We start from the raw sequence: 144,179 nt of genomic DNA, 5'->3' as shown, positions 1-144,179 counted from the left end.
TTTATTTATTTTTTCTATTTTTGCATTTTCTAAATTTTTAAATTGGGAGCCATAGAAATCAGTCAGAATCCCATGTTATTTTCAATGGGAAAATTTTCATTATCTGTGGGTCAAAAATATTTTTCGTTGCCATGGCAATATGGTTGCCCATTGAATAAATTCCCTTTAGAATTTTTCAAGTTTGAACCAAATCGGTGAAACAAAAATATTTATAATGGTAATTTTAACTAATCAAAAAATTTAAAAATCTCTAACTATTTCTTAAAATTTTGGAAAGAGCTGTAACGAGAACGTTAAATCAAAACGTTAGTCATTTGTAAAATATTAATTAGCTATAAGATATATTTTTTAAATAAATCATTTATATTTAATTATAAAAATAATAATAATCATACTTATAAACTATTTTTCGTGTATCAAGCGATGTCCCTTTCTTCAGAAAATAAATAAAAATGGAGATTCATATGGGTCAGAGTGTCTGTATAACCGCTTAGTACTGAATCTGTTAACTGAAGTCCCAGGTTCTTAAGCGTTTACATAAAAGAAATTTATAATATGAAAAAGTGTATAGAAATACTTTTGGGTTAGATTTAATTTTGGTTTAGGCTTATATTCCGTGGCAAACCATTGTGAAAGATATGAACAAACTAAATAGAGAGTGTCATATTCTTATAGGCTCTTGACCAACAAGTTTGACCTATAAAATTAGCAAGAAAAAACATAATTTTCCGTCAGATTAAAGTAATATCATATCATTGAGCAACTGGCTTGTCAACCTAAAAATGAAAAAAACGATTTTTATCTATTGGATATATATTACTGTCAGATCCCCGCACAAACCTAGCTTTCAAACTAAGACATGCAATATGGAGTATGGTTTTGAGCACTTTTTCTTCGGGGTCTTTTTGCGAAGATTTTTATCTGGATCTATTTTCTGGCGTAATTAACGGTATAGTAATAAATAAATTAAATACACTAAAAAGGCCATGTTAGAAACTCCTTCTCTATTTTTGCTGTGCTTAAAGGAACAATATAGAGAAATATCTGTGAGTGAGTTGATTATTGTATTCGATAATTAAGCAGAAACACCGCCTACAATATCGGTCTTGTAAAGATGGAAATATGATTTCTGACCTACATAACATTAAGGTCTGTTATCTTGGGACTAGCTTATACTTTATTTATTAATATTCATAGGTTTTAAATATTCGAATGAAATAATTTTTTATTATGGTAAATATAATGGTTAATTATCTTGTAACCGGCTTATAATTTCGCTACAATTTCAAGGTAATAAACATTCGAATAAGACCATTTTTTCAGGCTGTCGTGTGTCTTCTTTTGGCATCCCTATTCATTTCCTGTACAAATCACATAATTTTGCGAATACATTTCTCTCCAAAAACACATAACAAGAGAAGAACTCTTTCATTTTCTTGTTTCCATGAAACAGTATTAATGACCACAAAGTTTCTTCTTCCTTTAATTCAAAAAAGTAAATTAATCTTTTCTAACTGATAATTTGCGCTTGAACATTTTAATAACTTTAATTTGAACAGGTATTCCAGGTCTTATTAAAAAAAATATTGGGTCCAGCAGAATATTATATTCAGTATGGATAGCGTGTTTGTGCATATTTCTCTGGCAAATGTTAAGCAATTTCCATGCGAAGGCTTGTTTTATTGATTATAAAACCGTGGATTCTCTGACGGATATTCTGAACCACAAGAAAGTCACCCCTAAAATATATCGCGATGGGTTTCCTGATACATACATACAAGACAAGGTAAGCGATATCTTTACCAAGGGTGGAAAACGTTTGTAGCAGAGTAACTGGTACTTTTACTAGCTTGAAAACTATCTCGTGTTAAATCCTAGCTAATGACACTGAATTTTTTTAACAACGGATATTTTATATCACTTAATAAAATGTTCTTCTCAATTTGCCGTTTTAAAAAATGCGAAACTTATTCAAAATTTTAGATATGTGAACATGTAACATATGAAAACCTTAGCTCCTTCTAAGAAAGAGTGCGTCACACAATTTTTGTGAACTGCAATTTCTGACAAGACGTCGATGTCGTTAACACTCAGACCAGTTCCCTTTCAATTTTAATCTTAAAACTTACCAAGGCTTCGTAAACAAATTCTAGATATACAGTTTAAGCTTAAAATTGTAAATAGTGTTATACCTTGGTATAATTCGCTATCTTCTATTGAAAAATCAGGTATCTCAAAAATAAAATTTCAGTAAAACAGATTAAATATCAAAAAGATAACTATGCAATGCCTTTACAAAGTAAGAGTCCTCACCACCCAGTGTAAAATGTACTGAAATCTGTCTTGTATTAGAGTAGCTTTCGAAAATCCGAAAAGCTGGTTGGTCCCGACTCCAGGGCCATAAATTGAGCTCTCTGCTAGACTGGCTTCCGCTTCTGATGGCAGTCCAAATTTGGAACGGCATCACTGAGTGGCGCCGCTGATTGACATAGAGAATAAATGTAAAGAAAAATGGTTCATAACGAATGTTACAGATAACCAGAATATTTTAGAAAAAAAATTACAGTAATATATAAAACTTTCGATAATCTCGTATTAGATATTAAATTGTGTTTATAATAGTTGATGTTTACATATTCGTAAAAGGGTCGTTTATAGATCTACGAAAACTGAATTTAAATAAAGAGTGTTAAATTGCTCGATCAGGCCGTTGTTTGCAAAAAGTAAAAAAAACCTAGAATTGCGAAGTTTTCCAGGTATATTTTATCAAATGGAAAGTCTGAAATCTGTCAATGTTAGAGAAATTGGAAAATATTTGTTTACCAGTAAGTACTAGGTAAAAACTTTCATGGAGAAAATTGAAGGGCCTATAGAAATAAATTCAAATTGAGTGGTTTCATAGAAAAACTTCTATTTTTTAGAAATGTTTCTGGTAATGGAAAAAATATCACTAAGCATAAAAAACTATTAAAATATCTATACGTATATATAAGCAAAATTTTTTAGTTCAATCAAAAGTACACAGATCATTTAATTGAATTAAAATTAAAACGATTATGGTTCAGTAATTCAATCCTTAGCTGCACGAGAGAGAATAATACGAAATGAATTCTGTAACATGTTTGGAGGTATAAAACAGTAAGCTACGATTTTCGTGAGTATGCGTTAAATTTGGAAATAGGCGTCTACTATACTAGTACTTTGAAAAAGCCCCAGAAAAAAATGTTCAAGCGTGAGTATTTAGTAGGAAATTGATAAGGGCTGTTTCTTTAAATACCTCGTTGAGGGAGTTCATTGGTTATAAGATCTTTACTATGTTGAAGTGCTGGCGCACCTTCATGCTGGAACTATGTTCTCTGTAATCGCTCAAAGGAATGTTGTCGAACTATTTCAAGATTTGGTTTTTAAGGAAAGTTAAGTAGTTCTCTTAATTGTATTTACTAGTGATAAAGAAACAATCACTGTGGAAATAAAATCAATATAGTGCTTGCTTTGGCGATTGATTGGTCCATCTGTCAAGAAGGATTAATCAGACCCTAATATTGAACCATAAATGTTCAGTAACCGCCATAAGAACAAAATTCCGCGTTTTCTGACGAAATTACGAACAGGTTCCATACCAAGGCAGCTTAGTAGATGGTTATATACTTAGAGTTCTTTTTTTAGAAAAAACGTATGTGCAAGTTCGATAAACTTCCCTTGCTCACCCTCGATTGAAGCCAAGAGGTATTCAGCACAACCACAGGAAAAAATATCGTAGGTCAGTTTTGATCGCACCAAGCTGTAGTAAACCGTTTTAAAATATTAATAATAGTATGAGATAGGTATACAGGAAATGTAAAGTGTATACATTTATTGGGCTTTGTGTCTTGTGCAACAATAAATCAAATGGAAAACAAGAAAAATTTTGAACGGAGGAAACACATGGATGTAAAACTTGTTTTATTTCAATTTTTAACAAATTTTTAAACCATTAAAAATTAAAACTAACTAATTCACAGGTTGAGCTTTCGACCTGTTCAAAAAAATATTTTATTAATTTTTTTCCATGGATCCTAAAAAATCTTTCAACATTTAGAAAACAAGAAAGTTAATGAGCCAGTTGCAAGGAAATTCTTTAAAAAACTCCACTTAATATTATTAGAAACCACGAAATATGAAAGAACCGCAATTAAACTGTAAATAAACAATCTAATTTAAGCACTCAGGTTTAAATTTCATAATAATTGTATTTAATTTACAACGCGTGAGAAACCTTGAGCCATTTAATTTGACTTCCAAAAACCACCATGTTCACCATTTCTTATATTTGTCCAGATGCGCTTTAAATAAAGAAGTTATTGCTTTAATATTATAGAGTAAAGCGTTACATTCATTAGCAATCCTATTTATAGCAGTAGTGAAACCATGCGCTTTGAATAATTTCGTCGTTTTACGCCCCTACCACGTTATTCGCGAATAATTTTAGGAATGGTGCTGTGAATTAGCGTCTTTTTATCTAACCCGAGAAGCTTTACGACTAGATTTACTCCAACTATTTCTACGATAAAACGCGTTGCTCACGTAACTGATACTGATTAAGGATAGCTTAATATATGAATGATATCTTTGACCTTTGAGCCAAACGGGCATTTAAAAAACTTGAAATTTGTGGAAACAGTTGGTCTAATACTATGTTTTCTAATGAGATTAAATTATCTTTGATCTAATAGAAAGAAATATTTTGACAACTTTTTCTGATTTTCAGCAGATTGGGGAACTTGATATTGAATTCTCGAAACTTCGAATTTCATAAAGACAGTGTTTAGATTTTAAACCTTTCATCGGAATTAATTATAAATTTTCCATTTTTTATCGCACTGACTTTTATATTTTCCAAAAAAGGGAAATGGTAATATTTAAATTTTTAAAGACTTAGCTTGTTTGACTTAATTTAGTAAATTATAAGCAATTACACGTTCCATTCGATCTTTAACTACAATAGTCAAAATATGTTATTCAAATTCAACAATTTAAAATGTTTTATGTATTGCAGGCTATTTATGATAGCAAGTGGAAAAAAGTCTCTAAAAGACTTGGAGAGAACAGAGAGTCGTACTTTGACGATGCTTTGGCCTTCGTGGAGGAGGATATTTATAGCGGAGTGGCAGATTCCCGATTCATATTTATTCTGGACGATTTAACCTACGAGATGGCTTCTTGCCTTGTTTTAAGTGAATATGAAAGATCTCAATTTACTTTTTATATTGCTAAAGAAAAGGAATCATCTTCCCCATTATTTTATTTCGTTCATCGGAATGTGTCGTTAAAACTTAATGAAAAAATTAATCTAAGGTAAGGTAATTTTATTTAAGTATGCAGAATACAATTTTAAGTATTTTGAAATCTGGAGAACTAAAAATTAGATCTTATGAAGTCTATAAAATCAAATAAAATATCATAACCTCGTTTAAATTATTTTCATTCACCTGAATTTAGAAATAAAATATATATTTTTGCATAAGTGACTCGCCCTTCGTGAACTAGCTTCTATGCGTACTAAAATGATTTTTATATAAAAATTGAAATTTGATTCAAAAAATATCATTGGAATAAATTTAAAGATATATAAACAATTAATTTAAAACAATTTAAATAACTTTTAAAACAGCATATTTTTTAGATTTATTCCTGAAAACCATTAAAAAAAACCGTTCTTATGTTGGATTTTTTTTGGTTGTGGTTCCCTGAGCACACGTGATAGGTTTAATATATGCAGCATTTATTGAAAATAAATGAGCGGATAGCTTCAAGGTTTAAGAGATATTTTTGCTAACGCTGTGGAGGAGGGTCAAGATTTAGCACCAGGCCGTTCTCGTCTGCAACTCTTGAACAGCTCTTCTAGCAGTGGTCATCCCTCTCTCTCAAGGCTTTTAGGCGGGAACATTTTGGGAATTAGCAGGACGGAGACGTGAGCGCTGAGAACCTCTTATATATATAAATTGATACTATCACGAAACAGAAGATATCCAAGTATATGTTGATAACGGCAAATTTAGGCTAGTGAAGTGGCAATTTATATTCACACATTTATATTTAAGCAGATGTGTTTATCTTAATCTTTGAAATGTAACAAAATTCTAAATTACTCCTCGACCTTATTTTATTGGAACCATTAAAGGGTTTATTTCATTTGAAACAAATTCCGTTTTATTAATTAATTCAACTTAAGAAAATACCTTTTTTCATTTAGAAACACTTATAAGTAACCACAGAGCATTTCCAAATCAAAAAAATATCTACCCTACTGCAAATATAATTTTTATTGATATAGATACTTGTTAACTTCCATATTAATTTCCATGTAACAAATCATTTTAATTTCCACTAACTTCAAACTTTTTTCCAATTGGTTTTAATTCACAGCATAATGAGGATCTTCGAAACCCAAGTTTTCAGTTCCGTCTTGCGGGATTGTAGGAACATCCTTTATTTGAGATTCACATGGGAGAAACCATCCGAAGCTAACATGAGTTTGACACTTAGCGATGTAAAGATACACATGACAGTTCTTGCTTTTATTCATTTATTAAACGCGGTAGTTGTTCTTTGTGAAATATCTACTGTTTGTTTCTTCACGAAAATGAACAAGGTAACGAGAAGAAAGCGTATTCCAAAACAAAGATTAGCTTTGCAGGGGTGGCTTCAAAAGTGAGGCATTCTCGCAATATCTGCATGAAGAGTAAAAATATCATGTGCGTTCTTAAATCAATAATATTTTACAGAGGTAGTTATTATTTTTAAATTTGTTTCTTTGATAATTTGTTTTAAATTTTCTAATGTGTTTTTATAAAGGCACACATTACTTTTTAAAGTATGAAACAAGATACCAGTTACATCAGATTATGCGATATCCCTAAATTTAAAATATCACCATGTCCGCTAATATGATGATTTTATAAAATATTCAACAACACCAAACCCGATTACTTCGATATTAAAAGGAAACATAAAATATTTCCTAATACAAATAATTATTTTTGTATAAATTTTAAATATTATTTTTTAGCGTTTTGCAATATACGTTTATGTAAAGTGAAATCTTTATTTCTTTTAGTTTCGTTTTAGAGAAAGCCAATAAACTTAATCAAAAAGCATAAGATTTATATCTAAATATTTGTTACTCATAAGCATTATATACTGGTTGCCTCGCGTTGCTCTGATAAGGTATTTTGCTTGTATAGAAATATGTCTGTTTAAATAAATACCGGTAAGACCTTTTTAATTTTTCTGTTCTGCTCTGTAAAACCTCCATCTGGTCGCATCAACAATAAATAGCTAGGAAAGTTGATCAAATTACAGACTAAAGGTTGGCATCCTAGAAGAGGAGATAGTTTGGCCCTTTGGAAAACGCCCAAATGGGCAGAATTCCTTGTCAATTTTTCCAACAAAGAAGTGATCGTTCCTTTGACCGATTTTAGCTCTCTGCAGAAATATGACGGCTATGGGTATTTGCTTAAAATAACTAATTAGTACTTTTAATCGTTAAATAAACAAAGGTTGCGTAAAGTTGCAATGGAAAATAATAATTTATAATAAAATTAAAATAAATGGGATATTATGGAAATAATGGGGAAAATGACACTTAAATACATTGGAAGACCGACTGTCTTCAATTTAAGAATATAATAATTTTCAGAGGTGACCTGAAAAGAGATCATTCGATTACCAGTAGCGCTTTATAGAAATTAGCTAACCTCAAGTATTAGCCGGATAAATTTCAAATGATCTATTATTAATTTTTGGAACTTTTGATAATATTTATACGCTTCTTAGGATAAAATTAGTTAATTGAATATTAAGAATTTAGCTAGGTACCCTAAGATTAAACCCAGATTAGCAATTCTACGGCAAATCGCGAGCGTAAGATTGTGCGTAACAAATTTGGTAATTTGAATTTAAATTCTTCTATATTATCAGAAATACAGGAACCGAAATTATCAGCGAACCTAAGAAGCTAAGAATTCAGAGGCCCCCCGCAAAAATCTCTCTGAGGTCCCCCTTTTTAATTTTTTTATGGTTAGCGCCCCCCCCCCCCCCCAAGCTCGAGCCCCCCCCCCCCCCGCACCGCGGGCCCTGCCGACCATCAGCTACGCCACTGCAGCGAGCGCTTTTTCTTTGGGGGCATTTTGCCATAGAGACCGGGGAGGGTAAAAACTGAAGCATTTACAAATTTCGGCCCTCCCGCGAATCCACGAGAGAGGAAAATATAAACCCGGAGTATCACGGGTAGATTCGTTGTGAGGGACAAAGCGATATCTTAAAAAAAATCGCGTGAAACGTCGTCTGCAAACCGAGGCTGGACATGCATCAGATTTATAGCCCGGTGTACCGGTAAGATTGAAACCACACCACCGGAGGTCCATCATCAAATGCCCTACGCCAGCGTCCACACGCCCGGACAGGTGACAAAACCAGCATGGGTAGTAGAACCCTACTACTGATGGTCGCACCTTCGACGCAAGCCGCTCAACCCAGCAGAAGGTGCAGCAATGGGCCGACCAATGCGCCACTTCGCACACAGCAGTGGGAATAAGAGCGGATGCTCTGGCAACGCCAGCCGACACCCTACCGAGAAAGGTAGAGAGCCAAGCCCTTTGGAAAGAGCGCCTAAAAGGGAACGGCGGGCGCACGGCAGACCGCATAACCCGGCACAGCTGGCACCGGAAATCCCGGTGGAACGCGAAAAGGCCGGGAAGTGGGCGCCGTACCCTCATACGGAGGCCCGCAGCCCCAAAGCAGGCAACGCAATCCGCCGAGACGGCCAGTTTGCCCGGCCCCTCTCCGTTAGCCTGGGCCGAAGCCCAGTTGCCAGCCCACACCGGACCGAAGTCGGAGGTGGAGATAGGACCATTTAGACGGAGCTAACATCTCCCAGTGCGCCACCGCCCGACTCCCCGGTAAGGCCACCAGTTATTGCACACTCCGACCCCTCGTGGGCTCCAAACCGAGGCTTACCTACCATAACCAAAGAAATGGACGTGGCCGGCTGATTGTAGCTTATCCCAGGTAGCAACAACACGTTTATATGACGTGTATTCTTTAAGTTTTTAAAACGTGTGAAAACACGTGAGATTAACGTTCATCATGTCACCAGTTAATACGTGATTTAGCACGTGTTTTTATGGTATATATTACGTTTTTGATACGTTTATAGTAAGTATGTTTTCTTTGAATTTATACGTATAATAAATGCTTAATAACAGCAAAATAGCCGATTATTACACAAGTAATATTGCGTTTAATATTGTTTAAAGTGTCACTTTTTAGTAGGTTTTCACGTTTATTTCGCGAAGAAACAGATCATATTTTAAGAGTAACTTAATTGTTTTTGTGCGTAATTCGCGACATATTTTCATACATTTCGGGAAGATGGTCTTCGTATTATATGATATATTTGTAAGTTTTTCAGAATGAAAGTAGCGTCTTGTTACGATTATTAATTTAAATAAAATTCATGCCATTTACGGTTTTAACCTAATTTTACCGAATTTCGTATATTTCGTATTTGCTTTTCGTTACTTATATTTTTGCTACTGAGCATTTTAAATAAAAATCATTTATTATATTTAAAAACATTTTATTACATTTAAAAAGTACAATTTTTTGTATTGTAAATCTTAATCGGACGATTCCTGTAATGAATTTAATAGCTCATCTGACTTCCTTTTTTTGGCTTTTTCCTTTTGCTTCATTCTACCGTTTGCTTGTTTTAACCACTCTTTTTCTGGCGTTGTCTGGCAAAGGTGGCTTTCTCGTAAGGCACCTTTATAAAATTGTATAATTAAATTACTAATTAGAGAATTTTTAAATGATCATTTTCATATATACTGTGTAAATAATAACCCACCAACCACTACATCTTTTATTTTAGCAATTTAAAAAAATCTTTATTCTGGGCGAGGACATCACTCAGCACATGCGAGAGAATTCTTCCGGTGACATCTCCTACACGTTTTCCACCTAGGCCACCCAAGAATGAAATTAAAAAAAAAATTAATATGGCCCCTATCAAATATATAAACGTATGAAATTTTACTAATTTAAGTTGATTTGGTTTTTCTTCCAAAAGGTTTTCAACTTTTTCTAAAGCTTGCAAATTATCAACGGCCAAGTTTAAGTTGTCCACGTCAAGCTTCGTATATGTACGAGTTTTTTTGCACCAAAAGTCTATTAACCATGCGAGCGGTGGCATTATTTTGAGCTTTCAGGTTCTCCATTTCTCGAAATAGTTTTTCAGAAACGGAAATGGTTAAGCTATAACAAACACTCGTAACTATTATTATAAAAACTTACCATTTTAATTAGTTTGATTACATCAGATTGATCGCTATTATCTTCTCTTCTTCCGTTTAATAGAACAACGCAAAGAAACCTAAAATAATACGAAAAATTATTTCAAGCCATGTCGGACCCAAAAGTAAAAGTATCTAATTTGTTTGTTTAAAGAAAGCTAAAAAATACGCAATCAAATTAGTTTCAAAATATATTATGTATACTGGTCAATTATAGCTGAAATTTAAATTAAAAAACCGCTATGCAAAATCTTCGTTTAATAAAATTAAATGGCTTATTCTTTGGCCTAAATCGGACAAAATTTTATAATTCAAACCAAAACGAAGAAAATGAAATAAAGCAGTTTTGCTTCAAACAATAAAACTTTTGACTATATTTATAGTCATCATTTAAAATAAATTAATGGCGAAAATTTATTTAGGAATTTAATATTTAAAAATTCAAATATCTTAAATATTATAATTTTACAAATCTTTTTTCAAATCGCCTGCCTTGGACTGTGTATATTTTCCATAATGACACCATCGCCCATTTTTTACCTAGCCGCTATAGGGTAGAGAGAGTGAGAGGGAGAAAGAAAGAAAGAAGAGGGGCACACATTTATATCTTGCTCAGTGGCCGGGAAAGAAATCGCCGCCAAGGCCCACAAAAATGACCACGTGTTCACTGTTAATTGTTTTTAACGCTGTCACCCTTGGACATATTTACCTAATTATATTGGTTTTAAATATTATAATTATTTATTTAAAAAGTTTAAAACTAACAAAACGATTTAGCGTATTGAATAAATGATTAGTATTGTAACATAATTTTAAATCAGTCTACACTGTATTGACAAAATCTTATGATAAGGGTAAATGTAAAAAAATATATGAAAAATGTTTCACATACCTTAATTTGTTTTTCTTAAAATTCCAGCTCTGTAGATTAGTGTCTTGAACCGTACCAGGCGCAGCGCGCGTAAAACAGAATAATTATATCTTTTAGAACTGAATTTTTTGTCTTTGCCCATAAATATTTTCCTAACGTTCTCGCGAAGACGCGCGCTCATAAATGAATAGTGAATAGCTGAATATTTCTTTACGTTCAGGTGATTCGTCCGGCCGAGAGCTGCCAGTAATTCTCGGGGTCCAAGAGGTGAAATGTCGGGGGAAGTATAGAAGGCGACCTTGAGGGGAGGGTCGAATAGGAAGGGGGGAAAGCGAAAAGATTCCGGCTTTTGGAAAGCAGTTGACCATTTCAATTGAAAGTTTTTTAGCTATACCAAAACATTTTTAAAAAATAATTGATCAAAAGTTTCTTTAAATGTATATTTAGCACTTTTAAGCTTACATAATTTAATTAACCATAAATTAAAAGATTTATATTTCAAATTAAAAAAATTACTATTTTATATTTTACTAAAATAATATGATTAAAATAATTATTTTCATAAGTATATAGTTTACAATATTTCGTTAATTAGAATAAGGTAATTTCATTTCATTTGCTTGATGTACAATGATCGTGAACTAAAAATTTCTACAATAGGTAGCTATATACCTTAATTAAACGTGGTTAACACGTGTGATGGAACACTACCTCAAACTGGTTATTAAACTCCCGGTAACATACGTCAGTAATACGTGTATTTTTACACCTTTCTTGTCAAGTAATATATAAACCAAAAATGCACGTGTAAATAACGTATATATTTTACTCAACACGTAATATAGACGATAAATACCATATATCAACCAAATATACACGTGCTCTTGCTACCTGGGATGTTGTAAATAATTAGATAGCACTGACATTGTGAGTGGCCACTGTGCTTTTGTTCCAAGGTTTAACAGGTATTGGTAATATTGTCAATTCCTTTAGCTTTTCTTGTGTTTTTCCTGAGGTTTTAACTAAATGAAATCCCTCCGATTTATGTTTTAGTTTAGGCTTGTTCATTAGAAACATATTACACTGCGTAAATAACTGTGATTGCGACACGAACTGTAAATGATACTTTCCGAAGTAAATTTCTTAGTCCGTGTTTATTAAAATTTGACCACTAGAAACGCCAGGTGGCGTACTCCAAAGCTCTTCGAGATCTGGAGGGACGGAGGGAATTCCGTTCAGGGGGATAACCAAAACTCGTCTTTTTAGGGGGAATGGGAAAATGAATCCAACGGTACCGATATAGGTCGGTTATAATTTCGGTTCATGTATTTCTGATATTATGTAATGAAATATTGAAAGGAAGTGCTATTTTTTATACGTCACAAAGAAAGCCGTAAGTCAATGTTTGTAACTGAAAGTCAGAACCTGCTTTGTCCACTTTCAATTTGGCTCTGTACAATAAATAAAGCTAAACACTAATATGAATTGGGATTCATATTCAATGCGCCACTATCGACATATTTGGGTTAATTTCTGCTCTTAATAACGTAGGCTTATTTTTAATTATTATTTTTTTAGGTAATATGTTTATTTAAAAAAAAATAATATCTTTGCATTTCCTTTTAAATATCCGTGACATTTTTAAGTCAAATGAAACAGTTTCATTAGTAAATAAGTAAAATATCATGTTACTATTTATTTACGAAATTTTTTAATTTACTTATTTATTTACGAAAATTACTAATTTATCTTGTTATTTACTTACGTAAATTACTAATTTACTTCGTTCTTTACCTACGTAAATTACAAATTTATTTAGTTTTTTTTACTTAAATTACTAATTTAATTAGTTATTTAATTACGTAAATTAATAATTTAATTAGTTATTTAATTACGTAAATTAATAATTTACTTAGTCATACGTAAATTACTAATTTACTTAATTTTTTACTTACATAAAATACTAATTTACTTCATTTTTTACTTACATAAAATACTAATTTACTTCATTTTTTACTTACATAAAATACTAATTTACTTCATTTTTTACTTACATAAAATACTAATTTACTTCATTTTTTACTTACATAAAATAATAATTTACTTCATTTTTACTTACATAAAATACTAATTTACTTCATTTTTACTCAGTGGCGTCGCTAGGGTGTTTTAGGAGGCGCTTGAGCCACCTGTCAAATTTCTGAAGCGCCACCTAAAATTTCCTAGAAGCGCCACCTAAAATTCCCAATTTAATTTTTCATAGTCGGCCTCAATATTTCAACTTTAAAAACCTTTTTGGGAGCTCCCCCCTCCCCCATATCACTCATTATAGGACGCCCCTGACCAGTGCTAATGGCTTAAGCGCCACCAGTTTTGAAATCCTGGTGACGCCACTGTTTTTACTTACATAAAATACTAATTTACTTCATTTTTACTTACATAAAATACTAATTTACTTCATTTTTTACTTACATAAAATACTAATTTACTTCATTTTTTACTTACATAAAATACTAATTTACTTCATTTTTACTTACATAAAATACTAATTTACTTCATTTTTTACTTACATAAAATACTAATTTACTTCATTTTTACTTACATAAAATACTAATTTACTTCATTTTTTACTTACATAAAATACTAATTTACTTCATTTTTACTTACATAAAATACTAATTTACTTCATTTTTACTTACATAAAATACTAATTTACTTCATTTTTTTACTTACATAAAATACTAATTTACTTCATTTTTTACTTACATAAAATACTAATTTACTTCATTTTTACTTACATAAAATACTAATTTACTTCATTTTTACTTACATAAAATACTAATTTACTTCATTTTTTACTTACATAAAATACTAATTTACTTCATTTTTTACTTACATAAAATACTAATTTACTTCATTTTTACTTACATAAAATACTAATTTACTTCATTTTTTACTTACATAAAATACTAATTTACTTCATTTTTTACTTACATAAAATACTAATTTACTTCATTTTTACTTACATAAAATACTAATTTACTTCATTTTTTACTTACATAAAATACTAATTTACTTCATTATTTACTTCATTTTTACTTACATAAAATACTAATTTACTTCATTATTTACTTCATTTTTACTTACATAAAATACTAATTTACTTCATTTTTTACTTACATAAAATACTAATTTACTTCATTTTTACTTACATAAAATACTAATTTACTTCATTTTTTACTTACATAAAATTCTAATTTACTTCATTTTTACTTACATAAAATACTAATTTACTTCATTTTTTACTTACATAAAATACTAATTTACTTCATTATTTACTTCATTTTTACTTACATAAAATACTAATTTACTTCATTATTTACTTCATTTTTACTTACATAAAATACTAATTTACTTCATTTTTTACTTACATAAAATACTAATTTACTTCATTTTTTACTTACATAAAATACTAATTTACTTCATTTTTTACTTACATAAAATACTAATTTACTTCATTTTTACTTACATAAAATACTAATTTACTTCATTTTTACTTACATAAAATACTAATTTACTTCATTTTTACTTACATAAAATACTAATTTACTTCATTTTTACTTACATAAAATACTAATTTACTTCATTTTTTACTTACATAAAATACTAATTTACTTCATTTTTTACTTACATAAAATACTAATTTACTTCATTTTTTACTTACATAAAATACTAATTTACTTCATTATTTACTTCATTTTTACTTACATAAAATACTAATTTACTTTATTATTTACTTCATTTTTACTTACATAAAATACTAATTTACTTAGTTCTTTGCTTACGTAAGTTACGTATTTACTTAGTTATTTACTTACGTAAATTACTAATTTACTAAGTTCTTAACTTACGTAAAATACGTATTTACTTACGTAAATTACTAATTTACTTAATTTTTTACTTTCATAAAATACTAATTTACTTCATTTTTTACTTACATAAAATACTAATTTACTTCATTTTTTACTTACATAAAATAATAATTTACTTCATTATTTACTTCATTATTTACTTACATAAAATACTAATTTACTTAGTTCTTTGCTTACGTAAGTTACGTATTTACTTAGTTATTTACTTACGTAAATTACTAATTTACTAAGTTCTTAACTTACGTAAATTACTAATTTACTTAGTTATTTACTAATGTAAATTACTAATTTACTTAGTTATTTACTAATGTAAATTACTAATTTACTTAGTTATTTACTAATGTAAATTACTAATTTACTTAGTTATTTACTAATGTAAATTACTAATTTACTTCGTAATTTATTTAGATATTTACTTTCGTAAATTCCTAATTTACTTAGTTATAAATTCATTTTTTAATTACAATATTACACATTTATTTTGATTACATTCTTTAAATTACTCATATACTTAAAAATATTTAAATTAAATTTATTTTATTGAATAAACTAATTATGTAATGCATTAGTAAATAAGTAATTTTATTCAGCAGTAATTAATTTAATATTTTAATTTTTTAAGTCGGAAACGCGCCTTTCTGCATGTCCCCAACAAGCGAAATCCTGGCTCTTGTAACATACCAATTTGTACGATGTTTCCAGGAGCAACTCTTCGTTCTAAATTATCACTCCATGTATGGTAAAGTTACGAGCTTTACTTGGTGGCTAGCGTACATTTCTTTGGGGCAAAAAGTATATTACGCTTTTGTCTATTGGGTTTTAAATCAAAGGTTTAGCAATGGTCTTTTGTAATGATTTTGTATTACCATTAATTTCTTCATAAAGTCTTTTGTCTGTCTCTTTGAATAAATTACGTATTAAGTTCGGGATTTTACATTTTCCAGTCTGCTTCGAAACCATTTCGGTTTTAAAATCACCGTGTCTGTCTGTATGCGAACGCGTTCACATTTTCGCGGCAAATTGTAATCATTGCGTACGCAGTTTCTTCGAAATCACCGCGTCCGCAGTTTCTTCGAAATCACCGCGTCCGCCGTTTCTTGGAATTAGGGAAAAGGTTTTTCCAAAACAGCCCTCTTTTTGTTTTTGGGTGTACTATAATTTTATTTTGCGAATTGCGATTGTACGTGATGAATTTTTGACTTACGGGACGGACCGAACGTTGATGGTTACGGTAAACGTCTCATCGTCCAGATGGCAGGGTTTCCACCAAATGCTCACGGTATACGTCTTTTATTCAATTTGCGTTAGTATCAGGCGGGATTAAATCCCGAGTCCACCTGCGTATCAGGCGGATGTTCTACCACAGAACCACCGATACATGTTACGCTTCACTGAAAATTATAAACTCAGCTTAAAGCGGAAGAGTATATTAATAGTTTTTAAAGTCTTACATTTTTTACGTAAGAAAATGTACAGGTCAAATCTTGTGTTAGTGTATTCAGCAGAGATATGGGGGTTAAACTTAGGACCCGTGGATAGTCCACTTAGTTTTTTGTCTATCGGCATTTTTGAACCGTTAAGGGTCATTTATGAACACAATTTCAAGTGGTATACATCGCGCTTTTTTCCTTTTGCTTACTTAACTCGTAACTTAGTAATTTGGTTAACGTGTTTTCTTATCGGCTTTTAATGTGTGATACATTTTCATTAATGTGGTTACGTTGGTTTTCTTTATTTTGAGATATGCGTTGTTGTTGGCACGCTTGCGGTAATTCTTTACTATTAGTGCTTTGAAAAAAAAACCGCGATACGGCATTACTAGACTGGTTAAAAGTTCGATGGGGGAAGGAATATCGAGCAGGGTTCGACTCATTTGGTTAGGCGGATGCCCCAGTCAGTCAAGATTGGGAAAGAAGGTGGAATAATAGTTGTAAGAGGAACGTTTTATTATATGTGAAGAAATAAATCGCCACTTGAGGTCATAGCAGCGATTCGACTCTCGCATTTTCTCCTTCGGTATTGAGAAAACTAACAAACTATATTTGCCCACTGCTTTTATATTTGGTTAAATATATTCGAGGTTTGGACATTCTTTCTTGAAACCTCTCATTTTAATTATATTTAGGAATCTAATTTACCGATTTGACTAGAAAAACTATAATTTGTACAAATTGCAATTAAGACTGAAGTGAGGACTGGTTTGGTTGGTGATCGTGTAATTGGCCGGTTTTCCTTCCTAATCGCATAAATGGACAGATATACCTGGCCTTCCTTCAGAATAATGTAGCAAATAGCTTAGATGACTTTCCTTCGTTATAGACGCCATTTGTTCAAGCATGACGGTGGCCCAGCACATCAAGCTCATTTTTTGGCCGAATATCTTAATGTAGATTTCCCTCAGTGTTGGATTGAACGAAGCGGTCCCGTGAAATGACCGCCAAGGCCACCAGATCTAACACTACTCGAGTTTTTCCGTGGGGCTTCATCAAGATGCACGTTGACCAAGCGCCCGTGCTAAGCATTGACGAGCTAAGACAAGGAGTGGTTAAAGCTTTCCAATTAGTCACTCCCGATATAATCAACTGCTTATTTTGAGCAATGCGCCACGGTGTGGAAACCTGTATTGCGGCAAACGCGGGTATTGTTGAGCCGTTTTTGTAAATTGACTAATTATAATTAAAAATAATTTGATTTCATACGAGACTAAACAAATGTGCTATGCTGCAAAGCTGCAAAATAGGCACAAAGTAAATTTCCAACAATTTTAAATATGGCCATTACCTCTTATGATGCAATTTGTTATTTGTACGACCTGATATCTTTATGATATATATCTTTTTCAACCGAACTAACTTTATTTGTATGTTTTCAATAATGCTCTACAACTTTATGATTGAAAAGTTTCGTCTATCACCTACCAGTCAAAACCTGTTTTTAAAGAACATGCAAATATTTTTATATTTTTCTGAAAATTTCAAAACTCTACCATAATCCTTTTTTTCCAAAAACATCCATTCCGAACAAAAAAAGACACCCTGTATAATAGAAAAATCCATGATATAACACACCAGTGCCATGCAGAATATTTCATCGTAAGTTGAACCTCAAAAACATGTAGCCAAAAAGATAAATATCAGTTAGTATTACCACCACTCAGAGTTAACCACTGGTTCCGACAAAGAGTAGATATTTTTATCATATAATAGAACGACCAATATGGAGCGTCGTATAGGTAATAATCAAGGAGTATTAATAAACTATATAGCGTTATTCAAAATAGGGGACTCGAAAGTGTGTCACTTCTACCCAGATCTTTTAAACTATAAGAACCTGTAGATTCAACGATAAAACTAAAATTTGGAGTGCGAAATCGATTTAAGTAAAAGTGAGTTTGACGAAGTGATAAAAATCTATTGAAAAGAAAATCGCAGGGGTGAGACGGCGTAACTAAAGAGTTTTTCCCAGTACTTCTGCCCCGTAATGGGCAACATCCCGTTCCGTTTATTTCGCTCAGTCGTAACCCTAGAGTACCTACCAAGTTCCTTCTCAATAGCCTTGATAATGTTAAGTTACGTAACAAATGCTCAACTGCCTAAAATGTAATAGCATTAATACACTCTAAGAGATAAATTGGCAAGCTAAATATGCAAACGAATTTGCACATATATCTCCAATATTGAACCATTTTCTAAAATTGGATCAATATCCACGATTTCATATTAAAAGTTTGTTGTTCCCAATGACTGTTAAAACCTGTTAGTATTTTGTGAAATTAGTAGAAAACTGATTTTAAAATCAGTAAAAAAACAAATTCTAAAAATGCCCGAAATGATCTTTTGAAATCGCTTCAGTCTCAAATTTACAGGCAAAAACCAATTAGGGAGAAATTCCACTTCAATAAACTTGGATTGCCCGAAATATATGCACGTTTAGAGATTGTTTAATAGAATACATTAAAATCGCCAGAGATATTTATCGCGTGCTTTATTTGTACATCGTATAAAACAATATGAATTATGTATGTCAATTTCATGTGCAGCTAAAAATGCATGATTTTTTACACTGTACAGCATTTGATTGGACCGCAATGCACCTACAGAGGACATTTTTTGCACAATTAAAAAATAATAGCGAACGCTTTAGTGTCCGTTATTTAACAAAAACATCCTCATAATGAAATAATTATCTGATACTTAACGCAACAACCTCTTGCCCATTTTTAGATAGAAATCTTGTTTTTATTTGTCATTATTTGCACACCCCATTTTGTTTCAGTTACATCACTATTTGATAATTTAATTTTTATTTTGAAAATCTTCTTCTAGGGGTGTAATGCAATGAGGCAATGCATTTCTAAAAGCTTTTTTTTTTCTAGGTAAACGTAGCCAAACACACCATTTTTAATTAAACTTTTATTACCATTTTTTCAACGACAATTTGGAATTATTTATCTTGAAAATAGCTTTTACTTTAAAATTTGGTATTTATCATCTAGAAAACTGTTATTAAAGCTATTCTGACAGTTTCGGTGATAGCACGAGTGTATTAAGGTCAGTACTAAGAACTAGTCCTACCAAACTAGTCATTGGAAACAATTTATTCTTTGGCCTAGAAATGTATCTTAACTCAACTGTTACGTTGCATTTTGTTATAAGGTATGTATTTTTATTTTCAATTTCTTTCTTTTGATCATTTTGCTCTAATGATATTTTCTTGTATAAGCCCTGTCTACTCATGGTCTAGTAATATATTTTTGTACTTAAAACTTTGTTTCGAAATGACTTCAACAAAACGGTAATTACCTTTTCAAACGTTTCCAACTTGAATGGTATAAACAAACATTTCTATTACTTGGTAAAATAATAGATCGAATAGACCGTTTCAGATTTATTTCCATGATTGCACTCTTGGAAATTTATTAAAAGTAGCGACTACAGAAGGATAAAATTAAGACGCAGTCTTTAAAATTTCAAATAAAAGGTAAGGAAATATTTTGGAAATATTTGAGATCCTTAAAAGAGCCTCTTAGAAGGTCGATATTAAAATTCTCAAGGTTGAAATCGCCATGCTTATACTAGTTTTTTAATTATAAATATAACTGAATATTAATTTTTATTAATAAAAAACCTATTTAATTAGCCAATTTTATTAAAATTTCCTAAATTTACTATGAATATTTAAAAATTTGCAATTAATATTTTTTTAAATAAATAATTTTTAAAATATTTTCAAACAGTTACCCTTCAAATCTAATTTTTTTTATCCTAATGGAAAAATTGTCATTCTTATAGTTGTTAAAAAACCTTTGTGATAACAAGGCATAACGAAAGCCCATTGTATCATTTCCCTTATGCTAGTTTTAAAGTTACATGGAGATCTACCAATCCTCCGAGTTTCAAAAAAATCATATACCAATATTTCAGTTAGTCACCTTGTTATGAGAAATATATTATAAATGGAAGCTCTGTCATCCATTACCTAAATATGTGTGTTAGACTTTGACCAGATCTCAAATTAATAGCTCTAAAACATAAGGTCACGTGATTACATTAGATTCAACGTGCAGTTAAAGTTAGAGAGCGCGCGCATATTTTGGTTTTTGTTGAGCTCACGCGAAAACGCACGAGACTCTGTACAGGGAAATATTTGGAAGCACGCGCTCCAAAAACACACTTTTTATACATGTATGCTCATATATTATTTTATAGGGCTAATAGTAGTTTTGTACTAACATTATTTGTAAGATAATTTTAGAAATTCTGGCTATAAAGACGATAATTCACTAGATACAAGAGCTCTAGCATATTATACAGGGTGTTTCAGAGAAGTCTGGCACCAATTTATATGCGTGTTCTTTGGGTAACAAGGAGTGAAAAAGGTCCTAAGAAACGTTTTCCTAAATGGAATCTGAGTCAAAAATCCGCCTCGAAAACGTCGAAAAACGCGGAAATGTGCAGTTGCTATTATTCCTTGGACCAATTGTTTCCTTTGACAGAGAAAAAAAAAGATGCAAAACCGATCACTAGTATCAAAAGTGCGATTTCAAATTAAAATAAGTAGGAAAAGTGTGTAAATTACATTTTACGTAAAACGAAGGTGATTCAAAGTGTCACCGAGATTTATATAAAAGTTTATAATTAAATTGCGATCTTTTATTCTAAAATGTCATGAACCACGTACAAATTTCCTTTATTTACAAAAATTGTACCACACTACACGTTAAGAGACGGATACAGCTAGTGTGGTGGTGGAGTGGTTAGCACTTTCGCCTCGCAGCAAGAGGAGCCGGGTTTGATCCCAGCTTGTGGCACTGGGTGAAAAGTCGGAACAACTCCTTCTGTGTTGAGTTTGCAAGTTCTTTCCCCACTGGTTAAAGGGGTTTTCCCTCGAGCTCTTCGGTTTCCCCTTCCATAAAAACTTGTTGAGGTTAACGGTAATAGTTAGTGTAGGGAGCTGTTGGCTCGATCGCGTGGCATGCAGGGCTTGCCACCACCCTCCCACATTGTAACCCGACCACCTGAATTAAAGGCTTCAAAAGTCGCTTGATGACTCAGGCCTAAGGTGGTGCCTTGGGTTTTAGCCTAGCTGATTGTTATTATTATTATTATTATTATCAATACAGTGGTGTAAGATTTCTACGAAGACAAACCGAAAATATAGTCACGATACGGCAGGCCTATTTGAAGAAATAACGATATTAGAAAGAGACAATGATGTACAACGTTTGAGCCCCGTCAGCGGTTAAAAGGCTGAACAGCCATAATAAATCTATGCTTTTACTGTCAGATAATATAGTGATTTTAAATCAAATATATTACTTGAATTAAAACAAAATGCACTACCGTTTTTAGGCTATTTTCAAAGAAAGTGTAGCTCTAATAATGAGGGCCAAATTCTTTGCCTTCCAGCGTCCCCTCCAAATGTCAAAGGGACTTCATTGGTGGGATTCAATTCGGAGCACAGTATTGCGGCAGCTGTTAGTATGTTTACAGCTGGCTTTCTGCCGATAAAAGGCTCGCTTTTCCAAACAAATCGCGCTGGTGCTGGCATGTAGCATAAACTGTCAAACAAGTGCCACTGACAGATGTACTTATTTTACATAAGGCCATTCATTGCATACAAAATTTTAAAAACTGCAAAAGTGCAGTTTCAAAAATATTAAATTTACCGTCCGCCAGCACATAAAGATTTTCGTCCAATTCCCTAGATCTAAACTCATGTAAATTCTGTGTTGAAATAGCAATATCAAGAGTTTATTTAATTACGTATATTACTTTTATTATTTACATAAAAATATCTTCTTCCGGTTAATCCGAAGGAATGCAACTTTTATCATGAGGGTCACGCTTTGCCCCTTCATCTACATCCTAATCAGAATCGTAACGAACTTCATCATTCTCCATATAGCAATTCATCAAAGATTGAAAAGGCATAGTTTGGGAAGACTTATCAATCATTTTTGGGGAACCAACTTGACGCGCTGAAATTAGTTATAAATACACTGACATTTTTAAGTTAAGCATTCACAGTTTTCTTTTCGCACAGAGTTTGAATCTCCACGCTTTTCGTTACTTGCTTTTGAAACAGCAACTCATTGGTAGCCACAATTTTTGGCGAAGACTCTCCTAAACTGTTGGTCCTGATCCTATAAATATAGTACCGCTGCTAAATAATGTTGGTTAACTTCAAATTTCCATGCAAATATAAATAAACTGCAATTCCTCTTCCTAATGTTAGTTCCAATTAAAGAAAGAATGACAACGAGCTGCTAGCGATACCACTCTCATTTATCTTCAACCTATTACTGTCGTCAGGCGTGTTCCCAACTACGTGGAAGACAGTCGTTATCTTACCTATACATAAAAAGGGTTTTAAAGGTCATCCCACGACCTTTCGACCTATTTCTGTCTTGACATCACTCGCCAAGGTATTCAACTTTACCGTGGAACTTACTGGAAAGTCAGCACGGGTTTGTTTAAGGTCGTTTTCTTGAAACTAACCTGTTGGGCTTAGTCCACTTCATTGATCCATTGGCTACTGATCGGGAACAACTATGGAACAATCTTACATGTTTAAATAAAGACTCTGTTCGAGTAACATTAGTTAAGAATTACATTTAATTTTTACAACGAATTTTAAATCATTAAATAAATAGTCCCGAGCTTTTAGAATCTTTACATTTTAACTGTAATAACTTCTGGTCTCGACAAAGAAGTTTGATCTACATAAAAAACAAAACATATCGAGCTAGAGATAGACTTACAGACAATTATAATAAGTACAGATTCAAAAATGACTGAAATAATAACACATTTTTTGTATTTAACAGATCATTCTCCATGTAACTGTGTAAACTTATACTTTTAACTTATGTTATTTGTGATACTCACTTAATTTTTAATATAACGCACAATCGACTCTTGTTCGACTCTGTTAAATGTAAGCAACGTTTTTCTTATTTATTTATTATTATCACCCATATATATGCAAATTTATCCTTCGGGTAAACACTCTTTTTTCACATTAAAAGAAATAGGATTCCGTAACATTTTTATATAATCTTTAGTTTTTAATTAATATTTGATTTGGCTCAAATGTGTGGTATCTAAAATCTTCACTCCTAGGTAAAAAAAACCAGCCTACATGTCTGACATAAAAGGGATTTAGTCCCATTAAACATTTATTGCAACTCTAACTGTGATTCAAATTTCCAATAACAATTGGGATCCACAAATGCTTGAAACAAATTGCCTTTTATATTAAATCTGTGAGAGATACTGGGGTAAGAAAGAATAATAATAATCAGCTAGGCTAATACCCAAGCCAAAGTCATCAAGCGACTTTTGAAGCCTTTAATTCAGGCCAGCAGCTCAATACACTAACTATTACCGTTAACCTCAACAAATTTTTATGGTAGCTCGGGGGAAAACCCCTTAAACCAGTGGGGAAAGAACTTGCAGAAGGAGTTGTTCCGAGTTTTCACCACTCCGCCACCCCACTCTAGGGAAAGGGTATATTAAACTAAAGAGTAAAATCAGCAAACAAACGGATATTTCTTTCGATTACAGTTAAACTTAGTCTATATTTAGAATTGAAGTGTTTAAATCCCAGGTGATGATTTATATTATTCGACTTAAAAATGTAAAAGGTTTGATTATTATTCAATGAAATTTATAACAATAACAAAACCATTGTATCATAAAAATATATTTAAATTCATAAATCCAAAGAGAAAGAAGTAAAACTCTTATTTTCAGTAGGGCTATGTTATACTTTTGAAATTAAAAGTTTTGTATTGATTATTGTGTAGTTGAATTTAGACAACGGACATCCAAAGGCTGACCGTTGGGGATTGTAAAGGTCTTAAAAATAATTTAGCCCAGGGCCGCAAAAAGTCTTAAGACGGGCCTGGTCCCAACGCCACTACCATTGTACTATCGACGCCACGAATTATCAGGCCTCGGACATCCAATTTAAGAATTACTCGATCTGATTCACATTATTGACAGGATTCATTTAAAACGTTGCTGACGGTGCCGTAGCATTTTACGTCAACTAATTTATAACAGGTCCTTGATCGCCTGTAGTCATAACATTGAGAATTTTTTTTATTTTTACGCCGGAAATTATTTATTTATTAAGCACCTATTGCCAAAAATATTTCTTTAAACTATTCAGGATAAAAGCAAGACTGTGATTTGGTGAAAACTAGGTACAAGGCACCATGAGACGGAAGAAAAGAATCATTTTATACGTAAACCAATATGATCAGTCATTACAGATATAACACTAACTAATCAGAATAGATCAAGAATGAGCTGAACGTTACGGAAGGAATTTATCATAAGATCAGGGGTTCATCACGTATTAATATAAACCCAAGGTTTCAGAGCATGTTTTACATTCGTCCTATTGTTCAGAAGGTATTAGGCATAAGCCCAAAATTTCAGAAAGTATTATAAACAAACGTAATGGTTTTTTAACGAACTTTTATGAGATAACTTAAAATTTTTCATCTGCGATTGAAGAAACGACAAGTTGAAGATCAAAATCAACGCTAATATTTTTCTTAAGTGGTACTTTGAGAATGATACAAGGGCGCTACCAATCGTTTTTCAATGCTTAAAGTTTGTTTCGTTTAATGAAACGGAAAATGCATTAAGGTTAATGGTAAAATCTGTACGTTAGAGAACAACATTAAGTTGAATCGTCTCTACATTTTATTAAAATATCATATTACTTTATTTCAGGGTCAATTTAAAAGAACTTTTGAAGAAGAGTTAAATGAATAGCTTTCCTCTGGACAAAGACGTAATCTGTCTCGAACATCACACGAGTCCCACTTGTATGTCTAAGAAGTATGAAATAATCACCAGCGTAACGTTTAAAAACCAAATATTTATTAAAAAAAATAATATTTAGGAGTACTTTCAGTTTGAAATGAATTTATCGGAACCTATTGTTATAACGTACTTATTGAAAAATTTAGTGGACTCTAGAGAAGTAACTATCTGTTTTCTTAATTTTTAAGTGAAACTGGCGGTTCCACATTTATTAAATTTTCGAGTTTTGTTTTTACTTTTTACAGGGAAAAACGGTAATTTTGGCCTCGGATTCCAACGCGGTCAATGGCGTGGCCTGGGAAATGCCAACTAAGGAAAGGGTTTTACGATACGTTTTGAGGAACATTCCAAACATAACGTAAAGTTAATTTGTAATTTATGTTATTATAAATGTTTAATTCACATGCCAGTAGATAAATGTCTAAAATGACGGATATTGTAACATTTTACTTAATCGTTCTATTGGTCTCAAGATACAGTGTCCAGTGTCATTTACGGGCCACATCATTTGGATTCATTTATAATCAGCTAGGCACAACTTTAGGCCCAAGTCATCAAGCGACTTATTATGCCATTAAACAGGTAGTCGGGTTTAAATTCGTAGGTGGGTGGTGGCAGGCCACGCGAGCCAACAGCTCCTTACACTAACTATTACCGTTAACCTCTACAAGTTTTTATGAGAAGGGGAAACCGAAAAACACGAGGGAAAACCCATTTAAACAGTGGGGAGAGAACTTGCATATTCAACGCGGAAGGAAAAGTTCCAAGGTTTCACCTAGTGCCACAATTGGGATCGAGCCCGGATCCTCTCGTTGCGAGGTGAAAGCGGTAACCCATCCGCCACTACACAGTGTACACCACCACTAAGGCAGCACATTCATTTGCATTACCTAAGATATCATGTACACTGCCATTTATAGGTAGAGTTTACAAAGCTTTTTAGCCGCCTCGATAGTATACGTGCTAACACTGTTTCGGCAGCCTTGTCAAGCGTTGGGTAAGAAAATAAGCAAACCTAATTATTGCCCCCTAGTGCCTTTAGACTCTTCGCCTCAACTTCAAATGGTTTTGATGACAATTAAAAGCTTGTTGTTATTTAAGTCCTCGGGTTTGCTTGTCTTTTAACTGTCTGAAAGTGTGCAGTTAAAAGTAGCAACCTAAAATCGCTGAATTTACCTGTAATTTGCTTTATTTTTTTTAGATTAGTACCAATGAAAGATAATGTAAGAAATCGTTTTACGTTTTATCTAGAGAAAATACGAGAGAGTGTAGCACTTCGCCGAACATGCGCGTCAACGTGTTTGAGTGGCGAAATATCCTCAAGAATAGCGGTCACCCCCCCCCCCCCCCCTCTTCACATTTTTAGGAGTATCTAATTTTTTTGTTACTGTGCGCTCAAAAAATAGTTCGTTTTTAATTTTAATTTAAAACCGAGTGAATGATTGGTTGTTTTTTTTATTTTATTTTTTTAAATAGAGCTAACTTATATATTATATTTATAAACAAAAGGCGTGTTAAAAGTAAATTTATATTTTCAATTAAGAAATTTAGATTAAAGGGATTTTTCATCACGTGTTTGCTAAGCTTTGTAATAGTCTGCCTGCCTGGAGGTTCACGGTTTATGTCAGGTCAAAATCGCAATGCGAAGAATCATATTAAACCCAGTCATTTTGATAAATAATTTTGAGGATGATATTTTAGAGTTAGATTACAGGAGCATAATAGAAAAACTACAAAAGAGTGGTGCGTTAAGCAAATTTTGTAAAACTTTGTGCAATATTTAAAGCCTTGGCCTGAGCAAAAGCCTGAGTGTATTTGGATCGAGATAGTTGGTTTCTTGGTTTTAGATTAGGAATAGTTGGTGGCCGTCTTTCATCTCGCGTGGTGGCATATGCTTAAGCCTAGATAATTTCCCGTAATCACGGTAAAACAAACTTATTACCGTACTCTTAAAACCGAAGTCATCTACGTAAAAATTAAAAGCCAAGAAACCGAGGGTAAAATGTCTCACATTTTAGGGCGCTTTTCATAGAAAACCAGAGATAAACGTATCCCAGACTACCTCGGTCAGCACTTTATTCCCGAGAAGAATGACGTTGGGGTCCCATGACTCACGCGCGTCTTTATTGGTTCTCGTTCGCGGGGGAAGTTCGAAAAGACTGAGCCCCTCAAACAAGGTAGCAAGCGAAGGGAAAGGTCATTTTGGTTTTAAGAGCTACACACTCCGCTATTTTCTCTTGGTTTTACTACTACCAAATCAAAATACCTTCGAATATGATTTAAACTTTGAAATTTTACGCAGTTCATAACTTATCTGGATGTTTCTCCGCAAACTATGCATGGCACCGATATGCTCCTGTGGAGGAAATGGGGAAACGTCTCGCTGGCATTCGACACCGATGGCTCTCACCTATTCAGTTGTCTCGATGAGCAATTAGAAAACAACCGAGTGTTTCTCCCGAACGAAGCCTTGGGGATCATAAACTGTGCACTCCTCGGCTTGTCGTTCATCCTAATTGCACTCGTCGCTGCAGTGCCGAAAGACTTTCTTCAAAAGAACGGTCAACCCACTTTCCTAAAAAAGAGAATCTTTGATAGCTTCTTCCTCTTCTACTCTCATCTTGTTCTGAATCGTTAAGTTCAATTTGTTTATTTCAAGCTTTGGTCAAATAACGTGGTATATATAATAACAATTGTATTGTTGCGAAAAAGTGACGATGATCTATTAAATATCGAACACTTACAAGGAGACTACCCGAGGTGTAACTCACCGATTTCGTTTAAATTCGGGCATTAAGTAGATCTTCACGTAACTTAAAAAACCCCAAAGGGAAAAAATGCGATGGGCTTTAGTTTTACCATGGCAACCGAAAACGTTTTTGACAACTAAAATATTATATTTCTCTATTTAAATTAACATAGGAAAATCGAAGATTCTAAGGGTCCCCCCGTTATGAAATTATTCAAATTTTTTTTAAACCAATTTGGTTCATTTTGGGTAAATATCAAATTTGATATTTACCCACAATTTGATATTTACCCACAATTAACCACCTTTGTTTAAAAAAATTTTAATAATTTAGGAATCTTCAATTTTCCTATGTTAATTTACATAGAATATTTTAGTTGTCAAAAACGTTTTCGGTTGCCATGGTAAAACTAAAGCTCATCGCATTTTTTCCCTTTGGGGTTTTTTAAGTTACGTGAAGGTCTACTTAATCCCTGAATTTAAAGAAAATCGGTTAGTTACACCTCGGGTATTCTCCTTGTTAGATTAGGATCAAGGCGTATTTAAATAAAATAAAAACACTATTTGTTCCAACAAAGAAATTTTATCAGGAATTGCATGTCGAGGGGTGAAGATAGTGGTCGACCTTAAAAACTTCTTGGCTACGGTAAAGAAGGAAGCGACCCTTAAGGGTGCCGTTGGGTCTGGTTCGAGTTACGATTTTTAACTCGAAATGGTTATTTGGTAAACTTTAATTGTAGGATAAAATATTTTTGCATACACGGCGGAGCTACATTAAACACGGGTAATAAGCTGACAACTCTCCTAACAGCTAGATAAACCTCGACGACTTATAGACGTTTGGATTTAAAGCTAAACTAGCTTGTAGACGATATTAAAGGAACCTTCTGCTTTTAGCAGATAATTTAAGGGAAGTCGTCTGCTTATTCCCCTTCTTTGTGAAGTGGCATCTTTTAAACAGAAAATTTTTAAGAGCCTCATTGTGGTTAGCAGGAATCCACACCGTGCACTTGGAATGCCTATCCCACTGATTTTTACGTCACGTCGTTCTTACATCATCCAGAAAGTTCATTTTTTTTCGACTTCTAAATCTATTACCATAAACTTCCAAGAGTCGCAACATATGTTTATAAAATTCAGACGACACAATCAAAAATTATTTGCCAAATGTGAGGTTCCCAGGGCAAAAACTACCAAAAAACGACATACGCGTGCAAGAAGGGAAATTTTATCTTCCCGAGATTTGACTAGAGAGACTATAGACGGGATTAGCATTCCAAGTTTGCGGTATGGATTCCAGCACGTCTAGACGATGCTCACCAGGGTAACAGCAAAACAGGCATGCCAAAGGCTCTTTAACTTTAACTTTAGTATTTTCCTAACACATGGTTGTTAAAATTTGGTTCCTGTTTTACCCTTAATGTTTTTTGGGTTTTCTTCGGGTTTAGAATGTTGTTATCATAAACAAGGAACTGCTTTTGGTTTCTGTACGAACACTTTCTCTGTCACTTGGCTCAATTTTTTTTAAACATTTGGTTCCTTTAAACAATGTCACTGAGGGATTCATTTTGCCAGCTGCCCATACGTGTACGGATTGGACCAAATCTCATCCATTTACGTCCAATTATTTAAAACCTGAATGATAAAAACGATTTAGAAAGAAAAGATGCAATCTCCTTCATAGACCTTTAAGTAAAAGGCCATCTTCCTTCGCCTTGACCACTTTTTTCTCCCGTTAAACAGCTATTTCTCATTCAAACCGACGGATGTCTTGGAGAATACTCTTATCAGTTTGGCTTCTCAGTGCCGGTCTGGTTTTAAACAAGGCCTATTTGGCCAATTTCAAAGGTGAACTGGTTACTGTAAAAATAAATTACATAGACACCGTCGAAGAAGCGCTGAAAAGACCTGAAATAAAATACATATTCGAATTCGTAGACATTAGAGGCAACATATCGGTAAGAGAGCGTGTTCGTTTATCTAGTTAACAGATGATTGTCTCGCTTACTTCGTTTTATACTCAGTCTATGGATGCAAGGCCACAAATCAAAGAGTTCTTCGGGAGAGCAAAACGTGCTGTGTTTCGGACTCACAAAGCCGATGTAACCGTCAGTCGAAATGCCGTTCTCCTATCGTTCAGTTCAGCTTATTCAGCATTGCGACTTTGGTACAAGGAAATATGCCAGAACATTCACTTAGGCAGGGAATTGTATTTCCCAGAGACGCAACACATTGTGGTCCAGTTCCGGGTACCGCCGACTGTCACTAAGAGAATTATCTATCTGTAAGTGAAATTCTAAACTCCGCTTATAGGAAAAGTTATCTTAGCCCAAATTGTACTAGAATTTATCTCTGTCTTGGATAGCCCTTGGGTAAAGATAAGTTAGGTTCTTTATTTAAAACTGTATCTTTTTATGTGTATGTCAGGTGTTACTGCAAATTAAATATCTTCGTTTTTCAATAGATTGTCAAGAAACCTATATAATATTTTCAAATCGGTTTTAAAGTTTAAATAATAAATGAAGTATCTATCTAAACAATTAACACATACGTTTCTTTGATTTAAAAAGCTAAGAAACCCGGTTTTAAGTAACTTTGGGAAAACTTCCTGGGTTAAACATATAGCTTTTGTGCATTTTTAAATTTTTATTGATAAGCATCACCGCCTGCAGACATAATTTTTGATTCAATTTATCAAAGCTCTCTGCTTGTTCCAAAATCTAAAGAAGTCAGCCTAAAATTATTTAAATTCATATGCGCTCTTTAATATCTTCGTGCATTAAGTTGATCGGCATAAAAGAAGAGGGTGCTATTTCTTCGACAAATTAACCAAGAGTGTCGTTTAGATTAAAGGTTTTCATAACCGTTTTAAATATTCACATATTATGTAGAAAAGGCAGCTTGCAACTGAGCGTTCTTCTCAGTTTTCGTGTTCAACTCATTTTATATTTTAGCACGACACGCTTTGTAGAAACGATGCAAGGACGGCCCTGGGAATTATATTATGGTTTTGATTTCAACCGTGTGGATCCACTCGACGCTCGACCTCAGCTAAAAGCCACAAATTTGGAATTTGTGGCACCAATCATCCTTGTTTGGCTCGGAGGAATAATTCTGTCGATTGTTACTATCTGCCTCGAAATCATCTACAACGCTTACCGATGAACTGGCAGAAAAATTGCGTTAATTCATATTCAATCATTAAAACACATTAATTCGTTGTATAAAATTAAATTGCACCTGTGAATATTCTTTATTTATTAATTCGTTGCATATAATATTGAATGTTCACCACTAAAATGAAATTTAAAAAATATATATTGTTTGTAAAAGCTAAGGTTTACAGATTCCGAAACAGCTAAAGTATAAGTATGTATATTTCTACTAATCAGCTTATCCAAATATTCAAAAATAAAGGTCAAATCTGCAAAATGTGGTGTAACAAATATTTACAATCGTACAAGTGTTCTTATCATTCTAACGAAAATTATTGCTACTTATATTTACTTAATTTTTTACGTGAAAATTTTATTATTTTTAACTGAAATTTCGACATGAACTCATTTTATACAATTTCATACGGCTATTGTTATGTTAAGTGTGTTAATGTTAAATATTTAAAACTAAGATTTCTCATCATCGACTTAAATGACCCAATGTTTGTTATATTCATCATAGGCACAATAATCGTTCACTAATTCGAATTTATTAAGGTGCCGTGAAGCGCTTAGCTATTTTAGCCCTAAGGGATGAGGCTTACAATTCCTCTATAACTAGAGGGGATGAGGCTAAAGAAGAATGGCGTTCAAAGAAGGCACGGGTATAATGTTACGAGAGGTTTTGTAAATTGTGGACAACAACGACCACCTCTAAAGACATTCGAACCATAACAATAGTCTCACAGGATGAACATATCGACAACCACTAGCCACATAATAATCAGCTAGGCTAATACCCAAGGCACCACCTTAGGCCTAAGTCATCAAGTGACTTTTGAAGCCATTAATTCAGGTGGCCGGGTTACAATGCGTAGGAGGGTGGTAGCAAGCCCTGCATGCCACGCGAACGAGCCAACAGCTCCCTACACTAACTATTACCGTTAACCTCGACCATAACTATAGTTTCAATCGATTTGCATATAAACGTGGAACTAAAAACTGTAGCAAGCGGTGAGACATATGTTCATTAGAGGTCGGGGACGGTTAATCCTTATCCATGATAAAATTGATTTTTTTCGGGAAAAAAATTTACCGGTTAATATTTCAGAAAATGATTAAAAAACATGTATTATTCGTAAAATTTACCTTTTTATCGAAAAAAACGTCGTTTTACCGATTAATTTTACAAATTTATCAAAAAATTAATCGGATAATACAGAAATATAAATTACTTGATCAAAACGTTTTACGAAAATTTTTGAGAGCTTTATCTATTGAATAAAAGTTAACCACCCACGCAGTAGGTTTGACAAAATGATTGACATTATCTGTCCCCAAACAAAAGTGCACTTACAAAATTAAAAATTAAACGTAGGGGCATAATAGTCACGGCCACGAGATGAACACTATTCTGGCCTGTTTTTATATTCGTTTTTTCCCCAGGGCCAAATTAGTGATTTGCCTCTATAAGAACTAAATAAAATCGTTGGCCCGAAAAACAGGCTAAAATAGTGCGCACCGCGCGGCCAAGAGTAATTTAGCCTGAAAAACCGGCTAAAATAGTGGTAACTAACAATGTAAGTCACACACTAATTGCACCCGATTTGAAAAACCGGCTAAAATAGTGGTTACTAACAATGTAAGTCACACACTAATTGCACCCAATTTGAAAAACAGGCCAAAATAGTGTCAGGCACGCGGTAAAGAGTATATTCGCTGGTTTTTCGGACTAAAAACGGTTTAAAATAGTCACTGGCTAATTTGACCCGATAAAAGGCCAAAATAGATACGGCCTTTATTTTCGCATTAAATTAGATTGAACCCTAAAAAAAGAATTATTTTGACCCTAATTATTTAACTAAAAAAAAGGAATTTAGTTGCCTTTTTTGGCAATAATTTACCCTATAAGTAATAAAAAAAAACCCTTTATTTAAAAAAAAGATTTATTACATAAAAATCATTGAATTAGAAGTGCTTTGCGCGATAATTGGGGTCGCCCTCTTTTTCGCTTTTGTCCAAGTGGAATAGTTTTAGCAATTTTCGTAAACTGCGATGCCGTAAATATGTTTACATTTGTACATCTTTAAGTACACTGGACAAGTACATTTACCATCCTGCCACTTGCTTCCTTCGATAGTTACGAGCCAAAGTCGGTTTTGATATTTTTGAAAGGTGGACAATAGTGTCCAACTTTGATTTTCTGTTTGACGTAAATACATTTTAATATCGCCATCCCTTAGATTTGGTGCATTCGAAGGCTCCTTTTAAGGTTCTGCATCTAATGGTCGCTGATTTTATCCAGTTGTACCCATCAGTCATAAGTTTCAGGTCATATGTAGGTGTTTCGACAAATATCTTGCAGTTAACAGTGGACGGATCCCTTTCGGTGGACCATCCTTTCACAATGTCAAATGCTACCATCAAAAATCGCCCTAAAGGATGACGTTCTCTGTAGGTACCTTGCGCTTTTATCCATCTGTTCGTCGCTTCTATGCAGTTATTCGTGCTTGGAGCGCCTAAATCTACACCTTCGTACCATCCCGTGTAAGATTCTAAATACTGTTTTTGGAAATATATAGCAAACTCAGAAGTAGACGGTTTCAGCCATTTCTTAAGCCACAATGCCTTGGCAACTTCAAACTCCTTAAGTGACTTGCATAGTTGAATAGAATTGATATCACGCCTTATTTCATATCGTTCATCCTTGTCTTGTATCAAATTGAGCTTTTTGTCGACATTTTTAATCACATGAAACCAACACGTAACACGTTTTTTCTGCCCTCCAAAAACATTGCAAAACATTTTACGTTTTTTTAAGATTAAGATAAACGGTCAAAATTATTATTTTTATCATTTATATTTTTAGGGTCAAAATGCAATTTATAGGGTTTATTAGAGAACATATTAGGCCGAAAACCATCTTAAATGCTTTGTATTATTATAGGGTTAAAAAAAAACATTTTTTAGGGACTAATAAATTCCATGCCCTTTATTTTTCATCAAAAAAGATGTACGTTTAGGTCGGAATATGTAGGTTTTGGCGAAAAAAGAAGAGAGTGCGAAGCACAAAGAAGATTTAAGAGTGAATAAACTGCCAAATTTTACAAGTTTGACTTACTTCCTTTAATAAAAGCTTTGAAGAAATATTTTTTTTTTACTTTTCAAATATTTTAAATCCTTTTTGCTTTTTAAATTAGTTTTATTTGGTAATTTCCATTTCTTTCCTTCAACGTTTTTTTTGGCGAACTCGAATTTGAATCATTGTTTATATTATTCAAATAAATGAAAGCTTGAACATTTTCTAGATCTTAACATAATTGTGAAAGGGATAAAAATAGATAAGATAATTTAATATATATTAATACATCACAATTTTAATTATGTGGAACTAATTAAAAATGGTTTTTAAATTTTTGTTTTCTGTAAGTTTGCTAGGAAAATTGAGTGTAATCCTAAATTAAAAACTATAATTTAAATTAAAAGTTTTAAACTTTTGGACCCACATGCATTGATAGATTTTATCTCCAAAGATGCAGTCATATGTGTCAACTTTTTATTTTTTCTATTGTTCGAGGTTGTGAAAGATCTTTCATGATCGTTGCATTATTTTTAAATCTTTTTAAAAATCTGTTTGGGTAATACTTTGCGAGAACTACAAAGCAATAATGCTGGAAATGTATCTTATCTAAAAAGTGCATCGTCATTTACTAAGGTCACAAATACAACTTTGTGTTTCATTTGGGTTTTACTTTAGACAAAACGAATTTTTCACAAAATGGTTTTAACTTGAAAACCTTTGCTGGTTTTAACCACAATCACGATTTACGAAACACTAAAATAAGCAATACACTCTTAGCAACTTTACAGGTAAGAAAAATTTATAATAGGGGATCTTATACATTACTTCTTTGGGTGTATTCTAATCCTGGGTTTATTTATAGATCCTTATGCACTGGGTTTTAACTAAAGAGTCAGTAAGGACATGGTGAATTGGTTCAGTGTATCAAAGATCTTTAGCTATCAACCAGCGTTTATACCAATTCATCTACCAAGAAGAAACCTTTCCTCGGGTAGACTAGGAGTTGCGATAAAAGATGTATTGGAATAGTCAAGTATATTTAGCATGCATCAAGAGCTTACCGAGCCAATTTGAAGTATTACCTTAAAAGTGTTTGGCAGTTAATTGTACACGGTTATATCATTTGTTACAATTTATACCTGGACTAGGCTATGTAAATGCCAGATAGTTAGGTAGAAAAACAACTTATATCAAAAAGCAGGACCATTGCTTTACGTGATCAATATAGGATATTTAGCTAGAAATTGCTTTAAGACAATTAACAATTTTTGTACACTCGTGAAATTGCCGTTTTTTTTATTGATTTATTTTATGATTAGATTTTTTTAATTGCTATCAGCTAAGTTTTGAAATAAATATTTTCCCAAAAACCAAATTAAATGGCTCTTTTTCTAACCGAGTATTCTTTTCGGAAAACGTTGGCTTATAATAGTAATGAATCCCATTTTCATTCGTTATTTTATTGGTGTACAAACCATATTTTAAAAATAATAAAACCATTAAACTGTGTAATAAATGCAACCAATCTAATAAATAATAAGAGTAAGACAATTATATAATTAGAAGAAACTAATTTTCATGCACTCTTTTATGGATTTAAAAAGATTTTGGATAACCTCTCTTTCTTCAGAAACTGATTTGCTTTCCCTTCCTGGCTATATTATATAAATATATTTTAATCAAATAACGGATTTAACTATAAAAATTCTAAAACCTAATAATAAAATTAGAGTAAGAAAATTATTAATAAGAAGAGCCAGGCTTTCATCGTCAAAATGCAAGCCAAACATAACATAGCTTTTTGCGTCAAAAATCGAGTTCTCCTATTGGTCCGTGACTTGGGTAAAAAAATTCGGAAAAATAACCGCGTCGTCGATTAACGGGAATCGCTAAAACGTCTCTGCACCGCGATTTCGATTGCGAGGATCGCAAAACAAACAGCTCGCTAAATCTGAATCGCTAAATTGCGATCATGTTCAAATTAACAGGAATCGTAAATATTATCTGCACCAGGCCCTAAGTTTTTAATTTTAAAAATTGTCTGCTTAAAATCCGGCACTTAGAGCTTCTCGCGTTGACTGCGAAGTTTCTATTTGTTAACTGAAAAGGCTAATTAGAAGTTGTTTCTTTCTATGTTCATAGCTTTCCATTTCTTTTTCCATTTTTTGATGAATATAACAAGTCTCTAGGAAACTATACCAATGAAGAAAAATTTTGGACCGAGTTTGTTACGTCAATGATGTTTGATATTTACCAGAAAGATCTCAAGCTTAATAAGAGACTCGTTTAGGTTAGACTTATGGATGTAGAAGAAAAAGACTTGGGGGGGAGGTGGAATAAGGAAACTTGCACAATTTTCTGGAATAAATCCCTAAAAAATTATTTAAATGGATATGAGGTCAGAGTACCGAATATCCAAACTCATTGTGCAAATGATATCGAGGTTTTAAGCACAATACAAGTTTTTACTAAGATTTGTGTGTAGTTGCTATTTACTTAACAAGCTACTATTACTGTCAACATAATAAATGTTTATCACCATCAAAATTCCCTGAGATTCAAGATAGTAGAAAATGAGTGAAAGTGGTTAGTACAAGCATCAAACCCATGCATAACCTTTCAATACGTTGGCTATGGACACTTTTTCCAAAAATTATAAGTAGTCTATTCTCTCCTCTTGTTTGAAACATAATTTCTCTAACTAGTGTGCTTTCTCCTCCCCTGTAACATCTCACACGGCTGGTGATTCCAAATCTTTCAACAGCTTTTGAGAAAAAACTAAAATCTGTTTCCACGGTGTATTTTGTTACGCACCTATCAACTACTCCATATATAACAAAAGTAGTAAGAACAAGTCGGCCCAGGCCGTAATATTAGTTCCACATCAGTGTATTCGAGTGGGCAAAGCCATACACCCTTAGTAGACACAGGTAGGCAAACTAATACAAAAGCTGTTGAGGCTATGTGATTTCTTATCGTTTGATATATAAATTGCCACCCTAAGTTAAAGAGTGGATGCCGCCCACCCTCAAGGTACACGGGTGGGCAAACCAATTCATAAGCTGTTGAGGTCATTTGATTTCCTATCGTTAGATAGACGTAAAGTATCAAAGGTGATATAGGAAAGCAAAACACGACAAACATAATTTTTTTAAATTATTGAAATTAGTGGAAAAATGATTTAAAGAAATTCTTAAACTGGGATTCAAATGTGTTTATTTTAGGAAATTTATATCAAACATTTGGGTATGGTTCAAACACCAAAATTCCTATTATTGCACAAATTCATAAAAAAGATACCCTTGAATGTAATTAAGCTTAAGTCCGACTGCTTTGGATTTTTCCCATATTCTTAGTACATAAATACATTCTTGATTAATGCATATTGGTTTTGACTTAACTTGCAAGGTAATTTGACAAAAAGTAATATTTTAAATTTCGATCTATTTGTGGTAGAGCTATAAACGGGAACTTGGAAGTTAATATACCTAAGTTTTGCGAATGGTATACGGCAAAGATTATCCTAATAAAAATTTACATTCATAGATATAAAAATACATATGCCCGAATGCCCCTAGTTTTTGGATGAGTATGGGAGTCCAATAATTAACAATGGCGGTACGTAAGTGTGTGAAGGTAAATAGAGTCTTCAATGCTTTAACTTTTTAAGCGTACGTGTGTTCTTAATAATGTAATACCTTCTCCCGATAGTGACTTCAATTTATTATTGTTTCTTTATGGTTCCATTATTGCTTTTATTACTCAAAAGGAAGTTCGTTAGGTGTGGATTGAACTCGTAGTTTGTCTTTGAACCTTTTGTGTGGTGTAACGAGTGATGAAGTTTTTTAATGTCTCTTGTTGATTTATTGAAATATGAAACTCCCTTGTTATAGTTGGTCTTTTAACCTTGCGTGATGAAACTGGTGACGAATTTCTTTAACGTCTCTTGTTGATTGAGTTTATCACTGAACTTTTAGACTAGTTTGTCTTTCAACCTTGTGAAATAATTTCCAAGATTTAGTAACAATAGTTTTCTCCAGAAAGGAAGCAAATATTGAAATCGAGCTATTATTTCCTTATGATCAGAAAAACCATAGTCATGGCAAGACTGAAGATAAATGATGCCATCTTTAAATGAGGAATTTTAAAAATAGCTTGACGTCTCTTATAAAAAGTATCATCCAGTGCAATCTTGAATGATATACCGAAAACATTTAGTTCCTTTTATGAAACTTGATAGAGGAAAATGGTCATATTGGGAACCCGTATTGGATCGCGGCACAAGTATTTACATTGAAAGACTCCAAAGGGATTATGGGAAATGTACCACCATTGTCAATTTTTGGGCTCCAATAATTCAACTAAAAATGGGGCAAGTTAAAATCATATAATATTGGCATTAATTATATTAGTAAATTTTCAAGAACAAATCAATGAAGCGAAAATTGCAATTAAAGGTTACTTAAACAAAAATATAACTAAACTTTTCCCATAACATAAATAATTAACAAAAATATGATTCTAATCAACTAATTCGGATGTTAATCAACAAACAAACAATAGAAAAAATAACAAGTAATTACAAATTGAATAATAAACTTATTTCAATGCAACGCGACGAAAATGATGGTTCACGACAGTAAATGAATATAAATAACGTGTAAATCGCGTAGCTCAAACGTGCAATGATAAAGAAAATAGTGCGTATGGTATTTCCTATATTATATATCTATAAAAGAGCTAGTAAATAATTTTGTTGAGATCCGCAAAACTCTTGCCCAACATTTCCATTGGTGCCCTTCTCGAAACACCCATCCGCTCCCCAAGGTATCCAAGCCCGAAAGGATCATACTGTTAGCGGCAAGGGTGTAGCAACGTTTTTTTAAAAGCTAACATATTATTATAGATTTTTTTTTTGAACGATTATGATTTAAGTGTACACCGGATTTCGCGAGTGGCTTCTCTCTCGTTTTCTGAACCCACAATACCTTTTTGAAGTTATGCCATCGTGAGCAGTGGCGTGGCTAAACTCTTTTTTGCGGCCTCCTCAAAAGCCAATTAGAGGGGCCCCTTGACGCCAGAAGCCCCCGCCCTCGTTGCGGGGTCTGCAGAGGCCGTATGTATACCACTGACCGTGAGTGCCTAACAGTTTGCCCTCCACACATGGGGATCATAGTGGCTAAATTGGATATTATATGACGTAAAAATATCGCCACATATCATGTGTAAAAAAATTACGTCGCTAGGGTTCAGATAATCTTACTCGTAAAAATAGTGTAAACAATTACTATAAATCATAATCGCAAGGAATAAATAAAAAGAACCGCATTAATAAATCTTCGATTTCAATTACAAAATGCACGAAGTAACTACAGGAAAAGCATTTAAATAAATAGATACATAAATAAATGGATAAATAAGAAAATAAAATAAAATAAATTAAGCTTACGGGGTGAAACCTGTTGTGATAATGACGAGAGCAAATGCCTGCGCACTCTTTTGAAAAGTGGACATAAAATTTAGTTAAGTTCAGTCAAAACTGCATTTTGGTATAGTATGTTTCGAGTTTTCATCCTAGTTTACACAGTGAGTCCTATAGTAGGGACTTTTTAGAACGAATCAACTGCTAATACGCTAGGAAATTTGCAAAAACCAGTAAAAATAGGAGCTTCTTTAGTTCTTTTTAACCTATAAGTAAAACAATGTAAAATCGTTGGTCCACCCTAAAATCTGCAGTCCCTACTCCCTTTAAAGCAATCTGCTACGATCAAGGCACCGTTTGTCATCATAACTATTATTTTAACATTTCCTGGCATTTCCATACCCATATTCAGATATCCAAAACATATAAAAAATTGATACATCAGGGCCATTAAAATTTTTTTTCTCAACTGCTCTTGTTATAAAAACAAATCGATTTATGGTATGAATAGTAACTCTCACGGTATAGAGCGAAATATTTTTCGCGGAAAAGCTTATTGCCGAATGCCAAGTCTATTTGCGTGTCTCCGTCAGTAGAAAATTTACCATTCAAACCAGGCATAAGCTCGACTCCATATGGGCAGAAAAGCTCCGTAAGTTTTGTCCGCCGCTGTAAGAAATCCAGGTTGAAATCGCCAACGATGACTGTCGGAATTGAGTTACTATACATTTGGTCAAGCAATGGGCCAATATCGTCTAACACCAATTTCAAACTAGCGGCTGGGGACTTGTATATCAACAGAACATCGATTCGCTCGCCTCCCAGAGTGCATTCGAACCAAAGTCGCTCAAAATGAGCCCTAGCATTACGAGTTCGATTGGGGAGGAGACCATATTCCACCTTTTCTAAAAGGTTCGTAGCAAAAACTGATGACCTATGGTAAATGGACGAGCCGAATGCCACCCTTAAAGATTCACGGTTTAACGTAGTGCCCCCAAAGTACGCAAAGCCAGGGAGTGAGATATCGTCACCTTCTTTGGCCCATGTCTCAACCAGACAAAGCAGATCAGCGCCTATCATAACAGCGTCGTAGCAGATATCCGTAATATGCGCACCTAACGATTGGACATTCTGGAAACAAATAGCGGGTCTGACGTCCGAAAACGGAAGTGAAAGTGAAACTTCTAATCTTAGCCTCGTCATTTCCTTTTCGACCGCGTCATTTTCTCGCGGTGGCAGTGGGGCTTTAAATTCCGATGTAAAAAACAAACCATTTGCTGTTTTTGCCCTGCTACAAGCGACGTACATATGAGTTCTGGCTAATCTTTTGTCTGAGGTGTGAACAACGACTGAAGCGTATGTATCACCTTGGCTCTTGTGTATTGTTATGGCCTCTGCTATTTTCAACGGGAATTGAGTTCTGGTAATTGACACATTTTTCTGACCATGTTTACGAACAAACGATTTGGAAACCTTTTCAATGGGAGTCCAATCTAGAGCAGCTTCCATCATTGTACCGAGCGAACGACTTTTCGATCGTAAGACTTGCCCAACTCTGGTTTGTTCAAAATGCATCCAAATCCTTAAAGGAACTGTATCTCCTTTTTTCGTTTTACCATAGTCAATTTGGCGCAGCCGTCCTGTGGCCCCATTGACTAACCCGTCTGAGATATCAACGTTGCAAGTCATCATATATCGCACACCGCAAGCTAAGCAAATTTCTCTCGTTAAACCCATCGTTACTGTGACAGGAAGATCTCGAGCTTTATTCAGTAGCGTTTCTTTAACGGAGTTTGAAACGTCACCTGTAGCCGAATCGAAAGCTACAGACGTTACTTTCTCAGTAGCCAGGCTTTGGATTTTAGCGTCATTAAAAGCGTCAACCCCCACATTCGTATGAAATAGGTGAATAGCGTCCTCGGGAGGAATCCTAACGTTAGAAAGCATACAACGATCAAACAAATACACATCCTGAACTGTCAAAGCGCCGACAGCCATTCGGTTCAAAGCTTCAGCAAACGACTTATCATCTTTCTGTCGCATAATTTCAGTCAATTCGAAGAATTGGAAATCTTCCCAGCACGGACTATCAATTAAAGCGCCGTAAGTGGAGTGAGGAGATTGGAAAATCGGTTTGTCCATTACAGGCGGCAACTGATGGAAATCACCTACCACTAGTACAGAAAGACCCCCGAAAGTCTGTCCCGAGCCCATGATATCTTGGGCTCTGTCGTGAACTTGGTTAATTGTTTTGACTCCAGCCATTGAAATTTCATCAATAATCAATAATTTCAAGTTATTGTATACCGCTCGCATTTTACTCAAAGCTTCTGATTGCAAACGTGCCATTTGGCCGCCATATTGCACCGTGGGCAGGCTAAAGGCAGCGTGCAAAGTTGTGCCGCCTATGTTAAAAGCAGCTTTCCCTGTATAAGCTGTTTTCAAAACAATAACACTGGAATTATCAACTCCTGGTTTTTTGTAAAAATATTTGGACACTGCTTCGTAAATAGCGTTAATAAGCACCGATTTCCCTACACCGGCACCTCCGCTCACGAATAAACGCAAAGGGGTTACCATTGCATTTTTAAAATGTTCCAAAACATAATTAAAAATTTCTCGTTGCCGTTTATTTAATGAACGAAGCAGAGAAACATAATCGGAATCTCCCAAAGACGTCACTCGCGCTACCATTGTGACGTCGGTTGGGCGAACTGCGTCCAACTCTAGCCCAATGTCAGCGCCTTCAGTGTGGTCGGCTCGGACCGCAAAATTCGGATCATCAAGTGTAAAATTACGATCCCTGGCATCCTGGTAATCAGACATTGGTTGTACATTGTCAAGATTCACGACTAGTTCATTTTCGTGGAAGTCCTGAAGAGCCTTTTCAATTGCTCCTTCATCGGTATCTCCAAAAAACTCCTGTCGTTTGGCAGATATCGCTAGCAGGTTCAACTCGTATAACCCCTTGATATCTTTCTCTATAATATCCGAGTTTTCATCCCGCCATGGGTGAAACAACATAACCTGTTCCCTGTAGAAATTATCGAGATCTACCTGCATGTTGTACTTCCGGAAACGGATGACTTTCGCTCGCGTACGTTTGCGTACGTAACCTTTTCGACCCGCCAAGGACAAGAAACTACCAGATACGGGTTCTATTTCATCCTCGGGCTCGTGGTCTACGTTTAAATTATCGACTGGAGCTTGTTTACCTGCACGCTTGTTCTTGGAGAACTCGTACCAAGCTGCAAACTCAGCTAGGCAAACATTATTAAGGTCGTCAGGCCTGACCGAGTATCGCTCGATTAGGCCTGTCGCATAAATATCTGTACTATTTTCAGCGAGTTCCTCTAATTCGGAAACTGGTTTTAAAATATGAACCCTTTGTTCAGGGGGACTTGTATTTACATAGATAGACGCACGGCTAGATCTAGAAACGGCCATTTGTAAAACACCATAAGACGCTTCTTGCGCGCTTATTTCTTGAGCATTCATAAACTTATTGCCAATAATTCTCAATTTATCTTTGATATTGGAACCTTTTCGTTTAGCTTCTTTACAAGCTTCGGCTAGAAGCAAAGACATACCGCGTTGCGATTTCCCAATATAGGAGACAATATAGACAACGCAAGCGTAAGGATCCAAAACGTATTGGAGATCCATGTTAGCCCACCAAAGGCGCAAAATATCTGTATTGTAGGGATTTAACCTAATTTCATTTGGTTGACGTTTAAGCAAAACTGCCTTTTTTTTCAACGAGAAAGATACCGTGTCAATGTATTCTTCTTCCGAGATATCGAAATTTAAAGCCTGCAAAAAGGCTTCAAATGTCTCGGGTGCATTTTCCGATTTTATATCTGCAATAGCATTCAATACCTTAGGAACTAATTCCTGAATTTGTCTCCCGTACAATTCCGGCCAGTCTCGATTTTCGGGATCGACAATGACCGTACGGGGCATAGGTGGGAAAGGAATCCCGAATCGACAAGTTGGCTTCGGACCTCCACCTGTTTTTACTTTGCAAGTCCGAGAGTGTTTGTGGGTTTGGAGTTTTAACAACTCTTCCCATTCTTCACCTTCTAACTTAGCGCAAGAAATAAATTTATCTATAAAACTTCCGATTTCTTCCTTGTTAGAGCCGTCGGATTTTAGTTTTGGCGCACCCGAGACCCAAAGCAAAGAATGAATATGCGGACTGCCTCTGTGCTGAAATTCGACTCGATAGTAAAAGTCTACTATAATGCCTAAAGGTGCCATTTTACTTCTCAATAGCTTCATTAGAGCTCTAAACCTATAGTCAAAATACCTAGCGCAAGTAATTGGGTCGTTCTGTATAAGTTTGGCTTTTTCCATAAAATCCATTTGTTTTATCTCTTCCGCACTTAACACGCTTCTCCCCGTTGTCTTTAAAAGTGCGTTAATTAACTCTGGCCATCTTGATTCAGCCGCAGAGCATGTAAAAAAAAAAGTAGGAATACCTAATTGCCTCAACATAGCCAATAATTCTTTTTGGCGGTGTTGCCAATATGCAGGGCTAGATCTTATAGTCTCTAAGATCCTATAGCCGTCGTCTTGCTTGACTAATAAATCTAAGCCACCCTCTGACCTAACAGCCCCAGCAGTAATCACCCGTCCATCGGAAGATTTGGTTTTTCGCATACAAATTTGAATAGCTGAACTTATTTTCAGCAATTCTAATTTCAAGAATGAGTAAAACAATTTCGAATTGTCCTTGGCGCATCGGCGATCGACATTTAGCATTTCCCATTTCACCCTATCAGCGTAAGTAACTTTCACGCTAAATTTCATCTCGTGACCACCATATATATGAGGAAAAGATAACCATTCTCCATCCTCATCGAATAAAACTGCAATTGGTCTACGACCTTCTCCAGGAGCTATCGTAACTGCGACATCACCCGGAGGTGGCAAATCAGCCGGCGATATATAATCCTCACTCGATAACAATAAAGTATCGTTTGAACCGCAGTTTACCAAGTCTCTGTCAGTAACCTCGTTCCATTCTTCATCAGAATCTAATTCAACAACAGGAATTTCTATGGGCGCTATATCTTCTGTTATAGGTTGAACCCCGTAGGTTGCAGGGCGATCAGCTCCTATTGGTTGGGTACCAGGATTCTCAGGCGCAACCCTATCTTCCTCATCTACGATGAAATCAAGTCTAGCTAAATTGGCATTCAGCACGTTCTCTGATAAAACTATTTCGTTTTTCACGTAGAGAGGCGTGCCAATTAAATGGCGGGCAGCTAACCATATTACATGTGGGCGAACGGACTCGTGCATATAAGCGTGATCAAACACCATCCGGCGGTTTAACCTGAGTTGAATGGTGTAAGTCTCGTTAAAGGCACGCGGAATCACCGTGGATAACGTTGTGTCAACGCTTATCGGTACATTCACGACGGTTCCTCTGATTCCACTCTGTCGATCAACACCGAGAGGTCGTATTTGCATGAATGGAATTCTAGGAGAAACGCATCTCACTTCCAAAGGGGATAAATTTCTGAGACACTCTGGGAGATTCACGAACAGAAACCCGTTTGTTTTGGAAAACTTTGGTATTTTACCTTGCCTTATGTCTTTTTGGCAAGTGATACAAACGTATGTTGGAAAAAGGTTTTCACGCTCTCCCCTTTGACTCGTCTGCACGCTCGTTTTAAACCATAAACGGTAACAGCTTTCACATACATGGGAGGGTGTGTCCTTAATCATTTTCAAATATAACATTTCATGATATTTCGGGTCATTTGTATGTAAAGCGGTAGTTTCTCTTTCCCTTTCTCTGAACTCCGGGTCAACACGCCTCATCGCGACAGCCACTCGTTCTCTTTCTCGAAACTCGAGATTCAACCGCCGGTCTTCCATCGCCTGTCGTGATAATTCTCTATCTCTCTGAAGGCAGGCAACATCTTGCTGTCTAGCCACTACAGCTTCCCGTTCTCTTTCTCTGAATTGAGAATCAAGCCGCTTCTGAGCCATATCAGCTCGCTCCTTTTCATTATACTCAGAATCGAGCCGCTTATGAGCCATAGCGGCTCGCATAGCGACTCGCTCCCTTTCGGCATACTCGGAATCGAGCCGCTTCTGAGCCATAGCGGCTCGTTCCCTTTCGTTGTACTCAGAAGCGAGCCGCTTATGAGCCATAGCGGCTCGCATAGCGACTTGCTCCCTTTCGGCATACTCGGAATTGAGCCGCTTCTGAGCCATATCAGCTCGCTCCTTTTCATTATACTCAGAAGCGAGCCGCTTATGAGCCATAGCGGCTCGTTCCCTTTCGTTGTACTCAGAAGCGAGCCGCTTATGTGCCATAGCGGCTCGCATAGCGACTCGCTCCCTTTCGGCATACTCGGAATCGAGCCGCTTCTGAGCCATAGCGGCTCGTTCCCTTTCGTTGTACTCAGAAGCGAGCCGCTTATGAGCCATAGCGGCTCGCATAGCGACTCGCTCCCTTTCGGCATACTCGGAATCGAGCCGCTTCTGAGCCATAGCGGCTCGTTCCCTTTCATTGTACTCAGAAGCGAGCCGCTTATGAGCCATAGCGGCTCGCATAGCGACTCGCTCCCTTTCGGCATACTCGGAATCGAGCCGCTTCTGAGCCATAGCGGCTCGTTCCCTTTCGTTGTACTCAGAAGCGAGCCGCTTATGAGCCATAGCGGCTCGCATAGCGACTCGCTCCCTTTCGGCATACTCGGAATCGAGCCGCTTCTGAGCCATAGCGGCTCGTTCCCTTTCATTGTACTCAGAAGCGAGCCGCTTATGAGCCATAGCGGCTCGCATAGCGACTCGCTCCCTTTCGGCATACTCGGAATCGAGCCGCTTCTGAGCCATAGCGGCTCGTTCCCTTTCGTTGTACTCAGAAGCGAGCCGCTTATGAGCCATAGCGGCTCGCATAGCGACTCGCTCCCTTTCGGCATACTCAGAATCGAGCCGCTTCTGAGTCATAGTGGCTCGCATAGCGACTCGCTCCCTTTCGGCATACTCGGAATCGAGCCGCTTGTGAGCCTTAGTGGCCTGCTCCCTTTCGGTATACTCGGAATCGAGCCGCTTCTGGGCCATAGCGGCTCGCTTCCTTTCGCTACTGTCCATATTTTCTTCAAAGCGGCTTTCGGCAGTATTGGGTACCAAATGCGGCATAAGCGGATACGCCCTACTATCTAGAGTTGGTACCAGGTGCTGCACGCCTAAGTCACACATGCTCTTATTCTCAGAGCTAACACTATGCCCTGATATATCAGCGCTTGTAGAGGGAAGATTTAAATCGGGCTCAACATCTTCATAACGTCTTTTCTTTCTTTGGGCCTTTTCTCTTTCTCTGTATTGAGGATCTTTTCTTTTAGCCGCAATCCTCTCTCTCTCCTTCTTTCTTTTCTCCTCTCTCTTCTGGTCGTTATCCATTTAACTCACGGCTCAAAATTTGTCACAGCTCCAATTTTTTCCAATCAGATAACACTTACGGTACTACGACCTTCTCGTGTGTGCAGTTACGGGTGTAACCCTTCTTCTGCTTCGTTAACACTTACGGTACTACGACCTTCTCGTGTGTGCAGTTACGGGTTTAACCCTTCTCCTGCTTCGTTAACACTTACGGTACTACGACCTTCTCGTGTGTGCTGTTACGGGTTTAACCCTTCTCCTGCTACGTTAACACTTACGGTACTACGACCTTCTCGTGTGTGCAGTTACGGGTTTAACCCTTCTCCTGCTACGTTAACACTTACGGTACTACGACCTTCTCGTGTGTGCTGTTACGGGTTTAACCCTTCTCCTGCTACGTTAACACTTACGGTACTACGACCTTCTCGTGTGTGCTGTTACGGGTTTAACCCTTCTCCTGCTTCGTTAACACTTACGGTACTACGACCTTCTCGTGTGTGCGTTTGGTTTTTCCCCTGGTTCGCTACCAGAAGGGTAGGAAACACGACTGGAATAAAAGTTTTTAACGTAAGTTTAAATTATGAAATACATCTTATTTATAAATCGCTACCTGAGAATAGAAACATCGTCACTCTGTTTCGAAATTAAAAAGGGATAATACACCCATAATTTAACATTAATACAAAAAGACTAGATTCTTAAAAATTTTAGTTTTAAAAAAGTTACACTATTTGGTTTAAAAATATTAATTTACTGACAAGTTTCTCAAAAGGTTTGAGTATAAAAATTAAGGTACAATATCATTTCGTTACAAAATATTATTAATTAACCGCCTAGTTCCTAAAAATATTTCAGTTTAAAAAAAGGTACATCATATTTGGTTTTACCAAGAATGTTTTTTTTTCTTATATTCCGGGTGAATTAATTTATTAGGACGCTTTTCAGCTTTGTCTCTATCTCACCTAACGTATAGGAGCTTACCGCCTCATATCCCCCCCCCCTTGGCCTCCCGACGCGATTTCTAGCATTCGTGCTGCGTCAAAATGATGCCATCATTGGCGGCAGTTTATTGGTCCATCGAGCTCGCGGACGGTAGGAATATATTAATTCCCCCCTGAATAAAAAAAACTTTCCTTGGCGTAACCATTCAGGAATAAGAATAAAGAGTGGAAAGCTCGGGGCCTATCAGAAAAAAAAAAACAAATAAATACACATGTTTGATTTTGGCAGTGGTAGACTTTTAACAAGCGTGCTAGCAAAGTCTATCAATGTCTTCCCCCTTTCCATGTTCCGTAGGTGGGGTGGCGGAGTGGTTAGCACTTTCGCCTCGCAGCAAGAGGAGCCGGGTTCGATCCCAGGTTGTGGCACTGGGTGAAAACTCGGAACAACTCCTTCTGCGTTGAGTTTGCAAGTTATCTCCCCACTGGTTTAAGGGGTTTTTCCCCGAGCTCTTCGGTTTCCCCTTCCATAAAAACTTGTTGAGATTAACGACAATAGTTAGTGTAGGGAGCTGTTGGCTCGCGTGGCATGAAGGGCTTGCCACCACCCTCCTACGCATTGTAACCCGGCCACCTGTTTAAAGGCATTATAAGTCGCTAGATGACTTGGGCCTAAGGTGGTGCCTTGGGTATTAGCCTAGCTTATTATAGTAATAGTGAGTGTAGGGAGCTGTTGGCTCGCGTGGCATGAAGGGCTTGCCACCACCCTCCTACGCATTGTAACCCGGCCACCTGTTTAAAGGCATTATAAGTCGCTAGATGACTTGGGCCTAAGGTGGTGCCTTGGGTATTAGCCTAGCTTATTATAGTAATAGTGAGTGTAGGGAGCTGTTGGCTCGCGTGGCATGAAGGGCTTGCCACCACCCTCCTACGCATTGTAACCCGGCCACCTGTTTAAAGGCATTATAAGTCGCTAGATGACTTGGGCCTAAGGTGGTGCCTTATTATTATTATTATTTATTATTATTAACCCTCTCACGCCCGCGGCGCACAAGCGCACTAGCAGTGACGGCGATCCCGTGGGGGCTCTGGGGCTCGAACCCCCACAGGGAAAAACAAATGAGGGCAGTGCCCCACAGAAATAAAATTGAGGGAAAGTAGCAATAAGGGAAAAATGTATAATCTCACTGACTTTTTTTGGGTCCAAATTCAGTCTTTTTACAGAAGTTATTTTGAGATTGCAGATGCGAGTAAAACTTTTATTATCAATGTTTGCATTGACGGATGAGATATTAGAAAGAACACTTAAAAAAATATATAGTAATAAAAATTTAGAGCTGTACATTTTGTTCTTTAAATTTTAAGTGTATGAATTTTTGGATGAAAAAATATTGCCCATGTCCCCACAGAAATATTTTTCGAATGCCGCCGCTGCTTCGCTTACTAAACAGGCGTGTTCCTAGGAAAAAACTGAAAATCGGTATGCAAGTTGAGTTATAGAATACGCCTGTCAAGTAAGCGAAGCGTATATATAGTCTTGGAGCGTGACGTTGTTAGATTTGTGCGGTACCTGTCTTTTCCACTCCTTAGTCTTATTCCTTTACTGCTCCTAGGTGTAACCATGGAGGAAATTCACTCTTCATCAACGAGGTTCCTCCCACATGTGGGAGAATAAGGGAGAAGAACATTAGGGGTAGACCTGGTAGAATATTTGGCACGCGCACCACATTACAGTACGCTGGTTTACAAAAAAAATTCTACTAGGAAAAACCACCTGTTTGTGGGTGGTGCCGTTAAAAATCGGCTAGAGCACCGAAAACCATTTCTACTCCTTTATTTTTCATCCATGGTTTAACCGCCTAAAAGCAAAGTCGTCGTAGTTTTAAAAGGGACAATCCAAATCACGTATTTTTATTTCCCTTTTTTATTTGAAGAGTGATTTATCTAATCTTTAAAAATCTACTAGTGGCGAAAACCTTTTTTAACAGTAATTAATTATTAATTAGTAATTAAATATTAGTAGGGTGTATTTAAACCTCGCTATCAACATCACTTAATTCATGAAGCTCGTAGTATGTTATATTCTCAGGTTACGGAATAAAGATTTAACAGAATACTTACGCAAACCTAGAAGAATTCCAATTCACGGTCACAATTATAGCTGCTATGTTGTATCAGTTAAAATAATCATCAAAATGGCCAGGAATATTAAACCAATACGCAAATAAGACGGACACAAAAATTTTAAATACAAAACCAAAACGAACACCAAATTTAATGAAAAGCGAAATTATTTAATAAAAAAAATATGAAAGACTAAGTAAAACGCAGAGAGCAAAAATTTGATAACAGCTCTCGAAGTCCCGCTAGCGTAACTGGCGATCACCACTTTTAACACACAAAAAGCCCATAAATTCCAAAGAAGATTCCAACTAGTCAATCCCTAAATCCCCTTCGGCGCGAAAAATGAGGCTTGACCGAACAGTCACGTGCAAGGGCGAACCGAAATGATGGAGGAGATCGCAACCGTCAAGATTATAAAAACGGAGGTCGACATAGCCAGGATGCCAGGATACTAACGAGAAAACAAACCTGATGTTTGAAATGTTTAATTTTTAAAATAAATGATTAATTAAAACAACTTTATTTTAATTTGTTTTTAGTATATTTATTTTGAAAAGCTAAAAGCAAAGCTTGCTAATTTTACACATAACAATTATCCGAGGGGTCGGACATTTAGTGAAAATCCCGTACACTCCCTTCGAAATCCAAATCGAAATCCAAAATGACGAAACGAAATCCAAAAAAAGATTTCGGATTTTGTAAAAATTCACTATTATCCGAAATTCGGAACGCAATCACGGAATCCGGCACGAAATCCCGAAATCCGGCGCGAAATCACGAAATCCTGCTCGAAATAACGAAATCCTGCTCGAAATAACGAAATCCTGCTCGAAATAACGAAATCCGGAACAAAATCACGAAATCCTGCTCGAAATAACGAAATCCGGAACAAAATCACAAAATCCGGAACAAAATCCAAAATCTCAAAACGAAATCCAAAAAAAGATTTCGGATGTTGTAAAAATCCACTATTTTCCGAAATCCGGAACGAAATCACTAAATCCGGCGTGAAATCACGAAAACCTGGTCAAAATCACGAAATCCGGAAAAAAATCCCAAATCACAAAACGAAATCCAAACAAAGATTTAGGATTTTGTAAAAATCCCGAAAAATCCACTATTTCCCGAAATCCGGAACGAAATCACGAAATCAATTTCGAAAACCGAAATCCGTTTCGAAATCTCGAAATCAATTTCGAAATCTCGTAATCCGTTTCGAAATCTAAAAATCAATTTCGAAATCCGAAATCCGTTTCGAAATCTCGTAATCAATTTCGAAATCTGAAATCCGTTTCGAAATCTCGAAATCAATTTCGAAATCCGAAATCCGTTTCGAAATCTCGAAATCAATTTCGAAATCCGAAATCCATTTCGAAATCTTTGAAATCCGTTTCAAAATTTCGAAATCCGCTTCCAAATTTGGAAATCCGTAGGAAGATTTCGAAATCCGAAGAAAGATTTCGAAATCCACCAAAATCCAGAAAATTATTTCGAAATCCAGGTGGATTTCGAAATCCCGTACAATTTTCCCTGAATGTCCGACCCCTCGCAATTATCAATAGAAGGTTTTTTACATTATTCTGAATATAAATAAATTCATTCTTGGTTTAACCCATAGATAATATATTACGAATATAGATAGGAAGCTTCAATGGGAGAACGTGACTTTCAGCGATACATAGTGGATATCAAAACGTTTTTCCGGCAACGGTCGATGTCTTACGACGTGCAAGAATAATCCAATATAATTAATGTACAACGTCGAGAAATATTCCTATTATAACATATCGAAAGAAATTATCTAATTCAAACTTCCCGCCAAACTATAACATTTTTAATTCTTTTTCTACTATTCTTATTACATTTTAAATTATTCCCCTACTAATCCTATTACATTTTAATTTTTTTTACTAATCCTATTACATTTTAATTTTAATTATTCATATAGCTTAGAAAATAAGTAATTAGAATTAATTTACAACGTCGATAAATATTCCTACTACAATCCAACTTCCAAACTTACCGACACTAAACTAACTGCTCAATGTGTAGCTCCATCTACCATGTCCCCGCTTTCCACCACGCCAAACAAACATGCAACACTTAACAATACTTAAAAGTTGAGGTTCTCTACCGTTCTCAAATTCGACAGCTACAATTAACCAAATGTGTGTGAAGTTTTTGCATGTGATCAGAAGTAAATGAACAATATGAAAAGCGAATTAAAACAAATAGACCATTTTAAACAATTCAGGGAAGATGTGACAAAATATATTATTAGCATGGACATATAATTGTATTGAGACTATTTTTCAGAGTTTAAATACCTTATTTTATTTTTATTTTATTGTTTAAATTAATACTCGGGACCTCTTTGCAAATCAGATTTTTTTCTGAAAGAGACATCCAATAAAGCCTTTTATTATTATTATTATTATTATTAACCGAATTCATCAAACCGATCATGAGAAATGGAAAGCATTTTCTTTATGGATTTTTCTGAATCGTTTAGCTTACGTCCAGTGCTATCGTGTCACACATAAAAAACAACTATGCAATTATCGGTAAATTTAAAATAATCTGGCACTTTAAATCATTTTATTCCGTAGTAAAAGCAAATAGACTCAGCTAGTGTTAATAATAGAATTCGTAAGAAATTGTGGATGGCCTAACCAAATACGATTTACTAAATTTTGTTCAATTTGGAATAAAGTGGGATACACAAAACGGCAATTTTAGATTGAGCGCATAAGGAAAATGCATCCCGTATGGGAAATATAGGAGACTGATAACTTCGGTTCATTTACTTCTGATGTGATTAAAGGGTTATGTATGCGTAGTAAGGTGCATGCTCCTTTATCTATATACAAAATTTGAATCCCGTATCTCTAACCCGATGTGTTAAATCACTGCAAGTGCAGGAGAGTTATTTCTTTTTTGAGAAAACGTATTTTTATGAAGAAATTTATTCTACCAGAACATCAATGAGAATGAATAAGATCCTTAAGACAATAGTTAGGAAAATTCAGGTTTTTCAGCGATAATAATAATAATAATAATAATAATCAGCTAGGCTAATACCAAGGCACCACCTTCGGCCTAAGTCATCGAGCGACTTTTAAAGCCTTTAATTCAGGTGGCCGGGTTACAATGCGTAGGAGGGTGGCGGAAAGCCCTGCAAGCCACGCGAGGCAACAGCTCCCTACACTAACTATTACAGTTAACCTCAACAAGTTTTTATGGAGTTATTCCGAGTTTTCACCCAGTGCGATTGGACATTGCTCTAAAAATGAAATTAATAAGAATGTAAATCGGTTTCTGAATATAAAACATTTTAGTTTTTGGAAAAGAGAAATTTATTTTATATAATGTAACAGAAGTTTAAAGTAAAAGATATAATAATGAAGCTTAAGCATATATAGCTGAAGTCATTCGAATATAGGAAGTTTTTCAAAACCTACAAAAATAATTGGTATAAAGTTGTGGAGTTGCAGCTTTAAAGATTTAAGTATTTATAACTTACGGTTCCCAGTTTAAATTTACTGTACGATGTTCTTTTACATAGTACGTCCAACTGTTCATTCTTATGGAATTATTTGTTTGAAATGCTTGGTAAAGTGCAAAAATAGCTAATCGGAGGTTTTCGTAGCATACTGGAAAACGGGTGTGACGTAACACTCGCTGGAGCAATTCTTTTGGTACGTGGTTAACAAAACCGAAAGCGGCGATCCTAAGTATTCGATAATAAATGTTTTGACGTGTGAGGTGTATAGGCTGGTCCCAAAACAATACTATCATTGGTTCTGGCCACGCTTCGATTGGGCCTACCAATTCCACTAAGTTGAACCATGGTTCTGGCATATTAAATTTAAAAACAATATTGAAATTATAAGACGAATAATGTTCCAAATGGGTTTTGGCAAGAAATTTTTTTTTACGCTGTTGGGGGTCGAATCCCAAAATAGATAGGTGGTTCCAATTCGGGCACGAGAATTTTCTTCTCTGGTCTCGGTCTCTAACTGAAGGTTGACCTTGGACCTTTGGCTCTTATAACGAAGGCGGGCACATTCGTATAATGATATTGGGGTGATTTCAGAAAAGCGAAACTGGAGACCTTTTCCGACGATAATATCTGTTGGCCTTTTTGCAGCATATGGTGTGTCATACAACGTCAACTGTTACTTTAGCAATAGGCAAGAGAAAGGTAAATTAGTGGAAGTATAGGAGGGTGGGATAGCATTTTTTTTTATTCCCTTGAACTGGACGAAAGGAAAACGAGTTTTATTGTTAGAATTGTTTGTTTCGTGTATGACGCATGTTCCATTTTGTTGTTGTTAGCTCAGAGCTTTAGTTTTCTTGTTAATCGTAATAAAGTCGCATAAAGGAGTCATTACACTTTTAATTTGTTGAAGAACTTTGTTATTTTGGCAACGTTTTTTAGGATTTCTGTTTTAATTTGCTATGCCGGGAGGAGAAGCAAACAGTTGGGTGGTACTTAGAAGGTTCGTAGGTGAAGATAGTGAAGGAGGAGGATGGCCTCAAGAAATGCGTGGTCTTTTCTTCAAGAAATATATAGAGAAGCATGATCAAATTGTTCATTTAGCCGCATTTGGTTTTGTTAACGATGTTCCCATAGATATGCTCTGTAACGCGTTGCGACATAATGGGGCATATAAAGCATACCGAGACGCGTCACGCGCATTCACGGCAGCGTATAAGTCGTGGAAGGAGAGTATCGATTTAAGAAAGAGCGTAATTTCCTATTGCGTTCGAAAGAGACAATATACAAATTTGGACGGTGAAAAGTATGTATACCTTAGTGCTTTGCTTGTAGCAATTTTACAGAAAGTTTATTGATTAAATAATATTACTTCTATAGTATCCGCTCAGAGGTGCACACTGTTCCAATTAATAGTGCAGAGCCATCAACAGCTGCTGCTAATAGGTATATGAAATAACGAATAGGGTAGTATTTATCGGATAGGTTATAAATTTTTATAGTACCTTTATTTGCCCTAGAAATGAAATCGGTAGATTCATTGGCATAGTAAAAACTGAAAAAATCTCGCCTCCAGCCAGCCCTAGGTTATAAAACGGATATTATTTAATTTTAAAGTGAGAGTAATTTTAAGTTGGCTTTATCCCTTTTGTGATTTTAGTTGTTCTACGTTTCCTTCCCGTGAGATAGCTGGATACTCAATTACTCCCATCAAAAGGGAAAATTTGAAATCAACGATAAGCGAATGCCCTAGGTATCATCAAAAATAAATATTTCAGAGTAGTTGTTTGTATATCGTCTTTCTGTTGTTAGTGCCCCTAAGAAGAAAAGAAATAAAGTAGAAACTGACGTTATCGATTTAACGGCCGATAGGTACTTCACATTTGCCTCGTGTAATTGTAAATTCCATTAACAAATATTTGAATGACGTCATAGCTCATCGGATATAGGATCTGATCTGGATGATTTTTTTTCGGAAACTATTCCAAAACATATAATATTAGAGCTTGATACGAAAACCATAAATAAAGCGTGTGATAAAGCTACCGAACCAACCGGAAGTGTAGAAAAAGATGTAGCCACTAGCGCAAAGGAAGTTGTTTTAAGTGATAGTATAACAAACCTTGGGGTTGCCACAACCAACATACAGGAAAATGTGGTTAATGGAATGAAATTAGATGAGCGTGTAGGAGAGGAGGAAAAGGTAATTAAAAATTTAAAAGAAAATTGAGATTTAGATTTAAAAACAGATGCAAAAAAACAGCTGAAGGAAGCTGATGTAAATGACGATTTGAAGGTAGATTGCAAAGTAGAGCCAAAGAAAGACACGGGAGAATGCACTGAGAAAGAGATGTGCTCATGAACGAGGATGACATGAAAGATGAAAATAAAGATGGTATACTAGAAGCGGAGAAAATTCCAGTTGCATTAACAATTGAAATTTTCGTTTTTTATAATTTTAGTTTAGTTTTTAGTTTTAATATATACCAAGCGAAGTATGCAACAGAAGTATGCAAAATTTTTGTTATTAGAATGAAAGTATAAACATTTTTGCTATTAAAATGAAAGTATAACATTTTTGCTATTATAATGAAAGTATAAAATATTTGTGTTATTGTAATAACAATGTTATTAAATTTTTTTAATGTTAGTTTAGCTTTTAGTAATATATACTATACGAAGTATGCTATATTTTTTGTTCTTAGAATGAAAGTATAAACATTTAATTTATTATCAAATGATAGAAAAAAAATTTATTGTAAAGAATAGATATGATTAAAAAATATCAGCAAGTGTAATCTAAAGCAAGTGTAGTAACTCCAAAAAAGCCATTAAATAATTATTGAGATTTATAATATACTTGAACTAAAGTCATAAAATTTATAAGATAAAATAAAAAAGTAAAATAATTTACTAAAAAAAGTGGAGGAAATTGTTTTGTCAAAAAATTTTTTTTTTGTTTTTTGGGGATTTTGCTGGGCGCGTTCATTTTGAGTTTACACCCCTTAACCCCCATTCTCCATATCCTGGGACCAAAGACCCTAGCCTAGACCAATCCAAACTCACACAACATTCGCCCCCCCCCCCCTCTCCCGTGGAAATGTTTAACAATATCCTTGTAACACTCCCCCCTTTCTCGAACCTTTAAGGAACGCAATTCTTAAGCTCCGGGGAGTCGGGTTTTTAGCCAAGCCATTTTTGGATGGGTTTTTTCCTTGGAAAATACGTCTTTTGCTGCATGTGTTTAGGGGGCGCCAAACTAGGGCTTGGATAATTTCCATTTGGACTCGGGAGTTGGATATTAGCCATTCGTGACAATTCGTCCAAGGAAAGAGTTTATGGCGACAATAGAGATAATGGCTGACGAGCAGACAATCGACAAAAACAGTGACGTTTTTATGGAAGGTGAGTTTATTATTTATAGTAAAACGTTATGAATTGCGGTATCGATGTTAATTTGTCAATTGTATAAATCCGTAGACGGTGAAAATAAAGAAGAAAGAAGGTCACCGCGCACTCGCAAAGAAGTAAACGAAGAAGAAAATGGTGATGTGTGCAAAGAAAAGGACTCGCAAACTGCCCAAAAAAATGAAAGTAGAAAAGAAGCCTCACTAAAAAGGAAAGGTGGTAAGTTCCAAGGAATTAAAATTAAATTATTGGTTGATTTTATAGAAAGGGAGTATGTTGTACACTGGCATGTATTTCGCGTGGGGTTTATGTGAAAATCTAGGTGTAGCACTACCGGATGTAATTTTTAGATTAATATATTTCCAATATGAGTTTTGTTATAAAACGTTGATAATTAATGTTTTTGTTAAAAATATAGAAACCTTAAAATTGTTTATTTTGGTTCGAAGTATTAGTAAATAGTTGCCCAAATAAAAAAATGCTTTTCAGGAAAAAAAAGGTGTTATACATGCCATAGCACGAATTCTTTTTCGCAGCTCCATCTGCCGTGTTGTTGGTTTCCACACCAAACAAACAACAAACAACACACAACAAACAACAAACAACAAACTACAACAAACAACAAACAACACTTAACGACATTCCGTCCATAGCAATAGTCCCACTTCGATATATATATCTCGATGTGGAACTAAAAATGAGAGAATGAGGACCGGGGTATCAGTTCCCATAGGGTATCGTGGGGTTTCACTTATTCTATGCTGTATGAGAGAAAAAGGACCGGAGGGGTATCACGGGGCATCGTTGGGTTTCGAAATGAGAGAATGAAGACCGATAAGTTTTGTGGGGTTACAGCAACATAAACGGGTTTTCTTTCTATTGAGAATATAATGAGGTTACAGTTGACAGAAACCTATCCAATCAGACTAAAACCACCCGGATTTAGATAGATAAAGCCCCTTTAAATCCACTTACGCGGTAAAGGATTTTTGCCTCAAATGGACTTTCAAGGGAGAGTTGAAGTCAGTTTAAAATACGTCATTCGGTCGCCTTTCGTCGCATTTACAAAGTTTCACTCTAATGACATTTCAGTGTCGTTTTTTGAACCGACTTCCGACCTCTCACACCTCCCTTGAAAGTCCCTTTAATATATATTCATAATATTTCAATGGAAAATTTGTTTGAAATTATATTCCATTGCAACCATTTTTGAATCTTTATGTATAATCTTGAGATTAATGTCAATTTTAACAAGTTTCTCCACCTTTTCATAGTTAAGTTGTTTACGCATTATGATCCAAACTCGCCCATAAGTTGAGAACATATTTCTTGGCCCGCCAAGTTTCCAACAGGGCCGTATTTAGGCATGGCAAATTTCACCTCTATAGCTGTTAAAGCGGGACATGTTGAGTGTAGGAAACGAAATTCCAAAACTTTTTCCATAGTGGGAACCCTTTCTGCTTGAGTGCTAAAACACGGGTTAAGGTGGCACTTAAACACATGTTCGGAAAACTTGCAGGAGGGTAGATGAAGCCGTATTGTTCACAAACTACTCTAATACAAATTTCCCTTACAAGATTTGAAGGATAAGTTTACCTGTATAATATTCGTCATAAAAGACCAAATTACAGACAACACACCACAAAGAAAAATACAATTTGATTGGAATATAATCAAAACGGGTCGGATAAAACCAATAATTACCGTTTATAACCCAATTAATTAACACTTTACAAAAAATCCAGATTTAAAAACACTAGTATCCATTAAAATAAGTTGTTTTTTTATATTATAGCACAAATTTTGTTATTTGTAAATTCAAATTTTAAATTATTCCGTCGATAACCATTTTTTTATGATTTCAAAAATATTTCTATCTAAAATATCGAATGTTGAAATATTTTACTTTCAGAATAACATTTTTACATCTAACATTCGGTGTACTTGTTGAATATAGAGACTTACCCAAACCTACCTAACGACAGTAGTGCTTGTTTCTGTTATGCTGTTGTGGTAACAACAATCTAAAACTTGATTCAAAACTCTAAAGATCTGTATGAGGGTGGATGTGGGTTCGCTAGTAGTTAAGGGGAAGCATTTTAGACTATTAGTACCAATGAAAATGAACAGATGGCGCTGACCGTTACACGTTTCGCGGGCGTTCCAATCTTACTACGCCATCTACAAAACCGATATATTTAAATTTATAAAATGAAGAAAATATACACATAATTCTTCAATTCTTCCTTTGATTCGTATTTATAAAAATATATTAACTTAATAATAAAATAATACTTTTGTTTTATTATTATAATATTTTCAACTTTTAGTCGCATTTATATAACCAGATAGAATGATTGTAAAAAACGTTTTCCTCTTATAGAAACTCTATGGGGTGAGGTCTTGCCGTGGGTCACATGGGTGAAAAGACATGAGGAAGGTTATACGACATAGCCGTATATTGCTTAGACCTAGCTTGGAGAATAGAACTTATCTGGAGGGGAAAAGTTTCGGTACCCTAGCCCGGGAGTCCGAAGTCCGGGACGGACGTCAGTTTAGTGCTGCCACCTTTTATCGGAATTTTAAACTAAATTTTTTTTCGTTCTCCTAACCTATGACCTTGACCGATAAGGAAAAACACGTGCTTGGAGAAAAAATGATAGAACAAATTTATGTGTTTATGAAGAACACAATTACTCCTGTGTTTCCAAGAGAAAATGCCCAGGTAATTAGTAATTTCCGTAAATTTATAAAATCGTTGGGCCCAAGTCTAGATATAAATCTTAACCTACCTAATTTCTTTAATGTTATAGAGCAACAAAAGAACAATCCTAAAAAGTCCAAACAAGATACCTTTTTTAGGCAACATTCTGACATTCTGATTAAAAGTGCTTTGGAACAAATGGGAAATATAGATATCACATACCTCAGTGAAAATTTAAAAGTAATTTTTCCAACTATTAAATAACGAAAGCTAAAGATTTAAAACTTCTTTCGGGGAAAGTGCTGTTTTCTGAAGAACTATTTGAACTCCTTGATGTCTTTGAAAATAAAAAAGTGAATGACCAAGCTGCATTTGCAAATGCTATTGCTAAATTAGTCGTCCGAGATGATTTTTCCAATGCTATGGAATCTTCCTTTTTAAGCTTCACTGTAATTTTATTTTTATTAATTTTCAATTGTTAAATTGATTTAAATTTCTTAATTTAAAATTTGCAGGAATTTACTTTATTAGACGAAAATGAGAGATACCTTTTTACTAATTGCTTTGTGCGAAGATTTCTAAATGAGGCAAAGGTTAAAAAAGTTGAAATCGCTAGCAAAGCGTTTGCTTTAACAATGCCTAACAGTCAACAGATGAAGCCATATCCACTAATGACTATTCAAGAATCATTAGACAAAGAAGAAAAAGTTATCCATCATATTGGTGGATACATTGCACATGAGCATATTTTAAAATATGGCTATTCTGCAAGCTATTTTGTGAAAAATGCATTGAAATTGGATAGTGGAGAAACTGAAAACTATGCACAATGGACAAAAGAACTTAGTAATGGGGGGTTATTATACCTAAGGAAGGAAGCATACGAGTTAATTAAAAGAATTAATGATCTGGGCAAGCAATACTACAAAAAGGAAAATGTTCCTCAGAAAGATAGAGTAGAACTAGCTTTAAATAGTTTGACGAATAATCCCTTTGTTAAAAGTAGGTTTTTAGAATTATGGGGTAAAAATGAAGACCATTATGGTGCCTTAAAAATGGCTTGTAAGATATATTTGAATTGTTTAGGGAAAGGTTTTTTTAACAAATGTAAAGCCAAATGTAAAGTCCAAATTATGTAGAAAGCCTCTCTTAAAACCAATAGCCTTAGAAAAGAGCTGAAAAATCAAAAAGCATGCCAAAAGTGTCGTAATAACAGGAGATAACGCGGATAATCCTAAACAGAAAGTTCCTAAAACTCGAAAGGCCCCATATCAAGTGATATGGTAAAAATTTTAATGCATTACAGTATTGGTAATTAGAATATAACTGTGATATACTACTATATTACATATTCCTATTTACTAATTTCAGTACAAATTAAAGGCTTTATTACAAAACTTCCAAAGACTCCTTTTTTACTCACTGGGTTGGTTGGAAGTGCTTTCTATCAAAAGCCTTCTTAATATTTTAACCTTTTTACTTTTGGCAGTGATATTTCCATTCAAAGGAGCCTTTACTTGTTTTCCAAGAACCTTTAGGTTCGGGATGCTCTGTTGGTAATTGAGGAGATTTCGATTATCGTTTGATCCAGTCGCTGCACGCTGTTTCCCAAAATATCTTTCTAAGGGATCTTGATTGAAACGCTCTGTGTTGGCGAATAGTGCTCCTTTATTGAGTAAAAATTTCGTTGCTTCAATAATTGAGTTAACAGTTATCCTCAATCCTTCTCGGGTGGCTTGACTTAAAGGGAATAGAACCTCCAACGCTTTCTTTATGGAAGACCCCATCAATTTCCTTTATTCCCTTCACAATCAGCGATTATCAGCGCCGCAGGTGTGAAAAGCCATAAGAGGCAGCGGACAATATTGGAACCCTCGGAGGGCGACAGAAATACCAGAGGTTATATTCCCTTTAACAACATTTGTGATTTATCAAAATCCTTAGGCACTACCAAATTTTCTACTTCTGCTTCCCACTCATCGAAATATCCCAAAAATGTTTCTCGGAGACATTTGAATCTCCAATCGTCTCTGCTTCGATAAGGATCTTGAAATTTAAAAGATGTGGAATTTCTAACATTCACCGCATCAAAAAAATGGTTAACCAGCTCAATAAAAGTAATAGTTTCGGATGCTTTTTCCCCAACAAGTTCTTTCATTGCACCAGCGAAAGTTTTGCTCATAATGTGAGCGGCATAATTGACTTTCATTCTAGTAAATGAATTTAAATTGACATGGTCATGTTTAACTTTTGGAGCCAGTTTCAGCCCTGACTCAAGCTCGCTATCTTTTCGATAAGCTTCCTTCACATGCTCCCAAAGTAAATGTTTGCCATTTTTTTCAAAAGTCTTTTACTTTTTTCCCTTCCACTGGTTTTAAGACCATTTCGTAAAGTTTTTATGAGGTGCGGTACATCAGATATAAAATAGATATACTCGCCTTTGGAAAATATATTTTTGGTCTTATAACCAATTTCTGAAGGTTTTTCATCATCACAACAGCACATTTTTATCAACTTTTGGTTAATGCCAGCTTTATCGCAGACTACGGTCAAGACCTTAAATCCTCCAATCTGCAAATTTTCAATTGCTTCCCATAAGATGCTGTAAAGTTCATCAGCTTTCATGTTATCACAAGGAAAATATGCGGATATTTAAAATTTCCAGTTAAACTTCTCAGCATCAGTTGCATAACATGAGTAGCTAATTCTGGAGGTTTATTAGGATCATCGTCTATTATTTTAGTTAGTTTATTAATCTTATTTTGACTATCAGTTGAATTTGTAAGGCCAACAATCTCTCCGGTACTAACTTTGTAGATTAGATCCTGTTTAATGCTCATTTCATCTATCATAAGTGAGAAATATTTTTCATGCTTGCTAAGTGTGTCATATTTAATAGCGTCTCTCATTTCTGGTATGACATCCTTCTTAAACCCACTATCCGCTTTAAGGTCTTTGGAATATGTGTATAATGTTCTTCGAGTTGGAAGTGTGAATGCCTGTCTTAAAGTTTCGTAGGTGCTGGCAGATTTACTCTTAATATACAGACACCAATGAATGATGGCTGGGTGCCATTTTTTAGGTCGACTACTTTTTGAGTTGGCTAAGCGAAGCTGTTGTTGCAAAAAAAATCTTTGAAATTTTCCTGGATTTTCGAAAGGGTTACTTGCAATCGACTCCTTCATTTCATTGCTTTCTTCCACAGTCAATTCTACCCCATCCTTCTCAATTGAGCTATGAATTTTCTTTAACAATGACTTATTTTTTTCGATGAAGAGCTTTGTTTTTCTTTTTTAGAGTGGCATTTCTAATTCGGACTTCTTGTGCTGTCAAGATTTTAAGATTTGTTTGTTTTGGAGAAACAACCCTCGCTTTCTTGCGCTTGACACGTTTCAACAAAATTCTTCTTAGTAAAGCACATTTTGGACAATAGTTATTTCGTTTAGCAGTTAAATATTGGCAGTTGTTGGAACGAAGGCTATTCGATTGATGAGAATAGTGGGCAGTACGTGTATAACCATGAAAGTATGGTTCAAATATGGCCTCGGTAATTCCCCGGCACGCACTCCAATTCAATTCAGACTGATTCAATAACGTAAGAAACTTATCAAAAGTAGAAATATTAACTCCATGCATAGCAAGCAATTTATGATTTGACTCTATTTCTTTGTCAAACACGAAAATTGTCATTGACATAGTATCTGAAACCTCTAATCGAACTGTAAGAACGCTTTGATTTCTCTTAAAAAGGATCAATTTATCACTTTCAAATGAAACTGCCCAAGTTTTAAAAGTTTGAAAATCCAACTCTTTTTCATTATCTGTGGAATTGATCTTTTCATCTATGTCTGAAATAGTTAAATTATCCATTAATGACGGTTCTTCCGAAGAGAAACTGGTTGTGTTATCACCATTGTAAACAATTGATTCTTGTTCCAATAATGACGGTTCTTCTGTAGAGAAACTGGTCAAGTTACCACCATTGTCAAAAATTGATTCTGGATCCATTAATGAAGGTTCTTCTGAAAAAAAAAACTGGTGGTGTTCTCGTCATTGTCCTGAATTGACTCGTGATCCATTAATGATGATCCATTAATGATGCAAAGTGTTTTGATATCAATAAAAGCATGATCCTGAAAGCAAATTTTAAAAAATACCCATTTTTACCTCTGACATAGTTTAATTTTGTTTAAAGTTTACGGAGTAGTGTTTCTTACTTGTTGCGATGGATGAATGATTGGCATAGTTGAGTAACATTTACTTCCACTTTTGTTTACTTTTAGTTCAAACAAAGCTGGTCGTACAATATCTGAATCGTTTGTAGAATCCTCTGTATATGGATATCGATATGTATTTTTTTGCGTAGGACCTTGCTTACCAACGAAGTGCAAATTGCAAAGATAATGATGTTTCTTTAAATTGGTCACAGTTATTGTATCTCGGTTGATACTTGAAACCCATTTTTGGGTTAGTTCTAAATTAATATTATTTTTTCCTGGCTTTGGTACAGGATAAAAGATTATATTCTTGTGATATCTAGAATCACTTTTACATTTTTCATAGCAGCAATATTTCCCCATAATTAACCATGAACGTTTAAAAAGTTGAAAACCGTTACAGCTTATAACTCTCTCAGCCTAGCTGGAGAAAATAGCAGACTTCAATTTAATATTTTTTTCCGCCACTATGGCCCCTAAGTGATACTTAAAACGTAAGTCCGACCGAAATATTCATCCCCTCTAATTTCCCCCTGTCCCGAGGTTGGGTACATACCGCCCGTGCTAGAGGTATCGTATTTTCCCCTCCAGATAAGTTCTATTCTCCAAGGACCAAGAATATCGCTCCGGGGTGACCCGTTGCTCTTCTTTATATATATTTTAGACCTGAAGTTCCCCCTCTCTTGGACAAAAAACAGGATTCAAACATTCTTTTGACTTCCCCCTCGTAGCCCCTCTATTGTAGCGACTGTCGACCCTTTTCTCGGACTTCGCGGTTGTAAAGGATTATGTTCAGTGTTTTGTTTAGTGCCTACGACAGAAGAGATAATGCTTACTTTTACGCTTAAACTGCCAACCTATCTTTGTAGCGCGTAAGACGTTAGATTGAGATTCTTCGGTAAAACACGCACGATTCAATAGGTCTAGTTCAAATCGAGAAAAATAAATTTTAATGTGTTGGAAGACATTATAAATTTAAATAATAAACAAAAGTTTACAAATTTCACTGAAGTTAATTAATGTTTAATAAACAGAATTTCAAACTTAGCGATTACACTTAAAAACGTTTACGCAGGAAATAAGTTTTAATAAGTCATAATTACAACGTATTTAAAATAAATTTATATGCATAAAATATTTTACATCTCAAGTTTGTTATATTTGTAATTAATATTGTTTCCCATAACCTTTCAACAAATTCAAAGTCTTTTTTGCTTAATAATTCCGATTTCCCGCAGTTTTTACAAAATCCTAAGGATTTGTGTGTATTAGTCTCTCGTACAGTGTAGCCGATGCCAATGCCGCCGTGTCACGCATATCTCTTCAACGGTAAGGGCTAGAAGAGCCAATGATATCTTGTTCGAATGTACATACAGCGCCATTGATACCCTTTCATAATTTTTTGAAATGGAAGCCCAAGAAGTTGGGCATCTGCCCAATAGATCGATACACATATAAAACAGGGAAAGACACTTTTACAGGGGTAACGGACATGTTTGGCCGATTTAGTAAATACGCCAAGCGTTACTAGATGGCACTACCAGTCGAAAATTTAAAATTCTTTTTATTGGCTAAAAATCGCGAAAAAAACTTTGGTGTAACGGTCGTGTTTGACACTGCCAAATTTATTTCAGTTGAGAGTTTAACTTTATATTTTTATTTAAAAGATTGCTAAATATAAAGTTTAATAACCTTTTTCAATATATATATGTGAGTATCTTTTTAAAGGGTGCCTTTTTTACCTAGTGTACTCTTTATTAACTTATTTTTATGCAGTAACAAAACTATGGGAAAATGTTGTGTCCTGAATTGCAAGGAGAAAGGAGTATCAGCCAATGTAAAGACAATAACTTGTTCTCATTTTCTATGTTTATAAATTAAATGCATTCTAATTTATTAATTAAGGTATCATATCATAAAGTACCTTCCTACAATGACGAGCCAATGAGACAGCTATGGCTTAAGAGAAAAAGACGACGTGATTATATATATAATCCAGTTAGTTATATATACGTGTGCTCAAAACATTTCAAGGACTCAGATTTTACATCAGCTAGAGTTAATGGTCGAAGATACTTGAAAGAAAAGGCAATACCATCAAATTTTGATTGGAATTATGATATACCGGAACGCAACAACATTGCCAATGAAATCGTTGTTCAAGCAGTGGCTAACGAAGAAGAAAACAATACAAGACCAACTGGAAATAACATCCTTCTTGAACCTATAGCTGAAAATACCGAACTTCAAAATAATGAACAAAATCTGAAGAAGAAAGTAATAATTTGCTGGCAGAAAATAAAATTTTGAAAGGAAAAATTGAGATTTTACAGGAAACAAAAAATAACTTAATTATTGAGACAGCTGTTTTAAAGAACAATATACAAGAACTCAAGCAGAAATCGGTGAAGGACCTGCATGTCTCAGAATTCAAAATACGACAAATACAAAATGAATTAAGAGAAGAGAGAAAACATCGAATACTTCTTGAAGAAAAAATAAAAAAGATGAAACCTAGCTTAGACAATATAAAAGACAATGATAGTGACGTTCTTTTCTACACGGGTATCTCCACCTATAAGTTAATGGCCTTATTCAAAATGCTTGATCCTGGTCTAAATGGTGAAAATATTATTTTATGGAGGGGAACTGAAGCTAAGTGCGTTACAAAAGGATCTCCCGCTGGGAGGCCAAGAAAATTAAACGTTCACGACCAATTTTTAATGGTGTTGATGCGTATGAGATTAGGACTGTTTGGGAAAGACCTTGCACACCGATTTGGAGTTTCACCCAGTACCGAAAGCAACACATGTAATACATGGATAAACTTTATGTACATTCGGCTAGGTCAAATAAATATTTGGCCAACTAGAGAAAAAATTTACGCTACTATGCCTAATGAGTTTTGATCGACGCCACTGAGATCAAGGCGCAAGCATCATCATCCCTAGTGCTGCAGTCCTCGACTTACTCCAAATATAAGTCTTGTAATACTTGGAAAGGTCTCATTGGCATTAGCCCAAGTCGGTACGTTACTTTTGTATCGCAACTCTTCTCTGGGAACATATCTGACCAGGCTTTAACTCGAAGAAGCGGGTTTTTAAACCTAAATTTCTCTTCTTTGGATTCAGTTATGGCAGATAAAGGTAAATTTCCCGTTTTTTTTTAAATTACTGTAAGTCATCAACAAGGTATTTCAAAAGTCGTTTATATTTTAGGGTTTTTAATTGAACAGATGCTTGCAGAAATTAACGTTAAACTAAATATCCCTCCCTTCTTGCGTGACAAAGGGCAATTTACAAAGGCTGAGCTAGAAGAAACCCAGAAAATAGCAGCACTACGTATACAGGTTGAGAGAAGAATTGCAAGATTTCGTGGGTTTCATATATATGACCGTCCAATCCCACTCTGCCTAGTACCAGTCATAAATCAGTTATGGACTGTTACAGTGCTATTGACAAATTTTCAAACGCCTATCATTAAAAGAGGTGCGTTATCAGAAGTCAACAATGATATGGATTGTACTGGTGATAGCGACTTACTCCGTGAATTTGACTTTTAAGAAGAAGAACCTCCAGACTGGGAACTTAATGAGAGTTTTGTGGAAAATGATACCACAGATGTTTCTGATGCTGAAATTGAAAGTGAAATGGAACCTATTGATTCTCTGGGGTTATTATAAACCTCCTAATTTTTTTTTTAATGTGGGGAAAAACCCAATGATATATGAAAGATATTATTTCATAATAAATCATTTTATTGAGATCTTATTTTTAATGAATTACAAATAACCATGTTTAAAATGACTAGAACTGAGATACAAGTAACTCATAAAATAAATGGTAAATAGGAATCAAACACCAAATACATCAGGTACCCTTTCACAGTATGAATCACAGCTAATAATTTTAATTTGCTTTAAAATAATGACTTACTCAAAGGCCAACCGTTAAAAAAAGAACCAAACACCAGTGAATACCCATAATAAAATATCAAATGTAACTTTCAAAAGCCAGATTTAAAAAAAGTAATTACATTTCAAATATAGATTACTCTAATCTGTAACTTCAGTGAGTTTTTTTAACATATGGGTAAAGAAAAAATTGTTTAAAAGCGGTTCCATAGCCCTCCACTTTTCACCGTTAAATCGAATCCTAATAACGATTAATCCCGTTGGGAAGTAGGTAACGTAGTCACACCACATAAGGCCTGATAATCCCATTTGACCAGTTGCTTGATAATGGTGCGGGTGGTTTTCATTTAGATGGGGTTTTCCATTAATCATTTTTATATGGAAATCTGGTGTCAACGCTTCTTTAGGAGTGCAACTTTTAAGTGAATAAGGACTCTTAATTTCTAAAAGCCCTCGGGGGAACTCTTCTGTAGGGTCATAAACTAAGCCATCAGGTGATATACCTAGCCAACACTTTCTCGGGTCAATAATATACCCAGCTGATTTGACAATAATATTGTGTCCTAAAACTTTCATCTGTTGTTCGTACTTTTGCCTTGCCACTATTTCGAATGTTTTACCATATTTTATGGCTGCTTAGTGTTCAATATTTTTGGCGCTACTATATTCCTAACCCCCGCAGATGTCCATTCTTGATTTCGTCTTCTGCAGACAGTGTGAAAATTAGACGAGCTTAACCTAGTTGAGCGCGCAATTTTCCAAAATTCAGAGTCTGCTTGAGCCCTCGTTTTTTCTTCTAATTTCTTGGCAGCCTGGTGTGATATTTCATTTCTCTAACAATGATATAAAAGTTATAAAATGTAATTAAACCTACGAGGGATTCCCACTATCATATCATACCTTCATTATTACTAATTCAGAAGAATTAAATGCTAGCCCAGAGCAGGCCGTTGTCCAGGCAATAAGTCCATACCGTTCGGAGTGAGTGGGTATTTTAAACACTGGGTCAACATCGCTGCTCATAGACTGATAAGCATGCAGGGTGAGGTTGTGAATCGTATCAAATCCAAATTCATTAAGAGAAACTTGAAAACTCAATGCTGAGACTTTCGGTGCACCGCCAAGTTTTGTTTCCACCCACTTTGACAACTTTGGATCTGGAAGAAGTGCTGCCCAACCATCATCTTCCTTTAGATTTTCAATAAGTCTAGTTGTGGACTGAGCCAGAGCGTTTAGATCCCGATAGTCATTTGTAGATTTGTACATTCGGCACATAATTGGCTTTGAACTTCCACCTTCCTTTGGTGCACGGGAGTAAATGTCTATGACAGATAATGGCATAATTCTATCTCCTCTCGGTCGCCTCCACTGTTGTGGTAGGTCAGTGCATGAGAGCTCGATTGGTGGGACCTCCATATCGATCATTCTTAAATGAGACAGCAACCGAAGCAATGCTATTGAATAGTTGCATGTGCCATTACCTCCAGCCGCACATTCACAATATCCATCTATATTGTTTGGTCTTGAAATTTGCAAAGCAGCAACAACCATATGGGGCTTTTCATTTTTTTTGCAGCTACGAAAGCACCTTGTTTTGACAAATACAACATCTTCTTTTTTCCTAGAACAAAATGGTTATTAGCGAATACTTCTAAATATGAGTAAGTAATTAAACTTGCATCTTACTTATCTAGGTTAGTCATCGAACACGATGATTTCACATAACTTTCCACAAAATACTTTTTGTCAAAATGCTTTGAAGTGAAGTTTTTCTTGCTGTAATATTCCTTAATATCTTCCATTTTAATTTTTGGGACATGTTTTATACTACTAGAGTAGTTTGTTATGGGAAATATTAAACCCTTATTTAAAGCCGATTTAATATCCATTTGAGTAAACGTTTTCGCCTAATTACATTTAAAGAAAAACACAACGTGACCACGCGGCAGTGGATTAAGCAGACGACGTAAATTTTTGATTTGGTTAACTTCGCGCCAAAAAGGTTTGAGCTAGCGCCATCTATTATCAATAAAGCGCATTAAAATCGAGCCAAACATGGGATCCTTAAAATGTTGGTTTCCCTGCAAGCAGTTTGTGTATCGGTCTATTTACCGTTTTCGGTCGTTTGGCTTTGTGTGGTAGATATTTTGTTAAAAAATTAAGTCCGGTAACGTTAAAAAAATTATTGGATAGGTTAGGATTCAGCGGAATTATCCCTTCGGTTATATCAGTAAATATTAATATTAAGTATGGGTTTTTGGGGTAATTTAAGTGACCCCAATGTTCGTGGTTTTATATTTCCGCCTGAAAGTGGACATAACGTTCCTTAATTTAAGTCCGATTTTCATGAAAGTTATATTTTTGAATAACCTAGAGTTGCAAATACGTTCCTGAATTTTAATTCTAAGTAAGGCTTTTTGGACAGCGTATACGTACCCCCCTCAACTTCCAACATTGGAAATACGCGTGGTATTTTTCAAGGCCGTTCTAATATGACCCAAAGGAACCAATTGATAAGTGTTGCACTTATCGGAGTAATACGCGATACTTACAACGTATGACCAAAAGTAAAAAAGGTGTGACACTTATCGGAGCAGTACGCGATGCTTGCAACGTATGACCAGAAGTAACAAATAAGTGTGATCAGAAGTACAAAATAAGAGCTAGTGACACTTATCGCTATTTATTTATTTATTTATTTGGTTATAATCCGAACTACAAATTTTCAAAAATTTCACGTTCGATTTTTTGTAATCAGGGTGAATTTTTCGACATTTCGGCTATCGGTTTTTACGAATCATCCCCACTTTTTATGGTTTACCACTATCCATTATTTATTGACATCGTAATATATATACACTGTTATAATACCGCATCTGCATTGCTTTCCACATTTCTTCTTCTTTTTTGGTTCGCATTCATGTAATGTAAAGCCCTCTGCATATAAAGCTGATAAATCCGGCTTTAGAAACCAAAGTTTTCTTTATTTATCAAATTCGTTTCTACTGCAAAATAAAATTTAATCTTTGCATAAGAGCTGACCAGAATCTCACAAAATGTAAAAATTTGGCGTGAATACTTTCATATTGACTTTTAGAATCGACCTGTTTATAGTGTATTTATTTTTAAGAGTCATTTGTTTAAAGTAAATTAAATCTGCAACTCGAATCATTGAAGGACTAAGCCCTTGTCTGACTTTGTAATACTATAACCTCAATTTTCCAAGCATTTTTAATGTGTTGCTCTCACCGTAAAATTTTTAAATTTTCTCAAAAAATTAAATCACCGATGTAGTGTCCCGTTTTTCCATATAAAATAACTCAATTATAAGATTTGCGGTTGTGCTTGACTTTCCATTGCCTAGTTTTGAGCGTTTTCTTTGCTTTTTTTTTGGATTTCAATGTTAATTTTTTTTTTGTATATCTGTAAATATTTTGTGTATCGCATTTTTTTTCATCCAAATAACTCAAATTCCCGTATCACATTTAAAGTTGTAATTCGGTGCCATTTTTAATTGTGTAAAAATTGTTTCCGAACTATCGTTTTTTTATCAATTTTAAAAAAGGTTACGTAATGACCATTACAGTACTTATCAAATCATAAAGTGACTGAAATGTTGATGTAGCCCATTAGTTACGAATAAATCTCGATGAATATCAACTTAAGGTCTATTCACACGAGCCAACTTTTTGATCCAACTAGATGAGTCAACTTGAGTTGAGTCAACTAGTTGGTTCGTGTGAATAAAAGTTCGATGAGTTGATCCACCAAAAAAGTACGCGAGAAAAAAATGGATCACTGATCCATTTTTGCTGACTCAGCATTTTGATTTGAAAAGTTGGCTCGTGTGAAAAGGTCTTAACTCGATTGTTGTCTAAAATGTAAATCGGGGAGTTGAGTTTTTTGGCTTTCGGTTTTTTTCTCGTCCGTTCAGTTAGATGAAGCGTAGGGACGAAGATGGGACACTACGAAGGGTTGCTGGACCTAACAAAGGACAATTTAAACCGCGTTAATTATTGGGGAAATGAAAAATGACTATTTTAAAAGTGCTTAACTTATTTGGAGACTGCAAAAAGGGATGACCTTTTCGGTTAGGTTGAAAATTTCGATTGTTTATAGCAATGAGACAAGAGGGCCTTCATCTTTTTCAAGTTCGCCTTGACATGAGCTGTGGAAGAAAAACCGGAGTGGGAATGGAAGCCAGCTTCGGATAGGAGAGCGATCCACACCTGGACCCTAACAATAGGGATTAGGCTATTGTCCCACACCGTTCGTTTCCACAACTCGTTGACGTACAAAAATACAATAAAAAAAAACGTTTTTAAAGATATCATAAACTTCAGTTTACAATTTAAAAATATAAAATTAGTAATTATTAATTATATACAACTGAATTAAGATTTAATGGAAATTAAAATAAGCATTAAAAATTGTTTTTCGTTTAATAATCTACATCAGAATGCGGTTCTCGGCAAAGAGTTGCTAGTTCTCAGAATACACTAAACTAAATTAAATTTTTCAATTTTGACTTCGAAGTCAAATCGCGTAATTTAATCAAAGGTGAATGATAGAATATAATCACTAGTCTATAGGTGGTATTCAAGAGAAGATGGCGGCCATTGCTCTAAGGTAGATAGTTATGGGGAAGGGGGATGACACTAGCCTTCCATTACAGCGATGATGACGTCACGAGAATACATCCTATATAAATAAATATACAATCAAATAAATTATCAAAAAATAATAATTATTGTAATGAAATCTCGACTTCGAAATTCAAAGCGTGTAATTTTTCATCCTTTTATCAAAAGTTGATGGTTAATATATAATAAGAGATATACTGTACATACGTCTCGTACTAATTATTGTAAAATAAAATTTAAATAGAATTTGAAATGTCCATTTTGATTCAGAAGAAAAATAAGCTTATATTATATATCATAGAAAATTTACCACTAAGACATTCGAATTGAAATTCTAATAATTTTAGAAAAGTAATATAATCAAACCGGCGGTGGCGCCAAAATTAGTCGGACCACTCGACATTACCATTCCAAATATTCTTCAGTAATAAAAATTATGTATCAAATTCCCAACCAATAGTGTCTAGAAATATGCGTGTATAAGGATACTAGGATAAATTTTACAATTTATTGGAGTTTTATAGGGTTAAATTATTGAAATACACCAGTTTTCGATTACACATTGAAAGGGTCATAGTATAATGATCAAACAGATAAAAAAATAACTTTTTTCCCTATTAGATTAGTTTATGAAAAGTAGCCTCTTTCAACAATGAAACACTGGCTGAAATAACAACGTTTTGCGAGAGTAGTACGAATGTCTTAGAGCTCACTGAAAAGGTGGGCTGAAACGGATAGCTATTCCCTATATGAAATACAGCAAACGAGAGTCAGTGACGATAAGCTAAGCCGAGAGGAGAGTAGTTTTGACGGACAAGCGCGGCTAATCGGGTTCGGCGAAAAAGGGATCCGAGTTTTAGGGGGAGGAAAAAAGATTTTTCCTGCCTATTAACTTTACTACCAAATCCTCCGTGGGGCTTCTATAGTACTACTATTCACCACGTGAAATAAAAATTCCCCTTCGAAAACCTTCAACCTGCCATCTACACATATTTTTTTCTTTATTTCTCTTTAGTTTGGGAAACTACCACAAGGTAGCGACCGCGTGCAGATGGCAGTAAAGGAAAACGTACCAAATTCGAATAATTTAAAAAATTAGTTTAGTTACCAAAATATAATATATTTTTTAAATTTTTGTTTTGCATTCGATCAAATAAGGTTAAACTTACGAAACGTATGAATCTAAAAGATTTTCCTTGTACCGAAGTATATTAAAAATGATGACGAGATATGTTAAATATTGCTGAATTTTGTAACCATATAAAAAATTAAATAAGCCCTCGATTAAAATTCGCTTCACACAAATTTTAAAACGAAACTTCCAGAGAAATTTAAAACCTTTCACAAAGCCATACAGTGAACGGTTTTCTAGAATAACAGGCACAAAGTTGATATGTATCAGCATTATTATTGAAGTTTAATGCTCATTATTTTACTGTATATTTAAGATAGCTGATTATTTCTTTTTACATTTGAGAGAAAACATGTTTGTCACATTGTACCGTAAATTTGAGACTGATACCTATTTTTAAAGTATTTAAATAGTTTACCTAAATACTTATCATTTTAGGTACTTTTTCAAATTGAATTAAAAATTAACTAAACGATGAAATACAATTTCCTTCGCACACTTTATAGTTTTAACTTTGCTAAAAACGATACAAGAAACCGCGTGAAGTACGATTTAACCATTTACGAGGTAAACGGTGTTTTGTGTGAGCGTGTATGGGCATTTCAGCCATATTTAAGTACCATTATCTTAATAACTATTAACTATATAAAAATTTTGATCGCAGGTTTTTTAGAACAAAACCTCGTTATTACAAAACCGAAGAGTGCTTAACAATTAGAGCTATAGAACTCTAGATAAACAGGCGCAAACAAGTCACGTTTTTAAAAATTTCACAATGCTTCCCCTTAAGTGGTCGGTTTGATTTTTAGAGCGGCATCTTACAGGATTTTGAACTCCGTTAATTAATTTTCTGAGAGATTTTTAGTTTTTCCATATTCAAATCTTCTTTTGGTATTAACAAGAAGCTAGCGTTTCTTCTTCAGGTACCTAATTGAATTGTTCTTTGAAATTGAAAAGTGATGCTCAAAATCTAACAATTAACGTATTGGCCAATATTCTTATTCCCCACTTCGTCGCTTGAATTAGCTAGTTCGTTGTTTGGGTAGAACCAAACTTCTCCGTTGAGTTGCATTAGCGCTACTAAATCATCATTGTCATGGGCATGAGGGCCATTGGGATATTTTTAAATATGTGGAAGTTGCTCTTATAAAGTGGGGAACTGGAACAAAGCTTTACTTCTCTGTAATTTTGAAACCCTAATGCTAACACTAACAGATTCATTCCTTTTCTGTTTGTTACATTCAAAACAAAACGTGCTTTAAAAGTTCTTTAACGATTGCAATACGCAATCCATTATCTTTAATTCGTCGATTAAAACTCGATTCGCCATATATTTTAATTACTATTGAATTAATATACATCTTTATGTGAACAGTTCATTGCAAATTACATTGAAATTATTCACAATTATTGCATGGTGGTCGCTATACAGCAGACATCTTTTACGCATGGGCTTCCGTTGAAATCCAACGTTAAGATAATAATATCAAAAGTCTAAATTTCACTATAAATTGCATTGGACTGCTCACATATAGGGCACGCTGGATGTATATTAGTCTAACTGATATCGGCAGATTTTCGAGAAAAGCCAGAGTTCCTACACAATACTGATGAGCCCCAAAAGGGCATAAACGGTCTACTGTTGGAATCTCTGACTGAAATTTACTTTTGATACTATTGAATTTAATGCACTAACTATAGTGACTACATACATTATCCATTATCGAAAGCCCTAAGCCTTGGATAGTCACTTTTCACCACGGACGCCGCTCCGCGAAAACCGAACTTGAACCTCCTAACGCGGGCCGGCATCGAAAGTTATGACGTATATTTGATCACTGCAAACCGTTATGTCATTTACGTCATTTCCGTTATACAAGGTGTCATTTAACAATTTACCTTTTTGGCACGATTACGGTAATTATGTTACTTGTGATAGTACCCAACAAATGTAGGATAGTAGTAGGATTAAATAAGATCTCAGTATAATATACTGCCAATATAAATTCACCCCTCAAATTTCCGCCGGGTGTGCAATGTGTGTATTTGTTCCCCCTTTTCAAATTGCATCTCTTTTTTTAAATCGCATATCAATTTACAAATTTTCAAATACATTTGCATTATCGCCAAAATTTGGGTAAAAGGGGAAACACGAAAGTTATGAGTAAGATAAATACCTAAACAAAGCAATTTCGTCCATTTTAGTTATTGCGGGGTAAAGCAAAGTACACAAGTATAAACACAGAACAATGTGATCAAATGAATTTTAGTTATTTTTCGGCGCTTGGGGCTCCCCCGCGTTTTTTATTTTTAACCTTACCAAATATTATCCTCTAACTGATGCGCACGCTAATATTGTTCTGGTTTTAATACTATAAGTGTATCTTCAATACTTGGCAACACTGCCGGTAAGGCATTCAAAGTTCTCACGTAACTTTGTAATAAGACATTCTAAAATAACAGTCAAGAAACACACGTCGCACTGTTACTTTGATATATATCATGGATTATTAAAACATATGTTATTTCACGTAACGTAGCTTTGGCGTTGAGCCAGGACATTTATTCTTGGGACAATGCACGAAATGTGAAAAAGAAATACTGAAGCCTTTCGAATTTCTACGGATCATAAATAAGTTAGTTTATTATCATATTCAGTTAAGAGATATAATTTTGTTCATCTCCAATTTTCGATCTGTGAATTACTAGTCCACAAGCGCCCCTTGCCAGAAGACGTCCAACAACATGATTCCCAGATCAGCAAAACAAACGTACTTCTTTGGTAAGTATAAGTGTACACCGAAGTATTTAAAGTTCTATTAAGTAAGAAGTATCCATCTGCATATTATGCTAGTTATGAGTGGTTATCACTTTTCAATGGCAGCAAGAGTAGCCGGGTTAGAGGCCAGCTTGTGGCACGGGGTGAAAACTCGAAACCACTACTTCCGCGTAGAGATTGCAGGTTCTCTCTTCACAGGTTAGAGGGGTTTGGCACCGAGTTCTTCAGTTTCCCCTTTCAATAAAACTTGTAGAGGTTAAAGATAATATTGAATGTTGGGATGCTGTTGAATGACTGGCATGAAAAGCTGGCCACCACCCTCGTACGCATTGTAACTCGGCTTCATGGAATGATAATTTAGGCCTAGCCAGTCTGCGGAAGGGAAATAACGTCATAACATTTGCTAATATTGTCCAAACAGCTACTCTGCGACTTCCTCGTGTAAGCTGATTTACCACACTATAACTGCAATCGGCAATTTTGCTTTGTCGAAACATTTATTCTATCTCCTGAATAAATTGAAAAAATTTTGACTGAAATGTTATTTATTAAATTTGGCGGAGTGCAGTTTACTTGGTACAAATACATGCCTTGAGCCCGCCGGCTACAATGTACCCTTGTACCTCTTCTATTCCGTCACCACTAGGGCTAGCTATTTTTTTATTTATTTGAAAACATTGCAATTTATTTCTTAGGTTTAATGGTTTTGTGCGCTTTGCAAAAGTACGATTCAAGGATCCTATGCCAACCGGAAGTAGGTTTAAATTTTGATCAAATTTATAGTTTAGGGTTTTAAATTCCTTTTAGGAAGCAATTTTTTTTAATAAACCCCGAAGTGATTTGATTCATTTTCTATTAATATAATTGCTTTAAAATGTTTGACCTTTAAAAATCATGTTTTCATCGATTTTTGGGTAATTTATTCTCACCAATTGTTTACCTTAATCAAACCCCAATCACAAAACCAGTATAATTTTAAAAATTACACATTTTAATTTTTTTCTCTTTCAATGAGCACAATCTCTATCTTGCATTCTCGCGATTTGCACCAGGTGGCACATAAAGTTTTTGTTTAAATTTTATAATAGAACCTCTCCTGCATCGAAACTTACACTAAATTCTTCAACGACATTAAAAAACATGATGATTTAACCAAACTTATTGAAAAAGATCCTGAAAAAGAACTCTTAACATTGAATTCTCAATCTTCGCAGATTAAACAGAAACCTTACCTGTCTGGTAAGTCACATTTTTTCAATTAAATATTAAAAGTTATTTGTCCCGCCTACAAATGCAAGTATAAACTAAATACAAAAATTGCCTGCTAACAGGCGTTAATAGTTGTTTTATTAACTAAACTAGTGCTTCTGTTAAACACAAAGGTGAAATTAGTTGTTTGCTCCATAACGGCCTTTAGTTTAATCATGGCAGTAGACCGATACAATTTAGACGAACGGAGAAGCTCTTTTCACAGGGGTAACGCCATCCGACACCAATGTTTTAAATACCAGATGGCACCAGTTCAATGTAAAATAATATAAAACCACAAATCGTTTGGTGTTTCTCCTACGTGTGAATAGCTTTTTACCAAAAACTAATTTGCGCGAGGAAGAACCTAGGACTGCAGCTTATAGTTCCGGTGTAACGCTGCTATACTGATGTCCCGCCCCATTTCAGGCTCATGATTTTAGCTCTACCGCGCCACAACTGGAATGAATGATATTAAATTGTTATGTATTGTATTACATTATATATATATACGTTATGTTTTGCAGTATTTATATATAACTTATTATTTGCATTTCATTCCTAGTATTTTGTGTTTTTCTTATAGATTTTGTATTTTATTTTATTTTAATAATTAAACATTAGTAATATAAAAGGGAACTCATTTAAGATTTAACATTATAGTTATAGTATTTTTCAGAAGAATATTTAGAAGTAGTTAGCAAATGGGAAAATTTGTGAAAGTTTCCATAATAAATGCTTTCGATTTCGTGACTGAATCTTAGAAAAGTAAATAGAAATTGATAGATCTACAACTAAATGAAAAATGAACCGGTTCCAAGTTTCGAATTTTCCCTAAAGTAAATCGGTTCTAGTTTTTACATAAGACATCACAATATAGGGCATTTGAAGTGGGCTTTTGTTGTAAAACCAATTGTAGTATACCAAATTTTTTTTAGCTTAAAAAATGTCGCTTTATTATTTCATTTAGATTCGGCTATTGGTCGTAAATTAAAAAACGCCAATCGTTTGTCGAAATTAATCAGACAGAAGAGGTCAAGTAAGTTAATCGAATTTTTGATTGAAACAAATATAAATATAAATTTTAGTTAAGTTAGTAATATGAATAGCAATAGCGCTTAAAACCAAGTGTTTTTCATAAAAGGTTTGGCTGCAATCACCTCTAAAACTTCAAAGTATTTATGAAAATATATACAAATAGTTCATTTTGATTCTAATTCAAAGCAATTTTAATTATCAAATAAATTAAATTAATATTAATCTATATTTTTAGTTTTCGTTACCGTTACACCAAAACTATTTAACAATTTATCACGAAAAAGACGCTTTAAAATGCTAAAATTTCATAAAAATAAAAAGTCGATTAAAATAATAATATTTTCAAAAAATTAAATTAATAAACAATAAAAAAAATGAACAGCCCTGCACTGGGTTTTAAAATTATTTATATTACATTAGAATTCACTATTGCACACTCAAATTTCATAATTGTTTTCATAAAATCAAGTCGTGCCTAATGACACTTTATGTCAACTGTATCGGATGAACATTAATTAAATGTGAAATACCAAAAGGCATTTTGGTATCAAAATATCGATATAAATTTATAATTTCCGAGTTCACATAGGCTAGGTCCCGCGATTCCCAATTTTTAATGGCCAAAAATTCAGTCGCAAACTTTAGTATATTTTCCAGCAAAAACTTAAGTAAAATAACCTTACTTAAATCCAATCATTACCTAACCTAAATTTACAAAAACATAGCGAATTTCATAGACCAATGAATTGGGAATTATTACTTAACGTGACGTAGAATCTTGCTAATGCTCTTTTACGTTATTACCAATTTTTGTGAAATGCCAACTGTCTGAGAGTACCTCACGGTTGCAAAGATTTAATTAAAATGCCTACGTACTTTTGTATACAAATAATTAACATAAAATATCCGAAATGGTCTTCATTATTATATTGTTTTTCGTAATAAAATATAGTATATATAGCCATCAATCGATTGTTTTTAAGAACTTCGTTTTAAATTCCTGCCATTTTTCGCTTGTGCTGAACTCACTTAACCGTTGAGTAACTTCTAAACCAGAAATGCCAAAATCCTTAGAGTAAGAACCCGAAATCTTAAGACCTTTTCACACGAGCCAATTTTTCAAATCAAAATGCTGAGTCAGCAAAAATTGATCAGTGATCCATTTTTTTTCTCGCGTACTTTTTTGGTGGATCACCTCATCGAACTTTTATTCACACGAACCAACTAGTTGACTCAACTCGATCAAGTTGACTCATCTAGTTGGGTCAAAAAGTTAGCTCGTGTGAAAAGGCCTTTAGTTTACACAACGGTGAGTTTGTTGAGTATTACTGAAAGCAGCCCGAAACTCATTTGATGCTCATTTAGAAAGGGGGGATTTTTTTCAATTTCAATTTAAATTTATTTTAATCTAGGTGTATTTTTATACATTTTTGTTATTAGGGGTCAATAAATCTTGCGATAGTTAACAGTAAATAAAATGAGGATATTTTTTACTAATTACAAACAATGGTAAGATAGGTTGCATTTAAAACGTAATACATTCAGTTTTAATAAAAGAAGAATGGTGTTAATATAATTACGGAAGTGAGCGAAATTGTAATTATTACTTATTGTACTAGTTGTTGAGGTTCACGGTAATAGTAAGTGTAAGAAGCTGTTGGCTCGCGTGCCATGTGAGGCTTACCACCACCCTTCTACACATTGTTACTAAGCCACTTAATTTAAAGGCATAAAACGTCGTCCAAGAGCGTAGATCTACAGTATCAGGTGTATCTTGACTTGATTCAGTCTTGATGCATTTCGCCCTTTTGTATTGCCTTATTAATAGATTATCTATGGATTTTGGTATACGGGTGTAATCATGATCGATAATTGGTCACTTGTTCCCAAAGTGTGTACATTCCATTAGCAAAGTAGCACTTAAAGTCACTAGCTGGCTTGGGTGTAACGTCGTGCCTCGGTTTTAGCCTAGCTTATTATTATTAGCATTATTATTAAAGAAGATATTCATGTTTCGTAATTGGATAAATAATAATTATTATTATTGTTTTTGCAATATGTAAATGCGCCAAAAGTAATGTGTTATTTTTTCTAGGGAGTGGCTACGGTGGTTGCGAAGGATGCCGGAGCCCTTCAAAGCCTTACTTTCCGAATCCTGTACCGCTACCTCCCTATCCTAACCCTTCTGGTGGATTTGGTGAACGTGGACCTCCCAGTTGTGGAAATAAGCTAACTTCCGAGAATAATCCTTCAGGTTGTGGTAGCGGTGGTTCCAATAACCCTTCAAAGCCTTACTATCCCAATCCTTTGCTGGCACCTCGCTCCCCTAAACCGTCTGGTGGATGTGGTCAGCTTGGACCTCCCGCCAGTCCTCCAGGGTGTGGAAATAAGCCAACTCCAAAGAATAATCCTTCGGGTTGTGGTAGCGGTGGTTCTAATAACCCTTCAAAGCCTTACTATCCCAATCCTTTGCCGGCACCTCGCTCCCCTAAACCTTCTGGTGGATGTGGTCAACGTGTACCTCTCGCCGGTCCTCCAAGGTGTGGAAAGAAGCCTACTCCCACGAATAATACTTCAGGTTGTGGTAGCAGTGGTTCCAATAACCCTTCACACCCTAAACCTTCTGGTGGATGTAGGGAAAGTGGACCTTCCGCTAGTCCTTCATACCCTAATCCTTGGCCCTGGTCTTAGTGATCTAAGTCTTCGCTCTTGTTTCAGTACCTTCAACTATCCCTCTCGTCTAACAACCCTTAACCTGGCCCTCGCCTGTCTACTCTATACCTTCCGCGGCGACTATCTACCCTAAACCATGGCTTTTGTCTCACTACCCTAAACCTTCGCCCACGATTGACTACCTTATCTATGCTAAACTTTCTGCCGAATGTGCTGAAAATGGATCCTTGTAAGTCTCGTCTTCTCGACAGTAGAACAAAACCGACTTATATTGATATAGTGAAGTATTGAAAACTAGATTGGCACTTTTTAAAATTATCTTAATGATTGTATACATATTTCACAAGTAAAATAAACGTTTTTTTCTCATTTGTATCATAATAATTTGTAACTTGTCCCAGAAGTCGGTGGAAATTTCATCGATGTTCTTAAGGAATTGTGATTAAATTTTTTAAATTATTTTTTAAAGTTTGGCTAAGAAAAATATTACATACGATTGATAAAATAAGATCTGAAAATTCCAAAATGGCACGGTGCGCATTTCCTTCAGAAAATAAATCATCTTTGTAGATCGTTTGTTAGCCACTATTAAAGAAAAGCAGGCGCTGTATTGTAAACTGTTACACCCAGTTCCCAGGTTGCAAAGACAACGTTAAAATTTGGTAAAGATTTCTGGTTTTTTTACTCACCCTTGTTTAACGTTAATATTTAATGAAAATATTCACTAGTTTTCATATGTGAAATTAAGTATAAATATTCACTGAAAATTAACTGCATTTTCACTTATGTTATCAAGGGTTGATTTTAAGTAAGAAATCCGTGTTTTAATTTCATTTTGTTTTCAACTATTTTTTATTTATATTTATTTTAATAACAAAATAATATTATACGTGTTATTAAAAATATATATTAATTCTGATGGAAAATTTTCACTTTCCAAATTCTATCCATGACAAATTCTTTTATCAACTTATTTTCAGCCCTTATATTTTAAAACTATTTATAATTTTAACCCTAAATTACCTACACCATTGTGGCTTTTATAACTCCTTGTCGCGATTTTGTTTTCTAAGGCATATTTTGAACCACGGCCCCTTCACGCGTGCACTCTGCTCGTGACGGTATCGGTTTTGGCAAAGAATTCACTCTCCTATTTTCGCGACAGTGATAAATCCCGGCTAAAGGTGCTTGTAGAATATGTAAAAATTCAAAAATTACATTTTTACACGTAATTCAGTGGGGATCGCGCTTTCGGGAGAAAACGTCTGTATAAAGTCTGTACTACCGCTCGAAGTGTGCAAATTTCTGAGTACGCTTTTCTCTTTAAGATTCCCGGAAGATTGTTCGTTATAGTATAATTTAACTATAAACAGCTTACAGTGCAAATTGGGGGAAAACTACTATAGTAGCATATTGTAAGCTTTTCCTAGCTGAGTGTGTCATATGTCGAAACGAAATATAGCTTACTAAAAGACTACCCCAATATTTTAAATTTCTTTAAGTATTTGCAATTCTTGTTCATACTATTACATACATTTCGATATTATGTCACTAATGATCGTACTTAAGATCTTACATTTGCACCCGCTCTACTATATCAGTAAAACGAAAACATATAATGAATGGCAAATACCTTCATTAGTAAATACTACTTTTTCCGTAGAATTATATTGTTCCCAATTTAAAAATGTCTTACTTAAAAAAACATACTTTTTCTAAAAGTAAAGAATATACATCAATTAAATTAATTAAACATCTTAATCCTTTAAAGAAAATATAATGACCACATTTGCCATTATCTCCTAAATGAACTACGGCAGCTTTTGTTTTAAAACTTATGTTATTAATTTTCACTTTGTCAGCAACGAATCCTTTAATTGGAGTGTCAATTTTAAACCATTCAGCACTTCTGTAAAAAATCTTGATTTAAGAAGGGTACTTACTAGAGGAATGTAAAAATATGCGACGTTCTTTCGATTCATTTGGACACTGCGAATTGTTTGAGAATAAATGCGTTCAATGGTCCAATAAATCTTTAAATATTAAATTGGATCTATCGGCAAGTTCATACACATAACAATATTCGGGGACGTGGTTAAGAACTACGCCTTGATAACTATTTGGATCTCTGTATCGATATTGAAAGTAATTAATTATTAATGAGGCCATTTTCATTCTTAAGTTCCTGTAAAAAATTAATTAAAAATTCAACAAGATCCTCTTGGTTATTGCCATGAAATCTATTGTCAAGCGTTCTTCTAACATCATTAGTTTGCAAATGAGGAATATTGATATCTGATCGCCCAACTAGCAGTTCTTGCAATGCGGAAGAGGCTGCTTGCTGGTCCCGGAATCTCGACATTATACAGACCAGCGTTCTGTGATTTAACCTTCTTAATTTTTTAAATAATTGGGATTGGAACTCATAATTAACTGTGATATGACGGAGCTCAAGATATAGACTACTTCTCAATGATTCATTGGCTTAGTACTTTGTTTACAGCTCTGAATTTAAAAATGTTGATCTCAACTTATAAAACAGAAAAGCGTTGTAATTTTAAACTTGTTAATATTTAAATAAACAATGCAAGAGTTTAGTAACTCGTAAAGTAGTACCAAGAATGTATTTATTTATATTTAGGAAGAATGATTATGTTGCGACAATCGCCGGGCACGTTGAACGCCTTTCCCCCGTCTCGCGCGGGGGGGGAGACCAAACGTCACCGGCGTTTGATTTCCATCACGTTAGGTGACGTAAATTTTAAGCAGCCAATGAAATACCGGGACTATTCATTTTATGTAACAGAACAAATTGTTACATATGGGTAATTGAAATTTGTATATTTACCGAAGTTAATAAATTAGATAGTTGCCTACTTGGAAATACAACATTAGTCTGTGAGGATCTCTTAGCGGTGGTTTTCTTTGTGAAGTTAATATCTACGTTATTACAGGGATTTTCGGTTTTAATTTTTTATTTCCACAAAATCTAATTTCTTTCAAATTTCATCAGAAAAGGTTTTTGGCCTTTCAATTCCAAATCACTATCTAAATAGAAAATAATTCTGACTCAAATTATTATTTAAGCTGCAGTGCGTTCAAATCAGAATTTCAAAACGGCTGAAGAACACTGACTTATCCACGGTGCGATCAAGGATTGGTTAACTACTCCAGAACCAGAATAAAAAACCGAAAATCATCAAGAAATGATACCGCGTCATTCAGAAATGGAGGTGATACCGCGTAAGTCAGTAGTGGTGATCTCTTGACAGCTAACGATGAAGAAGCTCGTAAAATACTTTTCAATATGATTAATTAAATTGGCCAAACTTTATATTATTCCAGATAGGAACTTAACTAGTAAAATTTAAAAAAAAATGTTAATATCAACATAATACAGAAAAGCGTTCTGTGATTTAACATGACTAATTAAATTTGCAACACTTTATTTTATCTAGATAGGAATTTTACTAGTGAAATTTATTACAAAAAATGTTAATCTCGACATTATACAGACCAGCGTTCTGTGATTTAACCTTCTTAATTTTTTAATAATTGGGATTGGAACTCATAATTAACTGTGATATGACGGAGCTCAAGATATAGACTACTTCTCAATGATTCATTGGCTTAGTACTTTGTTTACAGCTCTGAATTTAAAAATGTTGATCTCAACATATAAAACAGAAAAGCGTTGTAATTTTAAACTTGTTAATATTTAAATAAACAATGCAAGAGTTTAGTAACTCGTAAAGTAGTACCAAGAATGTATTTATTTATATTTAGGAAGAATGATTATGTTGCGACAATCGCCGGGCACGTTGAACGCCTTTCCCCGTCTCGCGCGGGGGGGAAGACCCAACGTCACCGGCGTTTGATATCCATCACGTTAGGTGACGTAAATTTTAAGCAGCCAATGAAATACCGGGACTATTCATTTTATGTAACAGAACAAATTTTCATAATTCTGACACACTGTCATTATTTAGAAAACCTTTCACTGCGATAGGCGTTTAATTCTGAATACTTAAAGGATTCTTACATATTGGAAGCTTGGAAAGACCAGATTCATTACGTACTCCAGCTTCAGTACACTTATCAGTTTCACTTTTTATTTCGGCCGAAACAGATACACATACTGGAACATTTGATTGTTTTTTTTCTTAGGAATCCACTTAATTTTGGGCAAATATTGTCTAAATTCACTTAGTCGATTATGCTCTGTTATAGCCTTCCCATCGGCGTATATTTTGGAAGGGTCTAAATCAAGTAAATGATGACCATCTAACGATGTAACTCTCGAAAGACCAACAAACGCCATTCCACTTTGAAAAACACTTGCTCCAATATTTATCATAGCGTTATCTGTGCTCATACCTTGACTGTTATGTATGGTAAATCCATAAGCTAAAATCACCGGAATTTTTTTGAACAAAACGTTTTTCACAACACCTGTATAGTCCTACTTAAGCCTTTGACAAAATATCATTTCGTCAATTAGAATTTTATAATTTTTTATTAAAAGATTATCTGCTGCTTTTTATTAGGGTTTCGAAAGAATTATTGACTTATTTACAAATTATAATTTAAATTAACCTTATTTTAAATTATCACAGCTGAAATATTCTCGATTCTCGCGAATCACGTCAGGTACCTAAAATATTACAAACAAGATCACGTGATGATTTTTTATTTTCTTACCTAATCGACAGGCGTCGTTTAAAACAAGGATAATAGCTAATGGCGAAGCGAGCTCGTACCTCTCTCGTGAAAGGAGTCTCCCCCGACGGGTGGATGGAATGGGTGGGAAAAGTGGGGATCGCATCCTGGTAAAACGCTAGCGCTGTCCTTGCTGTTGCCATCTAGAGGCAAAAATCTGCGACTCATGGCGACAATAAACGGTGATTCGATCTAGGCTTAGTTTTTTTAACGTTTAATGTTGCTTGATTAATTGTTTATAAAACGTTGTGTTAATATCGTTAAAGATATGTATATTACAAAACGTTGATATTTAGTTTGTGGTATTAACGGATAACCGTTTTTTAAGCCGTTTAAAAAACGAGGGTTTAGGCGGACATTCCTCAACCATTTGAAACGTTTTCTAATGGACCATACTTCAACGTTTTCAAAACCGTTTATCAACGAGATTTAGCTACCTGGGCGTTTGACCTATTTAGTAAATAGTAACCTAACAAGCGCAGCAGATTGCCGTGGATGCCGAATAGATCCAGTTTTTTAGAAGCAGGGGGTGAGAAACCCTATCGAACGCTTTAGCAAGGTCCAGAAAAATAACGTCGAGTTGTTGTTGGCTGACGACAGCGTTCGAGGCTTCAGACAAAAAATTAACGTGGTTGGTTTCTACGCTTTTACCCGTCAGAAAACCATTTTGCGGAGGATTTGGAAAGCGATTAAACCAGTTTAAAAGATATTTATGGACGATGGAATCAAAGATTTTTGCAAAAATACATAGTAGTGAAATGGGTCGGTAATTTTTCGGATCCCCAGAAAATCCACTTTTGAAAATAGGGCTAACCACGGAGATTTTCCATAGCGAGGGGAATTTACCAGTACTGATGGACAAATTGAAAATGTGTTTTAATAATGGGATAAAAAGGTCCCCGCAGTCTTTAACTATGAAAGCTGGAATTGTGTCTCTTCCAGTAGAAAAAGTTAGTTTTAATTTGAAAATAGCTTCTTTAATGTCAGAGTGAATAATTTGTATAAAACTATAGGTGTCCGAGTAATATAAGGTATTGTTGTGCTCAAAGGGTTGATCAACTTTGGTATTATCTGTGGACACGTTTGAGAAATTAGTGGCGAATTCATTTGCGAGGTCATTAGGATTAGTTATGAGATTTTGTCCCAGCTTAAGGCGAACTTCCATGGGTTTCCCTTTAAGGTTTTTGTTAATGTATCCTCAGAACATCCGGGGGTGAATTAACGCCGTATCACAAATGTTTTTAGAGTTCTCTATACTGTCCATAGACATAATAAAGAAATAGACCCAAGATTGTACGGGTGGTGAATACGGAGGTGACGACTAGCAGACAACCGGTAGTTGTTCCGTATTCCTGTGGTACTACTTTTAAGCGACGCCTGTCGATTAGGTGAGAAAATAAAAAATCATTACGTGATCGTGTTTGTAATCTTTTAGGTACTCTGACGTGATTCGCGAGAATCGCGAATATTTCAGCTGTGATAATTTAAAATAAGGTTAATTTAAATTATAATTTGTAAATAAGTCAATAATTCTTTCGAAACCCTAATAAAAAGCAGCAGATGATCTTTTAATAAAAAATAATAAAATTCTAATTGACGAAATGATATTTTGTCAAAGGCTTAAGTAGTATTATACAAGTGTTGTGACAAACGTTTTGTTCAAAAACATTCCGGTGATTTTAGCTTATGGAGTTACCATAACAGTCAAGGTATGAGCACAGATAACGCTATGATAAATATTGGAGCAAGTGTTTTTCAAAGTGGAATGGCGTTTGTTGGTCTTTCGAGAGTTACATCGTTAGATGGTCATCATTTACTTGATTTAGACCCTTCCAAAATATACGCCGATGGGAAGGCTATAACAGAGCATAATCGACTAAGTGAATTTAGACAATATTTGCCCAAAATTAAGTGGATTCCTAAGAAAAAAAACAATCAAATGTTCCAGTATGTGTACCTGTTTCGGCCGAAATAAACAGTGAAACTGATAAGTGTACTGAAGCTGGAGTACGTAATGAATCTGGTCTTTCCAAGCTTCCAATATGTAAGAATCCTTTAAGTATTCAGAATTAAACGCCTATTGCAGTGAAAGGTTTTCTAAATAATGACAATGTGTCAGAATTATGACAATTTGTTCTGTTACATAAAATGAATAGTCCCGGTATTTCATTGGCTGCTTAAAATTTACGTCACCTAACGTGATGGAAATCAAACGCCGGTGACGTTTGGTCTTTCCCCCCGCGCGAGACGGGGGAAAGGCGTTCAACGTGCCCGGCGATTGTCGCAACATAATCATTCTTCCTAAATATAAATAAATACATTCTTGATACTACTTTACGAGTTACTAAACTCTTGCATTGTTTATTTAAATATTAACAAGTTAAAATTACAACGCTTTTCTGTTTTATATGTTGAGATCAACATTTTTTAATTCAGAGCTGTAAACAAAGTACTAAGCCAATGAATCATTGAGAAGTAGTCTATATCTTGAGCTCCGTCATATCACAGTTAATTATGAGTTCCAATCCCAATTATTTAAAAAATTAAGAAGGTTAAATCACAGAACGCTGGTCTGTATAATGTCGAGATTAACATTTTTTGTAATAAATTTCACTAGTAAAATTCCTATCTAGATAAAATAAAGTTTTGCAAATTTAATTAGTCATGTTAAATCACAGAACGCTTTTCTGTATTATTTTGATATTAACATTTTTTTTTAAATTTTACTAGTTAAGTTCCTATCTGGAATAATATAAAGTTTGGCCAATTTAATTAATCATATTGAAAAGTATTTTACGAGCTTCTTCGTCGTTAGCTGTCAAGAGATCACCACTACTGACTGACGCGGTATCACCTCCATTTCTGAATGACGCGGTATCATTTCTTGATGATTTTCGGTTTTTTATTCTGGTTCTGGAGTAGTTAACCAATCCTTGATCGCACCGTGGATAAGTCAGTGTTCTTCAGCCGTTTTGAAATTCTAATTTGAACGCACTGCAGCTTAAATAATAATTTGAGTTAGAATTATTTTCTATTTAGATAGTGATTTGGAATTGAAAGGCCAAAAACCTTTTCTGATGAAATTTGAAAGAAATTAGATTTTGTGGAAATAAAAAATTAAAACCGAAAATCCCTGTAATAACCTAGATATTAACTTCACAAAGAAAACCACCGCTAAGAGATCCTCACAGACTAATGTTGTATTTCCAAGTAGGCAACTATCTAATTTATCAACTTCGGTAAATATACAAATTTCAATTACCCATATGCGACTGCGAGTAACGCCAAACTGAAATACCAAATAGCCACATATAAAACAAAATATATATACAAGAATGTATTTATTTATACTCAGGGAGAATGAATATGTCGAGACTATCGACGGACACGTTGAGGCCCTAACCCCGTCACGCTAAGGGGGGGGGGGACAAAAGGAGGCGGTCTTATTTTTGCGTCCTCGCAGCAGCGTTAATCGCGTCGAAAAACGTAATTGTTAAGAACCAATGAGATTGCAGTATTATTTGATTTTTTTTAAAGCGGAAGAGCATACCGGGGGCCCCAACGGGTGGAATTGGAGAAACGCTAAAAATAATCTCGACATATAATAATAATAATAATAATAATCAGCTAGGCTAATACCCAAGGCATTCATTCTCCCTGAGTATAAATAAATACATTCTTGATATATCACTTTATTTATTAGGAACCCAAGCTATTTTCCCAATGCAAAAAGTTAATTCAAAACTATGGTTTTAAATTTAACAGCCAAAAAACCTTTTCTGGTGAAATTTTAAATGAAAAAAATTGTGGAAATCCAAAATGAAAAACTGAAAACTTGTGAAAGCCTAGATATTAACTTTACACACAAAACCAATGTTATTGGAGCGTAGACTGATACCGTGTATTGAATGAACTAAATACTTAACTATTAGGAACGCAAATATAAACCCATTCGTAGTTGTTTTTGTTACTAAATAATGTAGACTGATATTATTAAATTTACCCCATTCGAAGATTCTAAGACCTGATCAAGGCTTAAAACCTACACTAACCCACACGTACGTTTGTTTGAAATTTTTATGTTATGAAATATATATAAACAGTTTTTAGAATTTTAAAGCTGAACTATATAAACAATTATTGACTAGAAAAATATAAAACTTAACGTACTCACGATTTCAAAACTTAAATGTACAATTTTTACTGTACTGGCAAGCGTCGAACCGTTAAATCTAGGCGATCACCGGTCAGATCGGGGCCAACTCAAATTGGGGGCCAAATAGGAAAAACTTGGAATTAATGGGAAATGGGGCCAACACGACTGCGTAGCCGGTGGGGCCAACTACTAGCCAGTCTGGCCCTGGCTACGCACAGTACATAGGAATCGTTTTGTATATCTAAACTGTATCTATTATCTAGATACAGATATTTTTACCTTTAGATAAAATCACTTTTTACTGGGTACTATATTTTAAGTTAATAGGTGTTCGAGGAAATATCCGATACTCGAATATAACTCTCGAATACGTATAAGAAGATAAACAGTATAGCACGTTTAGATAATTATAGCGGAACTAGATAAAAGTATCTTTCCACTAACAATCAACAGATACGCTAGATACTTTTACCTTAGGTACAAAATCTTTTACCTAGTATCTTTTATCTTTTACCTAGATACCAAATCGCTGAACACTGATGCGTCATCAAAATTCTAAATTTTCTCCAGCGCGCCGAAAAAGTAAGGCGTTTTAGAACTTATGTCAAAGAGTAAGTCAAAGAGAGAAAATTGCGCCAGGCGATAGACCAAATATAGGCTAACGTTTCTTGTATTGTCGTCTACTACACTATAGTGAGACTAGCTCTCAGTACAACTTACCCGGATAAGATTCGTTATAAACTTATAATACCTACATGGAGCTTTGTAGGAAAACGAAAATTTTAGGTAGGGCCAAGGGCTTTAATTTTTTTATCGCGAATTTCTAGGTAGGGCCAAACCAATTCTAATCAGGGCCGTGCCCTACCGCCCCCCCCCCTGGTGACGGCCCTGCCAACACACTATAAAGTCTCCTCTAAACTGGACGTTTTCATGGAAGAAAAATAAGCTTAAGAAACCAAAGATAAAAATATAAGATCAAAGAATAGACAAAAAACAACATTATATCGATCAGTAAAAATATCATACGACCCTTCCTTTGCCTAAAACCCAGATACATATTATATTAAAAAAGAGTATCCGAAAAAACTAAACCTACTGACAATTAAAGAGTTTAACAACGTCATTGAATAATATATTACAGATTTATAACACAACGTAAAAGGAATCAATAACACAGCGGCAACGAATCAAAGTCCTAAAACCTCACTCCCGGTTCAATTCCCGACGAAATAAAAACAAGTTCACAAAAATTAAAAAACAAAATTCAATAAAAAATATCCACAGATATTGTATTCATCCGTTTAGTAACAAAACCCTCCTTATCATAAAGGTTCCTAAGGAAGTCAATGGCTCGGCGGTGAAGTATCAGCATGGTAATAATGCGACCCGAGTTCAATTCCTGATCACGATCAAATTTTACATTAAAATACTTAAATATTTAATTAAATATAAGATTAATATAATTTATAAATATTTAATTAAATATAAGTTTAATATAATTTATAAATATTTAATTAAATATAAGATTAATATAATTTATAAATATTTAATTCAATATAAGATTAATATAATTTATAAATATTTAATTAAATATAAGATTAATATAATTTATAAATATTTAATTAAATATAAGATTAATATAATTTATAAATATTTAATTAAATATAAGATTAATATAATTTATAAATATTTAATTAAATATAAGATTAATATAATTTATAAACATTTAATTAAATATAAGATTAATATAATTTATAAACATTTAATTAAATATAAGATTAATATAATTTATAAACATTTAATTAAATAAGATTAATATAATTTATAAATATTTAATTAAACGGATTAACTTTCTCGTTACAGTTTTCCTGAAGAAAGTGTCTCTCTATTTTTGTCTTTTATATCAACCTCAACTTCTTGATTACCAAGCTCAAGTCCAAATTCAGCCTCATTAAATTATTCCAACTTTCCTTTAAGCAAAGTTATTGCTTCATTCTTTAGTAAAAATTTTCGTTGCGACTCTTGAAGATTGAAGTAAATCCACTACGAAGTTAATCGAAAAATAGTTAGAAAACAATTTTGATACAGGAAACAGGCGTGATTTTAAATTTATCATATAAGCCGTTTGCCTTGAAATGGAACTTTCTTGATCCGTGGATCCAAGAGAGAAGCAAAAATAAGTGGCCGAGATCGAAATACATTAGTGGTAAAAATGTGTGTTGTTTTATCATTTGAGTTGATTGCAAACTCGCCGAGGTTCTTATTTTTAAATGTAGTAATTACAGACTTCAAACCCATTCCAATAATTGTTGGTTCAATTTCTGCATTCAAAAATTACCTACATACATATATGTATATATATACACCTACATATATCAAACACATAAACATATATTAATATATTAAAAGCGGATAGTATTTTCGACGCGTTATCATCAACTATACAAACCCAATCTGTTAGAAAAGTGGAGATTTACATTAAAATTTCGGTTAGAGTAGAATCTTAACACAAAATCCAACGCGTTTCTTTAACCTGTTCTGTTCGAAATCGGTTTGTTTCAGGACATCAATGTTCTTTTTATATTTTCTCTAGAGTGAAAATCGGGAAAATCCAAGAACGCAGTTTTGGAGTTTACAGTCAAAATAGGGTTTGACCCGGTACAAATTTCTAACTTTACGAAACTCGGGAATTCTATAGATTTTGAGGCGCTCTTTCAAGTGGTGCTATCTCCCACAACTGCTCTTAATCCGTATTTTTTAATAACATACAATAAGCGGGACGAGGCCACACAACACGGTGGAGCAAGAAGCCCCCCTCTACTACTATTTCATCTTAGTTTAAATCGGGTTCGTTGCAAACGGAATGGTCGAGATTTTCCAATATATGCGCCAACGTGGCTTTATTAGACGTCCGAAAGGAAATTTCATCAAAGAGCGATGGAGCAGTTGGAGATAGTTCGTAAGCCATATACAATTTTAAATACGCCCCTCGTTGAAGTGCGCAAGCTATTCTGTTAAAAAGCTGCTTCGGATTTACTATCAACTCTTCGTCTTCTAGAAAAAAAATTTAATTGCTGCTAGGGGCCGCACTTTATCATTTCTACGTAGTCGAACCTCTGAGAATGACTTTCCGATTATTCTGTCCATTGAAGTTCACCCTACTTCATGAGCATAGTCACAGTTAATTGAACAATCGGCAATGGCTCCAGATCCCAAGGCTATCAGTTCCTTATTTGTAGATTTGAACGGCGAATGGTAATAATCATAACCAACCAAAAAATTTTAAATAAATCTCTGGCTTGCCTAGATTCTCGTAATTCGACGTTTTGCTCTGAAGTCACACTGGACACCCCACTATATTCTTCTATCGCTTCGCTAATGTTAGCGTACACTGGCAATGTTAGAACCCATCGCGAAATGGTGCTCTCCGTGAGACCACGACCCCTGGTTAGACCACCTGATACCTTCATTGACCTCATTAATACTTGTTCAATCGTCAAATCAGACCATATTCCGGACCAGAATTTTTTGGTGCGCCTGATGGTGAAGTAACCGCGACTAACGAAGGCATCGTACTCCTCGTTGGTCATTTTATTTCTTAGATTTTTCTTTTCTTGTAAGTAAAGATGGGCAGATTTAGCATAACCGAGGTGTGCGGAGGCGTGGAAATATGGTAACATCTCCTTAATGCAGTACAAGTGTAACTCCCAGTCACCAGGACGTTCTGCTCTAACGAACAGGCGCATAATTTCGACTAGTTCGAAATACAGCAGCCATAGTTGTGCTGTCCGAGATAAATTTTTAAAGTCACTAATCTTAGCGTTAAACCTGGTATGCAATTTAGTGACATGTTCCGAGTCGAAAATGTTTCCAGTCGTTACAACGTTTTGAGATAAGTCATTGTGCAGTTTTATCGTTCCGTTCTTGAGATCTTCGTCAATATCCGTTGTCAAATTGAGAATTATTTCTGCTAAGGCCCGTTGAAATAAAAAAATGCGCGCGTTGAGCACGCGAAAAATAGTGGCCATTTAGCATGTGTGAAACCGACGCCTTCGCATATACAGTTTCAAAGGCTTCAGCTATTCCGCTTCCAGCCATAATGTATCCTACAGAACCCATAAAATACATTTAAGTGTGAAACCCACCAAGCCGGACAACAACGGTCGATAACTCTTCGGGCGATTCCAAAACCATTTCGACCGCTTTAATAAAAAGTGGTTGATCAAATTTAACTGGACAAGTATTTTGATTATGACGCCGACTTTGCGGTACGGCAAACAACAAAGCCGTATAGATAGTGGAGAGATTATAATATCTCCACTATCTATACGGCTTTGTTGTTTTCCCTTTCCCGGGTATAGTTACGACGGCATTGTTCATGAACACGTACATTTTGGGCAGTTTGAATCTGATGATGCACTCCATCTTCCCTGCTTAAACTCGCATTAACAAGAGTATCGAGTCCTCGTTTGACTAAAACTGTTATTTAATTTTCATCTATCTGACCACACAACAAACAATTCTCCTCCATCGCGCTGACTGCGCTAAAACAAGATTTAACCTTTAAAAAAACCAGATTAGGCCTTCATAAATTCATTAATAAAAAAAGACTTTATTACCTATTATGCTTTGTGATGCCAATCCGCTAGGACGGAGGGGATGAAAATTTGGTTTTACTGAATTTCTAAAGGTCCTATCGAGTGGGATCGTATATCGTAGCAACGCGTATTGAAATCGAAACGGATTTATTTTAAAACAATAACTTTAATAAACAGGAGGGCAATACTTACAAATTACAATAATCTTACTAAATTTCGCCGCGACTGGTAACATAAATGTACTATTTATTCTCCAAAATCGCGGGAAGGAAAATTGGGCGCGTGTGACCCGTTGGAAGTGAGAAAAAGATCTATTTTTACTTTACTAAACGAAAAAGAAGGTAGTGGCCGAGAACGACCGTTACAAAGGATGTAAAAAATGGGGGGGGGGAGGGCTGGTTAGGTTTTCCAAGAACGGATTGACCATCGCAGCGAAAGCGGGCTAAAGTGCATAAGACGGTGGCAAAAAATGGGGTTACATTCCACCATCTAGGGAGTGAGAAAATTCCTACAATGACAAAGTAAAACGACCTTGGAGAATATTGGCGATAAAAAAAACGGAAAATATACAAGGTGTTTGAAATATTGCCGTACAAGAAAACGAATTGAATTAAATGTTTAAACAAAAAAAAACCCAAATTAATTACACATTAAAATTAAATTAATATGTAAGGGGAACTGTTGTGATTTAACAGACTCCGCCCCATTGGACTGTTACTGGTCCAATCAAAACGTTAAATTTAAATTTCTAACAAATACAATAGTTGAATTGGACGGCGTCTTATTGAGCCGTCAGAAAGTCTTATCATGCAGGACCTTACGTGGCCATCGCGACCATAGAATAGTTTGTAAATAACGCCTATCTTCCATGCCAGTCGTGGCATTTTCGGTTCTTCGATGAGAACGACATCTCCAAGAACCAGGGGCTTTGTTGGTATGTTCGGAGTTCTGAAGTGGGTTGAACGTAACGCTAAAAGATAGTCCGTTTTCCACCTTTTCCAGAAACCGTCTGTTAGTTTTTGCTGATAGTTACGTCTACGTTCAAGTTCTCTTCTTGTTGCTTTGGCGTTGAAGGGTTGCATGGTCGAACGCGGAGGTAAGCCGGTCAACCGATCCCCGACTAAGAAATGCGCGGGCGTTAGCGGAATTGGTTCACCTGGGTCTTCGGATATATATGTCAATGGCCGAGAGTTGATAGTGGCCTCTGCTTCTATGAGTGTTGTCTCCAGCTCTTCGTACGTAAAACGCGATCTGCCGAGGACTTTGCGGAGCGCGGTTTTTACTGATTTCACAAGGCGTTCATAAAAACCGCCCCACCAGGCAGCTCTGTCAGCGATAAATACCCATGAGATTTGAGCGTTCGCGAAATATTGAGCGACCGCTGGCGTATTTGCTTGCTGCCACAGTTCGCGTAACTCGAGGTCCGCGCGCTTAAAAGTTTTGGCATTGTCCGATACTATTCGCTGAACCATTCCCCGACGACTCACGAAACGCCTGAAAGCTAAGAGGAAGTTGTCCGCGGTTTGATTCGTCACGAGTTCTAAATGAACTGCGCGCGTTACTGCACAGGTGAATAAGACTACGTAGCATTTCGACTCGTCGCGCGTGTACAGCGGACCTGCGAAGTCTAAACCGGTAGTATTGAAGACCGGAGCGGGAATAACACGGTAATCTGGCAGCGGCGCCATCACGGTGTCCGAGGGCTTTGCGCGAAAGTATTTGCAGATGACGCACCGCTTCAGAATTAGGGTTACTGTCAGTCGACCTTTAATTAGCCAAATTTTTTCGCGTATAGCGACTAGAGTTTGGTTGACTCCTCCATGCATCACCTTTTCATGGGCGGCGCGTATGATCAATTCGGCCAAATAGTGATTCGGTGAAAGAAGCCAGGGGTGCCGTTCTTCGTATGAAAATTCGCTTTTCTGAAGTCTTCCTCCTAGGCAGAGGATTCCATTGCTGTCCAACTTCGGGTGAAGCCTTAGTAAAGGTGACTGCTTTGCAATCTCTTCGCCGTTTTTCAGTTGTGTAATTTCTTGAGAAAAGCTTTCCATCTGCGCTGTTTTTACCCAGTAGACTTCGGCTTGACGAATCTCGTCGGCACTGAGCTGGCCTGGTATCTTCGTTTTTAAACAGTTGTTTGCAAATCTAATTGTCCATGCGGTGACTCGGTAGAGTCGCTGTAACGAGCTGTATAATTTAATTGGTAGAAGTGCCGTTTCTCGCGAACCCTCTGCTATTACGAGCGCGGTCTTACGCAGCTCTTCTGAGACGTCTGCCATTTCGGCGTCCTCAACCATGTCCGCTTGAAGTTCCGAATGTCGTTTAGTTCGGAGAAATTGCGGACCCTCCCACCAGAGCCTTTTGGTTGTCAGGTCGAGTAACTTGATTCCACGCGTGGGAAGATCGGCGGGGTTTTCTACGCCTTTGCAGTGATGCCAATTCGAAGGATCTGATATCTTTTGAATCTCTCGTACTCGATTCTGGATGAAGGGTTTCCATTTTTCAGCGGGGCCTTGAATCCAGCCTAAGGCTATTCTCGAATCTGTCCACAGATATTTTTGACTGGGTTTAGTCCTTAAGGTCTCTGTCAGATGTTTGACGAGTTCGGCTCCCAACAAAGCTCCCATTAGTTCAAGACGCGGGATTGTTAATGTCTTTACTGGTGCTACTCGAGATTTCGAAGTGATGAAACTTGTAGTTATCTCTCCTTCCGCTGACTGGAATCGAAAATAAACCACGGCCGCATAAGCGCGTGGGCTCGCATCTGAGAAACAGTGTATTTCAACGTTGGGATTTTCCTCATTCTTATTTTCAAAGTAGTAGCGTGGAACTTTGATTTGGCTTAAATTCTTCAGTTCAGCACACCAAGCGTTAAACGTCTTCGCCAAGTCCTCGACTAATTCGGTGTCCCACGTGACGTCTTGGATTTTCCAGAGTTGTTGGAAAAACATCTTCCCTCTGACGGTGAAAGGTGTTACCAGTCCTAATGGGTCGAAAATGCGGGCTACTGACTTAAGTACCCAGCGCTTGGTGTTTCTTCTCTCTTGAACGAATTGTAGGAGGTCTTTAATTTCGAAAGTTAGAACGTCTTCCGTGCTGTTCCAGGAAAGACCAAGTACTTTTCCTTCGGTGAAGGAGCTCGTGGTTGGACCATAATCCTTTGGCAAGCTGTCCCCAGAGAGGAGCCGTTGAAGATTATACGCGTTAGTCTTCCATTTTCTCAGCTTCATTCCCGCTGAACTCATTATATTGCTTGTTTCTTGGATTAGCTTATAAGCTTTGTCTTCATTGTCTGCTCCGGAGACCAAGTCATCAACATACGTCGAGTCCTTGAGTACAAGACTAGCTTCGGGTTTTGATGACTGAAACTTTGCAGCGTGAAGGCGAATTACTCCAGCAAGCAGGAATGGCGAGGGCTTGACTCCAAACGGAACGCTTGTAAAGCGATAAACTTCAAAGTTGCAGTTGGTATGGGGATTTTGAACGTTGACCCATAGAAAACGAAGTGCATCTCGATCTTCTTGCTTTATTCGGATTTGGAGAAAAGCTTTAGCGATATCTCCTAAGAAAGCGACTTTGTTTTCTCGGAATCGAAGGAGTACGTTGTACAATTCTGGATTTAAGTTGGGTCCTGTCTCCAGACAGTTATTTAGGGAAGGAATTCCCTCGGCGTGGGCCGAAGCGTCGTACACAATTCGTGTTTTGGTAGTTTCGCTTGTTTCCCTTATTACTGCGCGGTGAGGCATGTAATAGATGGGGTTGGACGACTTAAACTTCGCTTCCGGTTTGACTTGTTCAATGATACCAGATTCAATCTGCTCTTTGATTATTGAATTGTATTCCTTTAGAAGGTCAGGATTTTTTCGAAGCCTCTGGAGGAGGTTCTGAGTACGAATGCTTGCGATTCTGTAATTGTCTTCGAGCTCCGATGCGTTTGAATTCCAGGGTAGAGCGACTGTATAGCGTCCATCACTATAAGTGGTTGATTTTTCGAAGTCTTCTAGGACCTTGTTGTTGTTGTTTACGTCTTCTTTTGAGTCGTGGACGCCGAAGGACTCGATCTCCCAAAACCTTTGTAGTTGATTGGATAGGTCTTCTTCTTGGTCGACGTTTGCTGAAACTCGCATGACTGCAACTGTGTTAATTGCCATTGTGGATGACCCTACTGTCGTCGGACCTTGTATTGTGAATCAAAAAATTGTCTCCAACCCGATTAGCGTAGGACCGAAACGCTCTATCCTTCCATCTTCTACTAGGACGGCTCCGATGTAATTTGCGCCGATGAGAACGTCGATAGAAGACGAATTACGTCGCTTATTTTCGGTGCCTATAGCGTCTGCCATTGCCAATCCCTTCTCCTTAAATTGTTGCGCGAGTTCGTCGCTGGGAACTGCGAAAACTGAGCCGCATATTTCTGGAATTTCGTAGGCTTCTAGAATTACCCTTTGGTAGGGATCGTGGCGACTCCGTAGACTGAGGAGTACCCTTCTTCTCTTGGCTCGTACCGCGATCGGAGAACCGAAACTGTGTAGATCGAGAGTCTCTTCATTGATTACTTCGAGGCCGAGCTGCTTTGATATGTTTTCTTTGACAAATGTCACATGGCTACCAGTGTCTAGCAGACAGCGTACTTGGAAACTATTGCCGCTTGATGGGCTTTGCGCTATCGCTACGGCTGTCTGTAGTAGTATCGTTCCAGTGGGAACTTGAACTCCTGCCGCGCTGGCTGCTACTTCTAAGCTGGTACTGGGCGATTCGGAATCTTCATGCCGCTTGGGTTCCGTATCTGGAGATGTGTCGCAGATAAGATAATGATGACGGCGACTGCACTTCCTGCAGTTCATGGACTTCGGATGATAATCCCTGGATTGGTGGCCCTCGCGCAGACATACGAAGCATCGTCTTTTCTTGATAAGAACGCTCTTTTTACCGTCTAGGGACAGCTTGTCGCAACTAGAGGTTAGATGATCGCTGGTGTCACAAAATAGGCAAGGACGTAGCGTGTTTCCTAAGGTTAGAGCTCCGGCGCTGGGCAACGATTTTGATATCGGGCGGTGGCTACGACTGAAATGATCGCGCGTGCTTGATCCCGAGCTTGGTCGTTGCGATACGGACGAAGGTTTTGGCTTCCTTTCCGTTTCATGTTTTCCTAGTATTCTAGCGCGCTCTCGGCTAGTTATTTCCTTTTGTAAAAATTCTAAGAGGTTTTCTATTTTGAGATGTTGTACATTGGAGTAAGCTCTACTAAAGGCCAGGTTAATTTCTGCTGGGAGGCGCTGCGTTACGATGGGGCAAAGAAGGCTTCCGTACGTATCGTTGACTAATCCTAACGAGTTGAGGCTTCTTATTTGTATCCGACATGTATCGTGCAATTTTCGTAGGCCTTCTACGTCGTTCGCTTCTCTAACTTCAGGTAACTTCAAAAGCTTTTCCATATGTTTTCCTATTAAGAGCACTGGACTCCCGAATTGTTCTTTCAAAATGGTGATGGCTTCATCATAATTTGATGCTGTTTGCGCCAACCCTTCTATAGCCCTAGCGGCGTCCCCTTCCAAAAGAGATACTAAATAATTGTACTTAGCTCCATTGTCATAGTCCTTGTTTTTATGAATTTGGCTTTCGAAGGTACCCCAGAACGTTTGCCACTCGGTGGGTATGCCGCTGTAGTGTCGAATCTGTAGTTTGGGTAGCTTTACCGACGGAGGTAGCTTTTCCGGCACTGGTTGTCGATTGTCCATTGCCTTTTGATTGGATTCTGTTACGAGACGCGTAGCGCGCACCATTGTAACGGTAAGATTGTCCATATACTCTTGGGCGTCTTGCAGCTCCTTTTCGAGGTCGATTGCTTCAATCAGAGGCTCGATTTGTTCGTAAATCCGCGAGAGAATTGGTTCCTTCCTTTCCAGTACCTTTAAGAAGCCTTCGACGACTCCTACGTCTGGGTTAGGTAAATTTAATTCATCATCGAGTTTATCCTTGATTTTTGTAGTGGCCGCCGTGGTACTTTTTCGTCTCGCCTTTAATGTCACTAAATCTTCCGGCATTGTAGGTGTAAATCACGCAATAAACCCGAATAATCTACGTTCGCCGTTGCCAGAGTTCCCGGGTTTCGGCACCAAATAATGTGATGCCAATCCGCTAGGACGGAGGGGATGAAAATTTGGTTTTACTGAATTTCTAAAGGTCCTATCGAGTGGGATCGTATATCGTAGCAACGCGTATTGAAATCGAAACGGATTTATTTTAAAACAATAACTTTAATAAACAGGAGGGCAATACTTACAAATTACAATAATCTTACTAAATTTCGCCGCGACTGGTAACATAAATGTACTATTTATTCTCCAAAATCGCGGGAAGGAAAATTGGGCGCGTGTGACCCGTTGGAAGTGAGAAAAAGATCTATTTTTACTTTACTAAACGAAAAAGAAGGTAGTGGCCGAGAACGACCGTTACAAAGGATGTAAAAAATGGGGGGGGGGGGAGGGCTGGTTAGGTTTTCCAAGAACGGATTGACCATCGCAGCGAAAGCGGGCTAAAGTGCATAAGACGGTGGCAAAAAATGGGGTTACATTCCACCATCTAGGGAGTGAGAAAATTCCTACAATGACAAAGTAAAACGACCTTGGAGAATATTGGCGATAAAAAAAACGGAAAATATACAAGGTGTTTGAAATATTGCCGTACAAGAAAACGAATTGAATTAAATGTTTAAACAAAAAAAAACCCAAATTAATTACACATTAAAATTAAATTAATATGTAAGGGGAACTGTTGTGATTTAACATGCTTACGATGCGTGTCTTAATTTCAGTGAGCCTAAGCAGCTATCGGTGGTTCTGTGGTAGAGCGCTCGACTGCCAAGCCGAATGGTCTGGGTACGAAACCTGGGTGGCGCATTTGTTTGTAATCAATAGAGAAACGCTAAATTAGAATTTCTTCGATGCAATAATTTCAATTTCAATTCTATTTCAATTAAACCAAAATTTCGTACTCTATTAAATACGCTTCCGATAAAGCTGAAGGTCTAATTTTCAATAAGGGGTAACAAGTGTCGGTGGTTCTGTGGTAGAACGTCCGCCTGTCAAGCAGGAGGTCTCGGGTTCAAATCCCGCCCGATGCGATCGCAAATTGATACTAAGACGAATACCGTGTACAACTGGTGGAAACCCTGCCATTGGACGTTGAGAGGTAGCATTACACTCAGCACTCGGTCCGTCCCAAAGTCATTAAGAAGAAGTTGGAGTGAAAACGCCCATATAAACACAACAGAGTCAACATGCACAACCATCAGAACACAAACACAACAAATTCAACACTCACAACCTACGCATAAACATTACAAAAACGTAAAACACCAAACCGTCACGACGGTGAGCGAAAAAACACCATCCAAAAAAAACCGCAAATGAATCCGTTAACGCTCACCGTCACACGGTGGTTTTGCCAACCCTTCGAGAAACTGCGAACACAGAGATCTCGAGAAACTGCGTAAGCAGTGATTACACTTTGCACCGAAAATGCGAACGCGTTCGCAGGCCTGACAGACAGACCCACAGACAGACAGACACGGTGGTTGAATAACCCCCCCTAGGGGACTTTGTCCCCTCGGAGAGGTAAAAACGAATAGATTATATCAGAAAACGGACCACAAAAAACATACGAAGCAAGAACCGTAATGAAGCGACGTCGTTTAATTCGAATCTCTACTAAAACAGTTCAACACTGTTTCGATATTAAATTAATTAAACTATAATAATTAGTGTCAAGGTTTAACATAACTAATCGATATAATGGAAAGCTCAAGACTAACACTTTGTCTTGGTTTTGGTTTTAGTTTCAGTTTCGTGACTACAAGGAGTAATATATTAGGAGAATGGACATATTCTCTGAGTATACGTGCGGGAGATTTAAATATGCAATACGAAACAAATCCTAATATATATCGAATCCGATATAATTTTGTATAATATCCGCTTTTCGATCATCAGTAATCTCGTGTAGTCCCAGGTAATTAGAGTTTCCGTAAACTGAGAAGCAATCGAACCGCTAGTTCGACCGGAAAGCGTTTAATGCCATCTATTGATCATTAACGGAAGCTACGTGGAGTGTTATTAATGATAAATGCCGGCCAGGGAATATCTTGTACCAATGAAAACATTTATATAATTGAAGCCAATGATGATATTCCACGAATATCATAAATAAATTAAAAAAAAGTTGTATTTTCTGACTACATGTATATGATAATTTTTGTATTTTGATTTTTTAGTAAAGAATGGCTACTTAAACGACAAAATGGCTTAGAACACAAGGTTTAGGCAATTAATTAACGAATAGAGCAAACTATCTCACGTTCAAATCATATAACGTCAGCCTAAGATGTGAGGATTTAAATGCATTTGGTCGGCCATTTTCCAAGATGGCGGATTTTCAACAGGTGGCTGGTTGCGGGAGATTGCACCACGTGAAGGACCGCCTCAAAATCTATAGGAATTTAGAGTTTCGTAAAGTTGGAAATTTGTACCGGGTCAAGCCCTATTTTGAGCTAGATTGCCTGTACTATAAGGAGTTTTTAAACCAATAACAAGTTCAAAAACTTAACTTAAGTTAGCAGGAACCCGAGCTCAACTAACTTTGAATTGTCTTTCTTTTTTTTGGTACTTTCCATTGTAACTTTAACTACTTTAAGTCCGCGCTCTCAATGTAGAAACGGTTGACTTTCCAAAATGACAAAGATAGCTTTAACTTTGAACTTTAACCCTATGCTGATGAGATGACTAATCCATTCGTAACAGCCCGGCGACAGCGTGAATGATCGAAATCGGAGCATTCTACCCTCGGTAGGCATAATGTGATCTGTTCCATCCTCGTTTCAAGGTCACTAGTTTAAATTGTGGCTTTATTACTTCAGAGCAGACGAGATGACACATACATGTTATAACTTATAAGAAGGCCCATTTTTCCATCTTGCTGCATTGGGGTCCATTTTTGCTAATTGCGTCACTACCTTTGCTATATTGTAACATTCGAAACCTACATTTATTGGTATTATCGGAAGTTTATAATACTACGAGATAAGTATTTATCTAGGACATCAAAATCATATATGTACCTTCGTATGCTGGAGACCGTATTCATTTTTCATTTTACACGAATTTCCTACAAAAACCGTGGATGTATAATGTAAAATGAAAAAAAATAATTTGAATATGTACCAATTTTTAAAAAATATGTTCCCTATCTATTTATTTAAAAAGTAACTATGATGACTTATTGCGCCCCGCAATAATTGTTCCGTTCCAAACGAGACTTAGAAAACTAGCGGGAGCCTGCGCAGGTATATGTATCAAGCATTCAAGCTAATAGAGTTGAACACTTGTGACTTTCCTCGTAGACGAATCTCATAAATTTCTGATATTATTTACATCGACGTATGCTGAAGCTACCGCATCATTAAATTCAGGAATCCATACCTCTACCTGGAGGTATGGTAAATTAACTCTGACGGCTTTGGCTCCACCTACGAGAAAAAAAAATCCCCTTTGCAAGAACTCCCCTCTCACGTTGTTGTTTGTTAAGTTATCATAGTGACGTCAAAAAAAAACGTCAGCCACATCGAGACGAAAATCTGCCGCAATAAGAATTCCAAGTAGAGGTAAGGATTCCAGTTAAATTATATACTCTTCTACGTGAGTTAGACGCAGCTACTTCAGTTTGAGGAATGAGACGGCAGACGACAATTTTCAAGCTCTCTGGCGCTCTTTTAACTCATCGTAGGAAAATAAGGGAAAAACAGGCATACTTTTCAACTCACCCCTTCAACTCCTTAAAATTATAGCATAACCTTTTCAAACACCCTGTATATGACTTGTTGAGGTATGTATATTTTGTGCTTCACATGAAAATTAAAACAGTTCTAAATAAAACCAATTTATTAATTTTTGGTAAACTTTATGGTAAATTAGAAAAACTTTAAATAGTATGTCTATAAAACGCAGCCACGGCTGTGTCTTCGTGTTGACATTTAATTAGAACGTCTCTAAATTTGTCTAGTAATGTCCAGAGTTGGGATCTTCTGACGTTTTCTTTGTACATAATTTCTTCGAGATGACTTTGTCCTTTAAAATACTTTGTTAACCTGAAATAAATAAAAAAAACTTTAATACCTATTTCTCGTTAAGCTGAAATTACCAAAATAAAAACCATTATTTTGCAAGTATGATTTTTTTTAATGCTTCTTCGGGTACATTCAATGTAATTAATTATGACCTCCCAATTATCCAGGAGTAATTGCAGTACAGTGGTACTCATCTAATTTATACGAATATGTTGTTGCTACCTCAATAGGTGCTTATATAAAACATCAAGGAAATCGACAAGTAATTTTTCCGAGAGCCAGGACCTGCAAGTTAGTTTATATAGTACTTGTTGAAATAATGGCAATTTTTCACATGTAAAGAGAACGTCGTGTTTCTTTCTGCTAAGCCTTAATATGTCAAAAAAGCTATCTGTTTAAAAGGAAACACTTGTTAGATACCATACGGATGAAAAGTTTCCATTGTTTCAACAAAGCACTATATAAACAGTAACTTGCAGGTCCTGGCTCTCGGGAATATTACTTGGCGATTTCTTTGAAGATGTTTTATTACCACTGATATACAAAACCTTAATTCAGAGACTTAAGCTGAATGTTTTTTAAACCTACTTATGTGGTTGACTCCAAACAGATTACACAGTTTATTTAGGGATATAAATACCCTTGGTGAATAAAAAATGGGCCTTCATACAAATATCTGGACGAAAACTAGTTATCGGTGCGCCTGGGATATCATATCCAATAGAGTAATTTCACCTCGTACCTTTGGCTATGGCCGCCATTGTTTGAGGGTTTGTTATCTATGCGAAAAAGCTTGGATGGCGTCGTGTCACGTGAGGCAGAATTAACTGAATATCACCGGAGGCCTGTTGGAATTTATTTTACCATCTTTTGGGAGCTTGATCGTAGCAACGTAGGCATGTGTCGTAGCTAAGCCTTGCCTTGAAACGTACGCCATGACATTAATTTGACGTCACAGATCATGTGACAAAACGGCCCAGGATCCTGCGAAATAATCACGTGACCGCCATAGACGTCTTAATGTCATGGCTGGCCTATAGTATAAGCGTTACCATGGCAACGAACACAAGCCAGACCCACGAGCCAGCTACGAATGTCAAATAAAATTAAATAAATAAAAGGCAGTGGCTGTTACATGTGTTCTTAAGAATATTAGAAACCTTTGCTTGTAGCTTTTCTACTTTTTTAAGATCAGACACTTTTTAAGATAACCTCTAATATTTTATAGATAACTTCAAGAGGCTCGAAAAAAATTGGGTTGCTTTTCACTGAAGAATTGGTAAACCATTGAAATTTAGCTAAACATTTTTAATAGACTAGTAGCACTCCATAGCAAACGCTTACTTAGTTTATCCACCATAAATAACTTTAGTCCATTAAAGAGTGAGAAGGCCTAATGTTGTGCCTTGAGTATTAACCCAGCTGATAATTATTGTTATTATTAAACTTCGTTCCATTACCATAAATTTTAAAGGCCTATGAAATTAACTGATATCATAAAATACCATTTAATTTTTCAAATAATCCAGTGGTTAATTATTTTATATAAAATTTATTCCCCCTCCCCCCAGAAAAATTGCACTCCCAAAAGCTCAATTTGGTATGCCCTTAATCCTTTAAGTCAAGTCTCAAATTAAAAAATTTGTAAGTAACAAAGTGCATAAAAATTTAGAATTTTAACCAAATTGGTTTTTGTTTATAGTAGCAGTGCAAAGTTACAAAAAAGTGTCTAACATTTCCCCATGTATGATAAGTATTTGAAACATTTTTGTGCTCTCTTTATGGAATATAGATCATTTGGTGAAAACTATTACTTTTTCTAAGCTTTGACTTTAAATAACTCTATTTCGAAAAATATTAACAGTGAAATTACAAACTTTTTGTGAATGTACCTGAAAATGTGCTTAACAACACTGAATATGGAATCCACCCAAGTTTGATTTTTTTTAATTAAATATTAACTTGTGTTTGAGAAGTGGTCTGACTCATTACATTGTCCTACTAAACAATGTCCATTATGTTACTTAAAAACATTCGCATAGTGAAATTTTAGGACTTAATCTTACCTAGAGAACAATCTTAAATCTTCTACATTCCGCGCTGCGGGGATTTTCATAATGCATTCCTTTTCGTGCGGCGTTAGGTGTGACAGAATATTTAAATTATCTTGGGGAGAGTTCCTTTCCAATATGGGCTCACGTGTATCAATCAGACCCAATGTTTGATCGACAATCATTTGAATGTTCCCTCCTGGACCTCCTATAAATTCCTCACTTGAAACTGCAATAAAAGAAATGAGTTTATCTTTACCAGCTGTAAAAGGAATATAGCCGTATCAGAGAATGCCATGCTTCTATCATTACTCACTCGTGGCGCAACAGTTTATAATGTAATAGAAAATTCCAACTCTCACTCCTGCTGCAAGGTGTATAGAAATATAAATTGAGAGATAAGCACTCGAAGCATGGTTTTCGATTCAATTCTAGACTGTCGCGCCACGAGTTGTAGCCAACATTGTTAGTGGCAGCCATGTTCTTTAGTAGGCCCAGTGGCGAGACCCCTTATCTTAGTAGGCATAGCTCCCAAGGACACCAGTGGTGTGGGGGTTAGATTAAAAGGAGCAGTCAGAGAGAGATCAATGGAAGAGGGCAAAGAGGTAGTGGTTCGTAGCAGTGGGCAGTTAATAGGGGGTGGTTAGCTCCCAGCCAAGTTAGTTAGTAATAGTATTTCCCTTCATGCTGGCCAACTAAGGCTCTGCTTCTTCCTTAAGCCAAGGTGTAAGGTATCGGGCTGAGGGCTGAGTGGTACCTGACTAGCCTTCCACCCGGACAGAGGACTAAGGGGGGGGGGGGGGGGGGGCAACCTTTTACTCATCTCTTTTCGGCCTGATTACCGACAGTCGGCCGACCGTTGCAATAAAGGTCTCTTTGTAGACGGTAAAAATTACAATTGGCCGACTGTTCAAATAACTGTCGGTGGTATACTGGCCCTAAATGGGTTAGAGTGTGCAACAACTGGTGGCTTTACTGGGGAGTCGGGGAGATGTTAGCTCTGATCAAATGGTCCTATCTCCACCTCCGACTTCGGTCAGGTTTGGGCTGGATACTGAACTTCGGTTCACGCTAACGGAGAGGGTCCAGGCAAGCTGGCCACCTCGGCGGATTGGGTAGCCTGCTGTGGGGCGGCGGGCCTCCATATGCGGGCACGGCGGTCCTGTTTCCCGGCCTTTTGGGGCCCACCGGGATCTCCGGTGCCAGCTGTGCCGGGTTACTTGGGCTGCTGTGTGCTCGTCGTTCCCCTTTAGGAGCTCTCTCCAAAGGGCTTGGCTCCTTACCTACGTAGGTAGGGTGTAGGCTGGAGTTGCTAGAGCATCCATTCTAAATCCCACTGCAGTGTGCGAAGTGGGGATTGGTCCACCCATTGATGCGTCTTCTGCTCGGTTGAGTGGCTTGCGTCAAAGGTGAGACCATCAGTCGTAGGGTTCTGCTACCCATGCTGGATTTGTCACCTGTCCGGGCTAGGTGGACGCTGGCGTAGGGCACTATGATGATAGGCCTCCGGTGGTATGGTCTTTGTTACTAGGTACACCGGGCTATAAATTTTGACACACTGTCGGTGGTATACTTGTTTCGGGCCTGATTACCGACAGTCGGCCAACCGTTGCATTAAAGGTCTCTTTGTGGACGGTAAAATGACAATTGGCCGACTGTTCAAATAACTGTCGGCGGGATACTTGTTTAGGGCCTGATTACCATCCTGATTATGAATCCAAAACGGGGTCGGGTGGGTATCCGAAACGGGGTCGGGTATGAATCCGAAACGGGGTCGGGTGGGTATCCGAAACGGGGTCGGGTATGAATCCGAAACGGGGTCGGGTATGAATCCGAAACGGGGTCGGGTATGAATCCGAAACGGGGTCGGGTATGAATCCGAAACGGGGTCGGGTATGAATCCGAAACGGGGTCGGGTGGGTATCCGAAACGGGGTCGGGTATGAATCCGAAACGGGGTCGGGTGGGTATCCGAAACGGGGTCGGGTGGGTATCCGAAACGGGGTCGGGTATGAATCCGAAACGGGGTCGGGTATGAATCCGAAACGGGGTCGGGTATGAATCCGAAACGGGGTCGGGCATGTATCCGAAACGGGGTCGGCTAAGGATCCTAATCGGGGTCGGGTATGGTTCCGAAATGGGGTCGGGTGTGTAACCAAAACGGGGTCGGTTATGAATCCGAAATGGAGTCGGGTATCATTGCAATATTGAGTCGTAATACCTACCCATTGTTAGTCGGAAAGTAATTTCTTTGCGGTAAAAATAGTTTCCCCGACTGTAATTCGGGCGGACATAGTACCAGTCAAAAGAGTAGTTTCCCGACTGTATTTTGGCCACGAAATAGTCGCAGTCAGACAGTCGGCCCAACCGAAAATCGGCGCCGTCGGGCAGGCGACAATTGCTACTGGGGATGGCCATTGTAAAAGATGGTTTTCCGAACAACCTTATCACAGAGGAGGAAATGGGCACCGTCCAGCGTGGGATTCTGGAGAGAGTTGATGGAACACCTTCTGGTGAACCTCTTCCTCTCATCAGGAATTTCCACTTGGTCGGAGGTGCCATTACCTACCTCTGTGGGGATACTCCAACTGGGGAGTGGTTAAGGAAGGCCTTTGACCAAAATGACTGTGTTTTGGAGGGCACGAAGCTTTTAGTAATAAAGCCTAGTGAATTACTGAAACCGGTCAAGGTCGCCTTCAGGACTAAGGATGTCTGGACGAAAAATTCAGAAGTCCTTCTTAAGAGGTTGTACCTTTACAATAACCAGTTCAATACGAGCCGTTGGAAAGTAGTCACCTCTATCTGTGACAAGAACTTCATCCGATGGATTTTCCAGATGGATAAAGAGTCTGGCACAGCTTTAAAGGAGGCAGCATTTTCTGCCTACACAGGGGTGATAGGGGTCCTTAAAAATCCTAACACACCAGCGCAGTCTGAAGCGGTGGCAGAGGATATTTCCGACATTACAGTGGTGGAGAGCACCTCCACCGGTAAAAAACGGTGAAGGTGCGAGTGGTCTGGCTGGCGAGGGGGGTAGGGTTAGTCCTGTACCCACCCCCTTAGCCGGCGAGCAACCCAACACCGGCAACTGTGGTTAGGTATGAAGGTGATACAGATTAATCTGCATCACTGTAAGGCAGCCTCGGCAGTCCTATGTCGTAGGTTTTTCATGGAGGGAATAGACGTGGCCCTCATACAAGAGCCTTGGATCCATAATGGAAGATTCCTGGGTCTCAAAAATGCAGGTACAGTATACTATTAGAAAATTAATTTAATGGGTAAATTAAATATGGTAAAAATATTGTTTGTTATAACTATACCGCATTGTGTAGACGAAATCGATCACGCGCGTGCGTGTAATAAATAAAAATTGTGATGACGATACGTAAAAAGAGAATAACGCGATGTAGAAGTTTGTTTTGTATTTGGAAACGTCACGCGCGCATGTTTAGAAAAAGTTATCTTATAATAAAAAAGCTTAAAAACATTTCTTTATTGTGAAGTCATCGTTGCTTTCATTAACGGCTCCCAATTAGGCCTAGTTATTCCAATTCCTGATACCATTGTCGCCCACTCTGTGGTAAGCCATATAGAGACATCTTGAGTTTTAAGCAGAGTATCTCAGGATCTCCCGATTCAAAACCAGGTATCTGATTCATATAGACTACCCTGTCGAGTGCTCCATATAAATACGCGTTCTTCACGTCGAGGTGAGCGTGAACCCATCCCTGATGAATTACGAACACAGCTATGAAGAACCGGATCAAACTGAAGTTCACTACAGGAGCAAATGAATCATCGTAATCTCGCCCTGGGACTTGATTGAACCCCTGGGCTACCAAACGTGCTTTATACCGTTGTATTTTATAGTCATTGTCTCTCTTCAGCGCATATACCCAGCGACATCCGACGATTTTAGCCTGGTCTGGTTTGATTACAGTTTCCGCAACGTCTCGATCCAGTAACGTTTTGACTTCTTCAGACATTGCTTTTTGCCATAGCTCTTTTTCTTTTGATGATATTGCTTCATCGTAAGTGTTCGGTATAATCACTTCCGCGCAATGTGCTCCGAAGGACTCATCTATCGTCTGAGGGTTACCCGCCAATAACGACTCCAGTTTCTTCTTAGAAAAATCGAATAAAGTGATATCGTGTGATAGATTCTTCGCCCTCAGGTAATTCGTAACTTCATTTTTGGAGCGTAGACGCTTGCCTTCTGGATTGCAATAGTAAATATCGATCATACCAGCTGTTGCTCCGGCTTGTCTTGTTGTTACTTTCAGGCTCCAACCCTCCGGCAGTCCTTTTGGAGACTTTTCTGGTCCATGTAGTTGACCACTAGCCCCTTCCGACGCCGATGATTTCTCCTCGCTCTCTTCAGCAGTAGGGGTATTGACATCCTCGGCTGGTAATGGTAGATTATGGTCCGCTCTTATCGAGCCATCGCCAAGTTCTTCTAGCATCTCTATTGGCCAATTGAGTTTTTCATCTGAAGTGATTACTTCCAAATTGTTCATGCCCGAGAGATTTTCATCGAACGTAACGTGTTTAGTCTCCATTACTCGTTTGTCTCTAGGAAACTATACTCGATATCCTTTTGTGTGAAAGGGTACCCGACTAACACGCCCAACTTGGTTCGCTGTTGTAACTTGTTTTTCCTTTTTGGTATGTGGACAAATGCTAAGCTACCAAGCCTCCTCAAATGTCTTGCGCTTGGTTTGCGATTCCACCAACATTCTAACGGAGTCCTCTCCCCCAATCTGCTATGTTTGAGTCGATTCTTGATGTACGCAGCTGCCGTTACGATCTCTGCCCAAAGTGTTGTTGGCAGTTCTGCATCCTTCAGTATAGCTCGTACCATATCCATGAGCGTGCGGTTAATCCTTTTGGCAACGCCATTCATTTGAGGCGAGTATACGTTAGTTCTTTCATGCCTAATGCCCTCTTGACAACAATACCTCTCGACATAATTGGCACAAAATTCCATGCCATTATCGGTACGGATGGTTTTAATTGATTTACCCATTTGCTTTTCAACTCTTGTCCGAAACTCAATGATATAGTCTAATACCTCACTCTTCTTGGACAAGACATAAATCTTCGTATAACGACTATAATCGTCGATTAATGATAAATAATACCTTGCTCCACTCAATGATTCAACAGAACATGGTCCCCAGACATCGGCATGTATTAGTTCTAGGACTTCACGACTTCGAATACCTTCAATACTCTTGTGTGGCTGTTTGACGCTTTTACCTGTCCTACATGGGATACAGGTCGTCAGCTCCCCCGGTAGTGAGCGAATGCCATCTAACATACTATGCGTGACCATATACTTTAAATCCGCTTGATTAACATGACCTAATCGCTTATGCCAAAGGTCTATATTGGAGAGTGATAAGGCACATGCCGCTTGATTTACATCTAAAGGACCATCAATTAAGGCTTGTGTTGTTAATACATAACAATTATCTTATAACTTCGCTTCAAAGGCAACATCACCCCAAGAAAAGTAGCCAGTCAGTTTAGACTTTTCAAAAACCCCTTTCCAGCCGGCAGTGTCCATACAACGACCTGATATAAGATTTTTCCTCATACTAGGGGTGTATATTATATTTTTCAAATTGATGTAGTTACTCCCATCGTTATATTTGACTTCGAGCCATATGGACCCTCTCCCTTCGGCTCTTGTTACACCTTCCCCGACTGAAACCTGAGATTCTTCACAAGGAATGTATTCGTAGAACCAATCCCGCCTATTACAGAAATGGTGTGTTGCACCGGTGTCCCCGATCCATTCCTGTTTGTTATCATTTGTGGAACTGAAGGCGGAAGCAAACATCCCTTTCCCTGTTCCTAACCTTCTTGGCTTCTTTACCCGGTTTCTCCTTGGGTTTCTGTTTACATTCGGAAGCGTAATGGCCGTACTTGTTGCAATTTTAACAATTCCCTTTTAGGCCCTTTTTCTCTTCTTTATTTTTCTTGCCTTTACCCTTTGTGGGACTTTTCGGTTTTGCTAATAGGGCATCAAATCAAATCAAATAATTTTATTTTAAATTTGTTACATATTTGATCGACTACTAAACTGATTCTAATCGTTAGCTATGCGCCTCCCATATTCTGCCAAGATCGCCTTCTTTATTTTTTCCGGTACAAAATCAGTATCCTTATATTGATATATTTGCAACACCAGAGAACTATAATCTTCATGTAACGACCCTATCAGTTGATATGATACCTCATCATCATCTATCGCCTTGCCTGCGTTCAACAGCTGATTCTTAATATCATAAACGCGACCTATGAATGCGGCCATACACTCTCCAGGTTCGTAAGTCGTTGCATAGAATTCTTTTCTGAGCATGGCTATTCTAGCCCTCGACTTTGGTTCAATGCCTTCCAGATATCCACTACAGTCTGGCATTCTTCAATTAAACTTCGAAGATCCTCCGAAATACTTAGGGCTACCATAGCATAGGCTTTTTCTTGTCTAGTTTCATATTTGTCTCTTTCTTCCTGCGACACTGTAGAGGCAGGAGCTGCTTCCGTTCCCAACACTATCTTCAATAGCCTATTATGTTCACTAACATTTGTATTTCCCACTTCCATGTTTTGTAATTGATTGAATTCAGCTTACTGATTTGCATTAACGGTGACGAACCACCTTCCGCCATTTTGTTTTTGCCGATAAACACGTAACCGCTATTCGGGCCTTGGCGGCTCCCGTTCCACGCCGATATATGTTCTTTTCTTGTCTTTTAAATTAAATCATTCCGAACCACGCTCTGCTACCATTGATAATGTGGTGAATCGAATGAAAACATACTCAATAAAGTTCATGGTTAATTTAATCAAACTTGGTTACGTTATTATACATTATTTACAAGTGAACATTACTAAGCGCATACTACAAAAGCAGCTGAGGGAGTGATGTGAGGGGGAGGGTCGGGTTGCCAGATCTACAGCGCTGCCAGATCATTTCATAGCAAAACCAACTACCTGTACATTACACAGACTATATACATACACTAGTATGTCTCATCCTTTAGCGATATATCTATAAGGTAACGCTCTTTTAATCTATTATTAAGGTAAAGTTAACCCAACAACAACTAGATTGTGGAGATGTGTATATATTTTGCAGAATTTTTGTTGTAGTTTTTAATATACTGTTCCGGTGTTCCCTAAAGATAATTTAAAAAAAAAGTCCAAAAACAGTTGCACCCGACGTGTCGACTGCCAATAACTACAATAATTTAAAGAGAAAACTAGGGCTGCAACTAGCCTTCCCACGTGCTGTGACGTCACGATTGCGTTTATCAACAATATTGTTAATAGTGGTTCGTAGGATAAATTAACATACCAATTAAAATATCATTGATTTAATTTAGCATAATTAGTATTGATTAATCCATTACAAAAGTATAAAGTTATCACTGCCAAAGCTAGAGGACTACTGACCCACTATGTCTACTTCAGTGTTGCCAACTTTTTCTGACTATTTACAAAGACTACCTAATTAGGCCTACTCTGTATACATACACCATATACTATACTTGTACCTCTACATGGGTCAAAAGCTTAGCTCCTAGCGCCATCTAACGGCTATTGACAACACTATAAATAGTTCATTATGTCATTATGTCAAAGTTAGCTTTCAACAAATATAACCGGCTCTTCGAGCCGCTTATTTCGTTGACTCTCCGTTTGCAAACGTGACGTCAATCCTGGAAGTGAAAAAAGTCGTACAGTAGCGAATGCGCATTCAACGGTCCAACCGTTTGCTGTTACTGAACGGGGCCCAGAGTGAACGCATCAAACCAACCATCACTTCAAAAAGTACAATGTGCGTCATACTCAAAGACTTTTGCAGAAAATAGGACGATACTATCCTACCCTAAAAATGGTAAAATGAATACTGGCGCAACGAACACTGGCTGCCTGCGCCAGATTTTTTTATTAGTATAGACGTTTAGAAAACGATAATATATTTTTTTCGAAAAAATAAACCCCGACTATTTAAAAAACCCTGACTTGAATATATCCCACCCCTACCCGGTCAGGGACGGGGACGAAAACCTGGGGATCCCAGCATATGGTTCATATGGGGACCCCGACCCTTATCCTGGGTTCTTTAGTTGCGGGGAGTTTTAGAAACTGCGTTTAAGATAATGTGGCTCCAGGGAAATCAACCCTAGAAATTAAGTAAAACTAAATTCCAAAGTTTAAAATATTTTGTCTAAAAGACGGCATCCAAATTACGCGTTCCACTTTTAAGGACCCTCATGGCATTTCACAAAAACAGATTCATGTTGCAGTGGGGTAGTTAAGATCCGGATAAAAAGAATGCTAACTTAAATGAATAATAATCATAGTGAAAAAATCATATCAACATTTTTGTCTTTACATTTGAAGAAAAGGTATAGCAACATTAAAAACACTTTCGAAATTAAAAAATTACACTTGTAATTGGCTTTGACAAATTAAATACTAATAATGTAAACATGATTATTAAAAAGCATTTCTTGGGAGGTAATATTTTTTTAGATTTCAGTTGTAAATGAAAATTAGGCAGAGTTGATCAATATCAACCTACATACTCTGATTATTAAGGAGTGATCTATATTTGGCTGATCAATACCAAAAAAATAACCCTAAATATTAAATATCCGGCTGAAGGAATTGCTAATAATTGTATTAATTTGATTTTGGTGAGCAAAATGTTAGTAAGAAAAACATTTAAAATTATCTTTATTAAATATCAGCTAAACTCTTTTTCAAATTAATTTAATTAAAATTAATGGCAAAAATTGAATGACAGATAATTTCTTTGAAAACATCAAAAGCAAGATTATTCACCAACATTCTGTTGACAAAACTGCTACGTACTTTATTGTATGCTTTCTACTAAAATCTGCTACTACATTATAATTCCAGGCAATTATTAGGAACTAATGTTCCTCTAAATTCATAGAGGTTATATTTTCTCTAAAAGAAGGCAGTAAATTTTTTAACCATATGACAATACAAAGGAATGATGTCCTTAAGCATCTAAGTGAAAAATTTACAAGGAATAAAGTTAGAAACCTACCAGAGCTCCCAAATTCTGACTGATTAGAAGTTAGCGTTTCTTCATTTCTTCCATGTTCTGGTGATAGCGATGAGCCAGTACTTCCAAAGAGAGAAGACGGTTCGGCTGTTGAGACCAAGTACACATACGTATGCAATTGAACTAAAAGACGATGTTGTAGCATCCAAACAACCATCTTTATCTGTTTAACCTAAATAATATAATGTTCCATTTATTTAAGGCAAACCATTTCCAAAATTCCGAATTTTTTTGTTATGAAAAATGTGTAATTTGATTTTTTTCAATCATTTTTAATGGGGGGGGGGGAATGAACAAAAACCTTAGTTTTCCAGGCAATAAAAATTTATTAATGCCGGGAGTATCTATAAAATTGATGCTGATTAGGAGTAAAAACCACTGTTGCACAGCAAAAATGTCATGTGACATCATCATCACCTTCAACAGAGATTTTTAGTCATATTTACTCAGAACATTACAAGAGGGGGTACCTAAGATCATGTAAAACTAAAAAATGATGCTACAATAAACAGGCAGAAAATGTGTGAGAGCTTAAGAATTTAATTACGGCATACCTGTTCCTGAGGTAAATGAACAGGACAGTGAGGTCTTGAAAGTTGACTTAGTGAAGTGGGTAGAGAAAACTCTGATATTACCCCAAGAAGATTCATGCCTGGAAATTTCTCTGAAAACATCTCAACTAATGGAGAATTTCTGAAAGTAAAACAAGTACCATATGAAGTATTATGAAAATCTAAACTATGGTGTAATACTAAAGGAGTTTTCTCCAAGTTCATGCAGCAAGTTATTTAGCAAATCTTTTTTCAACTAAACATCTTTCTCTCAGCTTGGAGGACCGTCTAAATTTATCTATTGGTGAAAGAAATTGTAGAACCTACAGAATTTTCACCCTAAAAACCAAGTGGCAAAACCACAAAATTCGTTTATCTACCATCTAAAGAGCAAGTACTAATTTCAAGCAAATGAGGACAATTGACAATTGATAAATCTACCTTGAGGCAAACAGGGGCATACCAAAGGGGTGTCGGATGGGGGGGGGGGTGAGCCATTGATTTCTCAACGCTATCTCAGATTTTTCAGAGTCTTGCGTTTGGAGAGGTGCTGGTGAAAGGTTTTCCAGTCAAAATTTCAAGGGGGGGGGGGGTTCTGGCGTAGGTTCTTATGGAAAGTCTAAGTAAGGACTCTCTTTCATTTTGCCAACTCTTCAATCTTCTACATTCCACCAAACTGAATTCATTGGAAATGCGGGTTCATGAGTTGAATTTTATGGAATTTTGCTTGACTCATACATATACATATACTAATTGTGCCTTCCCTGTTTTGACAAGTCATAAAGTATGCTTACACTGAAGTTGATGCAATGTGCGATATGTAGTAGACATTAGTTTCACAAAGTGGATATATCACTGTAGCTTTAGCCCAGTAAATCAAATGACCAGCTAATTGAAACACCTAAGAGAAAAAATATAAAATAATTATTAGTCAATAATTGTTAACTTAACTAATTATCAATATCGATTTCAGGTTAAAATGACAATAACGATAATTTAACCTACATGGCAAATCAACTCTTCTACTCATTTTTCCTGATTTTAAACCAATTATTAACTGATTTTCCCTGATACCTTTCAAGCAACTTTTTTATTGGTAATTTAGATGCATATTGATTAATCAGTAATTTAAGATATCAGTAATCAATTTCATAAGTTTCAATAAAATCACTTGTAAAATACCCCTTTTGGTACATACTTTTTTTAGATTAAACTTAATTGGGATTTCTTGTTATGTAATATACTTACTTGAGTTAAAGTTAGGTCAGCATCAGCTGAAAGAGTTTGCAAACTTTTCAAAGGACTCGCTACTTGAACTAGTCGTATCAAAGCCGGAGAAGCATCTTGAGGTAGACAGTCTATAAGCTCATTGACATTGACTAGTAAAAGTAGGCCATGATAAGGTCTATAATTATAGCAAACAAGTATGATGTATGTGGTCAAAAGATTTAAAAGGGTTTTTCAGTACCTTAAAGCTTGAAGGCAGCCTTGAATAGCATCTGGCTGTTAAACAGAATGAACAATTGCTTTATTAAAATTTTAACAGTCAATATGAGTCACCACTGAATAGTTGAGGCAGCGGGCTTTTAAGAAAAAGAATACATTTTGGAAGAGTAAGGACAATGAGAGTAAAGGGGTGGAGACTGCTGATAGAATAGAAAGGAAATTAACATATCTGTTCACAATGGGAGCCATGTTGTGAGTAATATTAATAAATTTTCAATAGGAACATTAAATACGTGTCTCCCTTTTTCGTAATACTATTAACCATTAAATTTCGTCTGTTACATTTTGGTGGCCCAATGGGGGAAATTATTTCTTATTAATAAGGTGTTACAAAAAATGCACATAGAAATTTAAATTTATTATATTCTAGGAAGGGGCTAATATAATATAATATAATTTCCTTATGTAACTTCCTTCAATGCCACCTACAGAGTCATTTACCCAAAGAATATAAAGCCCCAGGAATGGAAGGATTGATATTATTGGCCGCGTGTTTTGGTTGCGTTAGAAACTTCCGGCCAAGTGAATCAGAGTAACCGGAAATGGTTAACGCAACCCCCCCTTAATGTTACATTGGATTCTACCTGTGGGTGGAGATTCTGCTGAATTTTATTTGTTAAGTACTAAAATAGGTTTTAAAAAATAAAAACTTCTATATGATTATTAGCTTAAAGTGTTGGTTGCACGAAATTTTAGCTATGGCTAATTAATGATTCATTAGAAAGAGCAAACATTTTATAGCAAGTACAAAAAATTTAATCAAAATTGGTTAAGTGGTCTTTGAGTTATTATAAACAGAAGTCGAAATGGTGGAAATCGAGTTTTTCGGCGAATTTCCAGCCTTCTAAAATTCTTCTCGGCACCCATGACGTCAGAAAATGCGAAGCGTATTATTGGCTAATTGTCTGTAATACATTACTTTACATCTGGGACTAAAAGCAGTTTGATTTAACACCCAGGAAAAAGTCCTACGCAGTAGAAATTGAAAAAGGCATACACAAGCCTACGTAGTACAAAAACGATATGAAACTGAAGGTTCCTTGTAAATTCTTCTTGAAACGTCGGGTCGCGCGCGCGCGCGCCCGTTTTAAAAAAATATTTTTTATTTCGATAATAAGCCTAATATTATGATTAAAAACCTCTGGTTTGAAAACTTCTACAAGTAAACAGAATCCGTCCACTTTAGTTCCTTCTATTTTAGGAATAAAACTAAGCTTTGATTTGCCCCAAATTGCTCGTGCTACGGAGGAGAGGAATTCGCCAAAAATTTCAGGATTTTGGGGAGCGAAAAAGGTCAGTTTCGGACTCAAAGTTAATACACTTAGGCTTGGAAATTTGTTTCAACCATGACATTTTTGGAAAGAGAACGTCCTGGGCTTCAAAACAAGCCCGCAGTCATTCGTTTTTATTACTTTCGATTTTCCGTGCATCCAACACTTTAAATTTAATAAATTCATTATACATATATATATAGATTAAGTCTTTAAAAATTAAAACATATTTGTTTTAAGTAAAATTATGATACTAAATTAATCAATAAAAATCCAATTAAATAAAAAATATCTATTTGATTTTTTTTTAAATCAAAAAATTGCCAACCCTGAGTCGCTGCTCCTAGTTTTTTAAGAGATGAAAATGACAAATTTCATCTATAATACCAAAGCCACCCTTATGCGAGTAGCAATAAGAAATATAACGTTTTTAGTACATTGTTCACATAGTAAATAACAATATAAATATTTTCATAAATATTGGTAAATAATTATGAAAAAAAAACAATGTGGAAAATAGTCACAAATTGAAGATTTCAATATTATTTACATTACAAAAATGAAGTCTTGTCACACTAAATGAAAGATAAAATGTCATTTAATATTGTAAATAATTGGTTAATTTATTTGTTAGATAAAATTAGCGAATAAGTAAATTAGTCCATTATGAAAAGGGATAATAAAGCTAAACCCTAAACAAAATGAAGAAATTTAAAAACTTACTAATAGCTTTTAAAATTTCTTCATTTTGTTTAGGGTTTAGCTTTATTATCCCTTAAAAACTTACTACTGGCTTCCCTTCCATAAACTGCAACCTTGTACCTCTTCGTGGTGGAAGGGAGTAACAGGTGGAGGGGAAACCCTTCATGCTGGCCAACTAAGGCTCTGCTTCTTCCTTAAGCTAAGTTTTGAGGTATCGTGCTGAGGGCTGGGTGGTACCGGGAAAGCGTAAATACGGTATCGTGAACGATCCCCTCGGGGCACCAGGCAACACCCCGTTGTATTTTAGCCTTCCGCCCGGACAGAGGATTAAGGGCGGTGACTTTTTACTTTCCTCTTTTCTCGTGGGACCAAAATGGAAACACAAAAAAACAAACAAAAAAACCAAAAACCGGGCAAGGGTGCGAAAGAACCCGGCCTTAAGCAAGGGGAGGGTTCGAAAGGACCCAACCCAAAGCAAGGGGAGGGTTCGAAAGGACCCAACCCAAAGCAAGGGGCGGGCTCATCTTCGGATGTTACCCCCCCTGTTTCTAACCTGGAGGGGGGACTTTCCCCTACAAGAACCCGGCCTAGCCTTCAAGGGTCTGCCTCTTGCAAGACCCAGTCGGTGAAGCAAGGGTTCAAGGGGGAGAAACCCCTCAGTAAAACTCAAAAGCGAATCCACGCCGCAGGGAAAGATTGATGCAGGAGGAGGTCTCTGGTAAGGACGACCCCCCGCCATCACTTTCAAAACGTTCCAGGGAAAATGACTCCCCCGATTCCCAGTCTCAGGTTTCCAAAAAGGTGAAGTCTCACGACCAAACCTAGAGCGAAACCTTAAGCTCCACAAAGATGGCCATCGTTAAAGAAGGCTATCCTGTGAAAACCATCTCCGCAGAGGAAATGGGCACCATCCAGCGTGAGGTCCTGAAGCGGATAGATGGGTCACCTTCGGGAGACCCTCTACCTCGTTTTGGGAACTTTCAGCTGGTTGGGGGCGCCATTCACTACCTCTGTAAGGATGCGTTTACAGCGGATTGGTTGGTGGGAGGATTTAACCAGAAGGAATTGGTCTCCGGGGGGTCACGGCTTTCAGTAATGAAGGCCGTCGACCTACCGAAACCTTTCAAGGTAGCCTTCCGCACCAAGGACGTCTACACCAAGGATGGCAATGTCCTCCTTCGTAGACTCAGGACCTACAAAAACGCGCTAAATACGCAATGTTGGAAGGTCGTAAATAAAGCCAATGAGCCGACTGCCATCCGCTGGATCTTCCAGGTGGATGGTAAGTCGGTTATGGCTATCTAGGAGGAAGGACACCGAGCCTTAACGGGTCTGGACAGTGGTATCTTTAAGATACTTCATGAACCTGACCCGACAGCTCCGGTGGATCCTGTAAAGGAGGGTGGTTAAGTCGAGCCCTCTGCCTTGGAGATCTCAAGGATGGAAGATGAGGCTCTGGCTGGCGGGGACTCCGGAGAGGACATTCCAATGGAAGATAATCTCGTGGAGGAGCTAAAGGCCTTTGCTTTGTCGGACACCGACGAGATCAAAGAGGTTGTACCACTGGTGGGTGCAACAGGGGGGCAGGCTAGGGATGTAAGTCAGACCTGTGGGTGTGTTAGGGTTTCCACAAACACAACCACCAGTGTGTCTGAATAGACATCTAAGGCCTGCAACCGAGCTCACCTTAAACCAAGATGAGTGTAAAGGTGCCGCAAATTAATTTGCACCACTGCAAGGCAGCCACTGCAGTTCTCTGCAGGAGGTTCGCAAAGGAGAGCTTCGACGTCGCTCTCATAAAGGAGCCATGGACTGCCAATGGAAAGATACTTGGTCTCCAAAATGCAGGTAATATATTCTATGATTATAACTCTGCTACACCGAGGGCTTGTGCACTGACACGCAAGGGCATTCATGCCCTTCCGCTCTCAGTGCACATCTCCAGGGATATTGCCACGGTAAAGCTCATCACGGAAGGTGGGGAGGTTACTATGGCATCGGCATACCTACCATACGACGATGCTCTCCCCCCTCCCTCGCAGGGGGTGACCAGATTGGTCAGCTACTGTGAGGGTTCGGTAAGGAGGCTAGTCATCGGTTGCGATGCTAATGCGCACCACGAAATCTGGGGCAGCTCAGACTCGTAGGCTCTTTAATAGGGCAAAGAAGGGGGGTGATTGGGATGCCTATAAACGCACCCTCACCACCTACCACAAGTCTATCCGCGATGCCAAGAAGGCTTCATGGAGAGACTTCTGTGAGAACATAGCGGATGTTCCCAGTACGGCCAAATTAATGAAAATTTTGGCATACGATAATACTAAGCATCTTGACACCATTAAGTTGAAAGATGGTAGTTTTTCCACGTCCGGTAAGGACACTCTGACACATATGTTAGATGTACACTTTCCGGACTCTAAGCTCACTAGCAATGTTAACACTGACAATCGCCCTTTGAGGATCAATCGAACCAAAAGGGAAGATTGGGCAGTGGCGAATAAGGTTGCCACGCATTCCAGACTTATATGGGCTGTAAAGTCATTTAAATCCTATAAGTCCCCGGGACCGGATGGGATTTTTCCTATCCTCTTACAGGAGGGCATTGATATTCTATGCCCTATGCTGCTGAGAATCTACAGGGCTTGTATTGCTCTAGGGCATTTACCTAGCACCTGGAAGCTTTCTCAAGCGATCTTCATACCTAAGCCTGGTAAATCTGATTACCTGGAAGCTAAGGCATTTAGGCCAATTAGTCTTACCTCTTTTCTCCTAAAAATTCTGGAGAAAATGGTGGACAACTACATTAGGGAGGAGGTTCTTTGCAACTCTCCTCTGTCGATTGCGCAGCATGCTTACCAGAAGGGCAGGTCTACTGAGACCGCCCTGCATGGTATCAGCAGCTGCCTGGAAAAAGCAATTGAGCACAAGGAAATTGCAGTTTTTCTTGATATTGAGGGAGCCTTTGATAAGGTCTCCAGCGCAGTTATACTTAAAGCTGCGAAAAGGTTTGGTATCAATGACACATTGTGCCTTTGGATCAAATCTATGTTAACTGACCGAAAAGTGGTATCCTCCTTGCTGGGTGACTCCCTTATGGTCTCCACCAGTCGTGGTTGCCCACAGGGGGGCGTTCTTTCTCCCCTTCTGTGGTGCCTGGTGGTGGATGAACTCGTTCGGAGGTTGAACAGGGGAGGATGCCGCTGTTTCGGTTACGCCGATGATATTGCTATCATCATTACTGGGAAATTCCCGGCAACAGTGAAGGACGTAATGAGGAGGGCCCTAGCATCAGTTGAGAGCTGGTGCAGGGAGGTCAACCTCATGGTTAATCCTAATAAAACTGTTTTGGTTCCTTTTACTCGTAGAAGGATAAAAGGTATGTTTGAGGGTATTTCCTTATTTGGAAAGGACCTAGTGGAGAGCACCGAGGTGAAGTACCTCGGGGTCATCCTGGATAGCAAACTAACATGGAAACCACACCTTGACTACATAGTCAAGAGGGCCAAAATGTTATTTTGGAGAACTAGAAGTGCAGTTAGCAAGACCTGGGGCTTAAGCCCCAGGACTGTGTACTGTAGCTGCGATTACTATGCAGCCCAGAGGTTTGAGCATTTGGGTATGCATCGGTTGGAGACGTATGACGTCTCTAATATCACGGCCGTGCAGATTTTAAGCTTTATGTCAGCAATAGGACTTATTTAAGTCAACCAGTTTGGGGATGCACAATGGACCTTAGGTCGAAGTGTTTGGCTTGCCACCCCACTCAATAATAATAATCATCAGACCTATCCTGTCTTATGCAGCTGTGGTCTGGTGGCCAAGGGTTACTTTAAGGACTGTGCAGTTTGATCTGCGCACTCTGCAAAGGCTGGCTTGTGTCGGCATTACAGGAGCCATGAGAACAGCCCCAAGCGCTTCTCTGGAAATACTCCTGAATATGCTTCCTCTCCACCTTTTTATTGAGGAAGCTGCCCTTTTAGGTCCCTATAGGCTTAACCAAAATGGCTGGTGGAAGGCTAATAATTGGGAGCATAGCCACACCAAGCTCTTCCGAGATATGTCCAATCAGATGCCGATTTTAACAATGGGCTCTGATCTGATGGTTACTAAACTCCACTTTAGTAAACCTTTTGAGGTCAACTTCCCTAGCCGTGCGGAGTGGAGTCACTTGACCCTCGGTACCAGAGGAGAGATCGTCTGGTTCACTGATGGGTCTAAGACACACTATGGCACTGGTGCGGGGATGTATTGCCTTACTAATAATTTTGGCTTTTATGAAAGTCTAGGGATACACACTAGTGTATTCCAGGCTGAAATTTTTGCCATTTGCTCCTGTGTTGCTCACTGTTTACATCAGGGGTATCATGGGAAGGTTATCCAGATTTATTCAGATAGCCAGGCTGCTCTTAGAGCTCTCAGCCAGTATAGTATTCTTTCTAAACTGGTTTTTAGCTGCTTAGATCTCCTCTGCACTCTTGGGTTGCACAATAAAGTTCAACTTTGTTAGGTACCTGGGCATAAGGGGCATCTTGGGAACGAAAGGGCCGACACCTTGGCCAAGGAAGGTGCGAGGGCTGGGTTCATTGGTCCAGAACCTGCTCTCCCCATCTCCCGAGGACTTGTACGCGGCTTAATCTCCAAGTTTATGTCGGATCGTCAACTCAGACAATGGTCTGAAATTGAGGGTCAAAGGCAGGCCAAAGAGTTCACTCTTGGCCCTTCTAGGGAGAGAGCTAGAGAATTACTCTCGCTCTCTAGGTCCAGTATTAGGATTGTTACTGGCCTACTAACAGGTCACTGCCATCTTAACAGACATTTAACGCTTATTGGGGTCAGTGATGACCCGGTTTGCAGATCTTGTCTAGCTGAGGAGGAAACTGCCTCACATGTACTCTGTAGCTGCGATTACTATGCAGCCCAGAGGTTTGAGCATTTGGGTATGCATCGGTTGGAGACGTATGACAGATTTTAAGCTTTATGTCGGCAATAGGACTTATTTAAGTCAACCAGTTTGGGGATGCACAATGGACCTTAGGTCGAAGTGTTTGGCTTGCCACCCCACTCAATAATAATAATAATAATAATTACTAAAAGCTTGTACCGAGAGGTCTTCGAGCAAACAAAAAGATGCGAAACTTGGACCAAATAGGTCTTAGAGTGAAAAACTAAATTAAATTAATTAATTTAATTTAGTTTTTCACTCGAAGACCTAGCTTTATTATCCCTTTTCATAATGGACTAATCTACTTATTCGCTAATTTATTATTTAACATTATCTCCTGTAATAACCGAAATTTGCATTTTATACCATTATTTACTATATGAATTATCACCTGGCAGAGTGGTTAGCTCTTTCCCCTAGCAGCAAGATGAGCCGAGTTAAATTCCAGCTTATGGCACTGGGTGAAAACTCGGAACTACTCCGGTGTAGAGTTTTCAAGTTCTAGCCACACAGGTTAGAGGGAGCAGTTATCTTGTGTGGCATTAATGGCTTTCCACCACCCTCCTACACAATTTAAAGGGTTCCATCAGCCTTGAAGGGGATAAACTTGCGCCCCCTCCCCCCCAGCCAGTCCGGATTTTGATTTCAAATACCGCCACTAGAGGGCGCACGTCACTCTAAACGAATGTACGATGACCGCGTAGTATTCCTCCGCGAGTTCGCCAGTTTGTTTTAAAATTTTCGGTTTTAACAATGTCAAGCAATGGAATTAATGGTAATAATAAAATACATGATAAACAAAAAGAAAATCAATCACTAAGAGAATTCGTTGAACAAGAACAACTTTCCATATTAATTCTAATTAAATTCCAATAAAAGCAAACTAGGCCAAGGTGGCACAAACTCCTTCCGTTGTGACCGATATCGAAATCGGAATTTCCGCGAAATGACCACGTGTTTTGTAAAGTTTTGTATTACCAAATATTTGTCTCCTTCTGCATTAAAAGAGTAGTGCTATTTCACACCCCCTATGTCATCCCCTTACGAGGCTGATGGAACCTTTTAAACTAGCCACCTGGGATAAAGGCATTAAAAGTTTCTAGATGTCTTGCGCCTTGGATATTAACTTAGCTGATTATTACTATTACTATTATTATTATTATAATTAAAACTGTACATCACCAAAATTTCCAGTTTTGACACAAGGTAATATACTTAAATTTTTTAATTTTTGGGAAACGAATTATAAAATAAATTATTAAAAAAAAATATTACCCCAATGGAAAAGTTGTTGCTATGTATTCTGTGCACTTTGTGTGGAAGACAAAAACTAACTTCTATCCATTTCTGTATTTCCAGATGTACCACTCCAGAGTTAGTTAAACTATTGAACAAAAATTTAAGGGCATCGCCCATTTGTCAATAAGGGTTTTTTTTGATAGTATAATAGAAGGCCTTTTAGGAAAAAATATGGGTAGATGGTCTTTTCCGCGCGCCCTATTGTTATTTTTAATTTGCCTTTACCGCACGCTAGTCGGTGGTCTTTTCCGCTCACATTGTTCGATTTTAAAAAATTACTTTTCCGCGCGCATTATTCGGACCATTGTTTTTACCGCGCCGTTAAAAAATGCCTTTTCCGCGCGCATTTTTCAAACTTTGGATTTTGAATTTTTTATATGACTATATATATAAAGTTAATTATAAAATCATGTCAGATGTAAGCCACGTTACGAAATGGAATTTGGAACTCCGAATGGAATTTTAACCAAAATCCTCAAGAATTCATTAAATGGTAAAAGCCATGCCTCTTAAAAATAATGCTTTGAATTACCAATGGTTGAATTTGTGTATTAAACATTACCTAAAATTAATGTCGTATAAATTAGGTGATTCGTTTTAATTCTTTATTGTTAGGACATCTAGGGTGCATGAATAAGAATGCAGATACTTTAGCAGACGATAGTGAGCTAAAGGTGATATGCAGTGCCATCTGGTGCCAAATGGAAAACAGCTCATTTTGGAACTCATCAGATTATTCTCTTGGTACTGAAGGTAGCTGGTAGATAGATAGAAATATGCTCCCCAGTGATTTGATTAACTAATTATAGTAACATGTATATACTGTAAATAATAATAGCCTATTTTATTAAATTAATAAACCTTGACGATTTAACAGCACCTTGGGCGTTTTTATTGTTATGTGTTTAACATTTATATCAGGATGTAACGGATTCAGTCACCAGATAGCGACTGAGCCGTTATCAAATCTTGCGCCCTATTATTATTTTTAGTTTCGCCGCCAGGGCGACTCACGACGCTTGGTGGCCAATATAAAGGCGACTTCACCAAGTGCCGTGCCCTGGCTGGTTAGTTTTTGTCCAACTCGACAGACTGTTCGTTTCCATTTGTTATCCCCAAAAGAGAAAGAGGGAGTATAGAAAGAGACAATGTCTAATGAAGGTCTAAATTTTATTGTAAGTTGTTAATTAATTTCCTAAGAGGGAACAATAAATCTTGTTCTTATTTATTATTACCGTGTCTTGATTTCTTATTATTAAGCCTTGCCTCTAATGTTCCCCATATTGTAACCGTAACCGACTTAACGTGATTCATCTTAAATAAGATACGTTAATTCGAACTGGGAACGGTTACAAGAATAAAACACTTTTTCGCTTATCATAAAATGTCTTGCATTTTGAGCGAGCGGTAAAGACCCAAACACGGAGCGGTAAAGACTCAGTTATATTATTTCCGCACGGTATCGACCCACAATCAAAAATATGGACATGCACTGTACACGTATCAGTTTATTCTACCCTAGATCCAAAGTTACTATTTTGAACATAACCAAAAGCGTTGACCCACTTCCTGCCAGAGCCTAGAAGAAATTAGTCCCATAGTTACTAAATACAGTGGTTAATGGTTCCCAATTTTTCTGATATCTTGTATTGAAAGTGGGTAGTAGCTTAAGTACAAAAACGTCAATCAGAATCTAGGGTATGTAGTCTTTATGATCTTTGATAGAGCAAATAGGTGAAAATAGTTGGCACTAGGCAAGAGTGAATTATCTGACATCAAATTTTTTTTGGCTAAGACCCAAAAGAAATTACGAACTATTTGGAGAATATTTAGTTCAACTGTTTGTTTGTTTTACAATTTGTGAGAAGACAAGCTTGTAGCATCGATTAATGTAAAAGTTACACTATTAGTTTTAATATAACTTTTCAAAGTAAATTAAATTTATGAAATGAAAATCTTCAAAGGGATAAACTATGGTAACCAACCTTTAACCTACACAAAATCACAATGAAAAAAGAAGTGGGTCTTCCATAAATAAAATCTGGTTACAAATGTTACAAAATTGTGTCTTATTCTTGAAATGCAAATAGTGGAAAATTTACCATTTCTCCCAATAAACCTTAAGGTCAGCGAGTATACTCCTCATCTTAAAAGTCAATTAAATCTACGGGGTATATCATTTGTTGAATATCACTTATGTTTGCCAACGCGAATGAAGAAAGTAAAACACATGAGGGTGATGTCTAACGAAAGATGCACTCTGTTTTTCCTTCAACCCATCTCATGTCAAAGAAATCTAGACGATTATCCCCGCAGATTGTCTCAACATACTTATTATCCTTAAGTTTAAGAAAATTACTAACTCTTCAAAGGCTGTTTGAAGATCTCTCGCAAGCTGACTTCGACATAAAATCACTTGATAAGGCGATTTGGCTTCAGCTTAAAAATATTATTAGGATATTTAATAAAAAACTATTATATTTTTTATTTTTAAAGGTAGGTAATATTAACCTTCAGGAAGAGAAGACACTTCATCATGAGTTCCCATCATTAATCTAGCTTGCATTGAAAGGTACGCGCAACGTTTTTCTTCATGTTGTAGCGCAATAGCCAGTCGGTAAGTAAAATCATGATAACACCTGACTACATCGTAATTTGCATTAGCCTATATAATAAATTTAACACAAATATTAAATGGCATAAAACTTAAAAACTACTTAATGTAAATATGTCACTATATATATTGTAAAAATTTCCCTCCCACCATGATGGCGCCAGGTTAAAAGTACGCGTACCAGTCTATAATTATCTTTCATAAGTGTGTCAGTTACCAATATCCGTGTAAAGTGATAAACAATCGATGTCATACCAAAAAAGATAAGCATTAAACAAGAAAAATAAACAACTTCAAAAAAAAATCGTCAACCCCTAGTTGAGTAGGTCTTATATATCCAAAAATGTGATCATACTTCAGAAATGCCCCCACTCCCCCATATCACTCAATGGGACGCCCATGACCAGTGCTTATGGCTTAAACGCTGCCAGTTTTGAAATCCTGGTGACGCCATTGATGATGTCAGAAATGTTACTTGGTCATAAACAATACCTTTAAAGCAAACACAATATTAAACATGAAAATTGATGACGTTTCTCTTTTTGAAGCAGGAAAAAGCTGAGTTGGGTGACCCACGAAACGAACATCGTTAACTTTCAGTTCAAATTTTTGTCCACACAAGTCGGGTTTCACAGCAAATAGATTTGACAACACTTTATCATGAAATCTGGGGAAAATGTTTTACTTCATTACCTTACTGCTGTCAATAGTTATTCCAAAGGAAAAGTAATTTCTTTCCACCAAAGTGACAAAGTTACCAAAGATGCATAAGTGCCTACACTTTCAAATGCCAAATATTTTCTGAATGATGGTAACTTGACAGAGATCAGAGAAAACTAGTGCAAGATAGACAAAGGACGCACTATGTTTTGTTCTTTCCTCTTTTATATTATGAAGTATCATAGCTAGATTACAAAAATGTTTCCATTAATAGGTTAGAATAGGGACTTGGCAACATGATGTTGATAATGCTTTTTCAATTTAAAAATTATCCCATTCATACTTTTGGTAATTTTGTACATTTTGATTTCAGTTATTTTAGCAACTAAACTTATCAAACGAAAGAAATGAGCTAACGTAGTTTACCCACAAAGTTTGTTGTCCTTGATTTCAGTTCCAGATTGAGGTCTAATGACAAAGAAAACATTTTGTGAGTAATCCTGGAACATTCTGTTATTTTTTCTATTGTAATACCTTGGAGAATTAAGAGGATCTTCAGAAATGCAGAGTGCATAAAGGGATCTTTGCTTCTCTGAAAAACCAACAATAAGCTTAAAAATTCAAATTGCCTTCGGTTTTAGGCATACAGTTCGTGAAGTTTGTCTTTTTGAGTTAAATTTAAGAAATACTAATATTTTTATGCATATTTGCCCAATACTTAACCTAAGAAAAAAGTAACTTTTAAAAGAATAATTTTCTAAAAGCAATTAATGCAATTAGTTATTTTACGTATTTAAATTGTTATGTCCAAACTTTTAAAATGTTACTTATTTTTTTCTCGTTTCTTACCTAATACTAAATTTTTTATTTATTTTTCTTTTGTTATCTTATTAAAAAATATATATAATTTGATAAAGCAAGACAGCTATAAGTCGCATGTTAACTTGGCCCTCTAACCAAATACGTACAAAATGTTAAAAATAAAACTTTTCTGAACTTTGAAGGATTAAACACAATCACTGATCTCAGGTTAATTGGAGTGCTGTCGGGTTCAAGAACGCCAAACAATTGGTAAATTTTTCTCTATACAGACATCCATGTCATGAGTTTTTTTCATACGGTGCAACATCACAGCAGTAGTTTAAATAGTTGCCTCTAATTAGGGTACCTAAAATTAGTCATAGGTCGACATCACTAATGTTATTTTGATGATGTTGATGGCAGAAGTTACTGAACCCAAGTTATCAGACAGCAATAGCAATAATGTGAGTGGAATTTGTCCTATTCATATCCCATAGAAGGAGAGGGAAAAACAGCAAGCCTCTATCTCAAATTTTCAGTATAGAGAGGCTTGTGATTTTAGATACCATTTCAAGACAAAAGTGGTTGATGACAAGCAATCAGGCTGGAACTTTACCCTCCCTTTAAGCATCAGTGAAAATGTGGCTTAAAATTTGAACCCATGCAATAACTTAAGTTCATTTAAATTTTAGTAACTGATTGTAAAACAATATTGGTGACCTCTCCCTCTAGCGATGCATTGAAGACTATAGTGAAATAACAGAAGGAAATTAACCACAGCCTCATTCTTGCTTGTCAAGCTGGGTCATCTAGCATTGCAACTTAGAGGACATAATACCTAGCAAAATTGTTAGCCTCACAATTGTTTAAATAACAAAATGGTTTCTAATAAAGGTTAGCCTCACAATTGTTAAATTAACAAAATGGTTTCTAATAAATATTAATAACTTCCACCATGTTATTTGAACGTTATAATTATTTATATATATTACAGAAACGACATATGACACATTGCACCAAATATAACTGGAAGAGCTATTATTATAATGGCCAATCTTAGGAAATGGTTAACCCCTCAGAATTTACCCACTGCTATTGTTAAGCCTTCGTTTGTCAAAACATACTTTTACAATTTGCATCGCTTTTTTCTTCAGTCAGAAATGGATAGCGAAAAAGAAGCCTATCACCTTTACTACCAGATTTCACTAAAAAAACTGCAAGTGGATTCGTATTATCTACTGGTTTAGAATTTTTAGACATTTAGCTAAATATTTTAAAGGCTATGGTCACAAAATTCCTTTCCCGCAAATATGAACAGGATTAACTAGCAGACCTAAGCTTACTAATTTTTAGCAGACAATTTTACGACAATAAGTGCTGAACACAGTAACTTTTATATTTGAAACATATTGCCTAAAATCTAAGAATTTCAATTAAAGAAATTATTATTATAATTATTATTTATTAAAAATGATTAATAAAATTATTTTCTGAAGACAAATTTTCACTTAAAAAAACATAAATTAAATATTTTTAAATTATTTAGCTAGTCTAACTGTGTATAGCTTTCAGCAGGAGTTCGGCTTTATACAAAAATTACAATCTATTTAAAAGAATTTTGATGAAGTTGAACTCCTGACGGTACATTTAAAATAATAAACAATACTACACCCGAGGTGCAGTAGGAGGAACTTCTACGTTACTCACGTACTCTGCTATATAAATACCATTATTTTGGAAAATCATGTTTAAAATGGTTCTCTTAAGGTTTCCTTGGTTATGTTTTGCATGTGATGCTCTTTAGAATTATATATAGGATAAGTGAGGGGGCACCATTTAAAATATCTTAGAAAAGAAGCTCAGTGTTCACTGTACTCCAGTTTGTTGTTATGCTCTATTGGAACAGGATTGCTATAATTCGAAACAGGTAAGAAACATTTTACGACATCTTGCTGAATTTTAAACTCTGTGGACCATGCCCTAAAAATTATTATAGTTAATACTTAAGTGCCAGTCTCATGAGTAGTTTGCTTGGAGAAGCAAGCAACATAGCAAGCCAGTGTGAGTCGGGTGTATGATAATGCAAAAAGACTCAACCTTTGGGGTAAAAAGAAACTGCAATTTTTTAGGGAAATATTGCAGTACTTTAGTGAACACATGTAGCGAGAAAACTAGTTCTTTTGAGGTTTGATATACCTTATTAACTTCTGTGTGTTGCAATAAAATGCAGGATGTCATATAAAGCTGATTTTTTTTATTTACACTAAATTATCAAGAAGATGCCCACAGAAATTACACTCATACAAATATTTGTCTATATTATATTTTAGAAAAAGCCATTGAAAATGGTTTCTTATTATGGTATTATTTGTTGTTGTTAGTTTTAACTTCTAAACAGAACGTATAATTTATCTGTCTATTAGTTATATCTTTTAAGATGTTATTGAGTTCAAATATATTCCAGGTTCAATGCTATACGATTGAATTGACGGGTATGGTTAGGCGTAAAAATGTTAAACTAATGTACAAATCAAAGGTAAAGGTATTTACAAATAGGAGAGTTTAGGCTTGGTGGATTGAAGACTGCAAGAGTAGAGAATGGATGGGGAAATCAGTTTCATAAGTGATTAAAGAGCTGCTGCTGAAGCCCAGCCTTTGGAGTCAGGGTTATTTTCACCTTGCAGCCTAAAATATTTTATTTTTATCACCTGATGAGACATTCCCCCAATTTCCAAGCAAAGAAAATTAAATATGTCAATATAACTAACAAATCAACTCCCTTTAATTTGGTCCGGGGTCTAAATATTATTAGTACTTTTTACATGTAGTTTTTTAATTGCTTTTTCTAGGATAATTTTCTTTCACAATGCTTGATGATATCATATACATCTCATTGCTGCTTTTATCAATTGTAATTGGATATTACATTCAACATGTGAAGGATCCTGCCCAGAAACAAATACGCAGTACACTTGTTGGTATCGCCTTAACTCTAGTGGTTTCAGGAATTCATATTATTCATCCGTTATTTCTGACTGTTATAAATGCCTTCATTGTTCTGTGCACACATAAAAGGTATAGTAAAATTGGTTTCATGAGTGCTATATTAGTTTTGTAATTTATTCATATGTTAATTACTTATTTGTTTGGCTTGCCAGTGAGAGGCATGTTTTTATTGTCATTGATCAGGACCCCAGCCCATAAATGTAATTCTGGGTCAAATATTTTTACCACACTACAGTATAATTTTCATTTCTGAAGATAGGCATGTCCTTGTTAATGTTGAAATTTTCCATAATTTGATTTTAAAATTGTAATTTATTTATCGAAAGGAAGGAAGTACAGGTGGAAGTTTTAGTTTAGTTTAAAACTTTGTTACATTTCTGCCTTCTGACATTGCATTTTTAAATTCTGATTCTTATCATAATGGTTACAAAAATAAATGCTAAAAGGAGAAGGCGGCTTTAAATATATAAATAAGTTTGGAAAAAAGAATTAAATTAGGATATAGATTTTCATTTCAAAAAAGTTTTGCACACGAGTTGGTAAATTTCAATTTAATTATTTAAGAGGAGATTGGTGGGTTAATGAATTATGTTTCTGAAAAGAGAAAAGATATAATGTTGTTTGATCAGGTCTTTATGATGAAGATGTTGGTAAAAAGATTGAAAAACAGTACAGTGTTATGAATAACTTAGGGAAGTACAAATGTAAAGTAAATTTGCGAAAACAAAAAGTTAGTTTTACTTTTTGAAAAATTAAAAAGATTAATTTAAACTTTAATTTCATGGGAACTAATTCAGTTCAATTTGTGAAAATAAATAGATTAATGGAATCATGAAAATAACTTTTTTCTCTGAGTTGAAAAAAATTTCTATAGCTTGATTGACCTTTGTACAGCTGAAATTTCCATAACAAATTTACAAAGTGGAGTTCTTACTATTGTAAAATAAAATACTGTTTTGTTGTTTGAATTTTTTTTTTACAGATATTGCCATGTTATTAGTTTCATGTTTGGATTTTCGTATCTCGCATTCTTCAGGATGATTCACTATTTTGGGTTTGAATCTCCCCCTCCACACACGAATGCAATTTTGATGATATTAACTTTAAAGGTAATTTAACAGCAACTGTAAGAAAAACGAGAACCACCGTTGGTCTAAATATAACATGAAACAACGTATTCGGAAACTAAGATATATTTATTTTTTTTTACACTGAAACGCCACTTGTCAGTTAACTTGTAACTTTGCCGTGAAGGTCTATCGGCCGAAGTACCACGTATCAGTTAACTTAATTGTAACTTCGCCTTGAAAGCCTATTGGCTGAAGTACCGCAAATATCGGTTTTAAATAAATAACGAATAAAGAAACAGTGGAGAAAAATTACAAGTTGCTATAGAGGCACAATCAAAATTATTTCCTCAGTTGATGATGAATTTGAACTGAGTTGTTATTGGAAAGACAAACATTTTGATTTGTGGACATAAATTTTAAAATTACCTTGCATTATTAGTTGGCTAGGTAAACCTTACCATGCACTTTCCCTTTGGTTTCCACAATTAAGATACAAAAATATTGTCTCAGAAATGAAAGGAAGATGTCACAAAAGTTTTGCCTTTCCAATCCACATTCAAGCCTCACCCCCAAAAGGCATTTCATGGTATTTTGTTTTTGCAGATGGTTGGTTTAGCTTTTGAAGCTAATCAGTCATGGAAGAAAAGCAAAGAAAAAACCGAAATATATAGGCCTTTAAAATTATCTTTTTTAGACATCTTTAATTATGCCTTTTGTTATGCTGGAATACTTATTGGTAAGTATGTTACACATTATGGTGGACTTTTTTTAAATGTTGAGATCTCAGGTTTTTGGACAGTATATGAAAAAGTTATTCTCAAGAAATTTCGTATAAATTGAGCAAAATTTAGGGGAAGCGCAATGAGTTTGAAAATTACCTATGTATTAATTTAGCTATATAAGAAACAATTTGTGATTTTTCATTTTGCGAGTTAGTTTTAGCTAGTTATGGCTATTGTAATTAACTATTACAAAAAGTTAATATGTTTTCAAACTGCTTTAACGTATGATATTGGATACCATAAACTTTCTGTAAATGAATAATGATAGGAGATAAAGTGGTCGAGTAGTAAACAAGGTAATTTTAAATCAGATAATTTAGCGATATTTAAAATTAATGGTGATAAAAATGTATTATAGGTTTGGTTAATCCAAAAATAATTTTCTATTTTTAATCTTTTATTATATTTTTAGGACCATATTTTAAATACCAAACATATTGGGATATGCTAAATGCACCTTATCAAAGTCATATTTCTAGTAATTGCCTGACATTTTTGAAATGTAGAATACGTGTCATCCCATTGTATATTGCACTGTATTTATTATCTCAATTCTTTTTTCCTGTTGAGGTAAGAGAACTGTTGATTGTTTTAGAAGTAATAATAATTACCATTACACAATTTTTTTAAGTATTTAATATCCGATGAAATAACAGAAGCCCCACTGTGGCACAGAATACTCTACATGACGCCAATTTTCTTCAATTTTCGCATGAGAATTTACTCGGGATTTATACTCGGTGAATGCGTTTGTATTATGGCTGGACTAGGAGTCTATCCTGAATGTAGCAAACCCGAAGCTGGTGCCGGACCAACAGACATTCCAGCATTAACTTCATTGTAAGATTAAAATACAATTGTTATGCACTTTAAATTTTGCGTTTTTCTAGTCTAAATATCTTATAGTTTATCAAGTCCTGAGAAATGGAATACAGCAAAATATAATTACGAAACAGTTCACAACATTGAAGAATATGGAAGTGAATTCAAACCACTAATTCGAGATGGTATCAGAAGTTGGAACAAAACTGTTCAGTTTTGGCTCGCCGTTTTTATATACAAACAACTTCCCTATTCTAAAAATATAAGGTATAAACATAAATTGCTATAACAAATCTTGAAATCATATGTAAAAAGGCCATAGAAATCAAAAGTTATAAAAAAAACATCAATTTAACTTTTATAGACAGTGGTGGAAAATTCGGAATTTTTACTTGCATTTACCCAAATTCGTCTGCTTCGCTATTGTTTGGCTAAAATTAACAGTTACCAGAAGTATTAATTACAAAAGTCTTTTGAATTGTTCCTCTTTTTTATGTATGACAGGGAGAGCAAATGTGAAAAAAGAATATTTGATTAATAATATACAATTCCTTTTTTTATTAGAATGGTGATTACAATGCTTATTAGTTCATTTTGGCACGGAGTTCATCCTGGATATTATTTGTGCCTAATGAGTGCACCATTCTTCTTAATGGCCGAAGTTGAGATTGAGAAAGGTTTAAGAAAAGGAGCACCATGGATTCTGCAAAATCTTTTTGACTGGGTGTGGTGGGTGTTTAAAATGCAGTCGTTCGCTTACATGGGAATCGCTTTCATCCTCTTAAGAATAGATAAAACACTCTACTATTGGAAGTCCATTTATTTCATTGGTCATTTACTTGTAATAGCGATATTTTTACTGGGAAAATGTATTGTTATACTACGAAGAAAGCTTAGTAAAAGCGTTGTGAGCAAGAAGGATTGATATTGTTTGAATGAACAAGATTGAAAGTGATACTGGCAAAATACCAGCTAATTCGTAATACTCAATCGCTATGGAACTTCAATTTGCATTTTACATAGTTTATAGGATAATGGCAGAGAAACTTAGTAGTTTAAAAATAGGTCACTTTTCTTTTTGAATTAATGAGGCTGCACTGTATAATGGGTAAAAAGGTAAAGTAGCAAAAATTAAAATGATTAAGCCTGTCTAATTAATCGTGTAGGGAGACTTTTCTTTATTTTTTTAAAAGATCAATTGTGAAAATTCATTACTACAAAATTAGAGTATAAACATTTGCTTAATCTGCAAGTTCTCCGTATACGTTTTCTTCAACGGCCTTAATAAGCTTGGTTTAAACACTCCAAACATGACACTATGTACACTTTTTTTGGCCATGATGGACAAGCTGTGTTAGAAATAGGTCTTAAAGCATCAAACACACTACTACCTAACTTGTTTAAATGGTCAGGTAACATTTTGAATCCCATTGTGCATCGACACACAGTAGTAAAACTCACTTATAAGATAGCGAGTAAAGCAAAGTAGTATATAGTAAAAGTGAGCTGGAACCACTAAAGCAATCTTTATAATTTAAAAATTAGGATTTTTTTAACAATACCAAATTAACTTAAAATATTAAATTACTGAGCTAAATTCTAATTGAAAATTATAATACAGCCATTAATTTTGGTGACAAACATGCAAACGAAAAGTTGCCCTGGGATAAATGTTGAGGGATACCATAGTGTTTCCATTAATTAGTTGCCAGTCATTTAATTTTTAATACGGGTGTGTTTAAATTTTTACAACTAAATTGTGAATATTCTATTATACCTCTATAGTATATTTAATTATCTATATTAATTTTTTTGGTACTCAATAGGGCAATCCCACCCTGTCATGGCTCGCGGCAGCTACAAATGTAGTGCCATCTTTAGATTCATTTCGTGGAATCTCTAGTACGTTTGTAGCCAGTTGGATCAGCCATTTAATTATTTAAGCCGTCTAACCAATGTGAAATCCTAAGCAGTTTTTCTTAATCATAATAGGAGAAGGTTCTCTTTTGTTTGGGCATAGTACTCCTTATAGGCTGTTGGTTTGGATTAAATTTTTCCAAAGGTTGAAATTTTAAATAATTATGTTATAATATTTTGCCACAACTAGATATAAAGAAAGAGATAGTAGAAATGGTCAGCATTCACAGCTGTAAGAGTACGATGAGTCGGACCACAGGTTTTACTTAGAGATAACATAGTGGAATAAATTTACAGTCTAATTTAAGGGAAAAGTCATTTTATTAAGTACTAAGTACGGTTACACAATTATGTGTTGAATGCCCCCCCCCCCCCATCTCCGATAAGCTCCTATAACCATGGACTTTCCTGAGCAAACTGACTTCACCACCAGAGGTAGAAGCGCCATCAGACGGAAAGAAATATAGACAAGGTTTTCCATAATGACTAATCAGTTACAAATGACTGATGCAACTAAGATTGAAAATCTGTTGGAATACGACCCCTATTTCATATCTTTACACTAAAACTTAGTGGTTCACTTAAAGAATCAACTGTTTAAAAAAACGGAATTATAATACCACCACCATAAATAGCAGATTTAATGTTGGTTATTATTTTTAAATTTTGTAGTGAACTATTAAATTTGAAATTTACTGTGTGTTTCTTTACACTTTCTACATTACATTTATATCAAATATTTTTATCAACAATAAGAATACTTCATAGAAACATTTACAGAAAATCAGTAAATAACCATTAAAAACTCAATCGTAGTTACAGTTGTGCATGTTTTTAGTTCCATAAATGAGTTCTTGTCATTCACTTTACATATAGATTTCTGATAACAAACAAACCAGTGCTATATCTGTGTAAAATAATAAAATAATTACTTTAAGCGGTAATGAAAAACTTAAACCCTATTTTGTAGCTACCTTTTCTAAGTATAAAAAACATACAATTTTAGACTAATTATAATTTTTTGTGGTGCCAAATGCAAGACCAAGAGTTCAATATGTTCTGTAGTACTATCATAATATAAATTTTCTTTGTCAGTTCAAAACTGAAATTTAACAACAAAAAATTTATTGTAGACATTTAATAAATTGCGTTACTTTTAAATAATAAAAATGGCCAATCAGGCAGGGTTGGCTGATTTAAATCACGATTTAAATTAATGATTTTTTTCAAAAAAATCATTGATTTAAATCAATTTTATATAGTATTTTTGAAAAAGAAAAAACCTCGCCAATTACTATAATATAGGTTTAAATATAATCTTTTTTGTACTTCCCCCTTATGTTGCATTAGATTCTACCTGTGGGTGGAGATTCCGCCAAATTTGTATTTGTGGGTGGCGGAGAATGTAGCACTTGACGCGTAGATTACGAAACTAATTTTTTTTTGGGCCGCAAATGATAATTAAATTAATTAACTTAATGTTAAAAATGTACTAATTTTAGGGAATTACCGTGTTTTTGTATTTGTGGGTGGCGGAGAATGTAGCACTTGACGCGTAGATTACGAAACTAATTTTTTTTGGGCCGCAAATGATAATTAAATTAATTAACTTAATGTTAAAAATGTAAAAATTTTAGGGAATTACCGTGTTTTTGTATTTTTGGGTGGCGGAGAATGTAGCACTTGACGCGTAGATTACGAAACTAATTTTTTTGGGCCGCAAATGATAATTAAATTAATTAACTTAATGTTGAAAATGTACTAATTTTAGGGAATTACCGTGTTTTTGTATTTTTGGGTGGCGGAGAATGTAGCACTTGACGCGTAGATTACGAAACTAATTTTTTTGGGCCGCAAATGATAATTAAATTAATTAACTTAATGTTAAAAATGTACTAATTTTAGGGAATTACCGTGTTTTTGTATTTGTGGGTGGCGGAGAATGTAGCACTTGACGCGTAGATTACGAAACTAATTTTTTTTGGGCCGCAAATGATAATTAAATTAATTAACTTAATGTTAAAAATGTAAAAATTTTAGGGAATTACCGTGTTTTTGTATTTTTGGGTGGCGGAGAATGTAGCACTTGACGCGTAGATTACGAAACTAATTTTTTTGGGCCGCAAATGATAATTAAATTAATTAACTTAATGTTGAAAATGTACTAATTTTAGGGAATTACCGTGTTTTTGTATTTTTGGGTGGCGGAGAATGTAGCACTTGACGCGTAGATTACGAAACTAATTTTTTTGGGCCGCAAATGATAATTAAATTAATTAACTTAATGTTAAAAATGTACTAATTTTAGGGAATTACCGTGGTTTTGTATTTTTGGGTGGCGGAGAATGTAGCACTTGACGCGTGACGCGCAGATTACGAAACAATTTTTTTGGGCCGCAAATGATAATTAAATTAATTAACTTAATGTTAAAAATGTACTAATTGTAGGAAATTACCGTGTTTTTGTATTTTTGGGTGGCGGAGAATGTAGCACTTGACGCGTTGATTACGAAACTTTTGTTTTTGGGTCGAAAATGATAATTAAATTAATTAACTTACATGTTAAAAAGTTAGTAGAGTGAAAACCTAAACAAACAGTAACAAGCCGTGGTGTAGGCGACAACCCGACGAAGATAATTACTTCCAAAACACGTAAAAGACGTTACTAAACTCCCCGTATTGGCGCCTGACGGCGCCGCGCACTCGCTTCGCTCAAGCGCTGGGGGCGCGCAGCGCCTCCCCAACCCCATACTAAAAAAAGCGATGGGCCATCTATAACGCGACCTAGAGGACAGTACCAAGCCTTACGCATCAAGTATATACTTTTAATCTCAACCAGAAACAAAGTGGCCCAATAATAGAAAACACCGAGAAAATGAACAAAAACTGTAAAAGATTTGATAAAGTACGGGAATATCACTTTGTGGCCCAAAAATACAAAACACCGAGAAAATGAACAAAAACTGTAACTGATTTTATACAAAAAGGGAATATCACGTGGAATTCATTAGGACACCGAAACTGTGTTGCCGGCGAACACACGACGGAAATAAGTACAACAAAACACGTGCAAATGCCCAAAAATTAGAAATTTAAAATTACATCAAAAAATTAAATAATCATTTGCGGCCAAAATAAAAATTACCCTCGGCATCTACGTGACAAGGTCTATCAGGCGCAACCAAAATTAATATAAAATTCAATGAAAATGAGAAATTTTTAAAATTAAAAAAATTAAGTTAAACAATTAAATAATCATTTGCGGCCAAAATAAAAATTACCCTCGACATCTACGTGACAAGGTCTATCAGGCGCAACCAAAATTAACATAAAATTCAATGAAAATGAGAATTTTTTAAAATTAAAAAAATTAAATTAAACAATTAAATACTCATTTGCGGCCAAAATAAAAATTACCCTCGGCATCTACGTGACAAGGTCTATCAGGCGCAACCAAAATTAATATAAAATTCAATGAAAATGAGAAATTTTTAAAATTAAAAAATTAAGTTAAACAATTAAATAATCATTTGCGGCCAAATTAAAAAATACCCTCGACATCTACGTGACAAGGTCTATCAGGCGCAACTAAAATTAATATCAAATTCGATGAGGCAGCTGTACTACACTTCACCCAAACTGGTATATGATTATTAGCTTAAATTTAATAAATTAATTATACATATTAGTCTTTAAAAATTAAAACATTTGTTTTAGGTAAAATAATGATACTAAATTATATAACACTTTGAAATTTTAATTAAAAACCATAAAAATCCGATTTAAATAAAAAAAATTGCCAACCCTGCAATCAGGACCTATAGGACTTCACACATTTTTTATTAAAAATAGATAAGGTGCCAATTATGAGGATTTCCTTAAAATTGAAACCATGGAAAATGATCAACTGCAGTTTCATAAAAGGACACCATATTAGTATTATATGAAATTTAATTAGAATATTAGAAATTTTTATGTTTTTCACTGTAGTAACACAATTGCGCCACCTATTTAATTTTTCTGCCTCTCTTGTCATACTATAATACAAAAGCCATCTCTGGCCCAAAGAAAATGGGTGTTGCAAATATTTTGCGTGGGTTGCAAACAAATAACGTATCATTTAATAGCAAAATGATTTCTACCTTTTAGTTTAAAAGATAGAGTAAATGCTTTAAGACACTGGCCATTAAAGTTTTGAATTATAAATTTTGTTTAATCAGTAAAAAACAACAATATTACTTTTGTGCTATTTATCGTATCATTCGTTATCTTAATGTGTTTTTTATAACGAAAAATTTGAATTACATTTTATGATTTGAAATTGTTTTTGAATTTTGGAAACACGGCTGGAAAAAAAATGCCAAATTATGATTAGCAAGGTCTTCTCTCACGAGGTACAAAAGTGAAAGATCAACTTAAAATTCGGGTTGAATTTTTCAAATGACTCTGTGGCCCTTAAACTGCGGTGTATTTGATATGTATGTCAGTTACCAGTATTCTTGCCTTATATTTCCTACCGTAGACTCTTAGCTTGTTTTAATACTCATTTTTTACCTGATTGTAGCTAGTTAAATAATACTGTGACCCTAATACTTCCAATCAACCGTGCCAATGCAAGGTGAATTATTTTTAACTTGTTTTTCTAGTTTGTTTCTTCACTATAGTATATGTATAGCAAAATGAATGATTTATTCACTTACCAATTTAGTTTAATGGTAATGCTACTTTGGGTGCTTATTTGAAAATGTACTTTGAAAACAGCCCAAATAATACCTTTTTACATCACTGACTGTTGCATGGATTATGGGCATCCGCAGTGGGTGGAAATCTCCCACTTCTTTCCAATTATTTATAACTTAATTTAAAAATAAACCACTTGCTAATTACTTACTCATATTGCAACTTGTACAAATTAAAAATACTACAAATGTATATAGCTAAAACGAATGCTATACATGTAGCAACGTTTTTCTTCTCTTAATGATAATTTACAACTGAAATCAGTTATTTCCACAAATTTTTACATGGTAAAATTTAAAAAAGCAAAATTATATAATTACCAAAAGTGTGACAGTTTCTATATTATTTACTGAATATACCCATTAAGATAGAGAACATAGAAAGCTAGAGTGGGATGGACGTACTACAGTCCCATCTCTGGTCTTTTAAATAATTACTTATATATTATAACTTTGATATAATGGTAGCATGTTTGTCAAATGGTTAAAAAATCCACAAACCCATTGTCTCTCCAGCGCTTCCTAAGTTTTGCCGATATCCACCAACTGGCATTATAATTTCATTTCCACTACAATACTTTCACTTCATGAATATTGAATAACATTCAATTCAAAAACCTCTTTTATTGTCCCATTTTTTGGTAATTATGCCTCTTTTGAAAAAATTTCCAGATTTTAAAATACATATTGTATCAAGAATGTATTTATTTATATTTAGGAAGAATAATTATGTTGCGACAATCGCCGGGCACGTTGAACGCCTTTCCCCCGCGTGAGACGGGGGAAAGGCGTTCAACGTCACCGGCGTTTTGATTTCCATCGCGTTAGGTGACGTAAATTTTAAGCAGCCAATGAAATACCGGGACTATTCGTTTTATTTTAAGCGGAGGAGCGTACTGGGGGGACCAACGGGTGGATTGAGAGAAAGGCTAAAAACCGTCACGACATAGACATTCTCCCTAGGTATAAATAAATACATTCTTGATTGTATTTATGACCACAGATAACAGGGTATAATTTAAATATTTTGTAGGTAGAATTGTATGTTTTTAGTACTGGTTTGTAAAATGAAATTGAAGCAAATAAAACATAACTATGCTAATACCATTGATAAAAATAAAATATTTAAAAAAAAACTAG

General features: G+C 35.8%; 6 protein-coding genes across 6 annotated transcripts; 3 read left to right on the top strand and 3 right to left on the bottom strand.

The window, feature by feature from the left end:
- The first annotated feature begins 65,962 nt into the window (after positions 1-65,962).
- Positions 65,963-67,858, top strand: LOC149963300 (uncharacterized). The gene is made up of 6 exons (XM_090165910.1): positions 65,963-66,013; positions 66,082-66,453; positions 66,552-66,987; positions 67,179-67,322; positions 67,395-67,664; positions 67,740-67,858. The coding sequence occupies exons 1-6, from the start codon at positions 65,963-65,965 to the stop codon at positions 67,856-67,858; spliced, it is 1,392 nt and encodes a 463-aa protein (XP_090022036.1).
- An 8,682-nt stretch (positions 67,859-76,540) lies between these two features.
- Positions 76,541-81,971, top strand: LOC149963299 (uncharacterized). The gene is made up of 5 exons (XM_090170550.1): positions 76,541-76,646; positions 77,339-77,397; positions 77,732-77,882; positions 78,862-78,930; positions 81,025-81,971. The coding sequence occupies exons 1-5, from the start codon at positions 76,610-76,612 to the stop codon at positions 81,618-81,620; spliced, it is 912 nt and encodes a 303-aa protein (XP_090026676.1). The 5' UTR covers positions 76,541-76,609; the 3' UTR covers positions 81,621-81,971.
- Positions 81,972-95,815: 13,844 nt separating this feature from the next.
- LOC149963298 (uncharacterized) lies at positions 95,816-99,226 on the bottom strand. The gene has a single exon (XM_090165907.1). The coding sequence runs from the start codon at positions 99,224-99,226 to the stop codon at positions 95,816-95,818; it is 3,411 nt and encodes a 1,136-aa protein (XP_090022033.1).
- A 39-nt stretch (positions 99,227-99,265) lies between these two features.
- LOC149963297 (uncharacterized) lies at positions 99,266-101,119 on the bottom strand. Its single transcript, XM_090165894.1, has one exon. It carries the CDS (start codon positions 101,117-101,119, stop codon positions 99,266-99,268), a length of 1,854 nt encoding a protein of 617 aa, XP_090022020.1.
- A 3,909-nt stretch (positions 101,120-105,028) lies between these two features.
- On the bottom strand, positions 105,029-131,979 carry Nprl3 (GATOR complex protein Nprl3). The gene is made up of 14 exons (XM_090180455.1): positions 131,828-131,979; positions 130,437-130,494; positions 130,329-130,370; positions 129,735-129,909; positions 129,140-129,293; positions 128,992-129,067; positions 126,605-126,713; positions 118,377-118,411; positions 118,157-118,313; positions 117,703-117,809; positions 116,912-117,050; positions 116,340-116,529; positions 107,262-107,475; positions 105,029-105,216 (listed from the first exon to the last, which is right to left on the bottom strand). The coding sequence occupies exons 1-14, from the start codon at positions 131,961-131,963 to the stop codon at positions 105,051-105,053; spliced, it is 1,758 nt and encodes a 585-aa protein (XP_090036581.1). The 5' UTR covers positions 131,964-131,979; the 3' UTR covers positions 105,029-105,050.
- A 396-nt stretch (positions 131,980-132,375) lies between these two features.
- Positions 132,376-137,716, top strand: frj (membrane bound O-acyltransferase domain containing farjavit). Its single transcript, XM_090170549.1, has 9 exons — positions 132,376-132,630; positions 133,553-133,778; positions 134,692-134,818; positions 135,383-135,515; positions 135,974-136,131; positions 136,193-136,401; positions 136,468-136,650; positions 136,948-137,545; positions 137,577-137,716. Exons 2-8 carry the CDS (start codon positions 133,570-133,572, stop codon positions 137,306-137,308), a joined length of 1,380 nt encoding a protein of 459 aa, XP_090026675.1. The 5' UTR covers positions 132,376-132,630; positions 133,553-133,569; the 3' UTR covers positions 137,309-137,545; positions 137,577-137,716.
- Positions 137,717-144,179: the final 6,463 nt, after the last annotated feature.

Source organism: Leiobunum rupestre, chromosome 1 (genome assembly GCF_980474605.1).
Source record: "Leiobunum rupestre chromosome 1, qqLeiRupe1.1.hap1, whole genome shotgun sequence".
Classification (NCBI taxonomy): Eukaryota; Metazoa; Arthropoda; class Arachnida; order Opiliones; family Sclerosomatidae; genus Leiobunum; species Leiobunum rupestre.
Note: the sequence above shows the minus strand (reverse complement) of the source record. Positions and strands in the feature narration are given on the sequence as shown.

Bases quoted from the DNA above. Each gene is read 5' to 3' on its own strand.
- LOC149963299 (XM_090170550.1), top strand. From the start codon at position 76,610: ATGATTCCCAGATCAGCAAAACAAACGTACTTCTTTG. The intron at 77,883-78,861 runs GTAAGTCACATT...TATTTCATTTAG, and splicing joins ACAGAAACCTTACCTGTCTG to ATTCGGCTATTGGTCGTAAA. The intron at 78,931-81,024 runs GTAAGTTAATCG...TATTTTTTCTAG, and splicing joins AATCAGACAGAAGAGGTCAA to GGAGTGGCTACGGTGGTTGC.
- Nprl3 (XM_090180455.1), bottom strand. From the start codon at position 131,963: ATGTCTAAAAATTCTAAACCAGTAGATAATACGAATCCACTTGCAGTT. The intron at 129,294-129,734 runs GTATTGTTTATG...TTTATTATATAG, and splicing joins ATATTGTGTTTGCTTTAAAG to GCTAATGCAAATTACGATGT. The intron at 105,217-107,261 runs GTAAGATTAAGT...TATTTATTTCAG, and splicing joins GATTTAAGATTGTTCTCTAG to GTTAACAAAGTATTTTAAAG.
- LOC149963298 (XM_090165907.1), bottom strand. From the start codon at position 99,226: ATGGCAATTAACACAGTTGCAGTCATGCGAGTTTCAGCAAACGTCGAC.
- frj (XM_090170549.1), top strand. From the start codon at position 133,570: ATGCTTGATGATATCATATACATCTCATTGCTGCTTTTATCAATTGTA. The intron at 134,819-135,382 runs GTAATTTAACAG...TTGTTTTTGCAG, and splicing joins TGATGATATTAACTTTAAAG to ATGGTTGGTTTAGCTTTTGA. The intron at 136,402-136,467 runs GTAAGATTAAAA...AATATCTTATAG, and splicing joins ATTCCAGCATTAACTTCATT to TTTATCAAGTCCTGAGAAAT.
- LOC149963300 (XM_090165910.1), top strand. From the start codon at position 65,963: ATGGGAAAATGTTGTGTCCTGAATTGCAAGGAGAAAGGAGTATCAGCC. The intron at 67,323-67,394 runs GTAAATTTCCCG...TTTATATTTTAG, and splicing joins TTCAGTTATGGCAGATAAAG to GGTTTTTAATTGAACAGATG. The intron at 67,665-67,739 runs GTGCGTTATCAG...TTGACTTTTAAG, and splicing joins AACGCCTATCATTAAAAGAG to AAGAAGAACCTCCAGACTGG.
- LOC149963297 (XM_090165894.1), bottom strand. From the start codon at position 101,119: ATGCCGGAAGATTTAGTGACATTAAAGGCGAGACGAAAAAGTACCACG.